Below are 114,375 nucleotides of genomic sequence, written 5' to 3'. Positions count from 1 at the left end.
AAGAAACCGAATTTCTCAGCTAACCCTAAGACATCTGGATTGAATTACAAATATTCTTTTACCACAGTTCTGTTAAGTCTCTGTTCCTTCAACTTAACACAGCTGTGGTAAAAATATTTGTAATTTAATCCAGAGGTCTGGCTGGAAAAATTCTGTGAAGAAAAGTTAAACTGTAGACAAATTTGAGACAAACTCCTGACATAAAAAGTAAAATCTTTAATTAGCAAAAACAAGCACATTCTCACACAAGCAAACAAGCTAATTTCAACCATGTGCCAAAAAGCTGTTCAGAGTTATATGTAAGGCATAACATCAATCAGATATAAGAAAACATAAATATAATCTTTTGCCAATAATAATCAAATGCCAAAATATGTCACATAAAAACCAAGTCACATTTTAATGAATCAGCATTTCAACAGTGCCGCAAGTCGTCGTTCTTGAAATGCTGGGGAAAAAAACATTTGTTTTTTCCAACATGAGGCCATATCACATGTGAGTGCTTTTATAAAGACACATCTACTTCAGATAAATGAATGATGCTTCACATTTGCAACTGTTGCACATTAAACAAAAAAAAATTAAGAGCTGCATTCATTGTGGCTCAAACATCAGAACAGTTAAATAATAATTAAAAATGCCCAAGACAGAAATTAGACCAACTTAGTTGGTGTTCAACACATTTGGAGGGTTCGGCACCTTTCAGGACGGATTCAGTGAAAGACGGTTATCAAAGCTACAACCAACAGAGGTCATTTTGTTCTTGGAAAATATCAAGTCAGCTTGTTACTCAAAAATGGACAGGGTTGTTTTCCTGAGTTATTGACCTTCACGTGTCAAATATAAGCGGCACACAAGTTAATGGCAAACACAATATATATCTTTTCAAGCTCAAACAAATGATTTGGTGTTCGAGCATTTTGCAAATACTTCAGTCGTTAACGAAGAGGCAAAACACAACAAAACAGCACGGTGTGTATTATTTCTACACCACCAGCTCTTCATATACAACCACCACATCACACTTCACAGAAAACATACCAAGAAAAAGACAGAGCCTTGCAATCATTCTGCATTAATTTTAAATGATATATTCTTTTTTTTAAGTTTCTGTACCAACATTTGAAGGCAGATCTTCCCACAGCTTTCCTGCTGAGGGTTAGAGGCACATTCTTCATATATTAATGACCCGAGGTGTCGTGTCGAAGAGGACGTAAACACGGCGCCCAATCAGGACTTGTAATCTGGAGAATAGAGCTGCGATCTGTACGTGCTGTTTGGACTAACTCTCGGCATCATGCGGTTGAAAGAATTTGCTGCGGGCGAGTCAAGACCTGAAAGAGTCAGACAAACAAACTTGATGAAGTATACAAAACACAGAGGAGCAGGTTCTGTTTGACAAAAATGATCAGCTACAGATGGGTGACGGGGTCAGAGACTAGAGGGCAAAGTCAGACAATTAAAATACAGATGGATGGCATATATTACACATCAAAACATATTTATTATACAAGATGATTTTTTTTTTGCATTCTAAAGCATACTTTAGAATGCTGCATCAAAGCATATTAATGAAAGTTTAGTGGAAGGAAAACATTTGGTACAAAATGGTGCACAAGTATTAAGGATAACCACATCCTTGAGAGGTTCCAATAAACTGGGATCAGTGCTTCAAGAGACATCACACACTGACCTGCAACTGCAATCACAACTACAGTCTCAGAAGCCGTTCATAAAGGAATAAAAGAATATGACTGTTGCTCAGTGGCCCAAAGTCCTGCTTTCAGATGAAAGAAAACATTGCTTTTCTTTCAGAAGTCAAAGTCACACAGTCTGAAGGAACATGTAGAGGAACACAATCCAATTTGACTGAGGTCCAGTGTGAAGTTTCCACACTCAGTGATAATTTGAGGAGAAAATACAAACATGTCAATTCAGGCAAAGTAGAAAAAAAGAGAAGTCCCAAACAAGTGTTAAGCGCACATATTATGAAGTATGTGGACTTCAGTAGGCCAATGACGCTTTCTTAAAAAATCTTTTATTAGGTCTACTGCAATTTTCTATTTTTTGATAAACTTATTTTTGCTGTTTTCATTTGCTGTAAGCCACAATCATTAATATTAAATGAGAAACAACTTCAAGTATATCAAAAAAAGTTTTTATGATTCTCCTTTTGAATCAAATAACTGAAAAAACTGTCATATTATAATTTATTGAGATGATCCAGTTTGACCAAGACTAAGAAATGCTTCTTTTCTAGTAATTTAGTTTCTTCTTGATTCATTCACACAAGGTTGTACTGCAAGCTGCAGCCACGGGAAAACACTTGGACTCCATTTATTTTATAAAAACATCAACAAATATAGGTTGAGAAGGAAGTATTCTGCCAAAAAGATAAACAGAAAACCTGTTCTTCCACCTGAGGGACAGTCAACCATAGCAGACCATCAGCCAGCAAATCAAAGTCTGTCTGAAAAATAAAAACTCCAATTGCTAAAACACACATATGTAGAAAATACTATAGATAAGCCTGTTGAACTGTTGTGAAGTAACTATTTTATACTTCCAAGCTTTACAACTGATTTAAATAATACACTGCGCCTTGATCCTATTCCACAGGATGAAACGTAGCTACATGTTTCATGTTACCTGTCAGTTTCAACTAAAGCGCCACCAGCTCGGCTGAAACTCCTTTTGTTTGCCTTGTTGGTGGCAAAGCATTTGAATGAAACAACTCAGGAACCAATCAATTAGTTAGTGATCAGAATTAGCCAATATCTTTTCGATCAGCTCTGCCTGGTGACCAGCAGTCGTATAAAAAAGAAAAAGGAATTAGATTTGTTTTGTTTCTGTTCGTTAAACTAACCAAATGGAAACTTCCCACTTTGCTTTCAACTGTAAACACATCAGTTTGTGGAAGTTTTCTTTGTTAAAAGTTAAATTAATGTGAGAGAGAAGTACTTTGAAACATAAATGAGGACATAATCTTGATATTAAAAGGAGAACCTCTGTTAGTTTGCTGATCTAAACTAATGTAATCGGATTGGGCAGAAAGGTGACACCACTAGAAAATCTGCTGCTTGACAAATTATTTCTTTAATAGTTGCTGCCTGTTCTGTATTGTAACTGAACTTCACTGCTTTACTTTTCAGAGTATAAGAATATTTCCTTTACACAAATCTATTAACTACCAATGTCCCTGAAAATCTCTAATATTGCCAATGACAATGTGAAAAAGCTTTAGAGTGAGTTCACATTTCTCACCACTGAATCGAGACAAATGAACTGCTGCTTCATGGTGGATTCACCTGAATCGACTTATTTTTAGATAATTTTGTGGAGGTTTGCTTCATATTGTGTGTGCCATACCAGTGAGGGGTGGCGGTGTTCTCTGGATGAAAGCCGGGTGATACGACTGCTCCTTTGGAGACAACAAAGAGTGCAGGACTGCCGGGGGGGAAAAAAAGACATTAAAATTATTTCAGTTTTTCAAACAGGGCAAGTTTACATGAAAACTGATGCTGTAGCTTTTCTAGAGTTCTGTGCATTCAGGGCAAAATACAAATTCAAGATATACAACATACCAGTCTGAAAATGAAAAAGAAATCATTGAATGTAAGAAACTAAAAGGGAAAAGTATTGGGCAGTTTTCATTCACACAGTTTTGTATTCAAGTAAAAAAAAAATGAAACAAAACAGCCAAAAAAACCACAACATTAAAGGGAAAATGCTGAGAAATTTCCAGTGATGAACTCAAGTATAGAAAATGGACTGTATTGCAGAAAGTCCTCAGCTTGTTATATTTTTAGTCGGATTTAATCCAAACCACACACAATGGCTTTATGTTGAAAATAATGCATAATAAAACATAGCTAAAAAATACATTAAGTAAAAAGAAATAATAAAACCAATCTAAATTATTTAAACAATAAACGTAGCAAAAAAAAACTTTATATGGTGGTACATTTTTTAAAACATTTTTTACGCTAAATGGAAAACAAAGAACTACAAAGTAAAATAGGTTTTAATGAAAGGTTTATACTTCAAATCGATACAGCACTTTTCAAACAAATGAACATTTACACATTATTTGATTATTTCTACTTTTAAAAGAAAAATATGGATTTATTTTTTATTTTCCACTTTTAATATGTGGTCAGAATGAGATTTAAGCGGTTCTTTTAACAGGACTGTTAAAGCAAACATATCCTCATATTTTAATCTGCAGGTACCAACAGGAAACTCATATCAATGTGTGCAACAGAGAAATAACTAAAACTGCTTGGATGTAATATTTAGTACAGGGACGTTTCTTTAAAGCTCTACTTGCCACAAACATCTGAATAGTTGGCCAGACTATGATCAACTTTCTTAGCCACACCTGACCCAGATCTTAATGACTGCTGTGCTGAAGCTCAATGAGAATATTGGGGTCATTGCGATGAAGGAAAAGAGGGATTAAGGTGAGTTATTTCCATTTTATAGAATTGCAAAAGTCACAAATAACATTACAATTTTCTATTTTCCAAACAATGTGCAAGCTCTACAGGAAGCCATACACAAATATTCCACAAAAAAAAAAAAAAAAAAAAGAAAATCTGAACTATAGATCTCTGGAGAACTTGAGTAAGTTTCTAACAAAATAATAGGATAAAAAGAGAACGTGACTCTGAGCAGAACCTTGTGTGTATCGCTGATGTACTTCTGTTAATGCGTGTGCTGCTGCCAATAAAACTGGCACATTTTGATTTTATCTTTGCCAACAGAGTATGAAAAATTGCAGCCTGATGGAGGAGCATCTTGTACTCACATTGAGACACATACATCAACATTTACAGGCATTTCATCATTTAGAGGCAAAACAATCTGAAACATTGTGCCAGGCAGCCACATTGCCTTTCAAGATGAAGAGGAGGGATGTCTGAGTGAATCAACAGTCTGATATAGATTCAATCCTTCAGCCAACCAGCTAATGAAGATCTGATTGATAGAGATATCCCACAGAAGGCAGGCAGCATAGAATGATTGTGAACACCTTTAACTTGATTTTCACTAAAATCAACCCTTTGAAGCAGCCATTTTCTGACTTGCCTTTTTCCAATTAAATTTAGATTATTTTCCTCTAATATTTGATGTAGCTAAAGCTAGCAGTCTAGATTAGACACTGAACACATCATCAAGTCTTATTCTGTAGAATTCTTTGACTATAGACTAAAATACCACAAACTTTTAACTATTTGACTCCTTCAAAAGTTCCTCCACCTACAAAATCAATATTATGGAAACAAAAAAGTGAGGTGACCCACCAATGATGATGATAGCTGTGCCCGCCAGCAGAGCAAACAAGGTGCAGAACATCATCTGGTAGCAGTTTATGAAGCTGTGGAAGGAGTTGTTGTCCTCTATGAAACTAGGAGGAGCCGCTGCAGAAAGGAAGCAGAGAAGAGAGTCAAAGCTTTGATGAAGAGTTGAGAACATCACACAAACATTAACTTATTCTAGGAAATCGCACTGAAGTTTGTTAAAATACTGTAGATGTGTGAAATTTCTACTCCTGCATTTATTATCACTGACAAATTGCATCAATATGTCCTTGTTTCCCATAGTTCTAGTCAAAAGAACTTCTTAGAATAACTTGTGCTTAACTTACTTAATGGGTTACGTAAATATCTATCTATCTATTCCATCTATCTTTTTTAATAGTTGTGAAATAGTAAAAAAAAAAAAAAACACAACGAAAAACCCCCCACATAGCAGTAAGTGAGTGAGGCTGCACCTTTTTCCGAAACATCAACTTGGAAAAAGGGGCAGTCACGCCCCCATAGTAATAACCTACAGCACATTAAGTCAAAATTTAATAGCCCATCAAATTTTGTATACAGCTCTGTAAGATTTTACGTCTGCTATATTTCCTGAGAGCTGACAAAAAAAAGTACAGATAAAAGTACAAAAGTACATCCTTTGGCTTGTTGCTCAGCAGATTAACATTTGCACAGAAACAGTGACTGACCTTGCTTGGCAGCGTTGGGATCATTAACATGAATAAAACTGACAGGGATGACCAAACTCTGACCAGAAGAAGCACTGCTTATGTCGACAGAAGCTGAAACTGCTGAATGCGGGTCCACAGCATTAACAATGTACTTCGTATAACTGGGGAATCCTTGCTGGACCTCCTTCTCGTAGACGACAAGACTGGGAGAAGTGGACGTCACCTAAAGACAACAAAATGTGTTTTCTCACATCTACCTGTTGACATAGAGTAATATTGTGGTGCATATTTCCTGAACCACTCCTGACCTCGATGGTGGACAGAACAGCGGGGGGGCCGTAAACTGTGAACTCAGCAGACGGGTGCAGGTTGGAGAGCAGCAGCTCAGTCTGGTCTGAGTAAAGCCCCGGCTCGATGGGCAGCTGGGCGCTGACCTGCTCTCCGGTGAAAACGCTGCCGACTAGGCCAGCCTTCACCAGCAGGTTGGTCATGGACACGCTAAGTAAACGGGTCTGTTGATTAGTCGTGGGCTGCAGGGTCATTGTGCATGTGTACAGACCTGGAGCAAAAACAGGAACAAGGGCTCAACTAGTATTCATACCACAAACTTTTTCCATATTTTGTCACTTTAAACCTTTTATTTTATTGTTATTTTATGATAGACAAAGTAGCATATGATTCTATAGTAGAGGGAAATGAGCAGTTTTCCCTCTTTTTTTTGTAGCAAGTTAACACATTTATATTCAGTTACCTTTCATTTGATGCCCCTAAATAAAACTCATTGCAACTTGAGCCTTCAGAAGTCACCTAATTAAAAAAACAAAGCCCATCTAAGTATAATTTTATCCCAGCATAAATTCTGTGAAGGCATCAGTTTATTAGAGGACATGAGTGAACAAGCAGCATTATGAAAACCAAGCAACACAGACCAACAGGCCAGGGATAGAACAGCAACAAGGGTTCCTATAATCCCAAGCTTTGAACATCTCATGGAAAACTGTTCAATCAATCATATGCAAACTGAAAGAGCATGGTGCAACTACAAACTACTGGATCTACTGCATCCCTGCTCCAACACAGCTGGATAAAATCACTGAATTATTCTTCAACATGCCATCAAATTTGGCAAAGGCCTGGTAACGGGCCAGTCATCTGACTCAGCTGTGTTGGAACAAGAATGGAACTAAATGCAACGCAACTGTAAGAATGAAAAGTGTTCGAGTCTGCAAAAGACTTCAGACTGAGACATATTCATGTGTTAAAAGGGCCTAATTAAAGTCTATACCGAAATCTAATTGAGAATATTTGGCAAAACTAAGTTCACAGTTCCTCTCAATCTAGTTGGACTGAGCTGGAGCTGATTGCAAAGAATAATGGATTCTATGCAATAAAAGGTGTACAGAAACAACACTGTCTCGGGGAGAAGCACAGTTTGCTTTATGTTTGTCTAATCGTCCATCATTTTCATTCCCCTTCACAATTTTACCAAGCTTGCACATTTCAATGTTATAAAGGTCAAAGAAAAGTTTAAGCCTGTGACATGAAAAGATTCACTGACAAACTGAACACTGTATTTTATTCTAGAGTTGCTGGAGTTTTAACCTTTAACCTCAGGTTCACAATCAAATGGTACATTCAGAAAGTCCGTAGAAAGCCATAGTTTTGTACAGTGGTACACACCCAAAGGATCCAACAGTGACAAACAAGCAACAAGGGTGAGTCCCAAACCCCAAACACAATTACATCAATGCTTTCAAGCAACATGGACTCTCCTTGGTTCGATACATCACTTGGACACCTTTTATGGCCTCTGTAAAATTCATTCCTTGGGCAATGCAAGTATTGATTAGGTCCTTGTAAACAGTATTTTCCCGTTCTCATAAAGTGCACAGACATTAACACTGTTAAAGATAGATTTAAATGTACTATTTCTATATTTTAGAACAGAATACCAGAAAAAACACAAGAAATGAATGTGAACGAAGCAACATTATGGTCTTGTGAATAGATTTTCTGATCTGCTGCAAAACTGAGTGATGAGGTTAGGTCTGAAACTTTCCAAAAACAACAAAATGCTGTAAAAACCAAATGATGGGCTTCAAGCGGACAAAGAAAAACAAAAGCATCAACAAAATTAGAATCAGTTATTTGAACTTTCTGTAATTTAATCCAACAAAGGCTATTAACCTCAAATGCATCAGAAAATTGTATATTTGTGCAATAACTCAAAAGAGAAAAAATGTGCTTAGAAGCTTCTTTAGTCATGAAAATACTTTGTGACCTGAATTCAGATGAGTCTTACCAATACTGGAGTCAAAGCGCGTGTGTGTTTTGAACACATCGTTGGGAGAGAAGTCGATAGTGTCGCTGGTGAAGCTGAGAAGGCAGCTGACAGATTTTTCTGGCTCAAGCTTTGCAATAGCTGCTATCTGGGTAGGCAAACAGGTTCCTGGGGGTAAAGCAGAATGGAAAGCTGAAACTTACTTTTTATCCAAATAAAAAAATTAGATTCTAGTTTGGCTAAAACATTTTAGTTTATTTGCTCTTCACACTGTTTATTTTTATGTAGCCAAAGTTAAAATATAACTGAACACTTACATTTAGTATAAAACAAAGTAGCTAAATCCAGAAACATTTTAGTAGCAAATTCATCTTGCTCTCCATATTCTTTTACTTACTCTAAAACAGATATCTGCTTTAAATATTTTTACCGATGAGGTTGGTTCCTCTCTCTCTGGTAGTAAGCAGAACTTTTGTCTCCTTTCCAGACCGGACGGGTGAAGGTTGAGTCATAGCGGTTGTTGTAGTAGGCGCTTCCACAATTACCTACAGAGTAACAAACACAGAAAATAAAGTTAAACTGGAAGACTTTCAATGTTTGGAAGAGAGAAGCTCATTTCTCTGCTTTCCCATTTCATACTTTTGTAGCTTTGATCACACTTACACTTCACGCTTACACTTTTAGGTCAGGAGAGAAAAAGGGTCCTGCACCATGAAAAATGTTGCACTGGGTGGCTCATATCGTCTTTGAATAGCCTATAATATGTTTTTATTTATCTGCCGTGTTGTAATATATTTGGTTATGTGACTCCTAAACGTATTTCTTTGCTTACTTAAAAGTCAGTGGACATAGTGTTCAAATAAAGTCTTCCAAAAAATATATTTAAAATTAAGAATATATGTGAGACTTACATTTTGCATCTGCAGTACAGAAATAACTGCAATAATAATAAAAATACAGAAAAACTAGCGAAAAAGACACCAACATGACCGTGCATTGGCATTTTACTTACTTTACTATAACATTGTTATAATAAAGAATTTACTATAACAATGTTATAGTAAATAACACTGTTATTTACTTATCCTCACCCAGTGTTTCAACCTGCTTTGTGTTTGACCAAGCAAATCATGTTAAAAGACACCCACAAAGCCAAATTCAACTGTAAGTAAACATTAGTTTTTCCATTGTGTACACTCTGTTCAGTCTTAATCTCCACGGCTCAAAAGTGGGTTCAACCATGACAGAGACGTTGTTTTTCTGGAGACTAGAAAAAAATGTACAACTTAAGCATTTTCCCCCAAAATTTCCCCCTGGAGTTGAACCAATAATATTGTGTTCTGGGTTCTGTTGTAGTTTGAGACATAAAATTGAATTTCTGTTTGGATCTCCTGCCGGAACAGTTCCAGTTTCAGTCACAAAAACCTGGTGTGAGGTGTCCAATTTGTGTATAACGCCTCAAGCACAATTTTTGTGTTTTCATTATTATTAAAGATTAAAAATGAGGAGGTTTTTGTTTTATTTTTCTATGTCTATTATTTTATATTAATAACTCATTTAATACTTTACTATTAAGAGAAATGCACTGATGCATAATGATTAAGTATAAGGGTATGAAATAGTTAATTGAGGGGTACAAAACATAAGTAGGTTGAAACATAATGGCAAAAAATGTGGGTACACACTGACAAACAGGCATATTGCATCCCTCTTCTCTTTTACTGGATGTAAAATCACAAGATTTTGTGCTGTTTTTGTAGTAATAAAAACGATGACAAAAAAGTATCTTTAACTTTTTTTGGTAACTGTACAGCTGTCACTGCAGTCTCAGCTCCACAAACACAAATGCTGCTCCTTAAAAAAAGTTATTTTCAAAGAGGCTTCTTCAGGACGCCAGTGACACAAAGTGTGATTCTTATCACTAAGCTGCTAATACAACTCCATTTGATCAAATTTTTTAATATATTGATTTTTAGTTACGTTCTCGTGGAACCGACAAATAAACCCAGAAAATACTGACAGCATTTTGAACTCTCACATATCATTCATTTCAATTTGTCAATATGATAACTGAAAATTCTTATGACATTTTTCACAACAAGGAGCAATACCAGCTCAACCACCTCTTGTGTTTCTAACATTGACAGAAACTCTATCTGTAACTGTTCAGCGGAGTCTCAGGAGCCTTTTAAGAAAATCTCAACACAACATATCACCATGTCTCATTCTGCTAATGTATTTGTTTTTATTTATTTGCATTTGTTTTAAATTACTGGTTGAGTTGAATTCACAGGAAAATGTAATGAAAAGGTTGAAAGCTAAGACACAGCAAATTATTCTTGTCTTCACAATTACTCTTGTCTAGTATGAGTTAAGAAAAAATTTTATGCACTGCACTTTGCTGTAATAGATGAAGAATAAACTTTAGAGGTCTTAAAACCTGTGCATTATTTTTAAAACTATATTATTGTGTGATGAAGAATGATTCATGAATCTCCAAAGGAAACTTGTAGTTGTGCAATTTGCTCAAATCTGCCTTAATGAGAGATAATAAAACACATAATTTACCTCTCTGTAGGTTTTCAAAACACCAGATATCTCGTAGAACACAGTCACTACGCCAGAGTCTCTGGCTACAGCTGCCCCGCTTTTAGGGTCCACCTGGAGAATACCATCTGCAGAGGAACTCCATGTGCCAGGAGCTCCTGAAAAGATGGTAACAAAATAATCTGTTGCAAATATCGGGTAGTAAAGGACAATTCTACACAGCATGAAATACTGTTAAAGTATTAAGGTATGTAGCTGAAAAAACAAAAAAAACTGGTGAAGAAAAACAATGTGGGAAAAACTGCAAACATAACAGAAAAACAAAAGAGTGTCATATACTGTAAATATATACTGACAGAGTTATTAAATGTTATGTTGGTACATTTTATACAAATGTCTTGGAGCAATTTATGATACACTTACCATCTGGGTTTGTTAACTTGGCTTGGAAGCAGACCACATCACCCACAACCAGCTTATTGGCTTCATCCATATGAATAGCATGATCAACAGGAAGTGGAACGTAGTCCGCCACGCCCATGTTTTCATTATCCCACAGTGCCAGAAGTGTGAGACCTACATTGACTGTTCTCACTGTCACTGAGTGGTTAGTGGGGCCGACTCCCAGCTGGACCAGATCATCCCTGAGAGAAAGCACAGAGCCACAGTAGGTGATGGGCACACAGCAAGAAGAACATGAGTTTGTTGTAAAAAGCATGCAACTCCATATATTTCCATTGTTATTATTCTGATCTGGCTATTTTTAATATGCAAGAATGCTCTGAAAAATACAAATTAAATAAAATTTGCACATCAGGATGAATCTGTAATGTGTGTGTTATAAAAATAGTTTAAGGACTAAGTCAATAGATGTATCTATACATCTGTAAAGGAAAACCTCAAACTAGACCAATATAGCTGATTGGTATTTTAAATTTATAGGCATGTTTTATGGCTTATTTTCTTTTTTTAACTTTAGGATGCTGATCCATTTTCTCTCCACTTAAAAATACATCTTATATTTTGTCTCATTTCTCAAAAAGGCAAAACTGTTTAAACTTCATATATTGAAACCTATTAGTTCTTCCGAGACTCTGCAGAATTTAATCACTGGCCAGTGTTCATAGATCCCACACCATTAGGACTTTAAAACGCAGCCTCCAACTCTTGCTCTAAAATTATCTCATGGACTGGAAAACAATGTAGCAGTGTAACAAAGTATCAATTTATTGAGCAGGTTGGTGAGGGAGTCGCTTCCCCTGAAAGAGCAGCAACTCCGTGTTCAGTGACTATTAATTTAGGTTCCTTCCTCAGGAGAAAATCTGAGGTGAGGTTACTGGTCGAGTTTGGGAAATTAATGTCAACTCCTCATGGAGGCAGCTGAAACACTCTGAGGTGACCTTAGCAACTATTATCAGACTGAACATATAAGAGACTAAAGTGTAAGAGTATCACTAACTATTCAGAAGAAAAATAATTGAAGTGTAAATGACCAGCTGCTCTGTTAAGCTGCTTTTTTCTTCAGATAAAAAGCAGCATCTGAAATCAGATGGTTTCAGAGCCACCTAATTTGGCTCTGAAACAGTTTGAAAGATTATTTTCCCTCACATGGATAATCAATTAGTAGATCTGTAGTGCAGGGCCAGAATTGGCCAATTTTTAGCTTGATTGGAGACAGAGTAGTCAGAACTAAAAAAAAAAAAAAAAAAAAAAATAGAAATGTTTTTCTGATCAGTGACTGCATCATTATACTCTCTTCCAGTTCGTAGCTACAACACCCTTTGGTGTGGATGTTGTAACAAAGTGAAGAAGACTTTAATTAGCAGAAGCACACAAAGTGTTGAAAGCAAATTAACAGGAAACATTTGCCACAACTTATGGGGACATGTCTGCAGTTCAGTGTGCAAAACAGCAGAGAATAAAGATTAACAGTTACTCTATTTTTTTCTATTCATTGTTTTGAGCTTTTAAATCTTTTCCTTTGAGAAAAATGCTGAATTAAGACACATTGTTTTAAAGTAAGGATCTAAGAACAGATATCAACATTTTACTGAGAGCCATCCTGTCTCCACAAACAAAAAAGCTGGACTGACAACAAATTGTTTTCTAATTCAACAGATCTGAAAAGTAATCGCTCGTCACAGCAGATATACTGCATTCCTAAAGTATTCATAACCTTTTCTCACATTACAACCAAAAACTTTAATGTATTGTAATCAATCATGTTCTAGTCTGACACAAAGTAATGCATAATTGTAAACTGAAAGAAAGCTCATTGGTCATAAAAGAAATCTTGAGACTAACGTTTTGGACATGTCTCCATCAGTTTTGCACATGTAGACACCAAAATATTTTCCCATCCATCTTCCAGTCAACTGGAATTTCTCTACCTGCTGGAGAAAAGCATCCTCACTGCATGATGCTTCCACCACCATTTTTCAACATGAAGATTGTGTGTTGAGGGTAATATGCAATCTTAGTTTTCCACAACAAATAGCATTTGACTTGTAGGCAGAAACATGGAGACCAGACCAACTCAATGAACTTCCTTTTAAAACACTTTCATGGGGCGTGCTGTGGTGGCGCAGGGGGTTAGCACGCCCCACGTTTGGAGGCCTTAGTCCTTCGACTCCCGGTCCCGGCGACCTTTGCCGCATGTCTTGCCCCCCCTCTCCTCGCCCTATTTCCTGTCTGCCTACTGTCACAAAAAATACGATCCATTAGCACCGCAAAAACTCTTCGGAGAAAAAAAAGGCAAAAAAAAAATAAAAAACAACTCTTTTCATAAAGAATAAACAGCTAAGAGTTGTGCTGTCAATGAATCATCCACCTGAACTGTGGCTCTCAGCAACTCCTCCTGAGCTTCCATGAGCCTTTAGGCTGCTTCTGTAATTAATGCTCTACTCATCTGTCATGTTAGAAATGTTCTGGAACAAACCTCTGAGGTCTTTACACCACAGCTACACAGAAAATTAAAATATACACATACAAGTGGACGATTTATTAATCAGGGGATTTCTGCACTTAATTTCATGCAACAGTATTTAGACATCTGTGTGAAAACTGTTAAAACCATATTTCTCTCCACAATTTTGTCCTACTTTGTGTTGGTCACTCTAAAAAAAAGAACCCACAATAACATGAAGTTTATGATTGTAACATGACAAAATATTACAGAGAGACCAAGAGGTATAAGTACTCCAGCAGGCAAGCACTGCCGACTCGGACCCTCATTAAAACATTGTAGTTGGCATAGAGTCAGTGTATAAAGCTGCGCGTCTTAAGGTCACAGAGCATTTAACAATATTTTGTCCCATCCTACTTTGCAAGTGGGCAGGATTACAGGATGGAAATCCTGTAGTATGCGTTCCTCTACACACTAAAAGTAATACTGCTCCCTCCTGTGTTCTGTACTGGTCATAGACTACTTTCATGATACACATGAAAGTACTGCATGTGCTTTACGGTATTAAAATCAGGATAATGTTCATCTCAGAAAGCAGAATGAAAAACAAAAGAAGACAACATTGAAAAGCAAATTTCTAAAAAATAAGTAGATTTATGTGTCCGGCAGAAGAAGGAAAATTAACTTTGTCAACCTTTAAACTGACATTTGGATAATTTTTCTCTGGATTCAAGACTAATGGGATGATTGTTCAAACTCTGTCAAAAAGTTTTAATTTGGGATGTCAAAATAAGAGATGACTGACCTGTTTGTAGAAAATGTAAGCTGGGAGTTTGAGCTGTGCATGGCCTCTCCAGTGCTAGCATGAAAGTGGACAGTGAAGGTGAGCAGGATTCCCAGAGGAAAGGCGCCCAGGCCCTCTCTAGCGAGCGTGTTCAGCACCGGACTGGCACTGAAGCGGACGTAGGACACAGGAACCACCTGAGGAATCAAATAAAAGAGGTTGGTATTGCAATCAGTCGTAGCTGTCAGCTGTCACTTCAACAGCTTGGGAACAAACGGGGAAGCCACATAGATAAGAGGCTCATATTTCTCAGCAGCATGAATGTTTCATTTTTAAAAATTCTTGTTCAGCAGTTTTTAGCACTATTCAACAAAAGATTATCTGAAACCTTTCTGCACAGATTTAGTGTTAAACAAAAAGTTTAAAAAGTTTCTGCAAGTTAAAAAAAGAAAATATTTTTGATCTACTTATTTTAAGAACATAACACTATAAAGCTACTCTTACATTTCAACTGCTACAAGGTCCCTTAAAAAGTTATTGATTTAGCCAAAACAGCCTTTATCCCAAGCACTTACCATCCTGAATCTCTGATACAGATAAATGCCTTCACCATGAAAGGCTACTCTCAAAAGAAATATATGAATGCCTGTAAATATCTGTCTCTGACCTCTTGAATTAATATTTATATTTCGCTAATTTAGAAGTTGAAATATTTTAATCGATGATTAATTACCTTCTGTATGTCATTCCTACAGTGAATAACATGTTTAACTCTGAAGGTGAGCTTGCCCTTTTATGAACAGAATGACTCCATGTTGGGAACCTTGAGTATATAGTAGCATCTGCTGGCATGAGATCATATTTAATCTAAAATGATAAATTATTTGCATTCCTGGCCACTTATTTACAGAATGTGGAGTGGGAAAAAAATAAATAAAATAAGATTTTGATTGTTGGCTAACGAGCACCAAGTGGACACATGATTCAACCAAGTGTGCATCTTACTGGTTGATCAGCCCCTCATAACAACTCCTTCCCAGGAAGCTGTTGGTTCTTGGAGGAACTCTTTTTGGACACACATGCAATTGGGAAAGTTTTGCCCAAACTCAAAGCCAAACGGGATCAAGATTCCAGATTCTATCATTTTTAGTTGGGCTGTTTGCTTTGCTACTTTCATCAAATTTTTGTGTTTATCCTGCAGGTTTGCTTTGTTTTTCGAAGTTTGTCTTTTCTTAACTCGAGTCGAGCAAATCTCAATCTCGTTGTAATCTGTTGATGACAATGACAAATAAATCTTATCTTTTTCTTGCCAGTCTGGGGGACGACCAGCATCAGTGATGACAAAACTGAAACAAAAAGTGCTTCAACAATTAATAGTTTAAGGGTGAGCTCCATTATGCAAGCAGGTATTGTAGATTTTATATTATTAATTTTTCACTTTGATGTCACAGTTTTTAAATTATTTATTAATGTTCTATATTATCAAAATAGCCATAACATTGATGGCTCCATGATGAAGCTTCCCTGCATCATGGCGCTTATGGTTCTCCCATAGCATAACCGTTACGCCTCTGGCAATAAGCAATTAATCAATTAATTGCATGATTAATTAAAATGGGCTCCATGATTTCTGTTCTATTTATTAAGATTTTTTTGAATGGCAATTTTATTTACAGAGACATCATAATCACACACAACTTGGCTAAAGTTGTGTGATTTTTATTTTTTTTTTAACTTATTGTTTTTGTTTATTGTGTTATATTTTCAATATTTAAAATATACAGCTCCAGAGTGGAGTGTTCTGGACAAAATTAAAGTTTACTAGTATTTGAGAGGGCACACTTCCATTATAATGCCATTATTAATATATTACTTCAAAATGACCTCAAAAGAACAATATTATCAACACAATCATTTCTGGGACAATAAACCAGTCAAATAACATTTTTGGTTGTTGTTTTTTGATTTCTAAAAAGAAAAAGAAAAAAAAATCTTAAAATCAAGATTTATAAATTTAAGCCTTTAAAACCTTGTTGAACTTTTGGCAAGCAGTTAGATGGATTTCAACATTGCTCTCCAAAGGCTAGAGGTTACAAAAGCAAAAATCCTAAAATCATTTCGTTCAACTAACTGAGCTGACCTTCACAGTGAGGATGAGAGTTTGATTGACACCGAAAATCTCCTGTGAGGTGACCAGGAGAGAACACATCCCAGTGAGAGAACCAGATGAGAGGAGGCCCTTATTGTCAACTTGAGCAACAACAAGCTGGTCAGGGCAATCCAGCATCCGGTAGGAGAGCACACCCACACCATCCCTGTTAGACACAGGAAAAAAAAACCAAACACATCATGGTTCTATGACGTTGTGTGTTATAAATAATGCATTAAACACACTGTGCAACAAGAACAGATAACTCACCTGTTAGTTTGGAGCTTGAGGGCAGAGTTTGGAGCCATCAGGATCTCCTCAGCTTCTACTTGAGGATGAAGCACGTGTAGCTTGTCATAGACCTTGATTAAAGAAGAGCGTTAAAACTCAAATTATTAGAGGACCTTTGATGTTTCTGCGCTAGTGACATGTCATGGTTTATTACAGCCGGAAGCCAGATGCATTCAGCTTCGACTAATCTGCAGTGTTATCTCTTCAAAGATCCTTCAAACCTCTGCATTTTCAATATTCTGCTGTCACAAAGAAAGCTTTCAACATTATAAAGCAGCAGGGAGCATAGTTGCGACGAGCAGAGAGGTGCATAAAACAGGTTTAAATTATTTATAATACTGGTGCTGAGATGAAAGATGAACAGTTCTTACACAAGATTTCCCCCCGTATGTGTCGCCACCGTACCTGGATCTGGATCTCATCTCTGAGCTCCAGAACATTTCCCTCTAGCTGCTGAGCATTTGGGTCAGAAACTCTGAGAACCACCTTCAGCCCGGTCCGGCCTCTTGTTCTCCCTGTCACTGTCATGCCAAAATTATGCTCTGGCTGAAGTTCAACATTAGCCTGAAGAAGACAGAGATCATCAGAAGAATGGCAAAAATAGCAGAAAATCTAATAAAAAAGACAACAACGATGAGAAAAGAGGAGCAAGACAGAGGCTATTAATGAGGAAGCGGTTGAGCTGAGCGGGACGGGGTTCTAGAAACTCCACCATAACAGAGAGACAACATTATCTTAATTTAATCAGAAAAAAGGATCAAAGAGAAGACAGAGCCTAAAATAGATATGGTTCAACAACAGAAACAGCATGTGACAAGAACAGAACAAAGTTAACTGGTACATTTTCTCAGCTTATAATAGGACAAAAGCTACATAATATATTTAGCACTCCAAATTTAATATTTAAATAAAATTAAGCGGTTAAAAATGTAGTCATGTTGGCTAAAAGACAACAATGGGCTGATAAACACTAAACTGGGGACAGAAGTGACTACAAATGTTGCTAATATGGGTTTTTATTAATGGATTTGAATCTCTCTCAGGGTGCAACAATTAAACATACAACTCAGAACATGAGAATTTTCTAAAATTTAGTTCAAATTTAGACATATAGGTTCAACCATATACACAAGTCACTATTAGTATTTGGAAAATGTCCCTTAGCGAGTTGCAGAGAACCTGCAAACTTCTTGCACCCAAAACGCTGCTGTGTACCAAACCAAACAAAAAGGGCTGTACTGGATGTTTTTGGTATAAATACATGTATAATTAAGAGTCCGATTCTCAGTCCAACTCATTCAAGCATCTTCTAGTTTATGGTAAGTTTTCTTGTTTTTTAGAATCACTTATGTTGTTTAATCATTCAACCCTGGCAAGAAAACAGTTCAAACAAAATAATTAATTATGTCAATGAGCATATATTTCATATTCAGCACTAGTAACTGTTGTGTGAATAGTAGATAAAATAACTAAATAAATTAAGCAATACAAGAAAGAGAAGAAATGTGAAGATTCATTTTACATGTTGGAAAAAGTTAAAGTCCAACCTTATTCAATCCCACCCTTCATTCATAACATAAACTTAACAGCAGGGTTTCCCCTGTATATTATGAGCCTGGCAGGCCACCAGGCTTTACTTGTACCCCCACCAGGCTAAGCATTATTTGTTTATTAGGTTTTTTTATACACCACTAACAGTGATAGCAAAGACGAGTTAAAGAGTCTCTTTGGTGAAATGATTGGAAGTACAAAGGCAACATATTGCTGTCAGTATGTGAACACATAGGAAGACTAGCCTCCATAATCACTGACTCTTCACCAGTCTGCATGCCAACAACTTCAGCAAATGAAAAGTCACAAATAAACGATCAAAAAATGTTGGACACTTTCATAAGGATGAAACAACTGAAGTGCAAATAATTTATTATTTTAAATGTTTTATATTTGCGTTTTTTTAAAGACTTTATAGTTGGTGTTTAGATATTGTTGTTAATATCTTCCGATAATACCTAATTACCTAGTCATAATTTTAAGTTTCCTGTCAACTTTAAACATTGTTTAACTCAAAACCCAGTAAGGTGCAGAATGACTACCCTAGTGCCCCTACTACCAAGCTTTGCAAGATCTGAACCAGTATTTTTAGATTAAAAAAATGAAATACCTCAATGTGCCTGGAGTGGACATCCAGAATGTCTCTCTTAGTGGTAGACCAAGAAAAAGTGAGACTAGGTACAACACTGCCAAAGGAGAAGGGCGTCTGGCTATTGGTCAGCCCCATCACATATACTGGCATCTATATGTGCACACACAAATATACATGATATTTGAATTTTACAACAAAGAACCTCAGAAAGTTGTAAAGAGTACTTAAAGAAAGAACCAAATATAAAACAAAAATAATCCTACCTGTGCTCCAGTCTTTATTCTTGTAACTGGTGCTCTGATTCGAATGGCCGACAGAATAACAACTTCAACCTCTACTTGATCCTACAGTCAAAGGAAAATTAGATTTAGAGCTAAAGGTAAGAAATCCATACACAGCTCAATCAACTACCATTTACCTGAGATATGACCACAAGCTTCCCAGTCTCAGCATCAACAGCTTGGACCAATCCTGTCACTGTAACATTCCCAACAGAGACTCCCCTAACGTGGCCCACAGCATTAACAGAAGCTATTTCCTCATCAGAAATGGAAAACAGGATGTTGGATTGAGGTTGAGGACCACCCTCAGATGTGATCTATCAATGGCAACAAGAGTGAAAAGAGAATGAATAGCTCATTTGGAGTAATCAGGGCCAGGCCCGTTGAAACATAAATGTTTAAAATGCCAGCTTTAGAGATGCAAAGCGTCCTGCAATGCAGAAGTAAGATTTTCAGCACCCAGGAGGCCACATAGTAAACATAATTTTTTTAATTGGTGAAGTGAAAAAACGCAATTAGTGACGTCAAGGTAAAGATGAGTAATTCTGAAAGATAAATGACGAGACAAACTCCCTTTGCAAGATGAACCAGTGACATTTTTCCATTTTACCACACCTACCTGCATCATTGCCCCAATTAACAGAGTCATTTTCCTGGGAATAAGCTTGAAAGGCGGAAACACCTATGAGAAGCAGTGAAATGTTACTTCTTTTAACAAGATCCACCGGAACAAAAATATGAACCTACTTTCTGAAAATTATACCTCAATTTGCTGTGGTGCTGAGGCTATTTTTCTCCCGTTTTTATCCACAACAACAGCTGACAGGGTGGTCTGACCGATGGAGAGTCCTTTCACCCGGAACACTGCCGTGTCACTTTCTGTCAGCTCTGCTAAAGGACTGCAGGGAGAGTTACAGAAATGTAGCCATTGCTAATTGTTTCATATAAATAACGTTTCTAATTACTTACGTCAGAGAAACTATTACAGAGGCTGCCTTGAGTTTCAATTTCATGGATTGGAAATAGCTGGCTGAGAAGGGCTTCCTGTTATCATCCAACACTCTGACATAAGCTTTAACAAATTTGCCAATCTGCACCTGTGATCAAGATATTAGAAGAATGAAGAATTACAATCACAAGGAGGGACAAAATACTGGTGCAAAGGATCTGTATATAGCTTAGGACAAGGTGACATGGAGACCATTAAACCATATTTAATCTCCACACATCAGTGGTTTGCTTCATGGTACTTATGGTAATGATAATAAAGATAATGTGCATAGCAGGGCTATGATGCTAAAATAAAAGAGTTCAACTGACCTTGTCAACTACTCTGACATTAACCTCCAGGATGTCAGAAACATGAACTATTGATTTGGCAGGTGCTGGGAAAGCCAGACAAAGATCGTGAACCATTACAGAAACTGTCCCTGTACGGACTGGAGAAACCTGGACAGAGACAAGAAAATAGTTTATGCAGAAGAACATCAAAAGTAAAAATGAACTAAAGCATTGCAGGCAGTGACGGCATAGTTACTTTGAAAAAGTAACTGTAATCGGATTACTGATTACTCTTTGAAAAAGTAACTTAGTTAGATTACTGACTACTTGATTTGGAAAGTAACTAAGTTACATTAAAAGTAACTTTTTAGTCACTTTTCGCAGCTGCTAACAACAACGCTGTGAAAATGACATTGATCTTTGCCAATACTTAATTGTAAGCTATTTTATAATGGTAACATCAGCAATATGTCTCTACTTAAAAAGCTGAACTGAAGAGGAGATTGTTTAATGGTTGCAACAGTACAAAAAAAAAAGAAACGTGAGTAATTTGTGTGGTCCAGTGTTGTCTGGAAAACTCTAAGAAGGATTTTAAAGTCCCCATATTTCCCCCCAGCCTCCAGGTTGTGCGTTACGGCCCTGCGTTTGGTGTCAAAGCACAGCACTCCTCCTGCAGCTTCACAACTCAGATGGCTGCACAGATTTGTGACACTTATCTTAATATTAATAGTTATAATGGCATTAAGTTGCCATTACAATTATTGGCAACTACGGTCACGTTTATTCGTGGCTGTTTTCACGTTTATTGCGCTGTTCAAATTAGTCTCGATGTTTGCAGTTTCCTGGAGCGCAACGCAAAGCTCGACGTAATTCAGAGGTAATATATTAACTTGACATTAACAAAGACACAACAGGACGGATCATCCGGGAAATGATAGACAGGGAGAGCCTGACTAAAACTACCTTACTGACGGACAAATTCAGGGATTTATTATGAGTCTCTGCTTATTTCCAAGCCCAAATGAGTAACTTCACGTTAAAAAACAAGCCCAAAAAGGCACAACCCGCCACTCATTAAATTTGCAAGCGACTTAAAGAAAAAAAAAAGCCCAAATCCGCTTATAATAATCGGACTTGGCGACAGAAACTCAAAATAGTTCCAGTTTTTCCACCAACAAAATGCGCATCTCCCTCCATTGTTTACATTTCTGTCGCATAGAGACGTCGGTCACTCGACAAGACGCGTAGAGGAAATACAAGTAAATAACAAAAGAAGATAGTAACACACAGTAACGCAAAGTGATTTCGATAAGTAACTGTAGTCCGACTACTGGATTTGAAATAGCAACACGTTAGATTACTCGTTACTAAAAAAAGTGGTCCGACGAATAAACGTGTCCGTAGACATCACTGATTGCAGGCAAAGGTGCAGTTACTTTTCACATTATATGCAGGAAAGTAATACTTATCGCCACCAGTTTTGTATTGTCTGGCATCAGACAACTTGCCATGAACGCAGTACAGATGTTTCTTACCCGAGCTTCGCCTAGCGCCTCTTGGAGCACGACATCCACAATCCCCTTCACGCTGGTGTTCATAAAAAAGTGCCCTGAACCTTCTTGCATAGTCAGATCCAACTGCAGGACAAAACACAGTAAAACATTAAGAACATAGTTCTTATGTCACTTACAGATTAACCTGTAAGAGGCATAAGAGAGGATTCCTGCAGAAACTCACATTTTACAAATATTTTTACTGACCATGAGTTATCCCACACACCTGTATAAGAACACTCTCAAATATGGCAGTTTTTAATTTTCTGATGAGCAAAGATGACAAGTTTCTACTGTGTCATTTGTGACTTATGTTTACATTCATTCTAAATAAGCCAGAATGAAAAATACTGGATTTCTGTTTATTTAATTTGGAAAACAAAATATTTTTGATGATAAAATTATCTAATTTATATATTTTTTTTCTGCAGGGATAATCCGTTTTCTTATCCTCGAATCCAAACCAAGTAGTGATAGCAAATGGGAAACAAAAGACTAAACTTCCCAATAATAATAGTCATCATCAACTTTACAAAATCTAACACCAATTTTCTATGTCTTAACATTTTTTACTTAATTTTTACTTAAAAACTACAGTTACTTTGTTGCAATTAGAATATAATGACATAAGCTTGTGATACAAAACTTTAATTGCAATGACATTTTGGGCTCTGCTGGAGGGTCATTCCTGTTAAAAAGCAAAATGTTCCCCTCTACTATCGCCACATGCTTGCTATGATCCAATTAGCAGGTTTATTGCAAACATAATACGTAATCTGTCCTGTAATATACATAAGATCTTGCTGTACTGAGTGTAATTGAATGATTAAATTGAACAGATATGAATTTGATTCTGTGTATTTTTGTAAAGTTTGAATTAAAATGAACCAGTTTTTCTAATAATGTGCCTCGTAATGACATTTATTAACTACTGCTAAGTAAAATAAATAACTCTGTATTCAATTGAGCATGCCACACTGTTAACCTTAATGTATTTGATAGTAGCAGCACCTTGTGAGTTTTGTGGATGCAAAGAAAACAATGTTTGAATCACTAAAACATAAATATACCTACAGTGACTAAGATTTTACTGATGAATCCAGATTGATTTCCTAAATAGCTATAGGCTAATGACTTCATACTGGACACAGTAGTCACTGTTGAAATGAGCACAACCTAAAGTTTTAAATCAATGTAATGAGTGGCCCAGATACATCCCTAACTTACAAGTGAACATTTCATACAATCCAGTGTGACTATCTGTGCTCAGTGCAGAAAAAGCGGAGATAACAGAAGAATGCAATGCAAATAAACAGCAGTGATAATTTTGCTCTTACCCGCACATCTGGGTGGTTATAAATAGTCACTCTCTCAGGAAAAACCTTCACATCTTCAACCAACAGAAGCTCCAGTGTGGCAGAGACAGGTGTCAAAGGTTCATACTGTCCAGGAAAGCAAAGCGTATTCAACCTATTAGAATCTGACTTTCATTCACAAAAGCAAGTTGTTTGCATATTGTTAATGCATGTACACAGTGATGGAAAGAATAAACACACTAATTTAGTAGTAGCCTTTAGAATATTGCTGCTTTGTGTTACTGAATAACTAACCGACCCTTCAGCAGTCTGAAGTCCTGTCACGCCTTTGAAGTAAGTGTGCTTCTCCCGATTAACTCCCATTCAGAATAATGCATGTGTATTAGGATCAAGTGTGATGAATTCAGTTTTCCACAGAGACAGGATGGTGTATGTTACATTTGCAGTGACATCACTCTTGTCACTGCAAATTCTTAAATGCCACGGCTACTTTTAGCCGTCACATTTAAGAATCAACTATTTGGGAATGAAATATCAATGCTCAGTGTTGTCATCCAGCCAGGTAATTGCTACAGTTAATCAAAGTAGGTCATGCCATCTGTTGCAATTTTAGTTTCAAGCATCCAGACTCTGTCTGGACATAATGGTAAGGGTTTATGCGATTTTATTTGGGTCATTCCTATCAACAAGTTACTTACAATTCTGCTAATTCTGTAGCAGTGGTGCATATGTGCAATATTTATAGTGTGCAAGTGCTGCGGCACTGTACCAAAAAAATCTGTGCCAGCCTGATTTATCTGGTGATTTAGTTGGGAATTGCCTGGCCATTGTCTTCCTACTCAATTCTCATCTCCCTTCAGTGCTCTATCTGGGCTTTCTTCCATTGAACACAATTTCTCCGGCTGAATTTCAACTGGGGCAATCAGCGAACAAAAAGAAGTTGTGAACAATGTCATAGATTTTCTGCACCCTTATAGAATTGAAGGTGGCTTACAGCACAGGCAATTTCAAAAACAGAAGCTGGTTATGGTCCTAAATGTTTCAAAGAGCAAAGCAGCAACTGTAAGTGAGATTAAGTTATGTTTCTTTCAAATTTACACTCATAGCGACATGTTACTCGAATTCTTTGCAACTGTTGTTGCGATCTTAAAAAGAGGTTTTTGTATACAACTTGGAAATAGTTTTTTCTTACAGGTTTGGGAACTTTGGCAGCTTGTAGATGTGGAACCTGGTATCCAACAGCTGTCACAGTAATGGCAGCAATTCCTGTCTGTTGATGGACAAGAACTGTCTGACGTCCTAACCAGAAAAAATGATAAAAACTATCACTTAAATTTCCTTTAAAAATGGACTTCACGCATAGAAGGCATTTTTAAATTGGGACAATCATACGCCACTTAATAAAAAAGAAAAAGTTACCATGTAGTTTCATCTGTTTTTTGCTGTCTTCAAACAGTTGAAGGTCCATGGGCATAGTGGGCTCAATACTAGCCAGGGACCCCTTTGATGACTCCCACAAAATGTCTAAAGAGCTAAAGTTGTCGAATTTCCTTCCTTGCTGATCAAAAGCTGCCAAGTCCAACACCGGGTTCCGATAATTTGAAACAGGCACCTGACAAAGGAGCGCAAAAAAAACACCCAAAACATTAGAACAAAGTTTGCAGATTTAGTTTTGAAAATACAACATATATCATTAGCATTTTTACTGTTGGTTACAATGCTCTATTGTTCTATCTAAACAACTTGTAAAAATAAATAAATACATTTTAAAAATCCAACCTACTGATTAAAAATTAGCATGCTAAACCATTTTTAAACCTCACGCACCACTTGTTTATTCTGCTGCATCAGAGGGCAGGCTAAGTCCAGCTGTGGACTGGTATAAACTGGAACCAGTGTGAGCCGTGATGGAAGTGCACAAACAAACTTGACCACTGCCGGCTCCACAGCTGGAAATGGATTGGTCACAGTGGCCTTGTTCCCCACCGTGATCTCTAACACCTAAAGAATGAGAGGGTGACAGTTGAGATGACAGAGATAATACGGCTAAAGAACAAAAAATTTGTCTGATTTTGTTTTATCAAATTTAGGCTATTTTAGAGCCAGAAAGTAGAGAATCTGGGACTACAATGATTCCTATCACCCTTACCTGTTCTCCCAGGACCCTGCAGGTTGCTCTAAGCCAGTGACGATTATAGTTCTGACAGGAAGGACTAATCAGTTTGAGGCTCATGCTGCTCTCATCCTCCGCTCGTGAAAAACAGAAAAACTTTGAGGGCTCTAAAACCCAAGGACGTGGTCCTCCCTCAAACAACATGTCTTTGGAAGATCCAAGTGTGACTACAGCCACCGACACAGGGTCAATCGCCTGAAAGATGACAAGATTTTATCAGTAAGTTCTGAAATGAAATAAAAAAAAAAAAAACTTAAAATGAAGTCAGATTACGGGGGTGAGAGAATGAACAAACTTTCAAGATAACAGTGAAAATCCAAGAAAAAGATCTTTAACTTTACAAAAACACAACCTAACTTGAAAAACATCATCACAAGAAGAAAATGGGTCAATCTTTAGCTGCCAGGGCAAAAATAAACGAAGCGAAATAGCAAAAATATCTGAAATATTTGAAGAACAACATACTATTAACAAAAATAAAACTGAAGAGCCCAAAAGAGATTCAAACAGGTTAATGGTTAAAACTTTAGCGATGCACATCTGTAAGAAAAAGATAATTCTACAGATAATGTGAAATAATTTATTCCCACTTCCTCAAACAATACTTAGTTCTATAAAATGTTAAATTATACAGCAACAGTTCATTATTTTTGCTTTAATGGAGTCTACATTTTACTAAACAACAATTTCGCAAATTTAGAAAGAATAAAATCTGAACGGATTCAGGAACTTATTTTATTTCTTCTTAGACAAGAAAGAATATTTTTTATTTGTTTATGAAGACAATATGTGGAACTAAAATAAGTCGAGAAAAAAGAGCTCAGATTGTGATATTAATTAACAAATAGTACAAAAACATACACTTTTGTTTTTTTCTACTGAGAAATTATAAATAAATAAAGACAAAAAAGCAAAACAAAACTGTTAGGTAATTTTCCAGCCTGAGGAATTCTCAGGCTGACATATTACAGATTTTAATCAATCTGTAATATGTACAGATTGATTAAAATGCCACGGTCAAAGCTCATAATTAGCAAATTCCTGAAAGGATAAGATTGAAAGACTCACTCTGAGAGGGAGGTAGGCAGCAATAGTGATCTTGGCACTGAGATGCACATTGCCATGAGTGTAGCTGACAGTAAGCACCGTGTAGCCAGGAGTCAGGGCCTTGGCTTGCACTCCACTGCAGTGCTTCTGGCTAGGAGCCAGCCTCCCTGAGGAAGAACCAAATGCAGAGGGACAAGCCAAAGGATGAGATAATTTAAAATGGCAACTTTAAATAGGAAAAAGACAATTGCTCTTCTGTAGTTGTCTCTCATCTCAAACGCGACAGAAATATCTGCAGCTCACTTTGCTGCTGGCAGCTTCAAGGAATGTTGTTTTGCAACTTTAAAAAACTAGATGGATGCCACTTAAAAGATGACACACTTAGGGTGAATTATTTATAGAATTAAAATAGTAGAGAGAAAGTTGTAGTGAATTGTCATTTTGTGGAAAATCCAAGAGTTTGTACTGCAAACATTTTATTATGAACATTTAATGACTTAATTCAATTCAGGCAGAAATAAAGCAAGGCAGCATAAATTAGAATTGGATGGTTAAAGGAGCCAGTCGTGTAAGATAAAATAGTATCTCTTCCTCAACACCAACTCTATTTGTTCCAAAAGGCTCTTTACAATGTGCTTCTCTTACAGTCTTCACTTTTTGCACTTCACATGAAGATCTGGCACATACTCCTCCGTTTTTGTCTGACCTAGCCAAATCACAGAGACTCACCTTCTAACAGTTCAAACACTCCTTGGTTCTCCTCCTCGACCAGTAGATCAAAGTGGGAGCAGTCACTCAACATGACTCGCTCCATCTCCAACTCCTCCAGCAACCCAAAGATCCGAAGAGGCAATTCCAGATCTTGGCCCAGGCGGGCTTCTACTGGACATGGAGCAAAGTCCATGGCAACAGGCTCAACAACATATACCTGAGCAGGACGAATGATTGAGGAAGATTAATAACAGTAAATGTGTAACATCCACAGTTTATTAACACGTGAACTTTTCCAGTTTGTTTGTCAAGTTACGATGGCAACATCTGAGTATTTTAGCATAATTTTGTGTGATGGACCGAAGTAAAGTGCAATGGCAAAGTGAAAAGGATTTTTGGCTGGATCGTTTTCAAAATGTTTTACAAGTTTGATATGAATTTGTAGTCAGCCCTCCAGAGTTGACACATTCACCAGCTTTGTTTCTGCAAGCTTTCCAATGAAGTTACTACATGACCAACAGATAAAAAAGTAATACAAATCCAAATATTAGCCAACCTTTGTGCCATAATAATTTTGAAATGAGTGTCATTATCAACCAACCTTCATCTGTCCGAAGTGATGTGGGTTACGTAGATCATGAGCATAAATTACAGTGACACCAATGTCACTGACTGTGGTCATCGCTCCTTTCACAGTCACTGTAGCCACATCTGTATTTGATGAAGTCCAGCTGAAATTTCCACTTCCACCAGTTGCCTGGAGTGAGCAACAGAGAATACCTCATCAGATGCAAACACACCACATTTCCTAATTTGACCTCACTCTCAGTCATGATGCTAGTATGCCAAGAACAAAATAACTTAGATTTTCCTTTTAAGTTTGAATAGCTGGGTTTAATATTGTATCCTTTATTAGATCAAAGCCCTCCGATCAGCATGGCTGAAAGAGAATAATTACCTTTATTGTGTACTGATATGCTCCAACTTTTGGTTGCCATGGAAATGTGAGAATACTGGGAGTGAGGACTATAGGGTTATAAATTTCCACATCCTGTTCATTGTGCACCGGGTTGACGAGTGCATGGACTTTTCTATTCTGAAGCAGAACAGTGGACACAGGAAATTATCAGATTCAACAACATGAAGAGGAATAACAGTGAGGAAGGCTAAAAACAAGAATGCGACGGTCCAAAAGAACTCACTTCATCTTCAACAGCTGTTAGGGTAGCGTCAATAAGAGTAAGACCATCTTTGAGAGGTCTGACATGATGATATGATCCATTCACAGAGGACTCCAGGACCTCAAAATACTCTTTAGGAAAAACAGTGCTTATACGGACATTCTGCAACATCAAAATAAATTGTTCAATTTATAAAACTGCTGTATTTGTTTGATTGTTTGTTGTTTTTTTTTTTTCAAACATGGAATCTCACCGATCTGCACTTACGTCAGAGAGGTAAATTTTGTTCCCAGACTTATCAAACACTTCAATAAGAATGTTGTACACTCTGCCTGTTTCAAGAACCCAGCTTTCTCCTGGATGAATTTTAAAACCTAAATACAGAGATTAAAAAAGGTCAGCTAAAACTTTAAACAAGGAAATTAAAATATGTGTTAAAGTAGAAAGACAAACCGAGGTAGGCTGGCTCAACAACGTAGAGCGTGCTGTTGGGGAGGCGAGACACTCCTTGCATTCGAAGGCCTTTATGGAAGCCATTAAAGAAAACGTCCTCAGGTAGACATGAATGAGAGCTTCAGCTATGAAATGTATAATTATAACTGAATGATAGAAAATTAGACATGCATCGATCACACTATTCCTGGTCAATATCAATCATATTTGCTTTAAGACCCAATATCTTGCAATTGATTGGTGCATCTTCATAAAAAATGGCTCATTAAACCACTGCTACAACTTCAGCTGCTGGTGCATTTCATCAAAAGGATACTCTTGTGATCCAACACCACATTGATGTGTCCCATTTGAACTCCTGTAACTTTGGAGGTACTCTGATCAAGAGAGGCCACACTGACTCCTGGGTCTCCATTGGGATCAACCACACTGTTTCTAAGGTGTAGTTCATACTGATCACAAGGCATTGTGAGCTCTGGAGAAGCAAAAACAGACCAAGATAGTGGATTTCAAGCAGCATGACATCAGTCTTCACTTCAAATTCTTTCAGTTTCAATTTCATTTAAACAACAAATCCATTTTTATTTGGATCTAACACCAGGAACTGTACAGCATCATGAGTTTAAAGATAAAACTATCAGCTAAATATTCACACCTGTGATAGTGCCTTGTCTTATCTTGAGGACTCTGTATCTGATGGAAGTTCCTGCCATTAAGTAGACATCGTGTGCAGGGCTCAGCAGGATGTTCTCTAAAATCAGCAGTCTCACTTCAGCAGCACCCACATCCTGTGGCATAGATACCATGGTGACAGAACAACAAAGCTTTAGATTCCCGCTTCAATAAATCAAATGAAATGGGTACAAGTTTCAAAAGTGTCCAAAAGAAGAAAAAAAACATCTAATGCAAATCAAATCACATGCAAAAGAATTGTTTGTTATAAAATGTAGAAATAACACAATTTGACATTTAAAAGCTTTGTCAGCTTAACTAAAACGACAGCTAATGATCTGAAAAGGCTAAAGAGCTCCTTTGGTCTTCACAATAGCATTGCACAAGACTCTGCAATTGCATTTTGCAATTTTTAAGACTACATTTTAGTCCATCACAGAGGGACGAAGTAACAGAACTAGGAAACAGAATAAGCAATGCGCTGTTTAATGAAGCAGAGTTAATCATGATCTTTTGCAATAAAAGATCAGGTTTCTCCTGGCTGACAGCGATCTCCAGTTTTCTTGGAGGTCTGATGTGCCAATTCTTTTCTACTCAATTTTTTTTTTTCTACAGATGACACAAAAACGTTCTGTTACATGTACAAAGCATAGATTTTAAGCACGTTTCAAAGCATATGTTTAGTTAATACATATTAACTAAACTCTAAAAAGAGCATCATAGAACAAGCTGGTAGTTGAGTCAGTTAAAGACCAGAGATGTTGGGAGTTCATAATTTTGATGCATGAATGCACCAATCAAAGAAAACCTGGCAAATTACAATCTTTGATTGGTGCATGTCTAGTGAGAAACCCCATATGCTATTAGCAAGAGAAACAATTTCTCCACAAAGTTATGAATAAAACTATTACCTTATACAGAGACTCTTGTATTTTGGCCTTTAGCTTAGCATGTCCTGTTTTCAGACCTGACACCAGAATAATGTCGCCTTGTTTGCCCACTCGCTCCATTTCAGATATGTATCCAGGAGGAGTGTATGTGGACTCTGAGAATTTAAGCACCCTGAAGGTAACAAAGACAAAAAGCAATAAGCAACAACGCCTCAGCAGAGTAATTAAAATGCAAAAGATAATAACACAAACAGCATAACCATTCTAAATATTGCTTTTGGGAACATTTGGTGGCCTGCATAGCAGATTTTTAGAGGGGATGAGAAAAGAATTAACAAAAGAGAGATTACCGTAATGAATTGTAGGAGTCTGTGAATCCATTCACATCTACATCTTTCACTAAGGTCCAGTCAAACACCAAACCGGCAAGGGTAGAGAAGGTATTTCCTACAAAAAGGAAAGAAAAAAACTTTATATTGCAATTTCATAAAAAAATAAAACAGGAGGTATGCAAAAACTGATCAGGAACTGAGAATATTTACAAACAGAGGTTTTCAACCATACTGCAGGGCCAGAGGTGCCTTCACTTTAGCTGATAATAAATTAAAAATAGTTTTGTCCGATACAAAACTGGGAGGGATTTAATTAAACAGTGCATTGCAATCATTTGCAATCTACTCTGTTTGAAGAGTCTGAAATGGACTCTTACGCCAAAGCAAACAGAGCACCACACCCTGCAGCCATCATCAGCAAGTATCAGGCTGCAGCCACAGCTCATTAAACGAAGTGTGGCTGTCCTAAATGGAACAAGTCACACAGAACAAACAGCTACTTCACTGTGGCAGCCTTTATGAGAAGAAAGAGCTGCCTGCAGCCAGCCCCCTCTGAAGAGATCTCAAAGCAACGAATGAACAGCGTGATGACAGATCCTTATTATTGGAGAGCTGAGTTATTACAACATCTATTTTTTTGGGTCACACCTGCTCAAGGCAGGGTATTTACTCATTTAGAACCACATTACCCTTTAATTAGACAGCTGATCTACTGCAATAAGTCAGTGTACCACCTTCTGAATCCAGTGCATGAATTCTGAGTGCCAGTGGAGAGTCTTCAAGATGCAGCTCTCTGGTGGTAGAGACGATCTGGATCTCACTGATGATGTCAACGATGGCGTCGCAGCGGAGCACCTGTCCAGAGACTGCCAATGGATGAGTAAGAAAAAGGATTATAATAAATGAAGCATAGTCAATGACAAATATATGCAAATGATTAGCAGGAAGTTATCGCTCTGGGGCTTCCTTTAGTTGTTGGCAGGACTCTGGGTGCTTATCACTGTATTCAAATGATGTGGCTATTTGGAACAGCTATAGGGATTTCATGGGAGAGATAAAATGTGTAAATATGATACAGATGGGTAATTTTATCCCACATTCAGACTTAGTTACTTTGATTTGTTTTATAGACTTGCTCACAGGGTGTGTGGCAGCAGATGGTATTACATCAGCACAAGAGGAACAATAAAAAACAGGGGGAAAAAAAATCTAATTCCTATTTAGTTGACTGAGTTCAACCTCTTTAATGCAAAAGACCGGGTGCCATGGACAGTTCAATGTTCAATAAACATTTAAATTACTACTACATGTGACTTTCTGATAAACTATAACGAGAGAAACATTTACTTGAACTACAAAACAGCTGCAGAGTTACTGAGAAAAAAAGTCCATTAGGTTGAGGATATTTTCTCAAAATGCAGCTATTGATATTAGAGGAAAAGGTTAAAACACTCAATATGTCCCATAATTGTCACCACAATTTTCAACATTTATTTTAACAACTTGGCAGTGTTAATGCCACCCAAAAGGGATCTGAACCTTGCTTTCTTCCATACATTGTGATTTAAAATGGCATTGTTGTACTTACCAACATCTTCAGCAAAAATGATGCTGGTCAGTCTGGTGGGCTGGGTGGACAGAGCCTGCAGGACAGCCTTCTGAGAGCAGCCTCTGTCAGCATCCTCTTCCACAGGCTGGATGCTTGCAACCTCAGGTCTAGTGGAAGACCTGGACACCAAAAGCCATAAAAATACAATTACATATACAGTTACCTGGATGTCAAACAATTTCAATTTATAGCAACCATATAATGATCCGTATCCCTGGTGTCCATTTAGAATGAGTACGGTAGGTAGCTGTTTTACTAAGATGTCAAAAATAAATAAATATATGCAAACTGGAATCATTTTTTTTCCAGGAAGTGTGTGTGAATCTAATATGGGAGCCAAGTAGTCATTTGCCATGAGGATTATGATACAGTAAGTTGTGCACCCCCCAACTAGAATAGTTGTTTAACTACTCTATAGTTAAACAAATAGTAACAGAAATGTCTGACATAAAGAACTGTAGTACAAGAAAGATAAAATTATTAAATAAATAATGAAATACCTGCCTATGATTTTAACATGTCAAATGAATATCAAAGTTTCTGTTCATTTCTACATTTAATTGTTCAATTATATACAAATTTAGAAATATGTATATAATTTTATTTACTAAAAGTACACATTACAATTGTGTTTGAACTATCACAAGCATTTATTTGACAAATTATTTACGTGCTGAATTATGGCACTTCTGGTCCTCAATACAATGAATAAATGAATGAATGACAAAATTTAAAACATAAATAAATATAATTTTTCTCACCTACACCTACGATAAAAAAATCTACACAGTTTTTAACGTTTTATGACTTTTATAGTTCCTCCTAAAAACTTCTGTCCATTTTTAGTTTAAATGCCATCAACAATTTCTATAATAACATTTTATATAGACAACAGAAACTAGCGATTTAAAAAAGACACAAGTCACATTTGACTCCCAGTGAAAACTGACAGAAGGCGACTTAATTCTGGGGGGGGAGGAAGATGCAATATTACCATATTAAACTAATCTTTTGATATTCAGTACAGCTGGACTCTTACAGCAAACCACTGTACTGTATATGGGAGTCCATGTGACTTCTCTTGCTAGGTAATACGACACCTCCATGCCCCACAAACCGGGCCCCCGACAAACCCTCAGTTTCACTCACCATCTGTAGCAGCCTTCAGTCGTTTCCAGTGTGAAGTTAATTTTCGTGCTTCTCGCAAGTGGTAGCAAAACTTTGGGAATATTTAATTTCGACGAACCGTAGACCCGTGTGACGGTTATAAAAAATAACACTAAAAATTTTACCAGACTCATTTCCGACTCCGGAGATTTATTATGAGCCACGGGAAGGGTCGAATGAATGGGATATAGAGTCTATTTACGAGCTTAACTTTCTTTGTCTCATCAAGTTTAATATTTTAAAAGTTAGGGTTGATATCGGAGCAGTATAACAGACGTTTCTGTGAGTTAGCATAGCCAGCAGGTTAGCTAATGCTCAACTCAAATGCACGCCGTCTTCCTGTCCTGTTTCACTTTGACACTTTAGTTACCACACATGATGATGATAAAGATAACAGTGGCAAACTCCTCTGGCGCTGTTTTTTGGTTCCGTCGTTGTCTTTATACTCGAAAATAAGTCAGAAAACAAGCGACTATAATTTGAAAATCGCTACAGCAGAATAACACAACCGGATAACAAACAATAGCGTAAAATCTTCGTGTTTTGTACAATACCCGCCATTAGCAATAATTGGACTTCCAGTGAGCATGCCGGGAGAGAGGTGACGTCACTACAGGAGAGGGTGGGTACAATATTTCTTAAAGGTACAGTCAGAAAAAGATTAGCTTTAGAAACATAGAAAAAGCAAATTTGTGTATTTATGTGTAGTATGTACACGCACACACACACACACACACACACACACACACACACACACACACACCCTCTCTCTCTCACACACCTACAATACAATAGTTTTGTTGCTGTTGTTGTTGTTGTGGGTAAGCAAAAGCGAAGCTGACATGAAAATAAGCATTTCATGGTTAACTTCATAGTAGGGGGCTGCAGTGGCTCCAGTGGTATAACAGGTGGTCGTGACCCTGGGAGCTTCTGATTCAAATACCATTCTTTCGCAGGAATAAATGGGGTTTGCGTCAGGAGGGTATCTGGCATTAAACATCTACCAAGTGTGTGTGCACGCAGCTGTGGGGATGGAGAGAGAGCTGCTATGGCAACTCCATGGAGGGAGGAGACCAATAACAACGACATAGTAATAAATTGCTTTGGCTGAGAATTGACAATTAACATCTGATGGTTTTAATGTTCTTCAAGTTAAGAAGCCATATTTTTTGTTGCAATCCCAAGCATCCGCAGAAAAAGGGCTTTTACTGTGTGCATTATTTATCAACAGTTATGGTGTCCATAATATTTAGCAAGTTCAGACATAATAAGCAGCAGAGCTAATTATTTTATCTTTAAATGGATATCCTTTATGCAAAAAATGTTTGGCAACCATGTGTAAATCCAACATGACACCAATAAAAGGAGGCCTATTTAATGGATCCTGACCCCGAATTATTATTTTCTAACAAAAAAGTCTAAACCGATTATTGTAGTGTAGAAAATCTTGCTTACTTATGTAAATAAGAAAACTCATATACTCTTGTCTTAATTGTGTTGTTAGTTAATATGTATTTTATTTTTGTCCTGCCATCAGTTCACCAAAGATACTAAAAAAGTAAGCGGTACTCCTATATTGCTATATTTATAGTGTTCATATATCTAAATGTGCATTAAGTAAACAATATATTAATAACAAATATGGCAATGAACCCACATTTGCTCAATACTCATGAAAATATCCAGTACTTTTATTAATGTACTTTTTTCAGGTGCTATTCTTATACTACTGGACTTCATCTTGTTTTTATCATTCTTATTTTTAATAGCAGTATTAACGGGGCAGTATTATGTATTGTCAAAGTACCAGTTTATAGCACAATCAAGTAACTATGTTACCTTCAGTTAAAAAATGCTGTAACAAACATAGCTAAAATAAATTTGACCTGTTGTTTTAGGACAGTAGAAGATGTTAAGTATTCGATCATTCAATTAATTTTCTGCAGCTAATAGATCCTTACCTTGGGTCACATTTCAGCAGCCTCACTTTGAGAGGTAGAAAACACCGTGGGCAGGTTGCCAGTTCATTACATAACCTGCAAAAATAAATGTACCTCTAAATCAGGCTTAAGAACTGAGCAGAATAGACATCAAGATCATATGGAAGCCACTTGTTCCTGCATTTATCTTCTTGATTCATTCTCACCTGACATTTCTGATCTCTGGCCATCAGTGAAGCACATGCAACACGCAACTTTTCACCCATAGGTGTCACTCACAGCCACCTATATCACATAAAATCTGCAGCAGGAGGAAGGTCACTTTCATGGCACCAGTTCCATTCAAATAAAATAGGATTTGATAAAAGAACATTGGCTTCCAACAAGAAAGACTGTATAAAACAAGTTTAATGTAGAACAATCCAAAATCATATTTTCCCTCTGTCTGCTCTGAGAGCCTCCTCTGGCATTGCAACTGGTTCTAACAGAAAACATGAATTTTTGACACAGTTCTAATTAAATTGGCAGCATTATTTCTTATCTATCCTCTTATCTGCTTTGAAGTTTCACAGCAGTGCTCCTCCTGGATTCAGCCTCCTTTACACACAAAGAGAGGCACAACTTGATTAGCAACTTGTTCTGAAGTGCTTTTCCATAGTGCTGTTTTATGCCAAAGGTGACATATTGTTTGATCAGAGCATGTTATCAATAAAAGCCCATCACCGATCGGTGTTCCGTTCCAATTGGCTGATTAAATACCAGTCATGTAGATGCACCTACAGCAATCTAAGCGTGATGTAGTTCATGTTCTATTCACACATCATAAAAATCTTTTCAAGCAGTTTTAGGAATTGGATGTGTCACAAAAATTATTCTAGGTACTGAAACCAGAGAAGAAAATTCTGCTTTCATTTATCTTCACTGCCCAGGTCTGTGCAAGCTTCAGCCCTGCATTAATTTTCACCTTTGTACCCTTTCCACAAGCAGCTAACATGCAATTGAAGCAAGAAGTGGATGATGTAATGTCTGTTAACATGAAAAACAATGTCTGAATGTTTGACTCTAAAGCTGGGACATTAAGGCTCAGTTGTAGAAAATGCAAGACAAAACATGTTCCAAGGAAAATGAGTGTGAAGATCTTGAAATTTTGGATACATTTCTATGGGATTCCTGTCAGGAGTGGCCAATTTAAAAGAGGAAGTTCTCAAATGATTGAGTAATATTTCCTTAGAATTATCAGTTCTTTCAGATTTAGGGGAGGAAGATGACTCACTGTTGAATATTTCTAAAGAATTATTTGTCAGTGGCTGACCTTTTAGTTTCACTTTGTTCTTTAGTGCTACAGTTTCAACCAACCAGAAGCTGTTAGACATGTTTTTGGGCTTTCTCTAATGCTCCAGGCAACCATATGTGGCACAAATATTTTCCTGCATCCTGAGTCACTGCATCTGCTTTGGTATCCTGTCTTGTGTCTCCTCATCTGACATGCATCAGCAGTCACATTCTTCCTGCAGGACAGTTTTTCTGGCCACCATATTCTCACCGTCCCAGACAAGTGCAGAAGGCCACTGCTCTTACTTCACCATTTACACAATGGCAGTGTGTTCAGCTGTGGCTCTGCTTTCAACAGTAATGTAATAATCTTAAGAAGGGTCACTAATTCAAATAGTTTGGAAAGTACCCAGCTTAAACATTCTCTGGGTGTGAGGCACAGGAAAGAATTGCTGTAAGTAGGCATAATAAGAGGTGCTACTATCCCGTGAAATCAGCATTTGCCTGTGGGAGCTATTATGTGTGTTCTAAGAAATATGAAAGATGGCATGAAAGTGAGACTAGCTCAAATTATTATGTTTGCACAACTCTTTGATATGATATCCAAAGGGCCCCAACCTCTCCGTTTCCTCTACTGGGTGAGGTTTTTATGAAAAAGACTGAAAGGAGAGAATTTATGAAAGTTTTCCCCAAGAAGTAAAACCTTTTTTTCTCTTATGGATGAACATGGTGCACAAAAAGCAGAGTGAAAAAGGTTAAGTCTTGCAAGGCTTGCTTATCACACTGCGGTGAAAAAGTATGCCCTCCTTGTAGATTTTTTTTTGACAACGTGTCAGATCATTAAACTAATGTAGCTAAGGAATGAGTACATGCATTCTGTACTCAGTGGTTTCTTTGTTTTGCTAAACCTGACTTCAGTTTCACTTTCCACAAGTGTTGTCAAATTAGAAGACTCCAGTGCTTTACACTACATTCACTCATTAACACACACAGATGGTGTCAGCTACATTGTAGCCACAGAAAGTTTGTGAGAAGCCCCATTTTTGGTTTGCAGATCAAAATTGAACATTCTAGCCTACATGTAGACTCCTGTGTATGGAGGAGAATTAATATTACATATCAACCTGAAGATGATATGCAATATATCCCTAGAGCAGGGGTGTCAAACTCCAGTCCTCAAGGGCCGGTGTCCTCCAACTTTTAGATGTGCCTCTGCTGCACCACACCTGAATAGAATAATTAGGTCATTAGCAAGGCTGGGAGAACTGATCTACACAAGGAGGAGGTAATTAAGCCATTTCATTCCAGTGTTTTGTACCTGTGGCACATCTAAAAGCTGTAGGACAGCGGCCCTCGAGGCCTGGAGTTTGACACCTGTGCCCTAGAGCATCATGCTGTGGCAATGCTTTTCTTTATGAAGAAAGTTGGATAGAGTTGATAGAAAGGGAGAGCTAAATACAAGGTAATCCAAAATAAAAACTTATTCTCCTCCTGGCATCTGGCTGTAGATCTACAGTTTAGGTCAAAGCTTATTATGTATTACAATGACTCAACCAATGTTCAGACCTAAAGCACACCTTAACATACTTTGTTGAATATTTATTTCAGTAATGGAGCAGAATTATGTAAATAGTAGTCAAGGCAGTGTCGGGTGGCCCCTACCAGCACACTTTTACATTCACCAAACCCCTGAAAAGTCTTTACAAGGTGCAGGTGGGGAGTCGCTTTCACCCCGTTACATTTGGGTCTTAATTTCCCTTGGTGCAGCCTCCTGTGGCGCTTTGGTATTCTGTCTCTCTTGGTTTCCTTTCAAAACTTCCTCCCTCTCTTCACCTCCCTTGTGTTATATGGACCCACAGCAGAGCAATGAAGGGAAAATACTTCTCCATTTAGAAGGCTTACAACATTTGTAGGCAATCAGCCACATGTGAGGTTTGTTCCTTGAAAACGATGAAAAAAAGTCATCTGGCTGATGGTGTTGTAAGTACTTATTGCAGGGATTCTGGTACAAATCTTAAACTTTATTTTTATGATTAGATTAAGGACGATTCCTGGCGCTGTGCAGTCCTGGATGAGTCACTCTTGTCTTACAGTGGAGCACATCACACATTACTTCAGTGAAAAACACAATCCAATCCACCTGTTTAAACAAAGAAAGAGGAGCAGAACTTTGTATTACACAGTGGACAGATAACGTAAATGGCTGCTGCATTAGAAGACCCATGTAAACAATGATATCACATTCATAGGAATCACTTTTATTGAAACCTTGTTGAACATTACACTATAACATCACCTAAGGAGCTGCTGAAATAAACAGACTTAACTTTGTTTCAAGAAAAAATAATAAACATAGAGTATTACATTTTGTATTTAATGAAACACAAACATTAAGTGTAATTAGAAGATAGGGGAGAAGTCAATGGGTTTTAGCTGTTATAATTGGTGCAAGGCACTATTCAAATGTGCATGAATGAGAAATTACAACAGTTTTAGGTGCAATTAGCTCTGCCACATCAGTGTGTGTCAATGTGGATTATCTCACACACTAAGAGTCCTTACAGCACTGGGTGCTTTTAGTCCCAGAAGTGTCATTAGGGTCAACTAGTGTGGGGTGGAGAGGAAGACTCACCATTTGGTCCCTGCCTCCAACCACAAGGACAACCTCACGTGTTCTGAATTGTGATTTATTTCCATGTAGATACTGATGACAGAGTGGAATTTAGATTAGAAACATGCTGTTGTTGAAAAGGCACACGGGGTAATTAATTTATGAAGCGATCATTGCCAAGACATTCCAGGGTGTTTCAACAGATTAATAATGGCAGGTGGTCACGTGAAATGTATGTTATGCAATCAGTGTCACACAAGAATATGAACACTTTTTAAATTCACTCCAGGAATAAGTTATCCATCTATCTGTCTCTTTATGAATGAATGGATGTTTATGTAAATTGGCTTCATACTGGACATAGTGAACAGACAGCATTATTAAGTGCAAGGAACATAGCAGACAGATGAGGGATAAAATTGTGGAGCTGTTGCACTGGACACAGCATTTAGGCACACATGAAAAGAACCAATAATAGGGGCATTGACTCATCTCCGTCATTGATCATCCAAGGGAGACCTCTAAGACAAAGAGGCCACTGGCCCCATATGTTACTCTTTGAGACTTCCTGATTATTCTGTTCAGCCAGGGAAGAAGAGCTTTGTCATCATATGTTCTCACAAGTGGTTCAATGACCCTTTAAGATCAAGTCAGAAGAAAGATCACAAACCGCAGGCTTCATTTATCAGTGTAGCTTCATGGCATCTGGAGAGGAAGCCAGAGTCTTAAACTGATTGGGCAGCATTTAGGGGCAATGAAAACCTGCCCTAAAAGCTCTATCATAGTCATTTCACTAATTGTTGTGATGTTTATATACTTTGTATATCAAAAATAATGATACTAGTTGCAATGCTTACATCAGACACTGCCAATTGACTGTGAACTCTGAGAGGTTACAATCAGTCTGCACTGGATAATATCTCCCCATAGCTCCATCAAACTGAGCATCGTTTCTCAATGTCCACAGTAAATTCAGCATCCCTAAACAGAATAAATGCTTTATTATATTTTTACAGATCATTTTTTAAAAACGTTTTCTTTAAAAAGTTACATATTTCATATTTTTTGACATAAAATCCCAGAGAAAGACTGCCTTGCTTCGTTATAGGTTATTCAACATGCAATCAAACGACAATAAACTGATGTGATCGTTAGATTCGCGCTATCCTGCGAACTGAGGAGACGTTCCCAAATTTTCACTGACACACCGTCATGGAGTCATTTGTTACGTCTTGGAAAAACTTCTGAGTCTACAAAGATAGGCAGAAAAGAAGTTAGGAATGTTTCTCTAAATTGTCTTCGCCCCGCCCTCCACGAGAGGAGAGGCGCTCCCAGCCTCCGGAGTCAGATTTGGGACATAAACTTTACGCACAGGTTTAACTCAGAAGCACCACTGCACCGAGGGATCAGAGAGGCGAGGTAAGCAGCGAATATAACAACTATGAATGTCAATGAGCATCATACAGTCAGTATTTTGATGTCCATATAACGAGGGGATAGAGTCGCTTGGTTTTAACGGGTGCGCTAATTCGTGGATAATAAGAGTGCCGAAGCAGTCTGAGTGAATTGATGTCATCTGGTCTTCATATAATGAAACCACCTCTAAGCTTGGAAACTGAAATTAACTGCAGTGTGTTTCACGTACAAAAGAGAGAAAAAGTTCCCTTTTCATAAGCTGTCACATATTTGAGCATGGACCTTTTTGCATGTACTGTATGGATTGCGCTGAAACAGTGTTTTGTGTTTGCGTATGGTTGTACATATCACGGGATAAAGGTCACTTTTGCAGCCTGTTTGAATTTCTGGAACATCAGCAACCCAAAAATTTTTATTTTTCCTTCGTTCTATCACAAAAACACACTTTTAGATTCTCTGTAGGAGTCAAATGCTGAAACTCTGTTAGATTTCCTCATGTGTCCTTTTGCTCTGGCATGTTTTCTGTCACTCATTTAGAACATTGCAGGCACACGGTTAGCGGTTGGACTTTGTTTTTAAAGCTGAGGTCAGTACTGTTGGAGTAGAGGCTTAGGGCAAAAGGATCTGGTAAAATGATTTTGTACCTTCTGCACAAAGACGTCATTGATTCCTTAAATGAATGCTGCAGTGCATTTTATACAGTTATGTGGGAAAATATCTAAGAATAAATGTGTCTATGCGCTTTGATTGACTTTTGAATATATTTGTGGTATATTTAAATTTGAAGTAATGTGAAAAATTACATTTTGATTTAATTCTAACTGATGTGCAAGAACTGTGCTTCACATAACATAGCAAATTAGTAGAAGTTAACAGCTTATTTCGCTTTTATTTTTCTGCTTATGTGTAAAACTGATCAGCTACATTTATAGGTACTGTACAGTTGCAGAAATTAATTTTATGTAGAGATTTGGTCAGATGTGCTTCTCCAGTTGCATTTTACTGAACTGCTGGGAAAGTTGTGCAAAAAGCCAAAAACTGGAAGATGATTTCTATTACAGTAACATACCTAATCTCCCTCTGAAATTAAAATGATCAAAATACTTTATTTTTTTTTAATCATATTTCTGTATTTCATATTAAGAACAAAATTGCTGGTGCAATGTTAGTAACTCCTATAGTAATTCCTGCAAAATAAATGCATTTCTCACATAAAAAATGATAGAACTGGCCTATGGAAGGCAGCAGCAGAGAATAGCTTCTTGGAGTCATCTAGTATTTATGTCAACAATTAACTGAGCTCTAAATGCCAACTCTTAGATTTTGAGGAATGTCAGGAAAAACTCTTTTATGTCCTATGATTACAAAAGAAAACTCGTGTAGTTTGCTAGACACTGCTGGGATGTTAACTCAAATTTTGAGCAACAACTTGTAGAGAAGTTGTAGAGAAGAAAGCTTTTGAAAGGATCCATTACTCTGGAAGAGAAATTGTGCAAAGAGGGATGGTCAGCAATCCATCTTTTTGTAAGATGTAACCTTACAAAATGTTATAGGAGAAGAAGAAGGGTAAACACAGATGTGCCAAGATTTAGTTTTAAACAAATGTTTTCTTATCGTTGTATTTTCCTGCATACAACTGCTGAAATCGAAGGCTAGATTTTCTGGATTTCAGAGCAAAATATACATTTATTTGAATACTTCCATTTTATTACAAAGAAAACCTGTTAACATAACTTTTTACACATTATTTCCAAAGGTGTCAATAACAATTGTTAATACAGATGTTTACTGTTAACTGAAACAACATTCTCAATGTATTTGTCAGACGCTATTACATTTTAGTTTTTAACACAGATGTATGAAGCCAGGTTATTCATTCCCATTACAAAATATTAAATACTGTATTTTTATGAAGCAGAGAATGATGGAGAGGTTTTGTCATTTACATCTTGTTGGGTCATTACTGTACTTTTTCCTTGGGTAAACTATGCCACCAGCCAAATTTCCATGAGCAGTTAAATATAAAACATAGCCTTCCTCCCTGGGGTGTCAAAACAGTAGGGATGGAAAGTGCGCATTTGGCTGCTGATCAAATCAAAGCAGACAGATTTTTACGTTGAATTAATACCAGCATTACCAATATTTCCTGTAAAATAATGGGACACAAATTTTTATCCAGCCATTTTACAAATGATATTTGTAGAGTTATGAAATAATTTATCACTGTTTGTTTTTGACAGGCTTCAAGACGCAACAATCTTTTCCATCCAAGGAAAAGTCTGCCTTGAAAAGACATTTGCAGACATTTTTGTCATTTTTAAGCAAAATGCAAACAAGATTATATATTTTTTTGTTGATAATGTCTGCTGTGGATGTCGCTCTAAGCCAGAAAGACTGCACAGGCGTGACATGTCCTGTCGTGCAGAACTGCATTGAATCAGTTTTAGAGGACGGTGCCTGTTGTCCCAAATGTACACAAAGAGGTTGCACCTGCGAGGGGTACCAGTTCTATGACTGCAAGCAACAAGGCTTCAGCAACGGGAAGGTACCAGAAGGGGAATCCTATTTTGTGGATTCTGGAAGCACTGAATGCTCGTGTCCCCAGGGAGGAGGGAACATAAGCTGCCTTTACATTCCGTGCCCTGAAATTCCCCCCAACTGCATTGATGTTTTACAACCTGCAGATGGGTGTCCACAATGTGGGCGTGTCGGCTGTGCCCATGGCAGCAAGAAGTATGAGGCAGGACACTCATTTCAGTTAGACCAGTGCCAGGTTTGCCATTGTCCGAATGAAGGGGGCAGGTTAACGTGCTCCCCAATCCCAGGCTGTGACCTCCGTGGTGTTAACAAGCCCACGTGGGCAACAACTACTGAAAATAACAGCCACCTGAGAGACATTAGCGGAGGTCATGACACTCGATCAACAAGCTTATTTTCCAAGGTTGTGTTGGCAAACTCTCTCCCACTTTATAAGGAGGACCCACCCGGTTTTGGCTCAGAAGACTATGACTACATACTGGCAGAACCGACGTCTTCCACTATTCAAAATCTGGCCAAGTCGCAGGATGCTGCTACAGTTCCTTCAACTTACCCAGAGTCAAGCTCTGCAACCTTCACGTCTCATGATGTAAGAGGAAATGACCTGGCTGAAAAACCTCGAAGCCCAGTGAGGAGCAGTGAGAAAGATCTGATGCGAGTCTTGGATTCAACCATGACAGGAACTCAAAGCAATTCATTACCATTGACAACAAGCAACTCCACTCAGGTAGTTTCCACTGACAACCAGAGGTCAAAGCAGGAAACTGAAGAAAGACCTATGAGACATACACACAGAAATAAAGGAGTTAGACACTTTGGTGAACAGAGACCCAGTCGTCGAGGCCACACTAGACATCATGGTGAAACCCATTTTATCAGCCGCACTGAAGAGGCAAAAGCATCTATGGAGCAAAAGTCCCAGCTTGGCAAACAAGAACATGGTTTCTACCCCACAGTCCAGTTTAGTCCCACCAGCAGAGCTCCACTTAGGATGAGAGAAGAGCCTCAAAGACAATCTCACACCCTCGACAACTACCGTTCACAGGGTGTTGAGGAAGACACAGAAGGTAACTCTGACCCATTATATTAGCTGCTAAGCTATATATATATATATATAACAGCTGAATTTAAAGAAAACCTTTCATTTACATGATTCTATTAATAAAATATTGCAGACTGATGTTGCAGTGCATTGATAAACAAACATGAAGTACTGATATACTTAATTTAAATAGATTTTTATAGCAATGCTAAGTTGGTATTGATCTATTGTCCTCTCAAATGATAATGTTTAGAACATCTTGAAACAGAAAAACTTGTCTCCAAAGGCTTGTAAATAGCAAGTAATATTAAGCTTTTAATTTTATATTATCATGTTTATTTTATTCATTTTTTAAAACTGATGGGAGTGTTATTTCCTGTACATTTCTTCACTGATAGCGTTATTATGCTTAAGTTGTTATTGAGATTATTATAATTATTATGAAAACTGATGATGAAATAACTCCAACGGTGTGAAAAAGGGATACCTCATAACATAGAAAAATCGGTTGTGTGCATGTGTGTATATTTAACACATCAAAATTCAACTTCACACTTTTTTTTTTAGAAACATGCTCCTCTGCAGCATGAAGGAGAATATGCTCAGAATCACACCTTACATTTAATTCAGGTCTATGTCATTTTACTGGTCTGGGCGTTTAGGTTTTTCATTAAAGGAAAAAGTTAGGAAAAAGACCAGTATTGGTTTTAGTGCTGCAGCTCATCAATTGAAAAGCCTATGAGATAATTTCCCAAACCTTTAAAGATGATAGAAAAAATTACAATGGAAAAGAATGAAAGACGTTTGCTAATCGTCCAAGTTGTGTGACGAACTTGGCCATGGAAATGGTGAAACTTGTCCAAAATGCAGTTTGGCATGTGCAGCACAGCTGATATCAGCTGATAGATACAGTCATAGAAGTCTGGTGAGTTGGGCTGGATCTGCTTCCACAGAGTCTGAGTAGCTTGTAGTCACACAGTCAGCCTAATGTGTGCCAACTGTCTGACAGCTGAAGGTTGGCCAAAAGATTAATGCAAGAGGAATACATTCCTTGAAAAATAAAAGAAAAAGCTCAACAGACTGTCTAAGAAAAGATCGAGGTGTTGCACCAGCCCAATTAAAGTACAAACCTCAGCCAATACTAGAACGAATTGCCACAAACCTTAATCAACTGATGTCGCACTCTGAAGAAGGGTGGTAAAAAAATGTCTTGTTAAAAAGAAGATGTGTTAGACTACTCCAGCTTTACAAAAGCAGGTACCGGTAATTTAAAGTGACTGGTGCTAAAAATGTGGCTCTAAAGATGTTTAATCATAGAGTGCTTTTACAATATCTTAGAAAGGCATTCATACCTTTTAAGGAGTTTACACCTTTTGTCTTGTTACAATGACAAAGTTTAATTGGGATTATATGTTATAGAGGATCCCAAGTAGCACAAAAGGGAGGAAAAGGCCACATACTTTAAAATTTTGTTACAGTTAGAAATCTGAAAATGAGTGCCTGAGTGATTCTGATACTGTAAGACATATCTTGAATAACTTTGATTTTAGAAGTCATCTAATTTGTGTAGTCCTGCTATAAAAGCAAAATACATAGTACACATTTTTCAAAATATGTGACAAATAGAAATCTATATAATGTGGTGTGCATTTTATATTAAAGTACAAAAGGAACTTCTTTCAGCTATTTAAAAAAAAACTTTTCCATAAATGCTAGATTTGTTTAGTGCATTACTAACATTTTCATGACAACTGAATCTTTCACTTGAATGGTAGATTTCTGCAGCTCTTTTAGAGTTCACATCCATTTGGTTATTTATTGACTAATGCTCTGCTTGGCTTTTCTTAACGTTTTACATTTTTAATAGCCCATCCATTGATTTCCTACACAATTCTGCTTGATTCTCATCTCTCTTCTGTGCTCCTTCAAGGATTTCTCCCATTGAACTTGATTTCTATGGTGAAATTTCAACTGGGCCAATCAGTGAGCACAAGGAGAAGATGTGAACGATGACATAGATTTTTGGCACGGCTTTAAAACTGTAGTCTGCCTCTATGTGATTGTAGTTTTAGCAATGGCAGCAGAGGAAGTGGAAGAGGCCATATAGTCCATGCTGGTCACATTTCCAAATATTGAATCAACATTAACAGCCATCTCATTCACAGTCAACCTCCGGTAAGCTTCTTAGCATTGAAATCATTCATTATGTATGTCACGGCCAAATATTAGCAACTGGGTAAAATGTAAAACCTTAATAGAGTCCATACCTCCAGCAAACAATCTTTCCCAATAGCCAAGGGTCCAGAACCTCAGTAAGAACCAAAGCATGGAACAAGGGACTGGTTTTTACCAGACTAGTTGTAATGTGACTAAATGTAAAAACACTTTAAGCTTCAAGAATAATGGTATCAAACCCTGTATCTGTTGTAGCTGTTTTACAACTTTGTGTGGTGGTGTCAAATAATGACATAATGTATAATACTTGTTACATTTACCACGTTTTATGGAATAACAATGTTCTGTCTGTCTAAGCCAGCTTGTTTCACCTTGACAGTAAGTGCACCGTAAAAATGCTCTACAGAACTATAATTTATATTGAGACCTGTCAAGGTAGTTATGTTTTTTCAACACCTTTCACCTATATGTATGCATAGTATGCAGAGGACATCTTTAAAGGTAACTAAAAGCTTTCAAGTGCACAGAAATGCATGTGAGTCTATAAAGTACACATTTATTACCACCTTTTTTATTTATCTGTTAAACAGTTGTCATCAAAGGTTTCCCACACTGTCCTTAAATCCTTTTGGATTAACTTAATCTGTTGATATAAAGAACCTAAATTTCAAGATAGTTTGTTTTGGGGTTTTTTCAGATTTGAAATGTGCCGGTCAGCAGTTAACATCTAGGCTTCACTGCACTACAGTGAAGTTAGATTTTCAGTATGGTGACATGTTAAAACACAAACGGGAAAATCCCCACTGATAAAGGCTTTGAGTAATGCATGTTATCATTGCTATTAGCACAGGATGCCAAAGTTATTTGGACAGGAAAAGAGAAAGTACAAATAACAAGCACATGGCATTTTATTCCAAACAGGAGTGGGTTTCTTTTCCCGTGGGGCACAGTGCAAGTTAGAATCATAATTTTGTTTAGTCTATAACTAAAACTCATGCTCTGCTTTGCAGTCTGTGTACAAAAGGGTGATGAGATTGTTTAGGAGTTCTAATACTAAACTGATCTGGTTTAGGATTTCTTTGTGGTGGGGGTTTTACCTGAGAGCGGCATAATTCCCATGTGATGAATGAGACCACTGTTATCGGTTGATTGCCAGGCTCTACTCCCTGTTCCCTATCAAGTCTGTGATTGCCCATCTCCCATGAGACCGCTGCTTTCCTAATCTTCTTAGTAATAATAACCTCATCTGAAGCACACATCCACCCATTTCCAGACATTAGGGAACACAACCTATTATGCTGATCTCAACTTAGAATCGTTTCAGACTTGGGGAAAAAATGGGGAAAATGCTTCAGTAACACATTAAAGATCGTCTAGGTTGAGCTGAAACAAACTGAGGAGGCACTTGTGTTGATCAGCAAAACTGTCACGACATGCTGCATGCTGGAGTGGGTCGAGTCGATGTATAATTTTCTTTATGATGAAAGAGTGGGGTGAATTCCAGAACCGGCTGTGGAAGAGGTCGTTTCAGATTTGGTTTGAAGATGATAGCTAGTTTATCTGGGGTGCCTTCCAGGTCATTTGCAGTAATTTTAGAAGTGTCTCGTCCTCAACGTGGTTCTTTTCCCAATGCACATGTTCCTGGTGTTTATAAATTAAAGCACACATTGCTCAATGTGAAGAAAATTGACCATAAAAGACACCCGCATTAGGCGAGAGCCCAGTCTGCTTCTTGAACTTATCTGCATTTGTACATATAGAAAATAGGTATGGGTGATATAGACTTAAACATTTTATCACAATATTTCGTGGTACTATTATGATAATGATAAAAGGGATGATAAGAAATATTTATTTACTTCTTTTTTACATTTACTGTATGGCTTTCGCTGCCCCACAAACACTGACAATGCTCTTGAAAAACAAATATTTGTAATATGCATCTTTAGGACACCAGTTGTATGCACAAATCAAACTTTTTTATCATGACAGGAAATGTATCACTATAAATCATAAATAATACAATAAATGCCCACTACCAAAAAAAAAATACTTTCATTTTGCAAGATGTTTGAGGACATACAATCTGAGCAGTCAGTTTTCTTGACCACATTTACAGCAACCAAACTCTTTCATATAAAGTTGTTTAATTCACCCTAATCTAATGCAATAATTTCCTATGTGAAAAATAGCTTTTGAAGTTGAAAGCTTCTCGTTTAGGACAGAAGTGTTTATTTATATATTGGTCTACTCTAAAATCAAGAGTTGGATGGATTTCCTTTGGGAATAATTGAGCAGATTTCCTGTATTCTGGCTTACAAACAGCTGTTGAAATATAAATGGCGTAATAAAACATCGAGAACCAGTGTTCAATTTACGAGAGTGGAAAACGCTTTTGATGGAGGCAGGCAGAGGAAGCAGATGTTACAAAGCTAAATATTGATCTTGGTTTGGGTGTGTCCTGGAAATGTGCAGCATCTTTTGGAAACTAGAGCAAGCGGTTCAGAAAAAAATTAACATAATATGAATGATAAGCCTTGACAACTGAGTATTTTGATGCTGTGGCTTTGAAGGAAAAATAGATTTTAGAGCCATAAGTTGTTGTTTCCATAACAAAATAATATTTCTGAGTCAACACTGACTTAAAGCTGGGCACTCAGTAAGGGGGTAAACAGAAAAATATGTTTTTAATGGGTTAAAGCACATGTGTCAAACACAAGGCCCGCGGGCCACATGTGGCCCGCTACGTCATTTTATGTGGCCCTCTCCCCCACCACCGTTTTACAGCCCCATTGGTTGACTTAAAATATACTGCTCAAAAAAATAAAGGGAACACTTTAAGTGTTAAACACCTGTTTAAGTGTTCCCTTTATTTTTTGAGCAGTGTAGGTTTTGAGCACGAACTTACTACAAACTACATCTCCCATAATGCCTTCCGATTCTTACCAGCCAACATTACGGCTTCTCGCCACTAGAGTGCAGCAGAGTCACCTCAAGCTGATTATTAATTTTCCCAGCGAATAAAACTGAAACATCGACAAGCTAACAAGCTAACGAGCGAAGTCCCGTGATGTTTCATTCGAGGACTTTTACTGTCTCCTGCCCCTACGGTGGCCGACAGGTGCAAATGCGCAGCAAAAGAGAAAACATGCAAACAAAAAAAAAACACGCGCACAAATTAAATGCGGCAAGCAAAAAGCGAATAAAATGCAGCAAACAAAAAGAGAGACGCAAACAAAAAAGAAGACACCCCCGAATGAAATGCAGCAAACAAAAAGTGTTGAAAACGGAAGTGCTCCAGACCACTAGGGGGAGTCAAAGAAAATAGTATTCATTTCTATGGGACCAGATGCAAGATTCAGAGAAAGAAATTTGAAAGAAAGTAAAGGTACGCATTACTATATTTCTTTTCAGATACGCCGTCTTTTATAATATTATAGAATAACAGAATAATTTATGGGTAGCGTGATAGACTTTGTGTCAGTCATACCGTTCTGGGCTCGGTCTCGTAGATGCTTGCCCGAATTAGCAAAAATACTATTTTCTTTGACTCCCCCTAGTGGTCTGGAGCACTTCCGTTGTCAACACTTTTTGTTTGCTGCATTTCATTCGGGGGTGTCTTCTGTTTTGTTTGCGTCTCTCTTTTTGTTTGCTGCATTTCATTTGGGGGTGTCTTCTGTTTTGTTTGCGTCTCTCTTTTTGTTTGCTGCATTTCATTCGGGGGTGTCTTCTTTTTTGTTTGCTGCATTTTATTTGCTTTTTGCTTGCCGCATTTAATTTGTGCGCGTGCTTTTTTTTTTTTGTTTGCATGTTTCTCTTTTGCTGCGCATTTGCACCTGTCGGCCACCGTACCTGCCCCCTGATTTGATGCCACAGCTGCGACTCCATGCAGCTCATGTTTTTTGTCCATGTTTGGAAGCACCTATCTGTGCGAACAGATGTTTTCAATAATGAATTTAAACAAGACCAAGCACAGATCGCACATTACTGACGAAAACCTACACGCCATTTTGCGGATTGCCACTGCACAAGAACTAAAACCGGACATCGACGAACTGACCAGGGGAAAACGGTGCCAGACATCCGGCCAGAAAACATTGGTAAGCACGAACAAACTAAATTTAAATAGAATGAATGTAAAACCAAAACTCAGTATACTGGAATATGCATATAGTTTATTGATTTTGCTTGTGTTTTGTGTTGTGTTTATTTACAGAACACAACACAATGAGGATATGTGAGTTGGTGACAGGGTGAAGAGGGATCAGCTTTATGTTCAAGGACGGGCAACATCACCTCATTGTTTTGTTCTTATGTGAAATACATGTTCGTTGTGTAATAAATAACGAAAAAGTTTTGTGAATGAAGTTGAGAGTTAATATCAAAACTTGTTTTTATTCTTTGTTTGCTTATCTTTAAAGCAGACAAAGATTAGTTTTCCCAGCGAATAAAACTGAAACATCGACAAGCTAACAAGCTAAAGAGCGAAGATTAGCTGAGCAGTTTAAAAATACTGAGCATATTTTTAAACTGCTCAGTTTAAAAATACTGTAATTTTTAAACTGAGCAGTAATTTTACATCCATGCAAACTCAAATGTAATATTTAAAACTTGAATACATAAAATGAGTTATTTAACAATATGAGGTGTTGTTTAATTTATTTTTAACATTGTATTTTCATACATTTATGCTAGGTCTAGTTTTCCAGACCTATCACTCTGCAACTTTAGATGCGTTCCTTCTCTAACACACCTGGATCATTGACTCATTCATAGGCCTCTACAGAACTGAGTTGCTGCTAATGAGGGAAGTCAACTTTTTGTCTATGGTATGGGGGTATGTTTTAGCAGACTGCAAAAACATACCCCCAGACAAAAAGTTGACTGCAAAAACATACCCCAACTTTTAGACTGCATCTAAAAGTTGCAGTCTGGAGGACTGCACTTGGGCATTCCTGATTTATACCGTCAATGTGGCCCATTGAGGGTGGCCAATATGCTGAAGTGGCCCTTGGTGAAATTGAGTTTGACACCCCTGGGTTAAAGAGATGTGTGACCACATTTTGGCAACACAGAAAAAGAATGAAATAATTACTTTTGTTCCTAAGATCATCTTTGGAAAAAGTGTCTTCTGAGCAACAGTTAAGTTCTTCTTCTCTTTAATTCAGGTAAAATGCTTGTAGCCCATTTAGGATTTATCCATGTAGTGGGTTCCTCAGTCCACTCCTTATGAAGTTCCCCCAAATTCTTGAATGGATTTTGCTTGATAATCCTCTCAAGGTTGTGGTTCTCCCTGTTGCTGGTGCATCTTTTACTATCACATTTTTCCTTGCTCTCAACTGTCTATGAATATGCTTGGACACAGCACTCTGCGAACATCCAGCTTATTTCACAATGACCTTTTCCCCTCCTGATGACTGTCCTCTGGACATACATAGGCTCAGGCAACCATAGCAGGTATTTTTGAGTTAATTAGCTGATTAGGGTGTGACACAATGAGTTTCCAATATTTCACTTTTTCAGTGGTCTAAATCTGAGACACTGAATTTTATTTTATTTTTTTACTATCTGTGATCTATAAATCATCAAAAATAACAAGAAATAAAAGTTTGAAATATTTTACTTTGTGTTATGATTCTATATATAAAGAATTCCCTTTGTGAAACAAGTGACAAAATACTTAACTTTTTAAGGATATACATTTTTTTAGATATACATTTGGTATATGCTAAATGTACGTGCTTTGAGTTGTTTCCTTTTGATTGTTCAACATTTTCAATGCGAATAATCTCACTAGTTTGGAACTGTCATAAAAAAGCAAAGCATCTGGTCTTCTTGTCAGTCTAATGAAGAGGTAATGACAGGCTACAGAAGAGATAAAAGACATGTTAAGAGTATACTGTAACTTGGATCTCTTTTGTTGAAGCACAATAAATCAGTGTTTAATTGTTTCACAGCTGGATTCAGGTTTAATTATAAGTGCTGTCAAGGAGAAAGAGCAGCTGAAAGATCTGTCATAGTGCGGTTGAAAATTTTTTATTTCACAGTTGCTGTTCTGTGGAAGCATAATCCTTAGAAAACATCTGACATATAATGGAACCTCATGCTCCATTCACTGTGAACACCTGGATAAAATGTGTGTTGTGTTCGCTGATTCCTTCAGGAGAAAATGAAAAGGAAGCAGAAGAATGAGGGCAAATGATTATGTTTGCTGTCTTTTAATAAATATACTTTCACACAGGTTCAAAGGGACTTGTTTAACTGCACAGCTTCCTCAGACGCTGTAGTTGTGTATCAAAGAGCCGTGGTGGCCCACACGGTTTACATTTTCTATTTTCTAAGTCTTTAAATGAAGCACATTGCACCAATCACTTGCACTGGTCTGTGTAATTGCTTTGGTCTGATTTTGTTGCTTTTCAAGTTTTTCTTTGAAAAACGTCCTTTCAGTCAAAGGAAGTAGATGAGAAAAAAAACACTAAACTGATGCTTGAGTCCGTCCAACAGTATCCTTAGTTATTGACACCCATTGTCTTAAAAAAACGCCTTGCAGCAGTTGGATAAGCAAATCTTTAATTTGAATACATAAAATCAATGAAGTTCTAACCTTTAAAAGTATACAATATATACAGTAGCTGTATATAGTAGTCCTGGTTCTTCTCTTATACTCACCTTAGTTTACCCTAAAAGTTTTTCTGTGTCATTTACAACCTTTAAAATGAATGTCTAGGAGATGTAACAAAATGCATAAAATAAATCCAGCAACCAACAACCTAAAACTTCTGAACAAATCCTACCTCAGCATAAAAGTGATGTAACTTTCAGTTCAGGATTTCACACATAACTTAAAAAGCAAAGCCATACACTTTAGGGTCTCTAAGGCCAAGAAAACAAGAAGAACTCATTGTGACTGAAAATAATATTTCTTATTTATAAAAACACCAAAAGTACAATGCCTAATCTCCCTGGCTTACCATGAAATAGGAAAGAACTAGCTGAAAGAAAAAGACAGAGAACACCTACCAAACTCACTATCTAAACACAAGATATCCTGAAATTAAACAGGTCAGCAAACAAGTAGATCTAGTCATCAAATTGTTCTCACGCGGTTAAGTTTAACTTGGGAAGGGGTGTGGCACTGGATCACTGAAACTTTTTTGCAGTCAACTTCTTTGATTTCTTCTTTGATTTTACTGATGGTTGTCGAACAGTTTATTGGCACCACTTTCTTAATTTTAGTGTGAACCACTGGCAGTCCACTGAGAAGGAGTTCATGATTTCAGCTGTGCATCAAGGTGCCCCAGAAGAAAACAGAAGGAAAAAGCTCTCTATAGACAGTTTCTAGAAATCAGTGGATGATCAGTGGATTGGCACCACTTTCTTAATTTTAGTGTGAACCACTGGCAGTCCACTGAGAAGGAGTTCATGATTTCAGCTGTGCATCAAGGTGCCCCAGAAGAAAACAGAAGAAAAAAGCTCTCTATAGACAGTTTCTAGAAATCAGTGGAATATGGCTCTAAATATGGCTCAAAATATGGCTCTAGGCCATATTTTGGATCATAACCCTTTTAAAAGACATAATAACTTCCCATTATCAAGATATTTTTTTATTCTTTTTTACATTCCCAAAGGGAAAAAAACCCCACATCATTATGGATCCTCTCTCACATTTCCAATTGTTTTAAACTTTGTAATTACTCCTATGTAGATACAATCCAGTTCAAGGAAGCAGTTATATTTTTTAGGCATTACCTGACTTAAAAAGGTCGCCACACATCTGCTGTGTTCTCTCTCTTATTTTGAAGAGTGCTTAAGAGAAATGGAGACTTGTGACACATCCTATTTGTGCTTCACGAAAACAGGAATTGATAGATTACTTAAGCGGTGAAGAATGGAACATTAATTTATTTAAAGCTTTTTACAGATCTTTCACAGTCAGTATATATTACCCTGTGACCTGTGCCCTTGTTTGAAACTTGTTTTGCAACAGACCATCAGAACAGCCTATGAGTCCAATTAAAACCTTAAGAGAGTAAGAAAGTTGCCTTTTTTCCTTTTTCTTTTAGTTTTGTTGCATAATTCCCAATAGCACAGTTGGTTGGGCTATTCATTCTCAACTCCAGAGAAATTACCTTCAACACCAGCAGACTGCCTTGAATCTAAAGGTTTGTGTTCTCTCCTTTCATTGGGATTTGAAGAGAAACATTTCATCTGAAATGAAATGCTGTTTGATAAATAATTTATAGCCACCATGTGAACAAATCCAACAAACATACCTTTTTTTGTGGATATGAGTGACATTGGTTGTGTGTCACATAGTCGCACAGAGACTAAATCCTTAAATCCCCAGGTATCAAATGAAAACATATTTGTGCATTTTACCCGAGAAGTTGGATGATACAGGTTTTGATCTGTGCATTGCTTTTAAATAATGTACAGAAGAAAAAAAATACATGCTACACTTGGAGTTCTCTTTGTTCAGTCCTCCAAATAAGAACATCTCTATGTAACAACATTGCAGAACACATTAGATATGGTTGCATTGATAATATCACTAATCAAATTTTGCAGCTTCTCACGCACTAAGACTTCAGATAGTAAACTTTAACTTCAGAGTGTAAACAAATTTTTCTCTCCTAATTGGATATACTAGAATAGAATAAATCTTTTTGTCCACCAGAGTGGAAAATTGCCTTTTGCTCAGCAACATAAGGGACAAACTGACAAGAATTTTAAAAGGGACCAGGCACACTGATCACTGGGTGCACTGAAAGACTTAAATGAAGCTGTTTGTGTTTCATTTACAGTGTCTGTCAAAGAGTTGGTGAAGACCTGCTGTGAGACCGGGAAAAAATGGGCTTCGGCTAATGGCCACTGCAGCAACATGAAGCCACCCACGGATGATAGGCGCACCATTTGCTGGTGAGCTCATTATGTAACGTAGAAGCACTGAACCTGGAAACAAGGTGATATAATGGGAAAAAAATGTGCCTTACAGAAGTATTGCATTACTATACCAGTCATTTCGAATTTAGTTTTCCTTTTATTATTTAGCTGGCTTTCAGGTTTCTCATAATTAAACTTCTGGAAACTTGAAGCCACAATTCATTCAGCTCTGTGGCAACCCTCGGGAGGACCGTTTCTGTTCCTGGATGGCCACGGTTGCAGTCTAGAAATGGCCACAGTCGTTTCTCATGTGCACCTCTCTCTGTCAGGACCGCCCAACAACAGTGCTGTCTCGGCTCTCTGAAAGAACGCCAGTGCTTGGCGGGAATTGAGGCAGCCAGAGCAGGAAGCTTCTGTAGGGAGGAAGCCAGCAGTAAATGTGGGATGGATTCCTATAAGGCAAGTATCCAGGAACAGGTACCAGGGCAAAAGTCTCAACAAATCCCATAATAACTGACTTCCCTAAAGTAATAAAACATGTAATTATAACCTCTGTGTCAGTAGTCACAACATTCCCAAACCCACTCCTCTAACATTTCTTGATGTACCTCATGACCTCATATTATTCAGCTTAGTGATGCCATATTTATTAAGCTGTTTGTCAAAAACTACAAATTACCCTGAAATGGTTTCTGGTAGCACAGAACTATAAATTAGGGTTTCAAATCAGAATATGTTCTCTGCATCATAAAATACAATCCTTGAATGGACATACTTTTATTAAACGATATGAACAAGCACTAACACTGCATTTATAAGTCCTTTACAAGTGGAAGTAAATGTATTAAAACTTAAACTCAGTTTTTTTACTATGGTACTTTGTAAAAAGAAAAGGAAATAAATGTCAATAAATGTCAGAACATGAACAGAACATGGCTTTAAATAAATAATGTTCCTAGAAATGAGAGATCAGGCAACACTACAGCTTTGAAAGTACTCTAACCAATAATACCAAACTCTTTCAATAATGAGTCAAAAAAACCTGAAAAAATGCCTACTTTTCTGGATTTGTTTTACAGCAAAGTTTTTGACAAGATCTCTGAAGTCCAGTGCCAGAGTCAAATGATTCAGTTTTTCCTGTTCCAGATCTGTGTCTGATTATTTTAAACTTAGAGGATGATCCCTCACCACTTGTCTTTTGGACAGGGAATGTCAGGTAAAGCCTGAATGAAATGTACACATTTGGAAAGATGTACTGTAGGTTTGTTTTTCTATAATTTGCTGTAAAAGCAAAATGGAACAAATATGATGCCTTTACCATGAATACAATGGACAGTCGTTTCCCCAAACTCCAGCTCCATCTCAGCTGAATATTTAAAGTGGAGGCTTTGTTTCTTCACTCTAGTACTGTGACATTAGAGAAGTTGTTCAGGAAGCCAAATGTATTCTTGAGATGATCATGTGGAGCGTACCTGTGATCAGTTTCTATCAACAACCACCACAAAAAAAAACCTCTGGTGAAGAATTTTTATTGAGCTGATAATTCAAAATCTCAGGTGGTGCTTTTTCCAAAAATGCTTTTGTATTTATTTTTATTTTTTTGGTGTTTGAATGACTTGTGAAACTGTTGGAAACAGCCACTTGGCTTGAGACTCAGACTTATTAAGCTGATCTCTCAGTCCCACTAGGATCTCTCCAAATCCACAGCTTTACACAGGTCCAGTTCAACAGCCTGCAAGGCAACACCACAATGTGCACATGAAGGCTGTTTCAAGCCTGCCCATTTTTTTTATTATGTGATCTTGCTTCATTTCTAGTTGCTGCATTTGATTAGTGTCATTTACAAAATCCTCTTGCAAGTTTTGAATGTTTACATAGTTAAGTGTGGCATCTGCATGTGCAGGCCATCTAGTGTTGCAAAGCGGCCTCAGTGTTTCACTGTGTTTGTTTTCAATCGGCTGCAGTTCATCTGTCACCACCTTCCACCTTCGTGTCGAATGGGAGCAGAAGTTAAATAGGTTACACACAAACTGGGAAAAAAAAAAAAATCAGCTGTCTCAAAACATCAGATAACACTGACTCCAACCAAACTCACGGTGTGTTCAGCAAACATGTTTAGGAGGTTGATTTTGTTTATGTATTCTTAATACTCCAGGCATGTTGGCAGCATTATCATACCATTGCCCCCCACGCAGTTTGCAATGTAAATCATAATATCTTCCAAAACCTTGAGTACAGAGGTAAAGTTTACTTTGTATGACTTTCAATTAGTAGGAACTTCACAAAGTGATCCTGAGAGTGTCTTTCAGGTGACATATAGAATAAACAGAAGCTGATCAACATGTGCCACATCTGGCACTGACTGGGAAATGTTTTACATTTTTACTTCACTTGAATACAAGTCTTCTAAATAAACTCCTCACATATTTTGGAAGATAGATATGAAGGTGTTCCTGCACCTTCATTTCCATAAAGAATCAAACTACTGATTAACTCCAGAATACCCACGTCATTCCAGTTATCAGTCCTGCCAAAAACATCATTACGGGGGTCTGTAAAAGCCAGCCTTCTCTTTGCCAGAAATTTGACAATAAACAATTGTGTGTATGTTTCACAAATAATGAAATTGTGGAAAAGGGGCAATTTACTGCTGTTTTGACATGTAGAGAAACTTAAATCCATATTTTCCCACACTGGAACCACAAACTTCCAGCACTTCTTTGGATCATTTTGTGATAAACAAATCATGCAAACTACATGCAGAAACACTCCAAGCCTGTTTGCTGTACGGCAATAGCAACGCTCCATGCAACCTGCTCTGTATTTCATGATCTATAATACTTGTAACATCTGATTATCATGCATTAATTTCTCCCAAATTCCCAAACATAGTAGCTTCAAACTTTTGTTTTTTATTTCAAATCCTGAAAAAGTCCAGAAAGCTGCCAAGTGAGCCACATTTTAAAGTATTTCTACAGTAGGCAAAGTTTATTCTGAGACAATCATTGTGTAAAATGAAACACAATAATTGTGCTTAATTTTACACAGACTGTCAGATTTTTATTTTTTATTTTTTGGTTGAATTGAATGTAGAATGGCAACTACATATTGGGGGAAGATACGTAATCAAGAAAATATAGAGAAATTATCCCCAGGTAACCATAAATGTCACATTATGCATATTGCCTTGTTAGCTGGGGGGCATCTTCAAAATGAACTGAGCAATTAACAACCATTAAAATGAACACTTTGCCACGCTTTGCCGCATCAGGAGGAAAGGAAGATTCCTAATGAAGCTAAATGATGGGGAGGTGTGGTTAACATAGAGAAGCTGGGTCAAATGAATGCTGCATCAGCTATAAAGTAAATTTAGAGACAGAGACAGATTGAAATCAGTTATTATTAACATAAAGCGTTGGGAACCAATATGTTTTCATGCTTCCAAAAACAGGATCTGTCAGTAACTCACCATGTCCAGGAAATTTAAGTCTCAATAATCAAATATTGCTGTTCAGTTCAGTTTTGTTGGCATTAATTCAAGGTGAAATAGGTTTTAGGGTATTAGATATTTTATGATTCAAAAAGAAAAATGGGGAATCCAAATGCAGAATGCTGGAGTCAGATTTATCTGTAGGCAGGCGGGCAGTTTCACAGAATTTATAACAAGGAGTTTAATAAAACCAGGACCCTGAAATAAAATATTAATAGAGCAACATTTATAAATGTCAATTGTGAGGTGTAAAGGCAAAACCCTGGGATACACTTAGACAGTTCAAAACGTATTTAGGGGGAAGCAGGAAATTCATGATGAAAAGCTAGAGTCACAATAAACACGATTTGGCAAATGATGACAGAAAACTGGTCCCTTTGTGGCCGACCACTTGCTGCCCAGAATTTAATGATTGCCATGATAAACATCTCATTAAAAATGTGGCGCTTGGATACAACATTTTATAAACATGACTGCGTGACAACCAGTTCAGAAGTTTGAGCGCCCAGACACAGAAGTCCACAAAAGACATCCAGCCTGTCTATTGTGTCATTAAAGGAAGGTTTTCTAATTTAGTATACAATATGTCCACAAGTCTTAATGCATTAGCTGAAATATTTCTATGATTTATTTGTGTAAATAGCTTTAAAAAAAATAAAAAATCTGAACACTGCATGATTAAAGCCTGGTTTGTGTGAACTTCAGGAGTGCTGCAGTTGCTGCTTTCTCGGGCTGCAGCTCCACAGAGCTGGTCATCGCTGTGAAGCTCACCAGTACCCGGGTCTCCACTGCCAGCATGTCTCTCTAAACTGTTGCAAGCAGGCTGAGGGGACACAAACTGTCAGAGACAGGCCTGCTCTGGACCCAACTCTGCTCCCAGTAAAAGGTAATGCAAGCTAGCAAACATAATGATGCAAAGTCTTAAATACAGCCTAAAGTACGGTGTCCGGCTTATTGGTAAGAATAATGAATTAACCTTGAAATGGTTGTTAAAATGAATCACTGTCACACAGTCCTTTCACCCTGCTGCACCTAATAGCCTCGCTCACCCTGTGTGCTGTAATTCTTAGAGATCTACCGTCTCCCGTGCTGCTATGCCATGTATTCTGTACTTTTCCAGTAGCATACTGCATTTTGTTGCAGCTGTAAATTGAGTTGGCTTAAGCAAGCTGAAAATTTTGGCTCAACTCATATTAAAAGTGAAAAATATTCTGCCTTGTGGTCAAGGGTGATAAGGAATATTTCACTGAGAGGATAGTTTGGATTTATTATTCATGCCAAAAGTTTTGCTCACCCAGCAGCAAGTTGATTTATGAAGGAATCAGAGACAGAGCAACAAGTTCATTATTGCTGTGGAGCTTACATTGGATGTGAATTATTTTGAATTTGTTTGTTCTATTCTGTAAAAAGTAAAGTATAAAATAAAATATTAAATATAATACAAAAACTATCTCTCTCTATTTGTAATATAATATTTACTGGTTCATTATAACTATGTTTTTGGACAAATAGATAGATGGGAAACATGCATTTGAAAAGGTTCCTCACAGCCGCACACATTCTGGTGATGTGTGCGGCTTGCAGAGACCCGACTACAGAGATAAACTAGTATTTTTTTTAATGAAAGTAAGAACTTTGAACAGAACAGAAGCAGTAACTTTGAAGAATAATAAATGCAGGAAACTGAATAGAATATGGTAAGTAACACCAAACACCTGCAGGTTTAGGACAACCTGCCATGGTCTGCCACCATCAAACTTCTGAACCAAAGACACTATCTGAAGCATCCTGCCTTGGATAGGGAAAAGAAAAGAATAGACTCAGACTGGGTTTTGCATTTTATTGTGAAATAAAGATAAAGTCTGGAGGAAGACTTTATCTTACAGAATCCAAGCTGCTTGAGGTATAGTGTGAAGAGTCTACAGTCGGTGATGATCTATGGAGCCATGTCATTATGCTGCTGTTGGTTCACTATGTTTGATCAAACCCAAAGTCAGAAGAGCTGTTTAGAAGAAAATCTTAAAATACTTTTGCTGATGAGCTTTATGGAGATGCCGATCCCAGCAGGACTTTGCACCTGCCCACACTGCCAAAAGCACTAAGATCTGCTTTAATGACCATGACATAATTTTGCTTCAATGGCCAGCAAACTTGTCTTACCTGAGCCCCATAGAAAATCTATGAAGTGGAGAGATAAAGAGCAGATAAAGCAGACAAGAGGCAACATAGCCAAAAATGCAGAAGAGCTGAAGGCTACTATTCAAGCAACCTGGGCTTCCTTAACACCTGATCATCACTATTCTGTCATGATATGCGGTTAGATGAGGTGGTGAGGAAGACGCTGAGGACCCAGGTTGGAATGAAGAAGTGATGATTTAATGATCCAAAAACACAATAATCCAGGCAGCACAGATGAGCGGAAGGCTAATGCTCACAACTAGTAACAACCTGACAAGGCAACTTGACATAATTTTTGGCTAGACCAGACACAGACAAGGACCCAACAAGGAACACAGGTGGGATTAAATACACAGAAGGTAATCAGAGAACGAGACACAGCTGGGAACAATCAAGGGGTAGACAAGACAAAACAGAGACTCGATAGACACAGAAACCTAAAATAAACACAAAGAAAACTCAAATCCTCATATACACCACTGTTTTAATAAAGGGATTTGTGCAAAACAAACTCCAAGTATGAAGTGCTACTACTGAACAGTGCATAGAAATACTTTTCAGGAGGCCATCATTTTTGGATTAGAAAAGAAATTCCTTTTTTCATTTTTTATTTTCTCAGAAGCTGAATCTTAGGTTTTCATTAGCTGAAGCCATGATCATCAAAATGAACCAAAATAAACACTTCAAATCCATGACTCTGTATAATGAAGCTGTATGTCACATAGATATTTCTTTCTGAATTGAAATACTGAATTCAAATGTCCTTTCAACGATACTCTAAATTACTGAGGCGCACCTGTATGTTCTGAAAGGCCACTCAAACATTAATTATCCTTGTGCTTCAGTCTCAGACAGCCTATATCCTAAAGAGGCCTTCTCCATCGGCGAGGAGCGGGATGGTGAGAATGCCGTTGAGGGACCCATCGAGGACATGAATGAGTGCCTGATATATGAGGGCAACATCTGCCACCAGCGATGCATCAACACGCCCGGCTCTTACCGCTGCGAGTGCTACCCCGGCTACGTGCTGCAGGAGGACGCTTTCACTTGTGCGCAAGGTAAAATGGAGACCACAAGTCGTGGTTTGTCTCTGACATTTTCCAGTGGCGCAAACACACAAAGCGGGAGCAGCCTTCCGTGTCATTTACTCTTTAAAGTGAGATTTACGGCCCGGCTCGTATGCATGTCAGAAAGACCCCATCTGTCATTGTGTTTTATTTTTCGGACCTATTTGGTTTCCTTCCTTTCTGCAGGGCCTAATAACAATTATTCTATTTTTATACTTCCATCCTGTTCCTGGATCTTACTCACATCTTTTTCTGCTGTCAAAAGGCATTTCAACACTGTTTCATTTTTTTCTTCTTCTTCTCATTTTTGTTCTCACTTCTTGCTGAAGCCAAAAAAACTGACGTGTCTGCTCGGATGAACAGTTAAGAGGTATTTTCAGCTACTTTGCAACAGAGCAGACTTTAATCAGCAACACAAGCCTGTCTCAACAGGATACTAATGCCAGAGCTCTCAGCAAATTACAGTGAGGTATGGAACTTACTAATAAACCCAAATGTTTGTCTGAAGGCAGTGTTTATTCCTTTTTCACCTCCAGTGGAGTGACAACTTCCATCTGTAGCCACTTGGCTCACATTATTGGATTTAAATGCAATTATTTGACAACTCGGTAACTAAGACCACAGTACAGGACAGAGAGTTGTTATTAGTGATTGCAATTAAGTTTATTTCTCTTTTTCTTTCTTTACTCATGTTTGTGCAGAGAGGACGGATGAGAACAGTCTGAAGGAGTTTAATCAGGCAGCAGTGGAAACCACCTCTCCACTTCCACCTCCCACCCAGCCTTCTGTCCCACTCAACCCCTGTGAAGGTTAGACATTTGGCTTAATTACAGAAGGAGCAGCTCACAATGAGCAATTTTGTCACTTTGAAACTAAATAAATACGTTCAGTTGAGGAGCCTGCACAGGTTTCCATAAAATTATTCTTTCCATAAAGTGTAAAAAACACAAATCAAATACAGCGACTTGCAAAAGTGTATATAACTTTATTGCAGCTTGTCTTATTGCAGCCACGTACTTAAATTTTTATTCAGTACTTTGAATTTTAACTTTTATAAACAATCTTTTTTAAAGATATTTGTTAAAACTGTCATTATGTTGTGAAAGCATAACATGAGAAATATAATCTTTGAAACATTTGAGCCCCTCTACTTCTGAAGAAGCACAACCCCAGAATAAGATGCTGCCACCTTCATGGTTCACAATGGGAATGGTCAGGAAAAGAAGCAGTGTTAGTTCTTTTGCAACACATTTGTTCTTTGAATGTAGGTTCTCCTCCTAAATGTGGCAGATTGCAAACTAAGCTTTTATTACTTTGTTACACCATGGTGGTATAGTGTCGGTAAAACAATTCTGAACTTTGGATCTCTACGGCGCTTCTAGAGTTATCTCTCAACTACTAGACTCATCTTGGTGGGTTGGCGTAGTTGTGCCAAACTATTTTAATTGACAGATTATGGATTGAACAATATTTTGTTTGAGATGTTTTTCAACCTTAGACTGGGCTATGTTATAAAGCAAAACTTTATTCCTGACATGCCAGACATTTTCCTTGATTCAGTGCATTCACCAATGGCACTTTGAAAACCTACAGTCATAGGCGGACTCCATTTAGTAGTACAGGTACTTTTGAAGGCAGTTAGTTGTTACTTTAGTGAGGGGTCATACCAGACTTTCACATTGTGCACACTTGGTTTTGGTCATCCACACAAAATCCCAATGAAATATGCTGATGTTTGTGGTTGCACTGTGACAAAATGGTAAAAAGCTCAAGGGTAATACTACTTTTTTAGATACTTGCCCTTATTTAGGCTCTATGATGACATTATGGTCATAGGTTAGTTCCAGTGTGGACCAAGCTTTGGAATATCAAAACATGTTATTATGAGTTAGCTTGTTAAGCTAGTATACCTTGATGTTGCTTTTGCAGCATAAGAGTGAACTGGTGAAGCTTTAAAAGCTCCTGAAAATGCTCTTGTGTGTTTTATTGTATCAAAATTGCTGTGTAAGCTAATGACACAAAATATTTCAATATTTTTCAGGAAACGGCATTTGTGAGCAACAGTGCACCCCAGTGGGAGGAAGGCCACAGTGCTCCTGCTCCTTAGGCTTCTCCCTCAGAGCAGATGGACGTTCATGCGATGGTAATGAGCTGAAATGTCATAATAATGCAGAAAGTAATTCCATTTGGAAATCTGTGGTGACAGATGTGAACAGTAGATTGAAAATTATCCTGTACCCCGGTCTTCAGAGGAATTTTGTTTCCAGTTGGTGAAGCTGTCCTGCAGAGACTGTCTGGCCCTGATTTGTCTCTTTCACTCATCAGTGCCTTACGATTTGCAGAGGAGATACAGCTCTAATCCCCTGTGGGAGAAGTTTTCATCTTGTTCCTGAACTGTCTATAATTGATGGATTTTTCCAACTTTTCAGACATCATCAAAGTCTATCTCAACAGCAGCATACTATATATAGCCATTATGTTTCACCAAAAATTATGGCGGACAGAGAATGATCATCTCCTGATCAATGAACTGGTGTAACTGAATCTGGGTTGCTGGCTGCTTCACTCAGACACATTGGTTGATGTCTTGTTGATGTTCTTTCAACACCGTGGAACCTCTTAGGCAGCAGTGGGCTTGAGGTGTTACTGTAAAATACATTCACATATGTGCAATTAACTCATATTTTTAATTCCTCTGGTCAGAGGAAACCAAAACCTTTGGAAAATATGCAAACATATGTTGGAGAGCTACTGCTGCGTATCGACCTGAGCAAAACATCTATCAAGTAATTGTGGAAGAAGACCTGTCCTTGACAGGAGCGGAAGTTCACCCTGCAGCCAGACAACAACCCTACACACACAGCCAGAGATTTTTTTAGAGACTGCTTTAGATCAGACCATATCAATTTGTCAGAATAACTATAAAATAATCCATCCAATCATCCATGCACTGTGACACACTATCTTAGCAACCATTATTCTCCTCTCCGAATAATGGTGGAAAGAAACCAAACATCTCCTGAACAATGAAGTGTCTGTCCAAGCTGTCTCTTAGGTCAAACTTATAAGATTTAAGCCATAACCACGGTTCCGTCTGCTGCTTCACATCAGCTGGCTGTTGAAAGTGGCACAGAGAGTGGCTCCGAGTGCTGACAAATTTCTTATTGTATAAATGTTATTCTCAGTTTCTTTGTCTTCTATCTCTCTGCTGAAGGAGGCTCTGACTTGTCTCTTTAATCTGTTTCTAACTGCCGACTGTCACATTCAGAACTCGCAGTTGTTGACATTTATTGTACATCTTCTTGTCTGCTTTCTCTAAATCTTTTTACTTGTCCTTGCGTTCTATGCGCCTGTCATTGTTTGTATCCTGAAGCGTCTTGATTCTTTTCTGCAGACGTGGATGAGTGTTTGTCTGCACATGGCTGCCAGCTTAACGAGCGCTGCGTGAACACAAGGGGGAGTTATGTCTGTCAGAGACTGATCACCTGCCTGCCTGGATACCAAATCAGCAACGACATTTGTGAAGGTACTCTTCACTTTATCAGCACTGAGCTGTATCAGTGGGCTCACTTCCACCCACTGTGACCATTTTACCAAGGGAGGGATTTTGTGTAGCTGGATGTTCACAATGTCAGGAAAGTGCATTGTTCAAGAATAATCTGCTGTACCTCCCCTGGGAGTTAGGCATTGCACATTAAACAAACCCCCCATCCCCTCAAATATACAAATTATTTAACTTAAAATGTCAGCTCACACAAGAAAGCATAACGATGACCTTTTTTTTTTTACCGCCTCAATTGTTATTGTTTGCTATTAACAAACTCTTAAAAGGGTTGCCTGTGTGGTCGTTGTGGGCAGCACCCAACCTTGAGATTGTAATAGTAATCCTCCCAATACGTCTCATTATTTCCATGCTCCATAAATTGGGACCTTTCAGAAGTCTCATTCCCAAAGCTGCAGCGGTGTTCATGAGAAAAGGGTCGTCATGATGAGGGTGTTTCAGATGGACTATGAGGGCTATTTTCCGCCGGACATGGGGTTCAATGGTTCAGGCTCATGGATCCAGCTAATCCTCACTCCTAATGGAGGTTGATTCTTATAACAAGTCCTCTGTGGTTATTTGTTATCTTTGAACAACTGGCAGAAACAGGGACTGCAAAATAAATATTCTACTCAAACTACTCAAGGGATTTTGTTATGGGTGCTATTGAAGTATAAGGTCTTAAAGTTCCTTTTATGTACCAGCACAAAGTCAAGCCCAGTCTCTGCTTTAAATGGAAGAGTTCAAGTTTCTTTGTTTCTTGTTTATGAGTAATAAATAAGACACAGGGGGAAAAATACAGAAGGACTGGGAACAACTCAGCACAAATGCTTTAGCTTTAATGGTCCATCCATGTTCTGGTGTTTCACCTGTGATTTTGAGATATATTGTAGATTATGCCAAAAACAGATGCATCTGCTCTGGATGGTTTCTGGCCATCTCATTTTAAAGATTTCAAATCACATTCAGTGTAGCAGACCTTGTACTCCCTTGAGGAATTATAAAGCCTTTATGGGAGAAGGTTAGTTTTATTTATTTTCCCTTAAATGTTGCCTCATTCTTCAGAAAAAAAAAAAAAAATTGGGGTTGAGCCACACACTTGAGTATGTAGGTTGAGCCCATAAAAATGTGTCAGCAACTCTGCTTAGTGGACTTCAAATCCAAATACTATATACTGTAGATTAGCTTGGCAGAAGAAGATGTTAAGTATTAGCAGGGTGGATTGGACACCTTTTTAAATTTAAAGGGAAACAAACACGCTTTCCTGCAGTATGAGATTTATTGTCAATAAGCATTGTTACAACAAAGAAACAATTGACTGAATGCAAATTTCCTTATGTCTTGTCTAATAAGGAAATTTGTGTATTGCATAATGTTTAAACTGCTTTTCCTGTTATATACTGGATTCTTTAGAGACACATAACAAGGTTATACTGTAAAGCTCTTTTGCTACATTGGAGGTTTTGTCTACATCAAAATCTTCTATGTATTTAAGAAGATTATCTCAAAGCATTGTTAACAATGCATCAGAAAGATACATTTGTCTTAAACATTGGGGTCATATTTTATTATTGTATGCCCTGCTCTTTCAACATTTGTGTTATGAGTAAAAGGATTAGGACAGAGGTAAATTTATTCAAATATTACAAACCTGTGTTTCATTATTTTACTCAGTTTGCCCGTTCTCTGTGAGGGAGGTTGCTGTTCTCTTACTCATTTTTAACTTGTGGGTTTTTTTTTTTACGTTTTCTTAGAATCATGTTTATGTCAACTGAAAAGTGCACAGTCCCACTCTCCTGCTCCTAAAAACTAACCTTATCTGTGAAGGCCTGTCTGTTGCAGGCTTGCAGCTAATGGGCTTCTTTTCAGCTGCTACTGTGCCAAAATCCTGCAAACCTGCTAGAAACCAAAGCAAAATCATAATAACTTTTTTGTCCTCAAAGATTTCAAAGTTTCATTTCATACATTGACAGCAGATGGGCAAGATTGATTTAGAAAACATAAATCTTTCAGGATACAGGTGGTGGATTGTTCTGGAGGAGGGTTTTGCATTTATCAATGTCACACAGTAAGGATTGAATGATGCGTAGGTTCACTGTTGTTTTTACTTATAAGCAGTATTCATCAAATAATAATAATAATAATAGAAAAATTCTGTGTATTTTAATTGTGTTAAGACTGACTTGCAAAGAAGATGCTTTCAAGATGGTAAACATGCAGTTTACTACTGAACTACAGTGCCATCCAGTGGAAATATGCTGCATTACACCCACTTAACTTATTTACAGTACGTGATTTTCTCTGTCTTCATTTGTTTGTCGCTGTTTGTTCCCAGACATTGATGAGTGCATGATGGGAAATCACAACTGTGGAGACAGGCTTGTGTGCTTGAACATAGCCGGCTCATTCAGGTGCAACCCCAAACCTGTCTGTCCTGCAGGATTTAAACAGGACTCACAGGGCAACTGCATAGGTAAGACAGATTTTGTTTTACAATTAATTAATTGGTCACTGCTAATTATATGAAAAGGTTAATAAAATGAAAGAAAGATCATATTTTTTGAAATAGATGGATATACAAAAGCTTTCACAAATAAATTTCTCTCTAGTTTGAACAATTGCTGACAGACCAAAGACAAGTAAAAAAAAAAAAAGAAGTTTGCATTGTGTTGAAATTTGATGACATGCAACATTATGATATCCCTTATCTTATTTGCAAACCGATGAGTGAATCAGCCAAGGAATTTTCCCACACATGACTCACTGTCTACGGAGATGCACGGTTGTACGCCATGCAGATGAATCAATTTTGTTGCAGTGGCAGAGGGGTTAAATGCCACACAGACAGGAGATCAGAGCAGTAGCTGTGAGGGGTTACAGAGGGGGTGGATAAAAGCCAATCCTCTGTCCTCCTCCAGTACAAACTGATGCTGTGGAATTAGCCCCCAGGGGCAGGAACTTGGGCATGTCAAGGCAGCAGACGCCTCTATAAAAGGACTGCAGCAGAAATGCTCTGTGAAATGACAAACTGGAGAAAGTGCAACAACAAAGCTGTCCAAGAGAATGTGACTGTGTGATGTGTTTGCTTTGATATCACAGCACGGTGTGGCTAAAGTAATGCCCCCTGGTCTCTCGTGCCTTGTCTGTGTGGCTACAGGGTTCTCGTCCCATCTTTTGCTTTCTGCCCTTTTTTCTCTTTCCCTCTCTGTATCTCCATACCAGATATCGATGAGTGTACTACTTTGACCCAGCCATGCAGTTCAGGATTTACCTGCATCAACACAGCGGGGTCATACATTTGCCAAAGGAAGATAATATGTAGCCGTGGTTATCATGCAAGCCCTGATGGATCCAGATGTATTGGTAAGATTTGCAATCATTGCACAAGATGCACAAATCATCAGATTTGATATACAGACTCAAAGTCAATTTGAGCAGAACAGATTTGTCTCACAGGAACATGCAGAGTGCTTAACTGAAATAGTCACACATTGGTCAAAGACTGAGAAGATCATCATTTCTATGATATTTAAACTGGAAATCTTCAAATGTTGCCATATTAGGCGTCTGGGTACTGGGAGTTTGACATCTTTATGAGTTTTTTTATCTCTCCTAGATGTGAATGAATGTGAGAGTGGCCTGCATCGATGTGCAGAGGGACAGTTGTGCCACAATATGGCTGGCTCATATCGTTGTGAGTGCCGGACGGGGTACCAGTATGATTCATTCAGGAGGATGTGCGTAGGTATGCTGAACATTATATGTGCTTAATCAAAAGGAACAAAAATTCTGTGTTAGATTCAATGATGGATTTAGATTATGGCATTGCAAATTATGTGAGCAAGTCTAACCTAAGTGTGATCAATAATTTGTTTAAAGTTTTTGCTAAGGTTGAAATGAAAATAAAATTCTTAATTTTTCATGGTCTTATTATGACACATGAATGTTTCGGATTTCTAATGAGTTTTAAAAGCCAAAGTTATTGCATTTTAGGTCTACACCAGCATCAGCAGGCACCGTCAGAGCTTCTTCAGGATTTTTTCTAGTTTTCTACTTATTCTGTTTTGGTTTTCTTGTCTTCAGTTCTTAGTAATTTTGTCACTCTCACCCTTTAGCTCTAGAGGACCATTTTAATTCTCTGCCTGCTGTTTATTATTGTGGCTCTGAAGCAGTCCAGTCTTGTGCCTCTTGAATAAGCGAGTAGATTACAGATCACTGCTGCTGCTGCTTCACTCTCAGCATGAGTTTCACTGTGTTGTGATTCTCATAATAATACACTCCACTCAAGTGTTTAGACTATCAGCAGACAGATGAGTAGCACACATACACACTTTTGTGCAGGACGCTAAGAATGCACATTCTGTCTTTAACACATGCACCTGCACATATGGGTGCCAACATGCATGAAGCGCCCTTTTCCAAGGTATGATGATGATGATGATGATGATGATGATGATGATGATGATGATGGTCCTTCCTCCCCTCAGATATAAACGAGTGTTGGCGCTACCCTGGCCGTCTGTGTGCCCAGACCTGTGAGAACACCCCGGGCTCTTATGAATGCTCGTGCACCTCTGGTTTCCGCTTATCTGCTGATGGCAAGAGCTGTGAAGGTGTGTTTTTGTTAATGTCAGTCGGTCTGAGCGTTTGTGCGTGTTGCTGCATGTTTTTTTTTTTGTTTTTTTTTTTTGGTAGATTTGTGTGTGAAAATATGCATGTCTGGACAGTGAGCTTGTGTACATTCACAAACAGTGTGGCTTAAAGGGTAAAGCTGGTTCTGGAAGTTTGATTAGTTGGATTAGTGTCACTATATGCCATGCCTAGAAGCGAAAACGCAGCCAAAAGTATAATTGTCTTAATGACAACATCTTGTTTATACTTGTTGATTAAAACATTGAAGATTCTTTGATCAAGTGAATTGTGACACTAATGAGTTCTAACCTCCAATCTACAGATGTGAACGAGTGTTTGACTAGCCAGTGCAGTCAGGAGTGTGCCAACATCTACGGTTCCTACCAATGCTACTGCAGAAAGGGTTACTACCTCAGGGAGGATAGACACACCTGTGAAGGTGGGCACTTCAAACCTCAAATTCATACCAGACTTATGAGAGATTCATACCTTAATTTAATTAATCTTCTTTGTCATTCAGACATTGATGAATGTTCCCAGAGCATTGGCCACCTTTGTACCTACAGGTGTGTGAATACTCCAGGCAATTACCAGTGCGCGTGTCCTGAATATGGCTACGCCATGTCCCCAAATGGACGCTCTTGCAGAGGTAAGTGACTTAATCCCTCCTCCCAACACCAAACTGGAAGATATTTACTGTGTTGCAGCTAATTCTGCACCGGTCTGCCTCACTGAGTTCTTCTCTGAAATTAATTCAGAAAATGATCAGCACCCATTTACCTTTAACAGAGTATGGTGTGAAAGTTTTGCTCAGATAAAAATAATTGATAGTCTTACAGTGGTACAATAATTACACACTCTATAAAATTTTATTGGCCTAAAAATCTTGTCTTGCTAATTTGATTTTTTTTCCAGCTGGGTAACCTTTCTTGTTTTTTTTAGCTTTAAGGGATATCATAATGTTGCATGTCATCAATTTATCCTCCAGTAGTGAACACTTGGCAAATAAACCAATCATTTTGTTCTTTCACTCCTTGATTTAGATATTGATGAATGCGCCACGGGGACTCATAACTGCTCTCTGGGTGAGAAGTGCTACAACATCCAAGGAGGGTACCGCTGCCTTTCGCTTAACTGTCCACCAAACTTCCGCAAAGTGACTGACACGTAAGTTGTATCAACAATTTAAAGTCAATCAATTCTGATTGAGAAAATATTTAGCATAGCTAAGATGATTAGCATTGCTAAGACAATTCTTGGCTAAAAGTTAAACATTTCCTCCAAAAATCTGAAGCTCTGAAAATTAATGTTTTCAAAAACTACTTGTGCAGCAGACAGTCAGTTTTACTTAATGTCTGTGTCAGTTTGGGCAGCACCTTAACCAGTTGCAATGTGGCAATGTATTTTTTGAAAACAAAGAAATGTGTTTACTAACAGAGGTTGGACAGAACTGAAGGCAGCAGACTACCTTAAGTTTATACCTTCCTAATATTCAACTCTAATTAAACTGCTTGACCCACTAAGTGTTAAATATGTAATGTAATAAAACATGATATAATATAATATAACTCTTAACTTGTTTTAAATATTAGTACTATCATCTTTTATAGTTATTAGCTTTTCTTAAACATTAACTTCTCCTCCTGATCCTCAAAAATGAGATATCTCAGAATGCTGTTGTAGGTAACATACTGACTACTTGTAGCTACTCTACACTTTCCCACAGTTTTTAAAAAAAACAAACTTAAACAAACAATACATTTCCAAAAATTTTGAATTGTACAACTGAGCGACAGCACCTTCCATGTACATTTTTTCCTTCCTTCGTTGCTTGTAGACGCTGTGAGCGGATCAGCTGTCTCGACTACCTACAGTGTCAGAACTCTCCTCAGAGAATCACCTACTACTACCTCAGCTTCCAGTCCAACATCGTCATCCCCGCTCAGATCTTCCGCATTGGTCCGGCTCCCGCCTACTCTGGAGACAACGTTATTGTGACTATCACAGAGGGGAATGAGGAAAACTACTTCAGCACCAGGAAACTGAATGCCTACACTGGTGCTGTGTTCCTACAGCGACAGGTGCAGAGCCCACAGGATTTTCTGATCACAGTAGAGATGAAACTTTGGAGGCAGGGGAAATTTGCCACCTTCCAAGCCAGGCTTTACGTCTTCATCACACCAAATTTACTCTAATGAGTGCTTGTGGTGAGGCCATTATGGAATGCAGTTAATACAGTAAACTATGTCCTTTCCAATCAATATTTAACAATGTCGTTCTCTGTTGTGATAACTTTGAACTGTTTGAGGAAGTTGTTGCTAGAAAAGTAGAATTTTAAAAAGATTACATCCTGTCATTTTTGTCACTAAGACTGCAATAAATCATCCAGTTTTGATTTATTTTGTCATATTACATTTCATATTTTCAAAATGTGTTTTCTGCAAAACTCAATGCCTCTAAGATTAAAACCTAATAATCAAATTTTTATGTCTAGATTATTTCAGCTCAATCTAACATTTTGTCTTACTTTGCAACGTGCACTGCTGCCTGTGTGTGTGTTTAAGAACTTAATTTAATGTTACCATATTTGTATGGAAAAATGTTTATCCCTGTAATTAAATATATTGCAAGTAGATGTATCATATTTCTATGTTGAATTTTGAGGTTTTATATATATATATATATATATATATATATATATATATATATATATATATATATATATATATAGACCTTATATATATATAGTATTTTATACAAATATTTTAGAAAAAAATAAAGCTGTATCCTTTCTACAGACCTCATAGAAACTCATAGATAATAAATGATGGATTATAAAAGAAGTGTTTGTAAGTCCAATTATTATTATTATGAGGGCTTAAGAACTTAACACAAGATAAAAAGTGTTGCACTTCCACCTGCAGGAGTAAAAAGGTATTGCATTTTACTCTGTATAATTTGGACTTAAATAAAAAAGTATAAACAGAAGCAAATAATGATCTCCATACTAAACATACTTTTTAGTGCTGCTGTAATTACCAGAAAGGTTATTTATATTAATCTGTGTCACATATCAGTTTTCTGTTCACCTTAATGAATTACAGTTTCTTTAGCAATCCTTCCTCTTCACATGACTCATGATAATAGCTTCCGTTTAGTGACTGAGATGTTACTCCTGGTATGCATGGTTCATGACAGGGCCCCGCACACTGACTGATGTCTCTTTCCTCTAATTTGTTTTATCTGCTCTTCAAGAAAAGGTAGTGATACCTTTAAGGAGAGGGAGAACTAAGGAGCCCTGAAAGAGGAGCTAAACACATATCTGTCAAAGATTTAAGGGCCACTGACAGGAAATTTCATCTCACACAAAAGGGAAGTGAATGCGCAGTAGCAAATTGGAAAATATCCACAAAGTCGCTATAATTAGCATTCCCAATGCTGCAAAATGGCATCCATAATGGCTGGTGCTTCCTTTGCAATATATCAATTGAAAGCAGCTAATGTTAGTACAACTATAAATAATGCATTATTTTAGCATCAGATAAATTTCTTTCTTCAAAACCATGGAGCAGAGAGGGAAGAACTGATTTAAGGAAAATTAATGTAGAATACTCTCACTTTCATCAGGGTGAAATCACACTCCAGCACCTTTCTTCATGATGCTCCAGCTGGATTTAATGGATTTAATTAATGTTGCTTCAAAGTTGAAACTTTGCTTCAACTTTGAAGCAAAGTTGTAAGTAGTGGAAGCAAAAATGTGATTAGTTTGCAGTTTTAGACACCGTACTCATAAAATCAAGAAATATGACCCAAGCACTGCCTTTTGATGCGGCTCTACCATTAACCTTCTTTCCTCGACTCCCTGTGTTAGCAGTGAGCTTCAGATTTGTCTCCAAGGGACATTTTGTCAGTGTGTTGTTTGTGTTGGTCAGTTACCTCTTCTTCTAAAGATTCAATCTGGGTACACTAAAAGTCTAATGAAAATACTACTAATTTTGTGGAAAGACAAAATTAAATATTAAATAAATATTAACTTAATCAGCAGACGGACAGCAAATTTGCCTGAGGGATTTCCTTTTAAACCAGTACTGAGATGCAGAAAACCAAAGATTTACTATAAACAAAAAATGTCGACCAGGTCAGCCAACATGATTTCATTGACCTCTTTGGTAAAAACAGCATCTCCAAGCTGATACCAAGTGTTTGGTGGGTTGAGTTCAGGACAGCAGGCAGATCATTGGATCCTCTCCTCGTTCATGGTAGTAGGTTCTATTAAACATCACTTTGTGGAGGAATGGACATCTTGGAGGATATACATGTAATTTTTAAGAAGCATTGTTACAACAACAAATAATTAACCAAACTCAAAGATACCTAGATTTTGTGCTATGGTTATATAGAAATCTAGCTTAAAACCTATAGAAAGTGAGTCGACATTGAGAAGAGTTTTTGGGGTTCTGGTTCTGGTCTGTTTTTGCTTTTAATCTTTTTAATTCTGTATTTGCCTTCACAAGTGTTAAATAGCTTTTACATCTCCATATCTTACCGTGAAGTTAGGTCAGGTCAGTGGTTCCCAAAGTGTGAGGGGCTGGTGTAGTGCCATTGGGGGGGCGCGGGAAGCGGTTTGGATGTACTATCTGTAAAGATGGTTTGTAGTATTTTGTTGCAACCTGAAGTGTGAAATAAATTTCAGTGGAGTTTGAAAACAAACTATGTGTACAGGTTTATGTCTGGTTGAATGATGTGTGCCCAGTTGATTTTTTTTTTCTTTTTTGGGGGGGGGATTTTATTGTAATCTATAGGGGGGCCCAGAAAATCTTTGGGAACCACTGGGTTAGTTCATTGGTCTCACGTCATTGCTGTTAATTAGTTTTCCAGTTATGTTTTTTCTCTCAACTGTCTTCCTTGTTTCATTTACTTCCTTGTTCGTTTTTCTTCTATTGCTCTAGTTAAACCTGTTCCTGAGTTTCTATTTTCTTGGTTGTGTACTTTTAATCATGCAGATGTTTGTCAATGCTTCATTTCTAGATGATTTTTGTGATTTTCCAGTTTGTATTCATGTTTTACCATCTACCCTGGTCATGGTTTCTTAGATTTCTGCTTCTCATAGCTGAACCTCATCAGGTAATCATCCACCTGGTTCCTATTCTGTAATCACCCCACCCTGTATAAAACTGCCTGGACTTTTAAGCTCTTTGTTAGATTCTGTTTCATTAATCATACATCCAGGTGCCACATTGCTGGAGTTCATTATGAACTTCCGTATTCATGAGTTGATATGTTCGTCCAATAGAAATGTGCAGGATACCTGCTTTATCAGATAAAAAAAATACAAATTCAGAAAATTATTTAAACAGTAACTTAAGTTAAAAAAAAACCCAACACAAACACTTTTTTAAAAAGTCAGGCTTTATAATTTTTTAAGACCATGGTTTCCAGCATTGTGACTTTTTTTAAGATGGTAAAAAGAGTCACAATGTAAACCTATTTATAGCACTTATTTAAACAATCCAGATCAGATGTTTAACATCATCAGCATTGTAGTATAGATCTTCACACTTTTGCAAAATGACCATATAGACTGCTTTTAACTTCTACTTATGAAATAGTTCTGGGGAAAAAACTGCATTCTTACAATATTGGTGAAATGTCAGACAAAATGTGAAAACGTTTTTCTATTGCTAGGATGATGATCGCAGTTTTGAACAAAACGTGCGTCCTCTTTAAAAGGGGAAACCAAGAGCTCTGTAGTGATGTGGTTTAGCTGTACAGTTTGGGCGGAGGTCATTGCAAAGGGAGGGATGAGGATGATGAGCTGGGAGGGAGGGGGGAGGAGGAGGAAGGGGAAGGTGGTGTCACAGACAAGCTTGTCTTTGATAGCTCAGGTGGTCATCACCTGAGGGGGAAAAAAGCATTAATGGGCATTCTCTACAGCAGACAAGCACAGGCTAGCGCTCCTCTTCTCTGGCTGCCATAAACAGGGGGGATGTATGCATCATTAGATAAAGGTGTGGCTAACGACCTGCAGTCAAACCCACCTCATACAGTGCATGTAGATCTTCCAGAACATCTCACTGCCTCTGACTGGATCCACCTGCAGTGGACCCACAACCACTGCTGAGTTATTGATGTTTTTGTGGAGTGAGGGACTTTCTTCGAAAAAACAAAAATGCTAATAAATTAATTAAAAAATATATACATAGATAGGTATACAAAATGAGAAAGCTGTGTGGACAGAAAAAAATAATATTTAAAAAAAAAAAAAAGGTTCAACCTTTTACAGCCAGGTGTTATTGTGCTCGTCTCTGTGATAATTTGGAAGTTATAAGAGCTGAAAAAAAAAGACAGAGGAGCTGCAGAAGGAGCAACAAACATAGAGGAATTTGCCTAAGAGGAAAATGAGGGAAGGTATGCAAGGTTGCCTGTCACTCTGAGGCGCCCGATAGCTTAACCTATCATCTTATCAGAGTGTCATCTCTTCACGGTTATTGAGATATTTCATAATTGATCTCATATTCTACGTCTGACATCAGAACTGTCTGTAATGCAACTTCCACAGGGAAGTTTAAAAAGCTTCCACACACACTAATATATATATATATATTTTAATAAATGCTGATATAGCTTAACACATGAAAAAAGAGAAACTCATTTTTTTCTGGAGCGAATGTCTCTAATGAAAGAAACTCTCCTCCAGTTCTTGCTGGGTGGGACGATTTACTGGAGTCCTAATCACAGGTCGGTAACCCTGGCAGCAGGCCTCCTGACCGACAGCGGAGGAGTCAGAGATGATGATGCTCGGCGCTGGTAGCTGCCTTCCTGACAGCATGTTATGCAAAACATCTTTGGTATGTGTGACTTCTGAGACCGCTAACTGTGTTTTCTGTTCCCTAAAATTAGGATTACACCTGCAGGTCTACATGGTAGGTAATTACTAATTTGTAATGAATGGGTCAATACGTGCTGATTATATGTCACCAATCACTTTGATGGTTTTGGTTAGATTTGTTCAGATTTTCAAAGTATAGCTTGAAGCTGAGACGTTAGTTGCTTGACCCCGCCCAGAAATAGTTTGACTATCAAAAGACTGCAGCATAACTTACTTGATCTAAAACTGAAAGGTTCTGAGTCAAAGTTATAAGGTTGTTATATTCACATTCTGTTTTTTCCAGCGTGAAATAAACATAAAACATTGCACAGATATTTGTAGCTTATGACATTTTAATTGTTTGAAACTTCATTAAAACATTTGGAAAAGCTTTTAAAAACAGAGGTCTAAGATCTTGAAGCAGACACTGACTGTTGAAGATATTGAACCCCTTTTTGTTTCCCTTGTCTGTATTTCTGTATGAATACAAAATTGTTCTGTTAATAATGCATTATTTTCTAACTTAACAGGTTTGTTTGAATTTCAACCTTCTATGGCTTGAATAAGTGAGTTACTGAGTGAGTTACTAATTCTTATTCCATTAATACCATTTGTAAAGTTTAGCAGCTTAGATAAAAAAAAAAAGAATAAATAAATAAATAAAGTTGTATCTAATCCTTTTACAGTAAGCATCTGGATAAATCTAAAAAGAATTTTGGGACACCTATTTTTAGGTTGTATGATTTGATGTAATCTGGTGCAATTTAAATTTGTTCAGTGAACTTTGGCAAATGGACTTTGCCTTTTAAATTTTTAGATCAATAAAATGCATTGAATGCATTAACTTGAACAGAAAACTGTCAGGATCTTGAGGTTGTTGAGTTTCTATTGTTACTTCGGTTCCTTCTTAATGATTCTAGTTGTGTTTGTTTCTTGTGTCTAGTCCTTTTCTTAGTTACTCTAGTTTTTTTTTTTTGTTTCTAATGTCAAGATATTGTGTTCGATTCCATTTCCTCGCCCCCTGTGTCTCTCCGTCTTTCTCTCTCTCTCCTCTGCCTGCATGCTTTCTGCTCTCTCTCCACACCTGCAATCAGTTAGGTCATCAGCCCATCTGCAAGGAGGAATGGGAGAGGACCCCCAAATCCAGGTGTGAAAAACTTGTTGCATGATTCCCATGAAAGGTCATGGCTTTACTAGCTCAAAGATTTTGACATTTCTGTTTTTTTTCTGTCAAACATTCATGATAAATGATACAATTTTGGTAAATGGCTGCAAATTTAAAGGGATCTGAATACTTTCTGTCCCCAAAACATTCAAATGTTTTTCTATACACAAAATAGAGCTATTTTTCTCAAATATTTTTCACAAATCAGTCTAAAAATATACACCAGTTCCTGTGACCCTGTAACCATGAGCGGGTAAGAATGGATTTTTAGTTACAGTTTTACATGCATCAAACCTGACACCTTAATTTAGGTCCACAAGACACAGATTTCCTTTTTTAATTACAGTCATGCTGACTAAAAAAGCCTCCCTTTTAAATTCTAAGGTCACCTTATATCTACATGTTATACTCCCTATGTGGGCAGAGGGCATAGCATATTGTAATCTGGCTTGTATGCGTTTTGTCTAATTGATGTTAGATTTAAATCTTTTTAAACTTGATTAAGACCCAATTTTATCAATATGATGTAAAACAGATATATATGGTAAAAGCCTGTAATTGTGAAAGGGAGCATTTTCTTCTTACAATAACTATGTTTTCAGCAGTACAACAGGTTGCCTCTCTCTATAAAAACTTTGATTGTATTTTGACAAATCATCTTGAGTGCATGTACTCATAAATTAAAAAAAAATGTCTGATTGCAACTTGACATACCTAAACAGCCAAATATTATAATATTTTTTTAAATAATAAGACAGCATAAATAATAATGTATTTATGTATTACAATAAGAGTCAAATGACCTTCTATTACCTAGAAACTCCACATTATTTGCATCTGCTTCATTCAATCCCCCTTGTGTTTCTCCCCTATTTAAGTGGTGAAATTTCACAATATTGAGCAAATGAATTTGCAAGATGCAACAGGTACTGTGCTGCTTTCAAGGCTGTCTGCATACCAATGTGACCACAGTCTAACTATTACTCTCTTTATCTCTGCTCCCTCCGGCAGCGGAGCAGAAAACCTTGTGTTCTCTTTCCAAAAAGACACGTCTTCGAAATTTCTGCGGGACATGTACATTTGTTTGTGTTTATGCCCAAAGCAAAGTATTTTGTGGTCAGCCTTTCATTTATGAAAGCAAAATTCATTAAGTGCAGGAACAAATTACATTAGGCCAATCCTTGAAAACACGAATTTGTTGTTATTTGCTAAAGACAACATTCACCTGAGCGCTGGGAGTGTTTTGTTATAAAAAGATTGATGCTTGTGTGCTTATGGGCTGTAAATCGTGCAATATGTGGCTGTGAGCAGTTTTATACTGACTGACAGCTGCTCAATATTCTTATTCATAAACACAAGCAGCAATCAGCATAAATCATGTCACTTACAGCTCTTTATACGCTTCAAGAAACCTTTTTTCAACGACAGCTTGATTTGTTGTTATTTCTGTCTAATTGTTGAACTTGTCACTGATGCGCACGCTTATGACTCACAAAAAAGCACGCCCAGATAATGGCCCTGTTGCAGAGAGAAATTTCCCCAGCTCTTCACAATATCTTGCACCAAACCACAAGAATGGTGCAGATATATCTGCACCCTCAGGAGGCCTTGCAGAAGGGCCCATGTTTCACTCAGGGATAAAAAGAAACCTCACCTGTCATCATATCTGTAGCTGACTGAAAAAAGTTACTAAACACTTGTGGAAATTTCTTTTAGGTAGGTGGCTAATAAATAATGTTGATAAAATATAATCTTTGTGTTTCCTAAAATGTTTGCGGCAGCAGAACCTCTTCTCAAGAAATACACTTGGCACTACAACTACTAATTACTACTGCAAACTTTTTGGTTTAGTTTAATATGAAAACTATGTCTGAACAGTGTGCTAATAACATCCACTCATTGAAAATTATTGTTTTGTGTTTTTGTACATTCAAAACTCTGCTTACATTTGGCCATCAACAATAACATCTTTTATTAAATGGTTTCTAGGTTTGCACAACCTTTTTTAGTGTAAAATTAACTTCCATTGGTGGCCACCACTAACTAAAAAGGTAGTTGTTCTAACCCTTAAACACTGATCAAAAACAGTAGCTCTATTAACACACTATGACCAAATAGCTATTGGAAGCTAGTGCTACATAACTAAATTCTACTAGTGATGCCAATGACACACAATATGTTAAAACGGAGTATGTCACTCTCAACAGGGTCAAAGTTGTTATTGCACACCTACCTGTGTGATTCAAAAAGTGATTGTTTAAAACAGACCTGTCACTCATGGTTTCAGTTCAAGCACACGATCAGGACATCATTCTGGGTAAAGCATAAAAGTGATTTGCCGCATTGTATCATGGAAGGAGAGGAAGCAGAGCTGCTGCCTTAACAGTTTTAACCCACTGCTAAATAGGAGTATATATATATATATATACTGTATATACAGTATATACTATCTAACTACTTGAAAATATTTTGACAGTTGATAACCAAAATTTATTCAACTGAAAGTTTGCATTCATCCAAATAAATTGGCACGTTAGAATTTATTTAGAAAAATATATTTAGGAAAAGCTAAGTGCACTAAAGGTTTTCAAAGTTTGCAACAACTCTAAAGTGCTAAATGCAATTTAGTTCTGCTGTTAGCGCATCAGCACATTAGAGGAAGGATGAGATCTTGTTGCTTTGCAGTTATCTGGTGAGTAAGTGTTGATTTCTTACTTCATTCTACAATAATTATTATCTCAATCAATCTCATAAGGTTGAAAAAGAGAAGCAATTTAATGGAGGAATTCCTTTTGGTTCTAAAACAAATTTAAAAAACCACTAGAAAGAAAGGTCAATTAGAAAGGTCCTTTACTTGGTCTGAAATCAGTCATATAATCGATCTGGATTGCTGCTAGAACAGCGTCAACACTTTTGCCTCTTCTTTTGCCAGATGAGGAAGTCTCTGCACAAACAGAAACTATTCTGGCCAAAAGTCCCCAAGAAGCTCGAAGGCTGTGGTTTCTGTTTATGTTACTTTTTTATACCTGTATTCAGTATAAATTTGTCCTAGAGCAAGACAGAACTTGACAACACAATTCTATTACAACAAAATACAATGCAGAGAGATTGTACTGATTGAAAGAATGCCAAGAACATATTCAGATTAGCAGTGCAAAAGTAAAATGTAAATAAATAATAATAATAATAATTCAATACAACAATATAAAACAAATCTTAGTATTAAGATTCGGTTTTAGTCACCTTTCAGGTTGCGACAAATTGCTGCTTTTTTATTTAACTCATTTATTGCAGCAGGAACAAAACTGTTAGAGCTACAGTATGTTTTACACTTATACGGGCTAGAAACCTTGACCTAATGACAAGAATCTGAAACTCCATGGAGTGGTAGCCATTTTGCAAAATAGCTGTTGTACCTGCTTGATGTACAGAGATGTCTGATGCAGATAAGGCTCACCAGTCAGCCAGCTGGATCATTTCACTGTCTGGTCCAGGTTGTTGTTTTTTTTTTCCGTTTGTTTGTTTTAAGAAAAATGTCCTTACCATAAGTGACTGATTTAATAAAAGCTTGATAAAAGATAGTCATTATTCTGTTAAGATGAAAATGTGAGTTTCCTTTGAAAACCAAAAACAAGTAGATCGGGCTTTTGTTCTAGATGAGTTCACCTTGTTTCTTACTGTCTGTGTAGAGGCCACTGGACCAAATGGATTTTGGTAAAAGTGTCTCTATATCTCACCATTTAGAAAATAAAGAAAATATTTTGTTTTTTTTTCATGTGGTAAAAGCTACTGAGAAAGAAGCAATAACACTATTATCTCCTGGTTGAGGCTGCTTTGAATTTAGGACAAGAAACGTTATTCACTTTCAGGGTTTTTGCATTTAAATCACTTTTTGAAGTGAACTTATCAAAGATTGTTTTAAAGCTTCTCAAAAATATGTAAAACAATGCTAGTATTTGTTATGGCTAAGCTCCATGGAGTTTATTTTATGAAAGAAGTCAAATTTGAGGTGATATGTTTACAACATAGAGTATGGTTAAAGCTAAAGTTTTAATTTAAATTAGGGTTTTTTATTCCCTGTGTTGCAAACAAAAACAGTCAGGAATTTGTTTTTTTATTAAATAATATATTTTGAAATAACAGAGTTACCACCAACATACTGACTGTTTCTGTGGCCAAACAACTTTATCATTTCCCAATCTGAGTAGAACATGATATTCCAAACAGAAAAGTCTTTACCTCTGTGAACTGGGTCAAGTTCTCCTTCTGGAAAGCCAAACCTTTTTCCATGACTCCCATGCAGGATGAAATTGTGCAACCATGCTGTAAATGTTGATTTAGAGCCAACAGCTGCAAACATGCCTGCAGGCCTTGTGATTAAACTTCACATATATTTTTGGATAAAACTGATGGAAGTTTATAGATTCTTTTGCAGCTGATTTTTAAGGGTTTAATTTTTTAAGATAAATGATCTGGAGCTGATTTAAATTTGTTTAAATATTCACAATTTGATATCAAACACACATACTAATTGAAAAATAGAACTGATAAAGACAGTGACTAGTCTTTACTTACATATCCCATTAATGTTTTTCATCCTTCTTTTACAACCCCAAACGTCCATGTATGTCTTGGTTTTATGTGAGCAACTAAAGGAGTCGGGCGTTGTGAGGTGGAAGTAAAATGATAAATAATTTTCTCTTTTTTTTCTCAAAAATAAAAATGATAGTTTTCTACAAATTTGCATTCTTCAATTAGGTCACATTTTATAGAAACAATTTTACTGCAGATACAGGTGCAAGTTTATGGAGTATGTCTCACATACAAAAAAAAAAGACTATTTGCATCCATTCTTCTTGGAAAAATAGCCAAAGCTTAGTCAGACTGGATCAAAGACAGCATATTAAATTCTTGCCACAAAATACTCTTTTCAGTTTAGGTCTGGACTCTGACCAGGCATTTCTAATACATGATTGTGCTTCAATCTAAATTATTCTGTTGTAGCTCTAGCTGTGATCAGTCTTCTTTTACAACCTCTGACAAGGTTTCTGGAAGTACGTACTCCCCCATATTGCACTCCATCCCCCATATTTCCAGCAATTGTGACTAATTTCCCTATTCATAAAAAAATAGCATCTTACTGTGTGGTGATGCACAGCAATGCTTCATGCTGTAAATGATTTGTTCAGGAAAATGAGCAGAGTTAGTTTTCTGCCACATATGTTTTTGCCACATATGTCTGTCTGCATTTATCTCTTCTGGTCAGAACGCCTTCTTCTATGTTCTGTCCCGTACATGGCTTGTTGCAAACTCTAAAGAGGACTTCTTGTGGTTTTAATTCAATGAGCTTTATTTTTGTCACTTTGTCACAATGACCAGATTTTTGTAGTTAATGACTAATAGTTGTCCTAACAACAAGTTGAGATGTTGAGCTTTCTCCTCCATAGTTACCAAGAGCCTCTTGGCTGCTTCTCTGAGATGCTCTCTTTGTCCCGTTGTGTTGATATTAACTATGTTTTTTGTAATGTGAAAACAATTAAAAAGGTTTTAATGCAATCGTAGAGGCGCCCTGCTTGCATTATTTGTATGTTGTTTACTCTGGTTAATCCTCTACTACTTGGCACACCACTCTAACCCGCAGGTGTGCTGTTTCACAACAATGGTAAATCAATATTGTCCTGACATATGTGGACATGATGTCACCAATAAATAACCCACATAAATAGCCCAATTTGCACATTGCACAAGCAGACAGATAGTAAACAAGTTTATCATGAGAGCCTTTTTAACCTTCTTCATCTTGTTGCTCTGTAATTTGCACAGGGCACAAGAACACAGCAGTAGCAGAGCTACCAGTGCCAAGGAAGTGTCTGAGACTGACATGTCCAAATCAGAGGAAAATAAAAAAAAGCTGGAGCCTCAGCTTGACATCTGGGAGGAGCTGAGAAACCTGCGAGATTTGGTATTGGAACAAGCAGTAGATTTAAGGCTTCTGTCAGCAAAACTGACAGAAAGTGACAGTCTAGTGCAGGTCCTGCAGGAGGAGATTACAGGTATTCATTGATTATGTTTAAGCTTAATAACACATGCATGGAGCTGATGCTTAAGGATGCTTTCATGTTACAGTAATGAAGGACAGACTGACTGCAGCAGAGACTCTGGTTGAAGAAATGCAGATGGAAGGAGAAGGTATCTACTGAAAGTTGGATGAAGATGTTTGTCTTATAGGTGTGAATTGTGAACATTTACAATCACAACTTTTTAAACTTTTTTCAGCTCAATCTGCAGAACTTACAATGACGCAGCAAAAACTCGACATCGTACAGGAAAGGCTATTGGTGAACGTAGCTCATGTGGAAGAGTTGCAGGAGAAACAGGAAGGTAAGGTTTTAGGCTTTAATTTTTGTGTCCTTAGTTTTGTGCATTTGTTTCATGAATTAATACAGTTTATCTTGTTATTTTAAGAACAAAGTCTGGCACTGCAGAAGCTACAATATACCAGCAATGGTTACAAGTTTTTTGATACTGTGTTTCTGTAGTCATAAAATCAATAAACCCCTTTTGGTTTGGTTTTGGGTATACTTCAGTTTTTATAACCTTTTGTAGGATGAATTTATCTTTATTTAATTGGCACTAATAATGTGAATTGGGTTGTGATTACATACACCAGTTGTTAGAAGTAAAAAAATAAAGCGTAACAATTTGCAGAACGTGTACTTTATTTTTACTATCATTGTGAGTTTTTATAAATTTTGTTAATGTCAAAACTAATGGTGTGATATTTTCACAAACTTTATTACAGTGAGCAAAGTGGCTTTTTCTACTTCTCTGCTGTTAACCGGTGAAGGTTTCACATACTATCCAGAGTTTACCACTCTTGTCTACAAAAATGTTTTTACCAACATTGGAAACCACTACAGCCCAGTCACAGGTATACACTTATCGGATTTTTCCTTGAATCTAGGAAAAATTGTTTTATTAACGTTGCTTGAATACATTTTGACTTCTTGATCCTATTGTTTCAGGTTACTTCACTGCCCCAGTAAGAGGAGTATATTACTTCAGATTCACCGGCCAACTTGCGTTTAATGATAATACTATAAGGTTGAGACTTGTCAAGAATGAAGATCCCATAGTGCTTTCAGGGGATCGTGTTTCTGAGTTTGATCGTGAGGACAATGTGTCCAATGGAGCTGTGTTGCATTTAGAGATCAATGATGTTGTTGCTATTCAGTTAGGTGGCTATGTGTGGGATGACAATTATCATAGAACCACCTTTAGTGGATTTCTCCTCTTTGCCTTGTAGATATTAATCTTTATGAGACATCACAAACATACTTATTGATCTACTCATTTATCATGAACAGACTTTCTCCTTTTCTTGACACAACTTTCCAAAGGTTTTAGGCCTTTACATTTATTTTAAAATCTAAAGTACAAAAGCTGACTATAAATTTATAGCTGATATTTTTACAGCATTTTTAAATGCATTTATTAAAAAGTAATTACTTTTTGCTCCAATTTAACTGGATGTAAATTAAACCCGTTTGAATTTCAAGGATTCCTAGTGACTACATTTGTTGTAATTAGTGCTAAATAAAAATATTAGATAAAACAATTGAGTTTGTAATGAGGTGTTTCTTGAATTCCTTGTAAAAACCAATGTCTGATAAAATTTTTAAACTTGTTTTAAAGGGCGGATATTATTTAATATCAACTTTTTTCAAGTTTACATCATGCTATAGTATTATGTCACAGTGAACCACGTATGTTTGAGAAATCCTTGAATCATCCATGGCAGCCATTCAGGTATGGCTAAGTGTTTGCTCACACAAAGTGCCACCTATTTCCTCAAACCCCCTGGGAGTTGCAGTCTCCAGCTAAGCTTACACCTCACCTGTGCATCTCATCAGCTCCTTCAGACTAGCGACAGCAGCAATTAGGAAACACCTGGCCGAACTATGAGTCTGCTGAATTTATCATAATTACTACATCTCAGTCCAACTCTCCTAACAATAGTGGTTAATGGCATAGTGGAGTAACCTTCTTTTGATGACATGCTAAAGGTGGAGTGTAGGGAAAATAAGAAGCTTCTCAAAGACACAGAGGTCCAATTTCAAGGCGTCAAATTTCTTTTAATTTATGTTCTAATACATACAGCATTTTTATAGCAACTGAAGGAAAGTGTTACTGGGTTCTTTTACAAAAAGAGACCATGTGCCTGAAAGGTACCCAACACCACCCTTTTAAATATTTATTTCACCATATAAGAAAGAGAAGAGAAGCTGCAAAGCTATACATACAAGTCTGGAGGTCTCAGTTAGTATGTTATATATAAATATTTGTCAAATAAACCAGTAGTTTGTTTGGAAAGCTTCACAAGCGAAAGCTTCCTCTCTCTAAAAGAAATATGACCACACAGCCTTGTTAAATTGTATGTACAGTACAGACCAAAAGTTTGGACACAACTGTGTGTCCAAACTTTTGGTCTGTACTCAATACAAGAACAAAAGTTTGGACACACTTTCTAATTGAATTCAATGAGAAGGTGTGTCCAAACTTTTGGTCTGTACTGTAAGTTAAACACAAGACTTTTAGAACAAAAACCTTTGGATAACTTAATCCAAATTAGAGATGTTACTGTAATGCCTAATTCAAACTTCAGAGTTTGCTCTCAACGTGACAACAAGGCCATCTGTACTCGTCCGTCAGAGTTCTGGTTTTGTAGCAGTGTTGCCTGAACAAAACAGAGATAATTTAAGCTATTCCTGGTCATAAGGTGGCACCAAACACACACCAGACAAAGAAAATGACAAGTAGAATCAAGACCAGAAGAAGAAAAACAACAAAGCTTCCTTTATTGATATGCATTGATGAGACATCTAGTCTTTCCCAGGGAGGATAATTTCTGTCTCTGTGACAAGAATGAAAAAAACTGCAATAATTTTCAGATAATAGATCATTTGTGTTCTTGCTTTTCGATTATTTTCCTCTCTTGTTCTGAGCAGACTGTTAATAACATATGCACGCAAATGCATCATTGCCACTTAGTGGACTGTAGTGGAAAATTTTAAATGGAACACAGTTGGTACTCAAAATTTGCCATTGTGAGGTGCAAGCTGCTTGTGTCACTGGACAGAACAGTTGACATGACTTATCCCACATCAAATAGATCCTTCAAAAGATGCAGCCCCTGAAATTAGATACACTTAAAGTGGTATATAAAGCCCATTATATGTAAGCATGTGAAACCATGTATATAGCATAGGATTAATCTGATCATTGCCTTCCTGTGCCTTCAGTTTCTGCAAGTCTCAATAAGCTGAAGCCATGATGTATTGTGAGATGCACCTAAATTCCTTTACAGACGTAGCCATATGCATGGATGTTGCTGCTTCAGATGTTGTGCAGAACTTTTCTCATGACTTTGGCGATTGAGATGAATGGTTTATTTATTTGTCACCATATTTGATCAGCGCGGCTGTAAATCTGAATCCTCTGCAGCGGTACCTTCCATTTGCCAAAGGAACAACAAAATACAGTTTTGATCACATTACATTGTGTAAAAGAGGTAAAATACTCAACAAATTCCAGAGATAAAAGTGGGAGAAAATGACATCTCATGAATGCGATCATTGTTTCCTTTCCTTTGGTGTTTCACATCATAAACCTCCGGGAATGCAGCTGCATCAGCGTTTGAGCTTTGACTAAATCCATTCAGATGCTTTGTTGTGCAGTCACTCAGATCGCACAAGTGCATGCAAACATACACACACTTACACGCACACACTTGAAGAGCACCACACCTCTGTTATCAGCCATCTCGTATGGCTGATAACCATGATCAACACAGAGGTAAGTCTCTTTTCACAGCCAGAGTCTGTGGGGAATTCAGTCCCTGTTCTGTTGCTCACTGAACAGCTCATTTCTCACAATCAATCTGCAAACTATAAGATGGCACCATTTCTTACACCTTCACTACAAGTTATTGTGACACTAGAATAACACTCCAGCTCCAACCCTGTGGGACACCTTCCGCCTTCTAAAAGTAAAATATAGGCCAGAATCAAGCAAGCAGGCTCAAAGGAATCATTCAGGTGTGTTTATGGAAAGAGCCTGGAGTGCATTGGAGACAAAGTGTCTCCTTTGAATCTGATGAGGTGTTTAGCTCAGACCTGAAGCTACGGTACAGCAGAGGAGCACAGTCTGATCAAACAGCTGCCAATATGAAAAGGACTGCCATATCCTCTAGGCACCTGGGGCTGTGTAAAGAACACAGCCTCTCTGGTTTCCCTCTCACAGGCACCTCTTTGGTTGGAAACATTTTTTCATAATTGCATTTAATTCTATGTTAGGTGTCCCCGCAGTGCCACTATTAAGGTTAAGGCTAAGCCGAAGGAGCTTTTCTAGCTTTTTCATCTGAGCTTCTTCCTCGTTTAAAACTTAGTAGCATTCCCACAGTTCTGACAACACAAAAAACCCCACCAGATATTAAGTTGAAAAATTCCCATGCGCACAGTATTTTAATTAATTGTGCGTGCTATTTCTGGAAATTCCTTTGTTCAGGCACAATTTAGAAATTGATGAATGCAATGGATCTTGGGTAAAAGTCTTTAATGAGGCAGGGATTTCCCATTTGAAAAGCTTAGTCATTGTTTCATTAAGATAGTCTTTCATTTGGATTTTTTTTCACATCTCTCTGGGGAAGCTTAAGGTGTGAAGGCTCATTAGACTTGTGATTGTGTCGGGAAGGCTGCGTGCCTTTTCTGTCTCACTTACAGCTTTTGCATGAGGATCTGCTGAACTGTGAATGTTTTGGTCAGGGCTGAATTCATGAGAAAGGGCTTTAGAGAGAATCACTTACAGCGTTTGTGGGACATCGTCTTGGTAGGTCAGGATTTTGCTGGATACACAGGGAGGAAAAACACAGAAAAACTGTCAAAACAGTGAAATATAGTAGAAAAAAAAACGGTGAAAGTTTACAGTCTACTTTCGTGTCTATACTTGTATGTATGTGTTCATACACACAGAAACACATAACAAGGGAATGACAGCGCCTTCTCTGACTTTGAAATTAAAGGACAGATTCATTATAGGCTTAAAAAGTCAGTTCTGGGAAGAAGAATACGCCTCTTGAGAGATTAGTTTTGGATCTGAATAAAGAATAACTAATTACGGGGTGATTTAAGACAATGACAATAAAGCCATTGTGAAGTTCAGTGGGGGAGAAAGTATCCGACATGTCAAGCAGCATGTTCTCAGTAAATGTATCTCTAATGGAGACACTGAAAGGCAATTTACACAAAATGCCATTAACAGCTCAAATAATTCACATTTAATAAGAAATTAAATAAAGAGATAAGGACATAAATAAGTTTGGTGTAACAAAGAGAATTTACAATGCACCGAGAACATGCAGAAAAGAGGTGACCAGCTGCAGTCTGAATATATTTGGTAAGCCATCATGTTCCCTATCAATGTACCTTATCGTCAGCTGGTTTAGTCCTAACTAACATTCTATAAAAAGGTTTCTCATGACATTCGTGTAACAAACCATTATTTTACCAGAAAATTACTTGCGATAAAATCTTTTTGAAAAAAGAGCTGATTGGGAGTCACTGATGAATAAAAGGAAACATCTCTCAAGACCTTCACAAGCTGATATTTGCAAAGTGTACTGATGGAATTGGTTATAGACACATTTCTAAGCTTCTAAATGTTTCAGTAAAAATCCATTGAGTTCCAGTCCAGAAGTGCAAAGAACATCTTGTCATCCTAAACAAGTCACAACCAGGTTCTTGAAAGTAATAAAGAATGTCAGTCTTTAGCAAAATTACAATGCAATTTCCCTTCATTGCATAAAATAGATACATTATTTGTATTTTTGGATCAGATGGGTTGTTACTGACATTTGTGCTGTTTAATAGTTTAATAGTTAGAACTATGCTTACTTATTTCCACAGGACAAATTTAATTTTAGCTCCTCTTGGCTTCATCATTCTATATCATCATTTGAATTTATGATGCCTCAAACTACAAATTCACTGCCATAAAAGACTCAGGAGTTATACCAGGCAATGTTTTGTGTTACAATTGTAAACTTATTGAAGCCCCCAGTAGGGGCTATCAGTCTTCTTCCTTCTCTGCAAAAAAACAAAACAAAAAAAAAAACATGTTTGGTGCAGGCAACAGGCCCCAAGGCAAACAAAGACCAAACGTGCATTCCTTTCAGCCAGATTTAAAAGAGAAGTCTCATCTGTTTTATGTATTTTGGTCAATCACAGATGAGCAGGAGACAACATTAAATCAAAACCATGCCTCTAAAATGTTAAGAGACCAGTGTGAAGTGTAATGCACTTCTTTCAAAGCTTGTTCAACGGAAATAAGAGAGAGCATGTGTGCAACAAAATGCATCATCAATGTGCCTTTAGCTTTGTAACCCAAGCTTTCTGGTACATGAAAGTTCCGAGCAAGAAAAACCCAAAGACCTTTGCATTCATGCATGCATGCAGAATCATGCACAAGCGCAGGTATGCAAAGAGAGGGCAGCCTGAGCCAACAATTCACTGCAAATGAAGCCCTACGCTTTGGCCAGAATCTACAGATGCATATCTGCTCAGAGTCATGAAAACACCTGATTGTACTCACATTCAAATAACTCAGCAGGAGAGATCAAAATTCAAGGAGTGTCTTCAGTCACTATTGTCGATTTATTTCATCTAAATAAATTTTTGAGTTTATAGCCCAAATTTAGGGTCAAATTAGGGTTTTGTTTGTGAGAGGAACTGATTTTATCTCTTCGCATGATACAATGTTGAAAGTGTGTGTGAGTTTTAGTTAAAAGAGGAGTTAAAAAGGAAATGTAATATGGTTAATGTGCGCATGTGAGGTTGTCAGAATAAATTACGTTGCAGTGCAAGGAGAATTAGACCCTCTGGTCTGGACCTGCACTCCTGCATTCACCTCCATAAAAAATGCAGCAGTGGTTAAAATAGACTTACAAATGAGACCAAACTTGCATTAAGATTTGATGACACCTGGAATGTGCAATTAGATTTTTGAATGTAACAATGACTTAATGACTTGATTTACACTGCACAAAATTACATTACATTGGATTTTAAATTAAATTTTATTAATTATATATAACTGCAGGTTGTTTTGCAGCCCCCTATTGAATTGGATTTAAAGAGCTGCAGTTGAAAGGTGGGAAAAAATTGGCATAATTACTTCCTGAATCATTTCTAGACTTTACTAAACAATCAAGGTGTTGAGTAACAAAAATGTCTTTACTCTGATGGCTGGTGTTTGTAACACTGATGATATTATATTTAAAGATTGCTAGGTTGAGGACATTATCTTGAGTAAAAAGAGGAAGTGAGTTTTATATTGAGCTACAAGTCCTTTTTGTGATAATACCTTCCATCTGAAAAAGAAAGAAAAACAATCTGATTTACTTTGGCTATGTGCTTATCTACCTTGATGAAAATTGTTTGGTGAAACAAACATTCTGGGTGGCCTCAAAAAGGCTCTTGAAAGTCCTGGCTGTGCAACCATGACTATCTACTGCATGACAGTGTCAGTCAGCCTTTGTACTTCCAGAACCGGAAAACATTTGTTTATTATGTTACGATGTTGCATGTCTAACTTTTCAGTTCAAGTAAAACCTTTGGTAGATTTATAATGGAGAAATATCGTTCTTAGCCACAAAAAAACCCCAAATAGCTTCTTAGCTGAAAATGTTTGGTGCATTCATAATTTTTTTTTTTTTTTTAAAGAGCACATTCCTCTTGTGGGGGCATTTTAATGTGTCCTCTTTACTTTTTCAAGGCAGTCCATCCAAGCAGTTTAAAGCTTCCTCTTTACAGCAGAATTTTACCTTCGGGGCGGTGTTTTCAGTATATTTATTAAACTCTGCCTCATTGACTTTAATATGGGTTTCCTGAATTAGTTATCTTCCAACTTGTTTCTACAGGAACTGATGACACAAAATTATTTCAAAGATGCATGGTGAAAATTCTGATCTTTGTGGTCTTGCTGCTGTTTATTCTTGAAGACTTTAATCAAAACTTCAAAGTCAGTTAGATGTGGCAATCATGGAAAAAAAAAGACTTGCAGATAAAAAAAAATTCAAGACAGCTGTGTTTGCAGGTAATTGGTTCGAGACTACTGAGAAAAAAACAAAAACATTTTGTACGGTGCTCTTTCCCCATAAAAACAAAATAAAATAGAAACAAGAATGAAAGTAAGTACTACAAAATAGCATGATATGACTATACAAATAATTAATTAGATTAATTTGTATTAATCTAATTAATTTGAAGGAGGAGAGAGTCTGATTAATACAGTTCTCTGCAAATATAGTTAATTTAAAGAATATACATACTGTATATCACTCATGGTTAATAAAGATATAGAACTCTGCTCAGTGCCTTGTGGTGCCCCACAAGTAATCTTCAGTAAATCTCAGACGACAGTATTTATTTGTATATTCTGATATTTAATGCTGCTAAGACCACACATTTTGCTTGTGATAGTTAACAACAACTTGTTTTAAAGACCACATGGATCAGCAGTCACCTTAATAATAGATAACAGTTTGTACAAATAATAATAAAAAAAGCATAACTCTGATTTGCTGATTAATGATGGAGTACCACCAGGTCCTTTGTTGGGTCTTAATAACTTTGTTTTTATACACACATATAAAATAGACATTAGATCATGTACCATGGAAGTTTGTGCATACATATACATACAAAGACATGTATATGCATATGTCTATATGTGTAGATGCATATTATATATATATATATGTTTGTATATATTCAGTATACAAACTTTGCATCCTTCAGTGGAAAACTTAATTATAAGAAGATTCATAAAGCTTGATGCTCAAACTGATAGTAAATCCTTCCGTATTTGTCCTTCAAGGCATTCTTACAGGTTGATCAAATATTTTTTTCATTTTTCTGGGTTTAACCAAAGTAAAAGAAGAGGATGTACACATCAGCCTGCAAGGCATGAGCATTTTGTTGAGTAAATTTAAGCTCTGCATTAAGGATATATGTGATGTAATCCTCAATGTGTTCTTCCACCCAGACTGCTTTGCTAACGGGGTGAACATATCTGTGTTTAAGTGCATTTTTTTATGACAGTAATAGTGGTAGAAAAATGTTGAAAGTTAATAACTTCAAAATATATATTATTTGCATACAGGTCATTTTGTAGCAACCATATGCTGAACACCAGCTGTTGCTTCACAACTGGAATTCCTCCTGTACATGAACTCATCAATGTTTGCTGCTTGGAGGTCCCAGTCAGCAGCAGAGCAGTGAGCCCAGGAGCAGCTGGTGATTGGGGTCTGCCCCAGATGGAGCTCCTTAATAGGGATATTAAAATGACCAATCCCAGAAATCGTATTTAAAGGGGCCAGCTTCAACCTTTGAATCTTTTGTGACCTTTTTAAAACCGTTTCTTCAATAGAAAATTAATAAACAATTTGTTGGATTCACTGGTAATTAATTTGCCTTCTGAAAACAGGGACGCAGCACAGTAAGTGAAATAAAATCTGTTCCTCTGAACCATACTCTGGATAGGTCGCCACTCCCTAACACGACAACAAAGAGACACAATTTAAGTACAATTTAGGGAGCCAAATTAACCTAACAGTCATGTTCTGGACTGTGGGAAGAAGCCGGAGTGCCTGGAGAGAAACCACACATGCACATGTCCGTACAGAAAGACCCCAGGCCAGAGATCAAACCCAGGACATTTTTGAAGCAAGAAGACATTACTGCCACCTTTCTGCTGCCCACTTTTTACAAAGAGACTAAAGAAATGTTCATACATTTTCTTATGCTGCCATGTCATAGCCACAGACTTCATTGCATTTTGGGGGGATTCTTCTAGACCAGAAGTAGCGAAACGCTGTGAAATGGAAGGAAAATGTGTCATGGTTGTTATTTAACAACTAAAAAATAATGAACTTAATCTAGTTTAATTACCTCTTGCTCCCCTAAAAGAAATCCAATGCAACTAACTGCCTTCAGGTAATGTTTAATTACAAAGCATAGTCAAACTGTGTATAATTTCATCCAAGAATAAATTAAGTTGTTCTGTTGTTATGTTTGATTTGTTGTCATTCCGCGCAGCACTGTTCAAATCCTTTATTTGAGAATTTATATTGCCCTAAGGCACAACTGCAAACCTGCTAAGGGATGGCCATTTATCTAAACTGAAATGCCAAGCAAGAAGACTGAGATCCACACCTCACATGGGAGAATCTGTTGGCAGGATGAGTATTAATCATCCTTTAATCATCCATTAATCTGTCCTTTGTGGAAGAGTGGCAAGATCAAAGCCTCTCCTGAAAAATGCCAAAGGAAGCCAAAAGTTATGGGTCATGGCAGCTTGCCAACTAACCTTTAAGGGACACAACAAACTTTTGGAAGATGGGGAGGCAATCTGTTTGTATGAAATCAAAATAGATTTTTTTGTTTTGGCTAACATGTAACACACAACATAGAGGAAAACTTACACTAACTAACACAGAACTATATCTAACTGATATATGTTCACAGATGCCTTTTATCTAGTCTGACTGAACTTTAACAATCTTGCAGAGATAATTTGGGCAACAATTCTAGTAGACGTTCAAGGGTGGTGGAGACCGTAAAGATGGAGATGGGAGTCCAGGGGCTGGTCTGTGGAAAACAATTTCCCTCTCAGGACAATAAAGTCTAAAAACTTAAAAGTCTAAATGACTTGAAGCTCTGCAAGGTATTATCACAGGGAGGCTGAACGCAGATGTACAAACACATTTGGATACCAACTTGAAAACAATGTGCCATTTGAATTCCACTACATTAGTATATTGTATTTTGCCTTGCTATCTCACATAAAATACTCTTGAGTTTTTGGCTGCAGTGTTACAAAGTGTAAAAAAGTTCAAGGGCTATGAACACATTTGCAAATTGCTGTAAATATATATTTATTTTTCTAATCAAATAAGTACAGCTGAGTAGAGTACATTTTAATGTCTGTTGTAGCTTTCATTTAGTCATGTCGTTTTACTTGGATTTATCTCACAAGTGTAGAGGGTTGGAAAAACAAGTTGTTAGTAAACAAAACCAAGAAGTAAGAAAATAGGCACCCCAACATAATTTTTCATTTTGTATCTTTAATTTCTCATTGTAATAAGTTCCGTAGTGTTGTTTCAGTTAGTCCGTGCAATGCTACACATGGCCGCTAGGGGCGCTGACGCGTTACTGGCCAAGAAAAGATTGAGCACACCAGAAGAATAAATCTTCCTGTTGAAGGTAAAAAGAGCTCAACGTGTGTCTCGTCTTTTCTATATCGCAGGTCAGTAAAAATGTATGTTGATGCATAAATGTGGTGTCCAAGAATAAAGAGGTTATAGACTCGAGAGTCAACTGGTGGGTCACTTTGTACAGCTTTGGATGGACATTGTGTAGAAAACGGGACGCATTTCTGGAGGCTAACTAATGCTAATGCGAGCGAACATTGTACACGTGTTGAGCTGAGAAACAGTTGAAGGCCTAGAGATTTAATTCATTTTGAACTTATTGTATTTTTCACTTTTGAAACGGTAAAAGATATTTTTCTGGTGTCTTTTCTTTATGGGTTATTTCAATAACACAGAAGCAATGTTGTCAAACTCATTGAGTAAATGGTTGCATGAAGAGACAGTATTAACGGAGCAGTTTGTAGTTTTTTGTGTAAGAGATAAAATACTGTAATGTTGTTAAAACAGTGGATGCAGTTAAAAGCTACATTGCTTAAATATTAAAGTATATGTTGTGCAAAAATAAAAATTGTAAAAGCTATTAAAATAGTTAAAAGCAAATCCATATATTTTTATTTTGACAGTTAAAAATACAAAAGGTCTGAGGAAAAGGGACAAGATATTTGAGTTAAAACAAAGCTAATTGGTTTGGATAATTAAAAGCTATCTAAAATAATTTGTCATTCAATAAAATTCACGATGGAGCATGTTAAAATAATTCTTGTTGGGTTTAAAGGGATATCGCAGTCATTTGTAATGTACTGAATCGGAGGGTTATTTGTTGAAGTTTGTACAGTGATACCTGAAGTATTTGATATGAAGTATTGCATATGTAGTGTTGTATATGGAGTACGGTCATCAAGAGAAGAATAAATCTTCCTGTTGAAGGTAAAAGGAGCTTAACGTGTGTCTCATCTTTTCTATATCGCAGCATCACACGTTGAGGGAAGATCATCTACTACATTAGCCTCAGCCATCTGAGGTTGCAGGGTAACACAAGCATCCCAAACAACACACCTGTTAGCAGATTTTGTGGGAAAAATTAATTTGCAGACTTATATTAATATTAGGTAATATTACAAACAAAAGATGCCTCTAAGATCTCTTAAACTAGACTCAAAGCAACACATTTGAGTGAACTTCCACCCTGAAATAATTTTCATAACTGAGTTCAATATCTTGAAAACTTTTTGTGACGTTTATCCCATTTGTGGTAGACATTCACAGTACACTGGTGTGAATAAATTGAATGAATAAATTATTTCCCTGACTTACCACATTTACAATGAGTAAACTTATTTTTATCCATTATTTTACTATATTTTGTTGATTTTTGTCCCCTTTATTTACCTAAACAAACTTTGATGCGAAAAACATAATGACCAAACTTTAAAAAAAAAGTAATCTAAAAAGTAAAACTTTAAGTGATTATATTTTGATTATATTTTTATGTAGAAACGTGGTTGGGTCCATTCCAGCAATAAAACATGACAGTAATTCTGGCAAAGGTCGATTCAAAGCTTAGACTTAGAAGAGCTGAAAACAAATAAAATACAACACATTTTAGACTTTGAGTTTGGATCAGGTTTCAAATGCAGTGGTTTAGAGGAAATGCCAGGCTTTTGATATTTCCAGGTATGGAATGAACACGATTAACAGACATTGCGTCTCTATGTTAATTAATTAACATATCACAGTAGCACTGATGGTGGTTGTAGTGGCTGACAGCTCTGCATCTGTTATTGTCCCAGCTACAGATGGATGGATGGCTGAATAGATGGATGGATAGATCTCTTGCCTTTTTAATACAAACTATTTTTGACTCCAATTGAGGTACCTCAGTTGTGCATTTGGGGGGTTACCTCAAACCCTCCACAACTACAGCCAAACCTTTAGGTTTTAATTTCTTAAATTACTTTGTGTCCTTAAAAACGTGAAGCAATCTAGCAGCAGTGATCTATTTGTGGTCAAAAAAGAGGTGGAGGTGTGGCTTCATACCTGACATCTCAGCTGGCGTACAGCATTCCTCTCGAGCTAGCTTCAGCCAACAAGCAGAGGAATGCACACAGTCTGCTCTAAGTGGATTTGAGCAAAGGTAATAAATTTTCTGTGTGTGAGCAATGGGCAGAGTTTTGTATGACGATGAAGCGTTCAGGCTTGCCTTGGAAGGAACAATGTCACTGAAGTAATGAGCTGGCTTTGAGCGTTTGTTATTTCAAAAGGCATTTTTCCTCTTCAAGGTGCAATCGTCATGCAGTTGTGGACTGTGCTGTGGCATGTTGTGCTCACGGAGAGGGGTGGAGAGGGATTTAGGTGTTCCTTAATATTCTGTCAGTCAGTGAAAACAACAAGACTCCAAATATAGCATAATGGGAGATGATGACTCTTTTCATTTTTAGTAAGGATTGCTTATGCATACATTTCATAGATACAGTAGGTGACAAAAGTATTCACGCTGCTTGAACCAACTAGTCCACTAGCAAAATGTTCATCATATCCTCGGGTTAGGGTTAGGGGAAGGGAAGACGGATGGTTTTAAATACAGGGTCATTCAGGAATACAATCTTGCAAATGATTTGATCCTGGAATGGAGGTTCCACCTCCAGACAAGGCCCTGAATGTACAGATAACATCCTCTAGCTTAGCTTGTGACACAATAAGGTTCATGTTTTCAGTCTTTGGATGTGCAAAGATAAGAAAAGTAAACCTAAAAGGACTTGTAGCCTCAAAAGTTCAAATATTTTTATACTGCAAATTATATTGCCCAAGTTCTTAGTTTATCATTTTCTTGTATTTATGGGTGGTTTGTTTCGATCCTGTTTCTGCCTGTGTCCATTTTAATCAGTTAGCCACTGTTGTTTTTATTTTACAGCGTTAAACTTAACTGTAAAATGTTACCAGCACATCTCTCCTCTTATCCACTTTTATCTGATTTTCCTCTGTTGTGTCTCTCCTGCTTCCTCTAATGCTTATGCTGTGCACTTGTAATTTTGGATTTTCTCTGCCTACATTTGTTTCTATTTGTAATTTTTGGACTTTTTTTAAAATTAAACTTCACCTTTTCTGACGATTCTGCGTCCTGCCTGTGTCCGGGTCCATTCCAACAATTAAAGATGACAGTAATTCTGGCAAAGTTTGATTCAAAGTTTAGTTTCAGAAGAGCTGAAAACGAACAAAATGCAACAACTTTTGGACTTTTATTTGCAAAAATGTAGGAGAATTGTTTTTGTTTACCACCACAATACAACTAGGGGATATTTTATGTCGGTCTATTTCTTAATCTACCAGTAAATGAGATTAAATTTGCTTTTATGAAAAGCAAAAAATGTGGGAAAAGTCTTTATACTTATCCAAGTATTATGTGATATTAACACAGCAAGCTTTGAAAGTTTTGTACTCTAACTGGACTATAATGTTGGAACTTTTCACCATGTAGATGCCCCATCTCAGAGCATGACAGAATCAGCAAGAGGAAACATGTAAATGAGGTACTGGCACGTCTTAAAACCTGATAACTCTTTCTTTTTTGTTGTTTATTAGGCAAAAATCCGTTAACACTGAGGGGAAACAATCACACTCACCAGGTTTTTAAGTAGCTGTTATTAGGTTCCTGTCAGTGAGCAGAAACATCTAATCTTTCTAATAAACCAAGAACACATGAACCTACTAAACCCCTGAGGCTATTTAAAGCAAACTTCTGTATTTTGCCTGCACCTTATGTCTGTTGACTGTTACCACTTGATCAGATGATTATACCATGAGACACACTTCATATCTGTTTGTATAATCAGACAGGTGTAAAGCAGCACATGTTCTTCTTACTATTAGACAGTCTGTTTACCTAACCCCTGAAAGTAATCAGCTTTTGTGTTTGACTGAATCTTGTGCCGTCTGCTGTAGCAAGAATCTAAAGTTGTAATTAGCTGTGTACTTCGGTGTGGGAAGATTAGCTTCATGCAAATCCTCCCCCATGTGAAACTTCCAATGTGCAAAAACAGCAAGAGGGGTTGGCAGTCAGCTCTGACAGACTGCTCCCTGAATTTTGCAAAAATTCAGGGAGTCCAAACATCGGCCGACAGCGTTCACCGCACACAGAGAAAGTTTTCAGAAAGCATGTTCACAAGCATAGTCAACTCTAGTCATCCATGCTGTGACGATACCTCTGTCAGTGTGGCCCTCTCATGTGAAATTACTGTCATAGTTGGCGAGATGACTCTCTTCAGGTGATAAAAGAGGTGTTGATACAGAAGCACCTGGCAGCCCTCGCTTCTCCAGACAGATTCTGCTCTCACCCAAATCTATCAAACCGCATACAGGGCCATAGATTAGTCTAGTTAGCTGACATTGTGAATTTCAAAGCGTGCTTCTTGTGCACGGCAAAAATATTAGCTTTGTTGATACAACTTAGATTAATCACAAATTCATCCGAGGGGTGTGCAGCGGAGTGGGTGGGTGGAGGGTGTGGGTGTTCACACTATCTCCGGCTTCTCCTCCGCAGATCTCGCGTTCAGTTGGGTTTTTCCTGAATATGTTGCTCAAGGCGTGTTTTTTGGAAGGGCTTTGATTGATTGCCGGGATTTAGGAAGGAATCTCACACAATTTAACACAAATCATGAAGGACTGCTAAAATAAACCAGGTTGAAGCTGGATGTGGGCTGCATTTGGAGTTTTCGGCGGTTTGTAACAGTGGGGCTGGCTCTGTCGGTGACACTGACTGATGTGGCAACTTAGTTTTGAATGATGTTTGTGTAAAAACTTTGGAGTGTATTGTATAACAATGACATTCAGACAAAAGATTATGATCTTCTGAGAAGAACTTTCCAGCATTTACATAGGGCCTTCCAAGGGTCTTTATTCCCATTCTACATTTTAGCACATTATAACCACAAGCTTTTTGCATTTTCCTGGCATTTTATGTGACAGACCAACACAAAGCCACACATACAGTAGTTCAGTTCAAGCTCAACAGATTGCAGATTGGCCCAAGCATCACTTTTCAAGTGTTGCTGCAGAATTTTTAGATTCAGGTCTGGACTTTGACTGGGCCATTCCAACTCATAATTGGAAAGTAAACTTCCACCCTAGTCTCACTAGTCTAACAAATTCTATTCCAAAATATTTCACTCAATCCATCTTCACATCAACTCAAACCAGCACAAGTAAGGCATACCCACAGCATGATACTACTGCCACCATGTGTCACTCTGTCCATAATATGCTCAAAGTGCACAGTGCTAATTTTCTGGCTCTATTGCTTTGCACCAAGGAGGTCCTGGCCTAGGGTCTTTCTACATTGGAGTTTGGATGTTCTTCTCCTGTATGTGTGGGTTTTTTCTGGAACTGTCCAGAAACTGGCATGCTAATTTAATTGGGTTTTTTTAATAGAACATAGGACTGGGTCTGAGTGTGGATGGTCATTTGTCCTGTGTGTCTCTGTGTCCTGTGATAGACTGATGACCTGTTCAGGGTTTACCCCACTTCATGGTCAATTACTACTGGAGGTAGACACCGCCCCCCCACAACCCTGCAGGGATAAGTGGTTCTAGATGACAGATGAATGGACTAAAGTTAACCCACATTTTCCTCAGTAGTCCATGTTTTCTTTCCTGTCATGATATCCACACCACTCTAAGACTTAGCAATTCAGTTACTGTATTGTCTAATTAAAGTAAAGACTAGCCTGGAAGGGCTCCACCGCTCTGAGAGGTTCTTTGTGACGTAAGCTTAGAAAGTTATGAAAGTAATAAATGTTGTTGACAAACTCTTCTGGATAAATAAATCTTGTATGGGTTTTTAAATTTGTTTCAATGATGTCCAACATTGTAGTGGGGCACAATGAACAGGTGAATAATTTACTTTCCTTAACATCAGTATTTCTTTTTTAATCCAATCACAAAGTAAAATAACTTCAACTTCTGTTTGTTTGGTCCAAGACCAGTTTCACTGGATCTGTAGGAATTCAAATAAAAAAGTTTAAAGACTGCTCAGCTCAAGCAGAGGAAAATTAGTCACAAATGCATTTAAAAACCTTCTTGGACAAATTGTTTCCTAACATCACTGCAGCCCATGAGGGATGCAGGACTTACAAGTAGTCAAGACAGAATAACCTCCAACCCTTACCTTCAAAGATGGCACTTTCAAACACTTGGGTAATGTTAATAAATATTATAGTGATTGCTTTTGACAAATTTTGTAATACTCATGTAGCCCTGAAACCACTGATCCTGTTGAGTTGGGAAAAAGAACATGTGAAATATAATGACTGCAAATGTTGCATAAAAAAGTCCATTGAGCCTGCACATATTGATATTGTCATAATATGGTTAATTGCAGCACCCTATTGCAGGAAGAAAGCAGGTTGGTTTTACTTAGAAAAAAAACACTTAAGTACAGGGAGAGTCTAAAATAATATAGCACAAGGGACCCAGGGTGTTTTTATACAGGATGTTAACAGGAGGATCTGACTCAGAGCTGGGCAACTGGGAAATATTTATGCAGGAGAGTTGATGTCTGAACAAGCGAAGGTTGTTGGGTGGTTAGTTAGAAATTTGGGTGCAGCTGTGAGGGAAGGCAAATTCTTAATTAGACTCACACTCCTTACTGGTTGGTGGCAGTAATGTATCATATTATTGTTTGCCAAACACCACTAAAATCAAGATAAATGAAGGTGAAGAAGAGTAGCTAAAGTTGAACTGAAGAACTGGGAGAAATTGCTCCAAAATCCCCAGGTAACTTATTAGTTTAAATATTAGTTTATTGTGAAACTCTTCTTGGTGAATGTGCGGATGTATCATAAGGTCTCTATTTTTGCACATGAAACTGAACATAGCCCTTTGAGATGTTAAAAGCTTAAGATATTGCTTTAAAAAACTAACCCTGTAAAAACTTCTCCACAGCTTAATCTCCAGGATAAAAGGTGCGGAATAAGCAAACAGTATGAATACAGTTGCAAGGTGCTTTGCAAAAATCTAACGAACATTAGGTTTGCATGTTCCATAACCTCTCACCTTCTTCTGTGTTTCATTGTTTTTCTGTTCCAAGCTGCACATTCATACATGCACACCAAGACACTTATTTTGTCTTTCAAATGTGGCCAAAACCCCTGAGGAACCCAAGCTATTTTTCATGCAATTACAAAAAGAACCTGTCCGACTGGCTTTCAGGTAGCTTGCGAGAAGAGGGATAAAGTCCTTTCTTAAACCAGATACTTTTAGTAAAAAGATAATTTCACAGTTTTTCATTTTCAAGCTCTGGTCCAATGTTGTCGATGCCTCTGATGGTTCTCAGAGGTGTGCCACTGCACCAGCTGGTTGAGCAGCATAAGTGAGGTCCATGTCTCACCTTCTAATACTCCTCACTTATGCATCTTAATATTGTCAGGTAAAGCCTAGCACAATCAACATAAAATTGAACAACCCACTTCCCAAAGATCTATTTAATCATTGTAAACATTTAAATCTTGCACGTTGAAGTTTCCAGCCTAAACGTTCATGCATGTGACAACAGCAGTGGAATGTTTTCCACTACTGAAGCACACAGATATATCATCCTATGACCCAACCCTGACAACTACAGTCTGCTGCAAAGAGGGACAGTGGTAGATAGGAATTTCCCCCGGGGACACATCAGCGCAGACTCGGTGAACTGACGCTGCTTTGGGATGTAAGAGCGAGTCTGCAGCAGCTCTGAGGTAATGTTTGTCTCTGACTCTCCTCAAGATAAACCTGTCATTACAGATCTAACAAACCTGTCACTTTTTCTGACTCTCTTTTATTTTGTCGTTTAGAAAAAGTCCAGGAAAAGTTAGTCAAACTTAATGAGAAGTGTGTGATCTAATGAGGCATGAGAGAATCTTTAGGTCTGATTTGATCTCATCCCTCCTTTGTTCTTCACTCTGAGTAACAGTAAATTATGTAGTTGCTTAAAAAGCAGAGCAAAATATCCCCTTAATGCCTCATGACTCATATTAAATCACTCATATTTCATCATGGGAGGCATGTTTTTTCCTTCAAGTGTTCATTTATGAATCCACAGCAAACCATTGACATCCAAACAACCCAAAAGCTACCAGCGTTGCCTTTTTGTTTTCCTCTTGCTTTGTTTTCTGCTTAAGCACAACATGTTTATTTAACAGTGGCAGGAAATCAGGAGTGTGTGCTCTCTGCTTTACATGGTTGCAGCTTTCCGATATGTATGCTGCATGAGTCACCTGTATATTTCAGAACCAGCTCCTCTGCACTGATTTGTGTTTTGGTTTTCCAGCCAGCAACCATAAAAATTTTAATCAGTCTTGTTATCGCATGAAAATATACTTTTGTGTCACAGAGTTTAAATATTAGACAGAAAAACCATTAACTTAGATAAAACCAGACTTTGGATTCTTTGAGTTGAAAATTTATCACTGTTTTGACCAGTGATTCTACATTAAATTAGATTGTATAAAAAAGCAACTATTTACTGATAAGCTTGTGGAAATAAACGTTTGCATCGTTGTAAATTTGTGTGTTGGCACTGTGATGGACTGTCTATCTCGTCCAGGTTGCACCATGACGTTTTCATCACAGTTTGACCTACAAATTTGTCATTTCAAAATTAAATATGAAACAGTTTTGCCCTTCATTGTTCACAGTAAAACACCTTCAGACATGAAGAACTTTTTAACATACACATCTACCATCATGAGCATGAAAAGCACAGTAAATCTGAACATTTAACAAACCATTTGTATTGTTTTTTTTCTTTAAATTCTCCTGACTAAACTTCAGAATAATTTGAAAGTAAGAATTTTGAGTTGCAATTTGTTGTGACTTTTCTCTATTTGAAACAGGGACAACATTATACCTTCAAGCTCCAAGGTATCACAATAACTTTCGGTTGAAAATCTCTTGGTGAATTGCAGAGAAACAATATAATCAAAGAGATTTGTGTAACTCCGCAAATTGTGTCTATTTTTCAACAATCAGAATGTTCTGTGGCCAAGTTTCAGCAAGGGTAGATACTCATTACTTTTCATTATTCCACTCACTTTGTGCAATCCATTAGTACCACTAGCAGTGATAAAGACGATCAGCATAATCCTGCTTGACCATTGGTAGATGGCTCTTAAATTTGAAAACCTTCTGCAGATCAACCAAAACATGCCTGTTCGTCTAAACATACAGGCTTGACAAGGTGAGCATTAACCAGAGAAGTAGTCAAGAGTTTAAAGATAACTCTGGAGGAGCTTCAAAGGTAAATAGCTCAGGTGAAATAACTTGTAAGGAAAAACATTACACATTTTACAAATGTGACTTCCATGGAACATGAGTAAGAAGAAAGTCGGTGGTTACAAAGCAAACATCTAAAGGTAGGATCTCTGATGAGGCCAAAGTTGTCCTTTTTTTGGCCTACACTTAAAGTGCTTTGGGTTGAGGAATACTGATGCTGCACATTGCATGGAACACATCACCTTCATAAAATAGGGCAGGAGCAGTATCATGCTCTGGAGATGTTTGCAGTATCATGCTATGGAGATGTTGTTCAGACCTGATAGGAAAATGGAAAAAGCAAAGTTTCAAGACAACTTGTTAGAGGTTTCAAAACAATTTGAGACTGGGTTAGAGGTTCACCATACATTAGAACAATGACTGTAAACATTCAGTCAGCATCTCGGTGGAAGTGTTTAGATCAAAGAAAAGTTAATGTTAGAATGAGTAATACTTCAAAATAGTTTAAAAACACTTTCTGTCCAATTTGACACAGCTCCCCTCACCTCCAATCACCTCCCTCTGATATTTTTACATTGTGACCTAACTTATTTTAGCAGCTGTAACTCGACACATAAAAACAGTTTTTTAATGAGGTCATACAGGTAATTTGTCTTTCATTAGATCTGAAGATTTCTTCACTTTTCTGCAAACTAACTGCAATCTGACTTTGTTGTACCGCATTCAAGAGAACTGCTGCTGATAATAGAACCCGACTTCAGAAAATCCAAACTATCCCTTTAAGGTAAAGACAGGCTGCGTAAGATCTTTGATGGGATTCACAGTGATTTAAAGGAGCATTCCGGCCTGCCTTTAAAGGCTTTAGGAATATTAAAACAGAGAAAAGTAATGCGTCTCAGGAAAGAGGTTAAACAAACTTTAACTGTTACTTTGAAAAGCCGCCTTTTAAGGTGTGCGGCATTTAATCAACACATAATCTGAGCGCCCGATGTGATACTTTTTTTTTGTTTTTGGATTGACTTGAAGCAGGTATATGGAGGGCCCTCATAGCTGCTCCCCCAACCCCCTCCCCACACCACTTCCATATCACCCACACACACGCACACTAAACGTCACCTGAGCTAAGCTTACAGTAATCCTCCGACGTCCCAGGCGTTCTGACACGGGATGTTTTGAGCAATAACACCAAACTCACTACAACCCTGTAAGACTCAGAGGCGCTTAGGATATATCACCGATCATCATCCGGCGTCATATGCCCGTCAGGTGTGATGCTAACCTGCCCCTTCCAGGGAAAAATCAGAAGATTGCTTCTCTTCTGATTTCGCAATCCACTTGTTTCTGTATAAACCTCAGTCTTACAGGTGATAAAACACCTTTAAACAAGAACATAAACAGAACTGACACAAAACTAGAGCCTCAGAGGATACTGTTTATCAGACAATCAATGAATCAGTCATTGCTGTCTGTGTTTCAGTTCTTTATTTCTTTCAAAGTCAGCCAGGTAAAGGTGCACAAACAAGCTGCTGGGAAGTAAACATTCAGCGTGAATTGATGGTGTCATAACTTCGACGTTGCTGACAAGTGGTTGAGTTCAGAGGGAGTTGCAGCGAATTCTCTCCGAGCATCTCGCAGCCTGTCCGGACACGCTCCCAAATGTATCATTGCAGAAAGCCATGAAACAATTTGAGCTGATGCTGCCAGTTTAAATAACTAAACAGTGTGGTCAGAGCTATTATATCATTAATCTTCTCACTCTCTCCACTCATTCTTTGCCAAGCTATGGAAACACCCTCAGCTCCCACCAAAACGAGGTAAGAAGATACCTGAAAGTACTTCTTTTGATATGTATCCCACTATGCAGGTGACAAAAAAAAGTGTTTTGAAGCCTGAGCCACATTTTCATCCATGCTATCTTCATTGTATTCCTTTGCTACTGGACTGAAATGCATATTCCAGAAAAGACTTTGAAGCTGCAAGACAATTTGCAAAAAAGCCACTGTGCACATTTGCAGTTTATTGTAAAAGTCTGAACTTTTACATTTTTTTGCATGTTACATTCTTTATTGGGATTTTATAAAATAGACCAACACAAAGCAGTGCATAATTGCAAAGTGGAAGTGGAAGGATACGCAGTGTTCAAGAAACACGAGAACCTATTTATAAAAGCAGTCAACGGGCTTAATGTCACTCTGGAGGAGTTGCAGAAATCCACTGCTCAGATTTGAAAATCGGTTGACAGGAAAACTGTGCTGCACAAATGAGCAAACATGTAGAAGGAAGTGGGTGATTCAGGTGAAACCAAAATTATCTGTTTTAGCTTACGGCTCTGACATGTTTAGGATAATTTGATACATGACATGCTATATATCCTTTTCTGTACAACTAATGGGCAAACAAATCTGTTAGGATAAAACAAGAAAAAAACAATAAAGGTGCAATAGCTCCTTTTTCATCTACTTTCAGCATTTCAGCATATTTGAAATGATTGAGAATCTGAATAACCTGAGATGAATTTCATCTGTCCTAGCGCAAGTTTTCTGGGTTATGTTCATTGGCATCCTTCAGCAAAAGCCATGGTTTCCAGAGACGCTTCAAGAGATCCAAAAGATCTAATTATATGTCAGTCAGAAGAACAGGGACTTTCTCAAAAGAATCCCTTAGCCACATCCAGGTATGCTGGTGGCAGCATCATGATCTTGGATCACTTTCTTTCAGGTGAAACTGGGCCCTCTGTTTAGGTAGATGAAAATATATGCAAGATAAAAAGTTTTGATGCAAACCTTCTGGTTGGAGCTGTGGTGCCCAGCTGTGTTCCTCAGCACCAACTGCTTATGCACAACTTATTCAGAGCCTGATAATCACCCTTTTTTCAAAGTCAACTGTGTGGTGGCAGCAAAACACCTTTAAAAGTTATAACATTTTATCAACGTGTCATTTTTTTATATCACATAAGACTGTTGTGTGCTTTTAAACACAGAACAGTCTGCATACTTCTGATAGCCATATTATTGTCTCAATTGATGGAAAAGTGAATGTAGCTAAATACAGGGCAATCCTTGAAGATAATCTCATACAGACTAACATTCCACGAGGACAAAGCAGTAGCACGCAGAATGGCCTAGTAAAAGCCCAGACTATATTCTAAATGAAAATCTGTGGCAGTAGTTGCTGTTAACAGTCAATCTAACTGAGCTGGAACTAATGTTTCAAATACTAGATGATCATTTTAGTATGTTGATGTACAAAGCTGCTAGAGACATTTCCCCCCAAAAGACTTTGGTTGTTCTAAAATGTACTGAACACATCTGTATACCACAACATTTAGATTTTTCTACTGCAGTTGTCTGAAAATAATTAGCAATTTTTCTTCTACTTTATTCATTACTTGATTTATCACAGAAAATTGCAATAAAATACGATTTAAGTTTAAGTTTGCAACAACAGAAAATGGGAATGGGTTCGTGGGGCACACTTTTGTTTACTGTCTGTTTTTGTGTATGGATCACAAACCCAGCTCACAATGTGTTTAATTACATACACAGTTCTTGACACTGATGTCATCAGGTCTAATAACCACTTATATGGGAGTTTTATGTCTGTGGCTCCCTGTAAATAACAGCCAGTGTTGGCTGTAAACAAGCCCTCTGTCTGATGGGTGATATCTTAGGTCATTTCGCTCATTCATCCAAACAAAATATTTTCCATTGTCAACCTTTCCCTCACTATGCATCACTATTAAGGTCTAAGCCCACTTTAAAAAAGGCTGATGTGACAGTTGTGGGTAAAATGCACCAAGTGACCTCTGAGCAGCGCAGGTCGCCTGGTGACAGTGGTAGATGAGGCCGTGACAGTGCTGGATGATCCTCCAGTTCAGGACAGGGTCAGAGGTGTTTCGGTGGGGCAGGGGAAAACAGCTAGATCCTCCGCGCCGAGGTCAGCCTCAGTGATGGTAATGAGATAACAAAAAGGACAAAAGTGAGATGTGACTAATGGAGCAGTGAAGGGGAGCTTACTTTCACACATCTCCGCGGATTGCCGAGGCGCTTTATACCTACAGTATGCTGATTTATGGTTATTGTAACGTTATATTGCACTCATTGTCTTTCCAAAACAGAGCCAAGGCATTATAAATGGTGTTTTTTGGTTAGGCTATTCATGAGTGAGTGTCTCCTGTTTTTCTTGTGAAATCCAGAATGAAAGCCTGATGGACAGGGACTTTAAAAATTGCGCCAGACAATAGCAAACACCCTGCAGGGATTTTGGCAGGAAGTCTTTAGACTCGTTCCTCCTTTGCATTAAAAACTGACGCTGTCATGAACTGACAGCGATATGATTAGGAAACAAACTCCTCTGTGAAGTTGAAGTAGAATCCCCGGCTTCATGTGTCCACCCAGCTTTTCTCCGGGGAAGCGCAAAAAATACAATCTGATCCATGATCTGATGTCACCTGCAACTCTTGAGGAGGAAACAAAAGCAGCAGTGGCATTGTCAGCTGGCACAGATACCACAGTGATCGCTTCCACCATAAATCACCGCTCTTCAAAAGGATTGGTGTCTGGTGACAGGATGAGCAGGCCAAACAAAGCAGAGTTCGCTGTGACAGAAACTCATAAAGCGAAGGCGGCCTTTCGTATTGCGTGAGTTGAGGGTTTCTGTTGAGAACGCAACTGCAGAGCAACGCAAGAGTGAGATTTTAAGGAAAATGGGCTACAAGGATCCTGACAAACAGGTTTTCCCCAACTGGAGGCAAATTATCTTAGCAGGTACAACATACATTAGTTATAAAATTGAAGGTGGTGCATGTCAACATTGATTTCACTGCTTCTGCTCTTCCATACAAGTCAGATTTATAAAGTATGTGATCGATTATTTTTACCTGAGCTGTTTATGTATGCAGTTACAATTACACCTACAGTTAGAATGAAACTCCTGGCTGCTTCTCTGATTGCCCAGACTGTCAACTTAGGTGAACTGTATAGTGGTCTATTTTTTTTTAGCAATTACGACTGTAAATGTAAAAGATATTTGGTTGCACTGGGCTTTACTTAGGGCCGCCAAGTACAAGCGCAAACCAGGCTTTTCAGATATTTATTTGTAAACACTTATCAAAAACTGTCTATTTACTTCTTAAAAAACAATTTAAATCCCAACACTTTGTGACTACGGTAGCAAAAGGTAGGAAACTGTATTACTGATAAAACCTTCACAGAAAGTCCCTTCAAAAAAGCTGAACTATCCCTTTAAGGCCACTGACAACACACTAAAGTGATTTGACCACGTGTTTACCTGTAAAATCAGATAGGTAGATAGGACCCGTGTGGATTTCTCTCTTGTGAGGAGTGGATATTGTCAGCTATCAGGAGCCTCCATCAAAGAGCCTCAAATGGCAGGCAGTTTTCAGAGAGTGCATGAATGAGCTCTGCACCCTTACAGTATCTCTGGAATCACATAAAGACAACCTTGTGCTCTGCAATTTAGTGTGCGAGCACTCAGGTGCTTGTGCATGTCTCAACCAGAGGAAAAACAAAAGTATGACTGACATAATCATGTGTCAGAAGATTTATGGTCAAGAGGGAGCAGAGGGGAGAGGAAAACTGGAGAGCATATTTTCTTGCTCCTCCTCCTACTTGGAATTATTGCCTTTAGTCTTTAGCTCTGTCCACTTGTTAGACTGAAGCTTTGGAAGTTGCTTTAGCAGAATATGCACATAAATGGTAAAACTTTGTGCAAGGTCTCACTGAAGACCTTGCACAAAGAATGACTTAACAGCTTTATTAAAGTGAAACTATGAATCATTTCCTTCATTGTGGCTGGTATTTTTATTATTTCTTTTTATAGATTTCCTGCAGAAAATTGAATCTAATGTGTGCATTTGTGCATATTTGTGCAGAAAATTGGATTAGGGAGACAGGACTCTTTGGTTTCAACAAATGCCAGCATCATCAGATGAATTTTTAACGTCAGTTATAAATCTGATCCACTCGCGCTGTCAGGCCTGATCTAATGATAAAACACAGAACAGGACGGATCTTGCTTAAATATGTTTTAAAGACTCATTGTCGGCTTTGATGCTAATTGCTGGCTGGAGCAGAGAGCTGGGCTGCCCTGATGTAACAGGGTCATGGGTGCAGATAGGGAAGCTGTGGCAGACCTCCAGCAATAACAAAGGGAGTGAGCCAGACTGCCGACCATAAATCTGCTGCTACCACCAATTTCCAGCTACCGCAGGTGATGGGACCGAGGACGCGCGCTTGTGCGTCTGAGTGTGTCTCAATAAATAAAACTCCAAAGGGTAACGCAACCCTACTTCAGAGGAACAAGGATATTACACCCCTGAACGTGTTGGCATGGGCCTGGTCCTGTTTATGGAGAAACACGGCTAAGAGTATAATCAGAGTCCCAGTGATCCTGCAGGGTGTCTGACATGGGCTGAACTATCAAAGAAGGTGGCACTTTGTGGTTGTGACTCAACTGGGATGAAGTGGACTATGAGTGGTTGGGCTTTGCACCTGGCTGAGAAACACCGCAGGTGGATTTTTGAATTTAACTCACCAACCACTTTATTAGATACACCTGCTTGATTGCTTGCTAATGTATACAGTGAATCAGCCAATAAAGCTGCAGCAATTTAATGTACTTAGGCATTAGGAAACCGTGAATACCAAGCATCAGAATGGTGGGTTATTGGTGCAAAGGTTGGTCTGAGTTTTGTAGAAGCTGATGATCTGCAGGGATTTTTAAACACAGAAATGCATCCTGTATTTATAGAAAATGGTTCAAAAAAAGAGGAGTTATCAATTGTACACTAGTGGTGTCAACATGCATACTGTGTTCATGTCAAAGAGAACATGTGAAACAAGTTAAAATATCCATTCATTAAAACTGGTGGAAGATTTCCTTTGACTGTACATAGAAAATTAAGGCAACAATTCATTCAGGCTCACCAAAAATGGACAATAGACAAGGTAAAAGTTGGTTGGTCCAGTGAATTTATACTGCAGCTTCCTGGTATTTTGGATTATTTGTGCATTTGTCTTTATTAAAATCATCATTATTTCTCTCAGCTACTGGGTACACTGCATCTGCCTCACCACTTCACACTGCAGCTCATGTCAATAAGACTGTTCATATTGGTGTCTGCAGTAGTGCTACACGTTTCCAATGTGTGTATTAAAGCATAGTACATTAGAAAATGTAATATGCTATAAGTGTTTTTAGAGGAGACCTCAAGTATTCATAAATTTTATATTTTTGTGAGTGGCTATTTCACTCACTCCATCAATACTGTAGACCTAAATCCTTTTATGGCCACAAACTTCAGCGACTCCATAGTGGCCAAATCGCAACCCACCAACGATTTGTAAGGTGTAACCTCATAAGTAGGCCGGTTAGGGTCTATTGTTTTTGTTGTATTTATTTTTATTATTATTATTATTATTATTATTTATTTTTCAAAAAGAGACTTTTACTGCTATAAATAACAGGTGCAAATCCTTACAGGTAATCCAGAATTAGCAGACCTTGGGGGCAGCTTGTACAGAGAACAGCACATTAAAGGAATCAAAACAAAACTGGGATTTTAGGCTCTTTCTTTCAAAAGTAAATCACTGCAGGCGAAAGTTAATGGGAGATGAATAAAGGAGTCGATGCAACTGTCTGTGCACAAGATAATGTGATGCGAGTCCTTCACACAAAACCATAGTTTAGCTTTAACCAGAAACTTTTGAACAGCTGCCTTTTCTTATACAAGCCTTTTGTATCAATATTATGAAAGCTGAAAGCTTTTGTCAGACAGACAAGCCTCTGCTATTATCCCTTCACGCCCTTTTCCCTTCTTACTAGGTAGATTATCACTGTCACTGACACACAATAAGGCTTATCTACTGTAAGTTAAAGTTGAATTCTCTGCTCAGTTTCACAAAACTGTTTTTTCTTTTGTGTGAAAAAAAAATCATATCCTATAAAAACCTGCACAGGTGAAAACTTTACAAGCTGCATTCATCGATCCAGGGTGATTACTAGGAGCAGGTTTTCCATCAACACCTTCGGGCCCCGGCTCCTCACTCCACTTCCAGTTCCCTGTGAGAGTGGAATCCGTAATGACTGTGGGCCTTAGCATCGTTAACATTTCCCTGACACGTCGGCCTGCCTCTCTTGGAGACCGCCCCGCATTTTCTCCACTATGCTGGAGTTGTTGTAGCAACTAGTGGCCCAGGAGTGAATGAAGCAGATGTACGAGTCATCTATCACCTGACAGCTTCCACTCCCCCGCCTGAGCAAGTCATCACTGTGACACGTCTGCCCCACCGGCCTCATCAATTACGGTGGTACCCTACCATTAGAGGACAAACACTCCTCTGCTTGGACACATTCAACTGCTTCCCAGTCTACAGGATGGGCCCTCAATTAAGCTTGAATAACTTTCCCCCTCTGAAAGAACGTCTCTCTTTTGGCCCGGCACTGAACACATTGTGCTTGCCTCCTAAAAGCTGATTTAACACCATGGTGACCACATAACACCGGATAACATTTATCTTTATCTTTTAATAAATGGTGGTTCAAACCAGAACACAGCGACTATTAACCAAGTATATTTTGGGTTTATGTTTCATTTTAATTTAACGCAATGCTAATTAAATGTTTTTTATTGACAACTAATTTTATTTTATTTTATTATATGAGGAAAATCTCTCTCAGTTCCTCTCCTAAAATCACTCATGAAATAACTAAAGTTATTTGTTTTGATTTATGATAACCATAAATGTGATTCGCACTGGCATGCTTATAAAAAAAAGGAAAACTAAACAACTCTTAAAATGCTTTTCTATCTGCAATATTGTTTGAGATTTTGATTTAGTTCTAATTTGACCATGTCATTATAGATTTCTCTTTAAGAACTATGGCAACAAAATTACATTTATTTTCATTTCTGGAAAACGCTCTAACAATAAACCATTCGTTATTAAATTTTAAAAAAGGAATTTCCTCTGGGATACAAGTAACTTGTTTTATTGCAGAAGACATTTCTAATATATTAAATGGGGTCCATTTTAATGGCTGAGAGAACAAAAAATTTTCTGGTTTTCTCATTTTAGCTTGTTAAATGATTAATAAATGTGTTGCTGCAGAATTTCTTATACTTCTATATTTTGTGAGCACAACCAGTGCGAGAGAGACCAGTCTGACTTACGCAGGTTTACAGTTGAGCAGAACTTCAAAAATTCTTTAAAAAGAAAATGGTTACAAAAATCGACATAATGTCATTGATTCTTAGGGTTCTAT

The 114,375-nt window shown here is 37.6% G+C and overlaps 3 protein-coding genes across 4 annotated transcripts; 2 read left to right on the top strand and 1 right to left on the bottom strand.

The window, feature by feature from the left end:
- Positions 1 to 201: 201 nt before the first annotated feature.
- Positions 202 to 34,347, bottom strand: nup210 (nucleoporin 210). Its single transcript, XM_005805700.3, has 40 exons — positions 33,741 to 34,347; positions 32,571 to 32,710; positions 31,717 to 31,848; positions 31,001 to 31,097; positions 30,672 to 30,822; positions 29,744 to 29,876; positions 29,405 to 29,563; positions 29,089 to 29,157; positions 28,903 to 29,009; positions 28,657 to 28,797; positions 28,413 to 28,550; positions 28,056 to 28,211; positions 27,473 to 27,671; positions 26,765 to 26,910; positions 25,673 to 25,891; positions 25,351 to 25,524; positions 24,943 to 25,135; positions 24,716 to 24,822; positions 23,545 to 23,649; positions 22,190 to 22,291; positions 20,694 to 20,822; positions 20,343 to 20,470; positions 20,137 to 20,272; positions 19,993 to 20,055; positions 19,511 to 19,690; positions 19,356 to 19,436; positions 19,111 to 19,242; positions 17,355 to 17,513; positions 16,929 to 17,020; positions 16,650 to 16,824; positions 14,531 to 14,706; positions 11,244 to 11,464; positions 10,842 to 10,978; positions 8,704 to 8,818; positions 8,295 to 8,441; positions 6,301 to 6,551; positions 6,011 to 6,215; positions 5,307 to 5,423; positions 3,370 to 3,447; positions 202 to 1,334 (listed from the first exon to the last, which is right to left on the bottom strand). The coding sequence occupies exons 1-40, from the start codon at positions 33,890 to 33,892 to the stop codon at positions 1,231 to 1,233; spliced, it is 5,646 nt and encodes a 1,881-aa protein (XP_005805757.1). The 5' UTR covers positions 33,893 to 34,347; the 3' UTR covers positions 202 to 1,230.
- A 6,596-nt stretch (positions 34,348 to 40,943) lies between these two features.
- Positions 40,944 to 73,200, top strand: LOC102220696 (fibulin-2-like). 2 transcript variants are annotated; one of them, XM_014471254.2, is made up of 17 exons: positions 40,944 to 41,000; positions 43,238 to 44,602; positions 55,557 to 55,671; positions 55,965 to 56,094; positions 59,831 to 60,011; positions 62,149 to 62,361; positions 63,072 to 63,179; positions 64,412 to 64,513; positions 65,765 to 65,896; positions 68,247 to 68,384; positions 69,134 to 69,274; positions 69,528 to 69,656; positions 70,399 to 70,524; positions 70,866 to 70,982; positions 71,064 to 71,192; positions 71,587 to 71,710; positions 72,381 to 73,200. In XM_014471254.2, the coding sequence occupies exons 2-17, from the start codon at positions 43,324 to 43,326 to the stop codon at positions 72,736 to 72,738; spliced, it is 3,522 nt and encodes a 1,173-aa protein (XP_014326740.1). In that variant the 5' UTR covers positions 40,944 to 41,000; positions 43,238 to 43,323; the 3' UTR covers positions 72,739 to 73,200. The 2 variants fall into 2 exon arrangements, with proteins under 2 accessions (XP_014326740.1, XP_023186114.1); XM_023330346.1 differs by lacking the exon at positions 65,765 to 65,896.
- An 11,126-nt stretch (positions 73,201 to 84,326) lies between these two features.
- LOC111609642 lies at positions 84,327 to 86,163 on the top strand. The gene is made up of 5 exons (XM_023339046.1): positions 84,327 to 84,629; positions 84,703 to 84,765; positions 84,853 to 84,957; positions 85,379 to 85,507; positions 85,602 to 86,163. The coding sequence occupies exons 1-5, from the start codon at positions 84,350 to 84,352 to the stop codon at positions 85,880 to 85,882; spliced, it is 858 nt and encodes a 285-aa protein (XP_023194814.1). The 5' UTR covers positions 84,327 to 84,349; the 3' UTR covers positions 85,883 to 86,163.
- The last annotated feature ends 28,212 nt before the right edge of the window (positions 86,164 to 114,375 follow it).

Source organism: Xiphophorus maculatus, chromosome 1, assembly GCF_002775205.1.
Source record: "Xiphophorus maculatus strain JP 163 A chromosome 1, X_maculatus-5.0-male, whole genome shotgun sequence".
NCBI classification, from domain to species: domain Eukaryota; kingdom Metazoa; phylum Chordata; class Actinopteri; order Cyprinodontiformes; family Poeciliidae; genus Xiphophorus; species Xiphophorus maculatus.
This window is presented reverse-complemented; position numbering and strand designations above follow the sequence as displayed.

Bases quoted from the DNA above. Each gene is read 5' to 3' on its own strand.
- nup210 (XM_005805700.3), bottom strand. From the start codon at position 33,892: ATGAGTCTGGTAAAATTTTTAGTGTTATTTTTTATAACCGTCACACGG. The intron at 25,525-25,672 runs GTAAGGGTGATA...CTCATTCTTTAG, and splicing joins GCAGGGTCCTGGGAGAACAG to GTGTTAGAGATCACGGTGGG. The intron at 10,979-11,243 runs GTAAGTGTATCA...CCATCTTTTCAG, and splicing joins CAAGTTAACAAACCCAGATG to GAGCTCCTGGCACATGGAGT.
- LOC102220696 (XM_014471254.2), top strand. From the start codon at position 43,324: ATGCAAACAAGATTATATATTTTTTTGTTGATAATGTCTGCTGTGGAT. The intron at 60,012-62,148 runs GTAATGCAAGCT...CTTGTGCTTCAG, and splicing joins AACTCTGCTCCCAGTAAAAG to TCTCAGACAGCCTATATCCT. The intron at 64,514-65,764 runs GTAATGAGCTGA...TCTTTTCTGCAG, and splicing joins AGATGGACGTTCATGCGATG to ACGTGGATGAGTGTTTGTCT.
- LOC111609642 (XM_023339046.1), top strand. From the start codon at position 84,350: ATGAGAGCCTTTTTAACCTTCTTCATCTTGTTGCTCTGTAATTTGCAC. The intron at 84,630-84,702 runs GTATTCATTGAT...TTCATGTTACAG, and splicing joins CCTGCAGGAGGAGATTACAG to TAATGAAGGACAGACTGACT. The intron at 84,766-84,852 runs GTATCTACTGAA...AACTTTTTTCAG, and splicing joins AATGCAGATGGAAGGAGAAG to CTCAATCTGCAGAACTTACA.